Consider the following 141,534-nt stretch of genomic DNA (forward strand, 5'->3'; position numbering starts at 1 on the left):
CCCAAATCACACGGTCTGAGGTGAAGACAGCTGGGTAAGTGGGGCACTATTCTCAAAATGTAACACTCCAACTGGTGTACGTGACTGGAACAAATAGCTACAGACCCCAGACCACGTGTGATACTGTGGGGTAGCTCATCCCTTGAGTGTATGTCCGTCCTCAAGTGCCTCGCACTTACGGGAACAGGGGCTTACCCAACCTTGTTGGAGGCCCTGTCTCCTCCTCTTGGGGACCCCTCCCCACCAGAAATTGCAGCCTCCTGACCCCCTGCTATCTGTCTGTGCCTAGTTTTGTCACATGGGCATGAACAGGAGTTGGGTTGTTGTTTGCATGGCAGCGGGAAGACGTATATTAACATCTTTGGAACTTCTTTTTTTTTTTTTAATATTTGGAATTTCTAAGACACTGTTACTGGGTAAGTGCCCAGGGTGAATTAGTATTCCTGGACTGGCATTCAGAGAAATCTGTCATTTTTGATGAAAACAGGTTGATACCTCTCAATGTCAAAAATTGAGAATGAAATGAAGTTTAAACAGAGAGGGAAAGGCCCTCAGGGCTGAATAATTTAGATATTAGTGCACAAAAGAAATTACATCTCTACGTTTAAGGAAAGGATAGGGACGTGCCATGGTTCTTTCAGAAACATAAAAAATATTTAGAAGCTAGTATGATTCAAAACATACCTGTCGAATGCCCGTGTTACTGCTGCTGTCACCTTTACATAAAAATCACATGCAAATGACTAAAATAAATAAATAAATAAATAAATAAATAAATAAATAAATAAATAAAGTTTTCTGAGACTGTGGATTTAGTTCTGTAGTAGAGACAGGTGAGGTACAGGGAACAAGTTCTAGACTCAGCTTCGCTGGCAACTTGTTGGACTCTTGCCAGTAGAGTTTGAATCCCTTGCCAGGTTAATTTGCTCAACCATAAAATCAAATGGAGGACTTGGGCCTTCTAACAATTCTCTAATGAGAGAGACAGAGCAAGCGAGCAAGCACAAGCAGGGGAGAAGGTCAGAGGGAGAGGGAGAAGCAGACTCCCTGCTAAGCAGGGAGCCCGATGTGGGGCTCCATCCCAAGATGTGGGACTTGATCCCAAGACCCTGGGATCACGAAGAAGAAACAAATCCTGTATCACTGGTCACTGCTCGTTTCACTAGACACTGGTCCACTTTCTATCTCTCTGGATGGCCCCGTGTGGGACATTTTATATTAATGGAATCATGTAAGAGGTGACCTTTGTGTCTGGCTTATTTCATGTAACATCATCTTTTCAGGGTTCATCCAAGTTGTACCATGGATCGGTCTTTCATTCCTTTTCATGGCTGAATAACAGTCCCTTGGATGGAGATACCACATTTTGTTTATTCATTAATTGTGGCCGTTTGGGTGGTTCCACTTTTAGGCTGTTATGAATAACGCTGCTGTGGACATTTGTGTATAAGTTTTTGTGTGGACTTGGGTTTTCATTTCTTTCTTTCTTTTTTTTTTTTTTTTAAGATTTTATTTATTTATTTATGAGAGACACACAGAGAGAGGCAGAGACATAGGCAGAGGGAGAAGCAGGCTTCCTGCAGGGAGCCGATGTGGGACTTGATCCCAGGACCTGAGCTGAAGGCAGATGCTCAGCCACTGAGCCACCCAGGTGCCCCTTTCATTTCTCTTGGGTATATACCTAATCGTGCAATTGCTGGGTCACATGGGAACTCTATGTTTAACCGTTTTCCTATGTGCTGCACCATTTTACTTTCCCACCAGCAGTGTAGGAGGGTTCTAACTTCTCCACATCGTTGCTTTTATTGGACTTTTTAATGACAGCCATTCTCGGGGATGTGAAGCGGCATCTCAGGGTGGTTTTCATTTGGATTTCCCCCGTGACTAATGATGGGGACCTCCTTTTCATTTGCTCATAGTTCATCTGTGTATGTTCTTCGGAGAAATGTCTATTCGAGCCCATTGCCAATTTTTGAATTGGGTTATCTGTCTTATTGTGGTTGATTTATAATAGTTTTTATATATTTTGGATCAGAGACCCTTTTCCAATTTGCCAACATTTTCTCTTATTCTGAATTATCTTTTCACTCTCTTGAGGGTGTCCTTCGGAGCACGAAACTTTTTAAAATTTCATGTACTCCAAAGTATGTGTTTGTCCTTTTGTTGCTTGTATTTTTAATGTCATACGCTCATACGCTTAGAGGTCTTTGCCTAACCCAAGATCATGAAGATTGACTCCCATACTTTCTTCCAAGAGTCTCATAGTTATACCTCTTGCATTTAGGTCTATGATGCATCTAGAGTTTATTTTTGTGTTTGGAAAAGGGTCCAACCTCATTCTTTTGCATGTGGGTATGGTTTTGATGTCTATTTTCCTAAGGTGACAAAATATTTACCCTTGAGAGAAAAGCTACACAGAATGCATGAGGAAGCTGTCGTTCCTGATTGCATCTACTACATAAACTACTACATAAACTCTACCTACTGTATTTTTTTTCTACCTACTGTATTGACTATACACAAAAACCATAATCGGAGAGGTCCTTCAGCAAAACAGAGGTGTTTTGTGTGGACCTGTTGTGTGCTTACTCTGAAGATACCAAATGCAGTCACAGTGGCTTTCCCTTCATCCCATGATTATTCTTGGTCCCCTCTTCCTCTGGGGTTCTTGCTCACTGGCTAGATGTGTCGCCATGGTGATGCTGTTTTCTCCTCAGCCTCATGGAAAGACCTGAGGAATCTTTCCTCTTTTTCCATTCTGTGGAGGACCGGCCCCCAGTTTTGTGCTTGGACAGATTTTTAACACTGAGCTCATATCTTCAGCAGTAATGGCTCTATTCGGCTTTTCTGGCTTTTTTTCTGGTATCACTTTTGGCAAGTTACATTTTTCTAGGAACATTTCCAATCTGTGTGAAAGTTCACTGTTGTGGCCATGAAGTTATTTATAGTAGTCTCTGTTTCTTGCTCTTAGCAAAAATATCTTTGAATCTTAGCGATGCCCCCTTTTTGATCAGTTTTTTAAAAATCATTGTTTCTCTTTCTCTCTCTTTTTTTAGATCTTGCTAACGATTTTTCTCTTTTTATTATTTTTTTCCAAAGAACCTGCTCTTGGCTTTATTGATCCTCTTATTGAAGCGTTATTTCCCACTTGACCAATTTCATTCTTATCTTTTCATTTCCTTCCTTTTCCCCTGTATTCTTTGGGCTCCTTCTATTTTTCTTTAACTAACTTTTTTTTGAAGATTTTATTTATTTTAGAGAGAGAGAGAGAGTGTGTGTGTGTGAACAGGGGATGGGAGAGAGGGAAAGAGAATCTGAAACAGACTCCATACTGAGTGTAGAGTCCACACAGGGTTGGATCCCACGACCGACTATGAGATCATAACCTGAAACAAAACCAAGAGTCAGGTGCTCAATCGCCTGAGTCTCCCAGGTGCCCCTTACTAACTTCTTGAGTTTAATCCTTAGCTCATTAATTTTTATTTTTCTTCTCTTTTAATGTAAACATTGAAGGCTCTACATTGCCCTAAAAATCTTTTAAACTGCCTCTCTCTAGTTTTGTAGGAAGCAGTTTCATTATTGCCTGGTTTCTTAACATTTTCCAAATGTCCTGATGATTTTTCTTTAACCTGTGAATTTCTTAAAAGTATACTTTTTACATTTTCAAGAAAATGGAGTTTTAAATACTATCACTTGGTTAGTGATTTCTTTTTTATTTTTTTAGATTTTATTTATTTATTCATGACATAGAGAGAGAGAGAAAGAGGCAGAGGGAGAAGCAGGCTCCACGCAGGGAGCCCGACGTGGGACTCGATCCCGGTACTCCAGGATCACGTCCTGGGTTGAAGGCGGCACTAAACCGCTGGGCCACCAGGGCTGCCCATGGTTAGTGATTTCTAATGCAGTCGTGCCATAGCAGGACATGTTATCTGGATGACAGCTGTTCTTTGATACTGGTTGAAATTTTTTCTGTGGTTTGTTTTTGTAAATGTTCCTGTGTGCTTGAGAAGAGTATCTGTTGGCTGACTTTTTGATGCAGGGTACTGTGTCTCTTGGGCAAATCTACAGTCTCTTGGGCAGCCCGGGTGGCTCAGTGGTTTAGCGCCACCTTCAGCCCAGGGCCTGACCCTGGAGACCTGGGATCGAGTCCTGCGTTGGGCTCCCTGCATGGAGCCTGCTTCTCCCTCTGCCTGTGTCTCTGCCTCTCTCTCTCTCTCTCTCTCTGTGTCTATCATGAATAAATAAATAAATAAAATATTAAAAAAACCCAAATCTACAGTTTCTTGATACATGACTAAGGAAGTCATGTTCAAGTCTCCCACTGTGAAGACAGATTGTTCAAGACCTATGGATTTATTTCCTCCTGCAACGATAGTTCTGTCAACTTTGGCTTTATATTTTGAGGCTATTTTATTAAACAAGTTTAGTATTGCTTTGTATTCCTGGTGGATGAAATTCTTTAAACCTTTTTAATACCAAATAATGCTTTCTCCCCCAATATCAATTTAGTCTGATATTAATAAAGCTATTCCAACTTTCGTTTTTGATATAATTATTTTTAAATGTGGTAACATACACATAACATGAGGTTTACCATCTTACCTGTTTTTCGGTGTGCCAACCATCTTTGATTAGTACTTACGTGGAGATCTTTTGTTTTACTTTTAAATTCCCGTTGTTTCTATGTTTTAGATGGGTCTCTGTTAAACACAATTAGTCAGATTTTGTGATGTCACCCAATCTGAGTAGCTGGAAGTGTCACCCTGCATTAAGTCCATTTATATTTACTGTTTTATGAGAATTTATTTCTACGATGATGTGTTTGATCACTGTCCTGCTTCCCATGCTCTCTCCTCTTTTTTTAGGATTTTATCTACTTATTTGAGAGACAGCATGCATGAGCAGAGAGAGGGGCAGAGGCAGAGGGAGAAGCTGATTCCCCGCTGAGCAGGGAACCTGACACGGGGCTCCATCCCAGGACCCTGAGATCATGACCGGAGCCCAAGGCAGATGCTCAACTGACTGAACCACCCAGGCACCGCTTTACCTGCTTTCTTTCAGATTGATCAAACTTTTAAAAAGTTACATTTTTTTCTCTATACTGGTTTACTCTTAGAGCCTTTCTGATTCTTTAGCGGTTGCCCATAAAAACACGAACATGCATTCTTAGCAAGGTCTAACGTTTCCCATTGTTTTCCTTTCCAGGGATTTCATGATCTCAGAATGCCGTTAACTAAAATCACCCTTTCTCATCTCAGGGTTATTGTTGTCAGGTACTTCAACAAGGTTTTGGCTCTTGCTTTTCCTGTACCAGTTTAGTCATGGGTGCTATTACTAAGGACAGTCAAAATTTGTTTATATTTATTCACACATTTGTCAGTTTCTTTGCTGCTTATTTTTTCATTTCTGAGCCTCCTTGGATAGTTATTTTTTCTTAAGGTACACCCACTAGAAGCGTCTCTGGCAGCACACGCTCTCAGTTTCTGTTTGCTTGAAATGTCTTTATTTCACCCTTAGTTTTGAATCGTAGTTTCAGTGAGTTGACACTTTGAAGTCCCTCTTGGTTGACACCTCTCAACACTTTGAGGTCGTTTCTCTGTTCCTGGCTTTGATCGTTGCTGTTGTTTAACTGCTATTCCCGTATAAAGAATTCATCTTTTTTGAGGGAGTAGAGATTGTTTGTTTCTAAGATCTTTTCATTTTTGATACTGGAAATCTTACTCCAAAGTATGTATCTAGATCTTAATTTCTTTTTAACTTATCCTCTTTGGGATTTATTCTTCCTGAATCTGAGGATTTGCATCTTTCACCATTCTGGAAAGCATCTTGGCCATCATCCTTGAATAAATCCCAACTTCCAGGCTCTCTCTAGTTTTGCCTTGTGGAATGCCCATCAGAAATGCAAGAGACACCCCCACTCTCTCCTTGTCTCTTATACTCTTTTTCTTGTTTTCTGCCTTTTGTGTCTCTGTACTATGTGCTCATTGGTTTTCTCTACTTCTTCCTTCCAGTTCCTTGATGTTTGCTTTCTCTGTGTCTAATCTGCTATGTAATCCACCCATTGGGTTTTTAGATGAGAATCATACATATCCCAAGATGCAAAAATAAAAACAATATAAAAACATATTTAGTGAATAACCTCACTCCTGCCTCATTCTAGCCTACCTCCATGGGTGCTACTTTTTTTCTTTTTTAGTTTCTTTGGTGTGTTCTCAGAGTTTCCCCCCGGCTCCATAAATGTAAGCAAATACTAGTAAAAACGTTTTCTTATTTTCTTCCTTCCTCACATAAAAGGAAGCATTTATACATCTTGCTTTGTGCTTTTATTTTGTTTTAAAATAGTATACTTTGGAGATCTTTCCTTATCAACATTAGAGAGTTTCCTCATTCTCTTATTTGTTAATGGTTGCCTAGTATTTCATTACATAGATGAAACATAATTAATTTGGACAGCCTCCTATTGATGGCCGTTTGAGTTATTTACAGTCTTGCTCTTACAAACAATGTTGCAGTTGAATAACCTATACATAACTCATTTGCTGAATCAGAACATTATGAGTATTTAATTTTGTTGTGTATAACACATATAAAACTATACACACACAGGGGCACCTGGGTGGCTTAGTCAGTTAAGTATCTAACTCTTGACACTTATTTTTAAATGTGGTCATCTCAGGTCATGAGTTCAAGCCCCATGTTGGGCTCCACACTGGGTGCAGAGCCTACATTTAAAAAAATATATATATGTACACACACAACTTACATATATACACACACATATATATGCATGTCTATACATACTTTACAGACACACACACACACACACACACACACACACACACACACACACATTCTCCATAGGGTTGGTATTCAGTTTTCACCCTACCAGCAATGCATGAGTGAGTTGGTTTTCCCTCAGTCTTACCTATAGAATGTGTGGTCTTCCAGATTTTTCTTTAGTTAATTTTTACTTTCAATGGCTTATTTTTTATTTATAAGATCTCTGTTTCATTCTGTTCCAAATTTGTGATTATGTTTTCATTCTGTTCCAAATTTTGTGATTATACTTTGTGACTATATTCCTTAAAAGTTTTTAAAACATTCGAATATACTTATTTCAAGTTTTACATCTAGGCATGGGAGAATAATAAGACTTTGGTGCATCTGATTATTTATCTTGTTATATCAATGGACTCTCACCTCACCCCTTGCTGACTTATATTGTGAGTGTTTTGCTTGTAGTTTAGACTGTGTGCTCATACTTGGCTGCATTTTTTTTTTAGTTTTTATTTATTTATTCATGAGAGACACAGAGAGAGGCAGAGACACAGGGAGAGAGAGAAAAGCAGGCTCCCCCCAGGGAGCCTGGTGAGGGACTCCATCTCAGGACCCCAGGATCATGACCTGAGCCAAAGGCAGACGCTCAACCACTGAGCCACCCAGGCGTCCCTTGGCTGCTCTTTATCTGTGGAAATCCTGCAAAGCCTGGGCTAAGAATATTCTTTCAAAGTAGGCTTGCACTTGCTCTTGTGAGGCACCTCCCAGTTTTACCCACCCACCTAGTTGTGTTCATTTGTTGGCTTGGCATATTTTGCCCCATACCAGTAGTGTAAATTTGGATCACGAATGTTGAGAAGGTAGGTCTGTGGTTATTAGGTTTTAGGAGAGACTCTGTTCTTTTACTCAGATTTAAGACTGAGACAAACAAGTGTCTTTCTTGATTCCCTTTCCTAGTAAATAGATCCTTTTTCTAGTCTATGCTTTCATTGACATTATTAGCCTACGGAGAATTTATTTAAGTTTTATGTGGGATGATCTCAGCTTCCATTCCCCTCTCCCTTCCCCAAGACATGATTGCCTTCTAGTTCATTGTACGTCATTATAACTCGGATCTGGTTTTCCTGGTTTGGAATGTGCCTCAGGGCATCCACAGCTGGTCTCCCTGCTTTTCTCTCTTGTTCTTACTTCTTCAGTTTTGACTCCTTGGGCTATCTATTACTTATTTTCAATCTCATCTATGCTTTCTGATACATGTCATTCTATTTAATTCAGCCTTTCTAGATGTTTTTGCAGCAGGATAGATTTTAAGAATTTGTGATTTGATCTCACAAATATTATTTACTCAATAAATATTTCATTCAATAGCATTGAATGAAATAGCATTGAATGATATAAATATTGGTTGATTGCCTACTATGTGCTAGACTATTCTATTCTATTCTATTCTATTCTTTCTATTCTATTCTATTCTTTCTATTCTTCTATTCTATTTCATTCCAAAAGATTCAAAAGACTGGTAAGGATAGTAACCACCAGTTAATTCACACACTGTTAGATGAAGGAGAATTTTTTTCCTGTTTTAACAAAGAAGTCTAAACCCATGGTAGATGATGGCTATGACTAGATTTGTGGTAGCTACATACTGACAACCTTTTTTTTTTTTTTTAAAGATTTTATTTATTTATTCGTGAGATACAGAGAGAGAGGCAGAGACATAGGCAGAGGGAGAAGCAGGCTCTTCGCAGGGAGTCTGATGTGGGACTCGATCCCCAGACCGGGATCACCCCCTGAGCTGAAGGTAGATGCTCAACTGCTGAGTCACCCAGGCATGCCCTGACAACATTTTTTAAAAAAGATTTATTTATTTGAGAGAGTGAAAGAGCATGTACAAGCAATTTATTTTATTATCTTATTTTATTTTACTTTTATTTAGATGAGGAGAAGAGCAGATGGAGAGAATTTTAAGCAGACTCCCTACTGAGCATGGAGCCCCATGCTGAGCTTGATCTCATGACCCTGAGATCAGAACCTGAGCCAAAATCAAGAGTCGGTTGCTTAACTGACTGCACCACCCAGGTGCTCCTGACATTTTTTTTTTAATGTTCATGAGACACACACACACACAGAGAGAGAGAGAGAGAGGCAGAGACACAGGCAGAGGGAGAAGCAGGCCCCATGCAGGGATCCCTATGTGGGACTTGATCCCGGGACTCCAGGATCATGCCTTGAGCCGAAGGCAGATGCTCAACTGCTGAGCCACCCAGGCGTCCCTCCTGACAACATTTTTATGTGAGATCGATCCAACCTAAGTGGCACTAAAAGGGCATTGGTATTCCCTTGGTTTGCAGTTTATCCCACCTTGTTAATCTCTATTGATTAATAAAACAAGACTCTAGATTGCTAACGTACGTATCATGGAAATGAGTAGTAGAAGTAGTCTCTCACTTTTTTATTTATGAGTGAGAGACAGAGACAGAGAGAGGCAGAGACATAGGCAGAGGGAGAAGCAGGCTCTTCATAGGAAGCCTGATGTGGGACTTGATCCTGGAACTCCAGGATCACACTCTGAGTTGAAGGCAGAAGCTCAACCGCTGAGCCACCCAGGTGTCCCTCTCACTTTTTAAAATCAATGAAAATAATGAGGTTGCTATAAGGAGAGCCTACTATGGAAATCTCCCAGAATGCTGGCACTTGTAGAAACTGGAAAGACATCAGGCTCCTCAGTCTCTCCTTTTGTCTGTTCTGTATTTTTCTTTCAGATGACATAGTCTTCATCTCCTTTCTTTTCTTTGCTCCATTCTTCACTTTCATCAGGCTGCCTTCTTGGCTCCAGCCATCTGCTTCAATGGTCTTGTCATGGCTGTTGAAAAAATGGCAGCCCAGCCTTTGCAAATGGCTCCCACAGCTTACCCTCTTGATTTTGTATGGCAGAGACTTTCTAGCTCACAAAGACTATCACATACATTATTTGGCTATGCCTAACAATGTTGTGGCATTAAGCAGAATGTCATTATCCCTCTAATTATTTTTTTAATGGGAAAACAGAGAACCAGCAAGAAGAAGTACTTGCCCAACATTACATAGCCAACAAGTGGCAGAGCAGGGACCAAACCCTAGTTTTTTGGCTCAAGGCCAGTGCTTTCTCAGGAGTCCAGCTCACATACAGCTGCCTAGTAAATCCACATCCAAGTGAAATTCCAATGTCTGGAAAAATTGGATTTCTAACTCATCAGCAAGCTTTCAATTTTCTGATATTTCTATTAAAGAACAGTAGGTCTGGGACTTTTCTGTGAAAGTGGTGGTCCCTCAGATTATAGAGTTTAGAAAATTGGTGTGGCTTTTGTGAATGTTCTCAGGGCTGTGCCTGGCCATGTCTGGGAGTTTTGTGATGAGTTAATAGTGGCCAAGGGTTTGTGAAAACATAAATATCTCACCGAGCTCAAACCTGAATGGAAAAAAGAAAAAAAGAAATTCTGAGTAAGAGTCTGACTAATGACTCTTTGGAAGAAATTGAACAGTGTCTGAGACTTTTCCATCTGACTTTCAGCTAGAAAAGTTTCTTCCTAAAACCCCAGATCCCTGTGCATTTAAGCAACACAATGTACTGTGAGCATTCTATTGTACCTCATTGATGAAATCTTTGCTCCACACCTACTGTGTGCTGGGTGCTGCTAGGAACTGATGATTACAGAGAGAGTGTAAAGGCATATAAGCCAGGACTCCATCCTTCCTGGAGACTATAATCCAGAGTTGTAGAACCATGATCAAGCTTATAGTCTCAGGAGCCAGACTGCCTGGTCAAAATACCTGCTTTTATCACAACCAACAATGTTGGGGTAAGTATCTAATCTCTTTCAACCTCAGTGTCCATATATGTAAAATAAGGCCATTAATTATATCTACCCAGTTATACCTATAATCAGGGTGCTGATTAGGAAGTAATATATGTAAAGGGCTTGGCATAGAACAAAAAATCTAGATAAAAGTTAGGTCATTGATATAAAAATCTTAGAGCAGTTTTAGTATGTGTGGTTTAGAAATGAGGAGCTACGGTAGTCCAGAGTTTTTGGTTGGGTGTAGTTAGCCTACTCATATAACCAGAATGGGAAGCTCTTGAAGGCTTGGCAGGGGACAGAGATTGTGCAGAGATCTTTCAGGGGAAGGAATAGTAGGAGCAGAGGTATGGAGGCAAGAAAGAGAGCCACATCAAGGAAATAGCTTGCGTTTAGGGGTAGGACTAGTATGTATAGTACAAGGAGGTAGGCATTAATAATTATAACTATTATAAATATTCCATGTCTAATACTATTTGCCAGGCACCTTGGGAAGTGCTTTATTATGTAAATTATGATGTAAATTAATTCTCCCAAGAGCACGTGACATCTCCCTGTGATAGTTGAAACTCATCAGCCAAATATCTCTTGTAGGGCAAAGCCCTATGCTGAAGAAAAATGGCTGGAAGTAAACAACAGGATGGTGTAGTAGGGAGAAGATCCAGATAAAGCAGGGGACCCCAGTTTCTGTGAACACCTGTGTGTACAATGCACATATACATACACACATAGTAGGGAAGGGTAACAGAGCAAGCAGTTCTCGAACTCCTCTGAAACCAATTTCAAAGACATTTTCCAGTACAACAGAAGATGGAGCCCTAGAGTCATGAATCTTGGCCAAGAAATCCTCTCCCATTTTCCTCACGTAGGAGTACAGGGAAGCATATCTTACTTAAACATGGGCAACAGAATTGGGATTGCAGAGAAGGAAACCAGCTCCATTCAGTGTCTTATAAGAAGAGAGATTAATGAGCATAATAACAGGCCATCAGACTATGAAAGCCTCTAGAGAGATTTGCCCAAAAAACAAATGAAAATTTTAATTTAATATTTTAAAACAAGCTAAAAGAATTTTTTAATGACTAAAGCTATGAAATTAAAGCTTCACTCAGGATTATAAAAATTTGTGAATGAGGTGATGGCACAAAAGGAAGACTTGAAAAGAACTCATGTAGAGTTAACAAAAACAACTTTTCTAAAAGGAAAAACCATTTCAGAAATGAAAAAAATGAGTGAATATAAGAGTGAACAAATAACACAAATAATATCATAAGAGAAATAGATGAAAAGGAAGAAAATAAAAAAGAAATAAAAATAAATAGGGAAGTGAAAAAGAAAAGATATTGGAGAAAGTGATAGATATGGAAGACAGAGCAGATCCAACTCTTATGTAAAAGAGAACCTAAAGGAGAAAACTCAAGCAGTGGGACAGAGTAAATACACTATTGCAGTGAAAGACTTTATTCCCTCCTTCTCTCTATAACTAAGTAGACAACAATAAAATTGGTATTGATGTAGACTATTTGAACAGCACGATTGATAAGCTTGGCCCAATTGATGTGCACTGCATCCATGTGCTAAAGAAATACACCTTCTTTTCCAGTGCACATTAAATATTTTTCTAAATTGGCTGTATCCTGGGCCTTAAAATAAGTCTTAAAAATGAATTCAATTTCAATAGGTTGAAATTTTACAGAGAATATTCTATAACTCAGTGGATTAAACTAAAATCAATTCTATGAACAAAAAAATAAAAGAAAATCCCCAAATGTTTGGGAATTAAATTCTTTCAAAATAACCCTAAGTCAGGGAATAAATTGAAAAATACTTTCAGCTGAATGATAATAAAAACAGGATATACCAAAATATGTGGGATGTGACTAACATAATGTTTAGAGGAAAATTTATAGTCATAAATGCATACATCAAAAGAAGAAAGACTTACTATCAATAATCAAAATAACTATCTCCAGGTGCTAAAAAGGACAACAGATTAAAACAAAACAGTGTGAGAAGGAAATAATGAAGAGAAGAAATTAATGAAACAGAAAGCTAATATACAATAAAGGAAACCAATAGCCATAGCTTGCTTTTTAAATGATAAATAAAATTTATGAACCCTTAGGAATACTGATATAGACAAAGAGAAGGAAAAGACAAAAGTGACAATATCAGGAATGAAAAAAAAGTACTATTAGAACACAGCCTACATACATAAAAAAGATAAGAAGTTATGAATAATTTTATACCAATAAATTTGACAATTTTGATAAAATCAATACATTTCCTTAAAGCAATAGCTTACCAAAATTTACATGGAAAGAAATAAAATGTCTGAATAATCCCAAATCTAGAAAAAAAGTTTTTTTCTTTTTTTGATCCTGTATAAAATATTGTCTTTATATAGAAATCAACTGATTTATTCAGGGTCACTGTCTCCAATGTGATGTCTTCCTGAGACATTTTTAAGAATAATTTGGATTTTAAGTCAATTTAACTGTACACTGGCTATAAAACCGTTTCTGTCTCTCTTTTTTTTAAATTAAGATATGCATACCATCAAAGTCACTTATTTATTTATTTATTTATTTATTTATTTATTGACTTTATTCATTTATTCATGAGTACAGAGAGAGAGAGAGAGAGAGAGGCAGAGACACAGGCAGAGGGGAAGCAGGCTCCATGCAGGGAGCCCAATGCGGAACTTGATCCCGGGACTCCAGGATCATGCCCTGGGCCAAAGGTAGGCACCAAACCACTGAGCCACACAGGGATCCCCAGGTCACTCTTTTAAAGTTTAAATTTTGTAGCCTTAAATACATGCACAATGTTGTGCAACCATCACCACTATCTACTATCAAAACGTTTTCATTACTCCAGAAAGAAATCTCCTATCTATTAGCAGTCATTCTACATTCTCTCCTCCCCTCCCTGTACCTGTCCCTGGCAACAATTAATCTACTTTCCTTATCTATAGATTTGCCTATTCTGGGAATTTCATGCAAATGGAACCATAGGACAAGTATATGTGTTCTTGTGTGTCTGGGTGTATTCAATTAGCATAAGGCTTTCAAAGTTTGTCCATATTGTAGCATTTATTAGTACTTTATTCTTTTTATGTCTGAATAGTATTCCATTGTATAGTTATACCAGATTTTGTTTATTTAATGATCAGTTGATGGATTGTTCCCACTTTTTGACTATTATGAACAAGGGAGCTATCAGCATTCATGTATATGTTTTTGTGTGGATCTACATTTTCATTTCTCTTGGGTATATACCTAGGTGTGGAATTGCTGGGTCATATGGTAACTCTGGGTTTAACTATTTGAGAAACTTCCAAACCATTTTCCAAAGTAGCTGCACCATTTTATATTCCCACCAACAGTGTATGAGGGTTCCAATTTCTCTACGACCTAGTTAACACTTGTAGTTGTCATTTTGATTATACCATCCTAGTGCATGTGAAGGGGTATCTCATGGTGGTTTTGATTGGCATTTTCCTAATGATGTTGATCATCTTTTCATGTGCTTACTGGTCATTGTGTGTACTTTCTTTGGAGAAATGTATATTTAAATACCTTGTTCATTTAAAAAGTTTTAAGTTACTTTTCTTATTGTTGAGCTGTAAAAGTTGTTTATATATTCTGGATTTTAGATCCTTTTCAAGTTATAAAAAGCAGCTCTCCCCAGAACGGCCATGCAGGAGGAGGCCACAATGGCCGATGAGATTGCCAAGGCTCAGGCTGCCACGGCCTGGAGGCGATACGATCTTCGGAAAGATCATCTGCAAGGAAATCCCAGCCAAAATCATTTTTGAGGATGACCAGTATCTTGCTTTCCATGACATTTCCCCTCAAGCACCAGCTCATTTTCTGGTGATACCCAAGAAACATATATCCCAGATCTCTGTAGCAGAAGATGATGATGAAAGTCTTCTTGGACATTTAATGATTGTTGACAAGAAATGTGCTGCTGATCTGGGCCTGAAGAAAGGTTATTGAATGGTGGTGAATGAAGGTTCAGATGGGGGACAGTCTGTCTATCATGTTCATCTCCATGTTCTTGGAGGCCGGCAGATGAATTGGCCTCCTGGTTAAGCATGTTTAGGGATAATTTTCCCTTCTCTAGGCAATGATCAATGTTTCTAAGTTCCAGTATGTTAAACAGTATACTTACTTTTGCTTGTGTATGGATAGATTGAGGAAGTAATTTTTAAAACCCATACATAATAAAAGACAATGTTGCATGGTTAAAAAAAGTATATAAAAAGCATTTGATACAATTTAATACCCATTCATGATAAAAACTCTTAATAATCTAAAAATAGATGAGAACTGCAGCTGACATCATACTTAATGGTGGCATAGTAAAAGCTTTTCCTTGGAAAATGGGAACAAGACAAGTGTGCTTCCTTTCGTCAACTTTATTCAACATTGTATTGGAGGTTGTGGTTAGTTAGGAGGTTGTAGTTAGTACAACAAGTAAACAAAGGAAATAAAGGCATATGAATGGAAAGTAAGAAATAAAATTATCACTTTATGAAGATGACATATTGAGTACATTGAAAATTAAAAAGAATCTAATAATAAACAATTAAATTAACAATAAATTAGTAATGTCCCTAGATTCCAAGTCAGTGTGCCAGCAATGATTATAAAATAAAATTTAAAATCTTCAAAACAGTACTGAGGTAAATATCGTCATGGAGGGATATACCATGTTCATGAATTAGGAGAGTCAAAGTTGTAGAGAAGTCATTGCTCCCCAATATGATCAATAGATATAATGCAATTCTATAAAATCCTGTTTTAATATGGAACTTTATAGGTCAATTCTAAAATTTATATGGAAATGCAAAAGGCCAAGGATAGTCAAGAATACATAGAAGAAGAATAAAGCTGGAATGGAGAACTTTTACCACCAAATATAAAGCCTTATTTTAATGCTCTAGTAATTCAGTCAGTATGATGTTGACATACATATAGAAAAATAGACCAATGGATGACAGAATAGGGTCCAGAAACAGACACACATTTATGGTCACCAAATTTCTGAGAAATGTGCCACTGAAATACAATGAAAGAATGTTCTTTTCAATAAATGGTATGTGAAATTTGAGTACCCATATTGGAAAAACATGCATGTTGAACCTTCTTGGACTTCATGTAAAAGTAAATTCTAGATGGATATAGAACCAAATGAAAAAAAAAAGTAGAACTTCTAAAAGATAACATGAGAAATCATCTTTAAGACCTCGGTGAGGTGAAGATTTATTAAGTAAGATTTTAAAAGGGCTTATTAAAGGAAAAATGGATAATTTAGAGTTTATGAAAATGAAGAATTTCTGTTCATGAAAAGATATGGATAAAGCAAAGAGGATAAGTCACAGAGCAGGAAAAAACTTTTTTTTTTTTTTTTTTTTTAATTAAGTAGGTTCCAAGCCCAGCATGGAGCTCAACGTGGGGCTTGGATTCACAACCCTGAGATCAAGACCTGAGCTGAGGTCAAGAGTCAGATGCCTAACTGACTGAACCACCCAGGCACCCCAGATGAAACCATTTTTAATAGACATGTCCAACAAAGGATTAATATCTAAAATATAAAAAAATTAAAATCTAGAATATAAATAAGCTTCTACTAATCCATAAGAAAAAGACAGACAACCCATGGTCAAACCATTGACACAAGTGTTTAGTAGTATTTTTTAAAGATAAACATACATATATCCTATGGTCAGGTAATCCCAAACCTGGGCATATGCCCCCCAGGAATGATTGCTACGCCCAATTAAAGCTGTGTACGAGAATGGTCATAGCAGTGCTATTTCTAACAGCCCAAATGGAAACCACTAAAATGTCCATTTATAATAGGATGGGTGAATAAATGGTAGTATTTTTCATGCTGTGGAATTCTACACTGCAAAACAAAAAGCCAACAAAGAGTACAGGAAACAATTATGAATGAATCTTGCATGTAAAATGTTGAATGAAGGAAACCAGGCACAACAGAATGTAAATTGTATGATTCCATGTATATGAAGTTCGAAATAGGGAAAACTAATCTATGGCAGCAGAGGGCAGAATGGTGGTCATTTTGTGAAGCTTTAGGGATCGGGTGACTACGTGGTGGGGCTTCTAGACAGCGCCCAGTTCTTTATTTCTTGGTCTAGGAGGTACTTATATGAGTTAGATGTGTCTATTTCTTATATTTCTTGAGCATGTGCTCTTTGTACACTTTTCAGTATATATGTTACACTTCAAAAAAATTTACTTTCTTTAAAGAGATCTTATATTTTAAAGATATATACTGAACTATTTATAATTTGCCTCAATATAATCCAGTGAGGATGCACTGTGTGTGCATGTGTGTGTGTGTGTGTAGGGGAGTGGGGAGTGTATGAATGAAGCAGATTAGCTACAAGTTAATTATTAAAGATGGCTTATGGGTACATGGAGGCTTATTATACTCTTTGCTTTCGTATATATTTGAAATTTTTCACCCCCAAAGTTAAAAGATAAAAGTAAAAAGCCCCAAACACTAGAGTTTGGCAAGGGACTTGATGGAGATGTAATTTGCATATCCATTCACCTTGGAGAGGAGGGGAAGTCACTGGAAGTCCTATTTGCAGAAGGCCCCAGAATCCTACTGGGCAAATGCATTTTGAGGATGGGAATTAAGTCCCTGGCACACAGGGGCTGGAGATTTATGTGCAAAAGGGGTTGAAAATCAATCCTATCCCAGTAAGATGCTCAGTAAATTGCCCAGGAGTCAGAAAACTCAGAGGACAAGACCTCTAGCTACTAGGAGTCAGTGTTCTGGTAATTTCACCATCAAGCCTCTCTTCTGACTGCGCTTGCCCCAGAGTCAGCTCACCAATCCCTGTGGCTTCTGCTGCCACCCCAAGGCTGATGATTCTCAGATCTCTCCTTGCCTCAGAGTGCCAGGCTTGGGTGCTCACTGCAGGCGGGGGGTGGGGGGGTGGGGGGGTGGGTTCCCTTGGTTGTCCCAGAAACTTCACATTCACCTTGTTCCAAAGGAGCTCTATCCTCTCCCTTCTGAACTTCCCTTCTCCATTTCAGGGGATGCTTCCCACCGGCCCCCCGTCACCAAGGCAAAATGCAGTGGGGTCATCTTTATGTGCTCCCTCCCCCTCCTCCTGGCCTCTCCCCTGACTGCTAGGAACCGTCTAGAATAGTCACCCAGCTTCTTCTCAGAGAGTCTGCCCTTTCCTAAACCTGCAGCTGGCACCCGGGGCCAGACCTCCCCATCTCTCCCAGGGCCTATACACAGCCCCTGTCCAACCACCGCCCATGCCTCCGTGTCACCTAATGGATAAATGTCCAATTTGGGAAGGGCACCAATTAGGAGTCATGCATCTACAGGGTGCAGAATCTTGGAGGCAGGAGAGCTGGCAGTGAGGGGAGGGTGCATACTGTAGATATTGGGGGATAAAAGGTTAAATCAAAAACGACTGTTTGGAGCATCTACTGGGAGCAGACACCACATTGAGCGCTTCACCTGCCCTCCCCAGCCACCCAGCAGGCCTCACCCCCGTGCCTGACTACCTGTGGAAGTGATACGCCACCAAGTTTGTGTTGAAGTTGTACCGGTCCTGGCACATCTTTGGGGCTTTGACATTGGCTGCCTTGGAGTGGGGGCCCGCCACGGCCACAGTCACGTTGACCCCTGGCACCTGGACCATGTCCATCCCTACCTGCCAGTCATGATGGGTGTTGTCCACCAAATACTGGGGACACTTCCTCACAAGAGCTGGATGTGCCCCTGGGGAGGTAATGCTGGTGGCTGGGGAGTGCCAGGGGCAGGTGCTGAAGGGCACCCTGGACACAAGGGCCATCAGGCTGCAGGAAGTGCTGTGTGTCCCCGAGGAAGGAGCCCAAGCCCTGGTGGCTGGTCACATCCTTGCTGTCTCCCTCCAGCCAGGAGCCAGGCAGGAGGGCAGCAGCCGGAGGAAGATGCCTAAGAGAAGCACGAGGGAGGCCATGGAGCTGCAGAGATGGAGTGGGGGACACTTGCGTACATGGAGTGAAGCACGCACGAGAAGGGAGGGTAAGAAATAGTTCTCCTTCTCACCTTCTTCCTCACCTCAACGTCCCTGCTACAGACTCAGCCACACCCAGCCCTCTTTCTAGCACCTCCACCTCCTGTGTGGGGAGGTCTCCTAGGCAACGGTGCAGCCGGGATGGGGTGCAGAGCAGGAGCTGAGAGTGGCTCCACTGAGGGAGCTCGGGGGTGCTCCGGAAGGGAATAGGCCCCGTTCTGAAGCCAGTGGGTCTTGGCCACAAGTGTGTGACCAACCACTCCAGGGTGCCCAGGACAGGGATTGTCAAAGCCCAAACCGGAGAAGCCCGGGCAAGCGTGGACAAGCTGGTGACCCCCGCCATGTACCCAGCCCTGTACCCAGCTGGTGCTTAACCTGATCTGTGAGAAGTAGGACAGAGGCCCTCTAGATGCTGCAGAGCCACCTGGCTCTGGCCCCACTGTGGCACCTGCCTCCTTGGGAACTTGGGCGCTCTGCTGAATGGGTTCCAGCTCTGGATCTGTGAAACCGTGGGCCAGAGCCTCCATTTCCACACCTGTAAATAGGAGTATTGATCCCCACCTGCCCGACAAATCACATGGGGTCATTGCGAGCGTGAGAGAGCCTGGTGGGGCCCTCTGACGGATGGCTGCACACGTTGTTGTCATCTTCTCACTTTGGTGAAGTACCCCAGAGGGACCCCAGACAACTGAGTCCAGCCGGTGGTTGCCGTGTACTTCCACCGTTGTGGCATCATGTACTAGCTCCTGCTTCCAGGCCTTTCTGACAGAGGCATGTGTATGAGCCACTTAATCCTGGTCAGCACCCTTTCACCTGTTCACATTTGAGACACAGAATCCACAGAGCCCCCAGATCTGGGTGCCTTCATTTAGAATAATAATACTGAAGGCTAATAATAATACAAAGCTGATATTCATTGAGTCCTTATTATATGCCAGGCATCTGCTAAGTACCTTGCATCTAGGCGTCCTCACCACGGTCCCATAAACCAGCTCTGTGATTTTTCCTATTTTACATATGGGAAAACTGAGGCTCAATGGGGTCGTTCTGCAAGTCACGAGCTGGTAAGTGGCAAGCCAGCATTACGGACTTTCCTGAAGCCCTTCTGGATTGTGCATTTGACAGGGACAAGCCAGGGACAGTGGGCGAAATCCCGTTGGCAAGGTGTCAAGCACCCAAGGTGGAGGGTGCCAGGCTGCTTGAGGCAGGAGAGAAGAGGTGGAAGGAAGGAGGTGGGGTTGGTGGATTGGGCAGCCCCAGTGGGTGCGGGCATCCCGGGGGGCAGGTTAGGGCAGCCGGTTGGAATACCAGAGCTTACGTTCTCTTGCAGTGTGATCTTGGCCGGTCCACCTCCACTTTCCGCCATTAGTTTTCCCACCAGAACAATCGTTGGGAACCTGGTGGTCATCATTCCTGGTGCTGCTACTTCATGATAGCTTAGCACTTCCCGTGGATTGGAAGGTTACTCTTTATCTCTCATGAGTAGTGATCTTTATCTCTCTTTTAATTTTACATGGAAGGAAAGCGAGGCACTGGAGAGGTGATGTGACTTGCACCAGGTCTGAGGCAGCACTGGGCTTGAGCCTGGGCCAGTCTGGTGCTGGGGCCCGAGGCTGTAATCTCTGGGCTAAATCCAAGGAGCCCTCAAGTTCCTACCAGCAGGATGAGCTCCGGAGTCCCCAGGGGCCTTCTCTTTTGCTAGGACCAGGAAAGTCATGTGGGTGAAGCAGGGAAGGAAGTCCCAAGGGGAGGGGTCCTTCGGGAGTGCACACAAACGGGTCATCTAAGTCAGAGGTTGGGCTCCTGGGGCCCCCTTAACAGTTCGATGCCCCTTCTGTGGCCTCCTTCCCCCTCTCGGACCCCAGGTACCTGGTGCTCCCACCAGCCTTCCCCTGGATGTATCAGACTCTGCTTCTCGATGCTCTGGTCTGAAACGAGGCTCAGCCAAGGGAGAACGGGATGTAGCTCCCACTGCTCTTGCACATAAGGAGATGGGGGGCCTCTCTGCTCAGCTCACAGGCTTGCGTCCCTTCCATAGAATCTGTTGGGACATGATTCTAAGGAGTCTCTGCTTGTCTCCTGAATAGCTCTGGTTCTGGACTACTTTTTTGAGGGCATAGCAGATGGCCCTGGCAGGTAGTGATCTTGCCTCTCTCCAGGGCAGGGCCGTTTGCTAGCAGCTCCCTTATAAGATGGGCATTTCCTAAACTTGGGGTTCCTCCCCTGTGATGCATATGCACTGCGGGCCCAGCAGCCACCAGGGCCCACCTCCAACCGGGCCCTGCGGGACTTGGCGTGAGCGAACAAGAATCTCCCGCTGCCCTCTGTGCTGTGAACAACTCAGTCCTTGGCCTCTGACCCAGGCGTTTAGTGTCTTCCTCTGGGAACCAGGGCGAGCCTACAAGGAGGGTAACATCTCCCACCTGCACGGCTCTTTACAGTTCTGGTGATGAGGTTGGGTGCAGCACAGTCATGGCTTTCTGGAAGTGGGAAGAGCAAGAGCCCTGTGGGGGCCACGATGAGGGATAGAAGAACCCCATGGATGGTGTCACCCAAGTGGTGACGGAGGATTGAGGAACGAGCCGCGCTCACTGTCCTTCCTGTTATTGAGGCTGTAGGGCCGGAGGTAGGAGGGAAGCAATTGGCCTGAATGTCACTTTGGCTAGGAGGAGGAGGAAGCACCAAGGAGTCCCCGGAGCTGACAGCTGACAGCTCTGGGCAGATCCAGTCTGAGCCCAGGCTGCCACAGGGCTGTTTGACACCCCAGCATATGATGGGCAGCAGCTAGTGACATTTCTTCAGGGGACTGATAAACCTGTGTAGCCTTGGCGCTAATCTGGAGCTTGTGTTTGGCTTTCTGGGCCATTTGCCCTTTGATAGGGGTGCACCTTCCAAAAGCCACTCCCCAGGGACGGAAGGAGGGCCCCACCTACTGCCTCCCCCTGGTGCCCCGGCTCAGTAGTGAGCAGTGAGGTCACTGGCTGTGGCTGCCTCCTGGGAGGGCTCACCTCTCAGCTGCTGCTCTCTGGGCCACGGGGCTGGAGAGGTATGTGGACCTATTTGGAACGTTCAGTGGAGGTCAGCTGCGGCCGGGTGGGAGGAAGCTTCCTCTTGGCCAGCTGGAGCCGACTCGGGAAAGCACACAGCTGGTAACATGCAATCTACGTGTTTTTTTAGCTCACTCCGGATTTGGACCTTTACCCTGCGCTTTCCATTCTCCGTGTATTTTGCTCTCTCCGTGACCTGGTCTTCCCGCAGCTCTTGGCACCCCTCCGCCCAACGCTTAGCTCCACTGGCCCTAAGTAGCTCTTTGGTGGATGGGAGGGATTTCTGACCCGGTTCCCATCCCACAAACCTCCCAACTTCTCAGCACAGACTTGGCTAATTGATCTGGAGGCCTTGCCAAAAAGCATATCCTGGAGGCCTGTGGAGCATAAACGTTAGGGCAGGTGTAGGGCCCGGCTGGCCTCAGCTGCCCGGAGTTATAAAAAGAACAGAAGTGCCTGTGGCGGGTGGGTGACTAATGGTGGCCGCGAGGGTGTCACCATCAGCTGTTGGGTGAGGTGATGTGAATCAAGCCTCCCTTAGTTCTGAAGGCCTGAGTATCTCTGAAGGTCTCTATCCTTTGTTACCTCACAGCCTTCATGGGGAGGGGTTCAAACCATTAGAAGAATGATCTAGCCCTCTGGAGAGCGCTGCTCACCCAGTGTGGAGGGCTGAGGGAGGGGACCCCAATGCTAGTCAATATGGTACACTTTTATTGAGCACCTACTCTGAGCCATGCCTTGGTGAGATGGCACCTGAGCCGGGCCCTTAAGACAATTGATAAGAAATGCTTCACTGGGAAGTATGTGTCTTGATGGGTTCAGGGATGAGGTGCCTGCTGACAAAGGACCCGAAGGAGGAGTCCCAGCTTGCAGGTGGAGGTGGGGGGGAAAAGCCACCCCCACCCCGGCTCAGGAAAGAGCCTGAGTACAAAGCCCTGCAGGCTGAGTCATGGGTGGGTGTTGGGTAGCTCAGAGGCCCCCCGCCGAGGTGATCTCATCCATGAGCTGACGGTGCAGGGCCAGAGCTCCCCAGCCAGTTAGCAGCAGAGTTTTGGCCAGATCCCTGGCCTCCCAACGTCCCTGCTGAGGGTTTTCTCTTGCTGGGCAAATGCTAGACATGATACAGAGCCTCACCTTCACCACTGGAATCACAAGTGGGCATGCATCCAGGTCACCTGATCTGGGTTCAGGGTTTGTACATGGAGACCAGAACTGGAAGAGCAGGTGTTTCCCGGACCCTGGGTGGTGCTTGCCACAGCACCCCGTACATAGTCGGTGCTCAATAAAGGCCTTGCCCTCAAGACAATGACCAACCCATGATGACTTTGAGGCTCGGGCTTGTGAAAGTTCTGTGCTGATGGAAAGCAGGGATCCCACAGCAAAGTGTGGGTGCTTGTGATCCCCCTGTAGCCCATCCCCATTTGAAGGAGGCCGGGTCATCCTGGAAATGAGCAAATGTCAGTTCACCTCCAACCCACCTGTGGCAGACGGGGAGGCCTTTCAATCACTCAGGGCATCCAGTTTTAAGGGCTAAGAAGGAAGCAAAATGCCAATAATATTATGCCTCCTCTGCCCCAGCTCTTAAAGGACTTCCAGATATATATCTGGTATTGTGTGCATCCATCCTCAATGGGAGGTAGATTTCTAGTCTCGTTTTCCAGGTTTAAAAATGGAGTGCTCCAGGGGGATCCCTGGGTGGCTCAGCGGTTTGGCACCTGCCTTCGGCCCAGGGTGTGATCCTGGAGTCCCGGGATCGAGTCCTGCGTCGGGCTCCCGGCATGGAGCCTGCTTCTCCCTCCTCCTGTGTTTCTGCCTCTCTCTCTCTCTCTGTCTGTCTATCATGAATGAATGAATGAATGAATGAATGAATAAATAAATAAATAAATCTTTAAAAAAAATGGAGTGCTCCAATAGGTGGCTTTGGGTGAAGAAAGAAAGGTGTCATTACAGAGGTTCAGTTCTGTCATTAGCATGCCACCCTGCTATGTACCCCATGATGCTGAAAACACATAGACCACAAGAGTATTGTCTTTCTGAAATACGTCAAATATAATTCAGATAGACATCTTTATATTTTCCATTGATATATAATTTAATAACTATATAATAATATATAAATAAAAATTTATATTAAATATATAATAAGCAATGCATGTTATACACCATGATATAATTACATATTTTATAGCATATAATGTATAATGTGTAAGTACGTTATTTTTTTTAATTTTAATTTGAATTCAATTAATTAACATATGGTGTATTATTAGTTTCAGAGGTAGAGTTCAGTGATTCATCAGTTGTGTATAACACCCAGTGCTCATTACATCATGTGCCCTGTTTAATGCCCATTGCCCAGTTATCCCATTCCCCACCCACCTCCCTTTTAGCAATCCTGTTTTTTCATAAATTGTATATTAAAATAGAGATTATATAATATGAAATATAACATAAGGATATATGTATTAAAAATATATATTTGACATGCTTTGAAAGGACAAAATACTACTATAAGCACCCCTTACACTATATCCTAACAATTTCACCCCATGGGGTCTAAACACCCCAGTATACGACCATGATTGGCTCATGTGTCAGCTTGAGTGAGGAATCTGATAGCAGGTTTTATATCTCACTAAGCTTTCTGAAGCCTAACACTGGTCCCAGCCCCTCATAGAAGCTTCCAGGGGCTGCTGAGACCTTCTGGATGGATCAGAGTCTTCAACAGGGCTTTTCAGCCCTGAAGAGGTCGGATCCTGCCCCACCCTCCCCACCAGCCCTTGACTACCTCCTCCGACTGCGCAAGCGCGGGCTTGGCATCCCTTCTCCATGCCCTCACAGCACCTGTGCCTCCCCTCATCCCAAGAACACCCTCATAGACATGGACTCAGAATACAGACTGGTCTGCCATGGTCCCCTCCGGATCCCTGATGTTGGGCACAGAACTGGGAGAGGGGGCGTTTATTAGATGCTGATTGCGAGTTGGAAGATGGAGCAAGGAGAATCTGTGCCCTGGGGGGTCTAGGGACACCCTAGGGAGATGCAACCCCCTCAGGCATTTTGCTGAGTTGGCCCATTTTGGAAGGTTGGGCTCATCACCTTGGTTTCCAACCTAACCATTCACTCCCCTCCCTCCTTCCCAATAGAAACCCAATTTCGTTCATCTCATGAGCAGCCATGTGCTTCTGAGGATGGCCTCAGCCCTTGTCAGGCACTGGCTGTGGAGGATTCTGGGTATTGAGACTTGAGGATACAGTGCTGTAGGTGGGCCTCTGGAAGCTTCTACCTGGCTCTTTAAATGGTACACCAGAAAACGTGGAATTCTGTGGGACAAATATCTTCAACCTAAAACATGGAAAGGAAAAAAAAGGCAGGGGAAATTGTTTGGATCAGGGGTCATCAAACCTTGCTTGTAAAGACTAAGTAATAAATATTTCAGTCTTTGCAGCTCATTCTGGCTCTATGGAAATAACTCCACTCTGCTTTGCAGCATGAAATGAAGCTGAGAAAGTATAAACAAGTGAAGGTGGTTTGGGTGTATGTCCAAAAACAGGCCGTGGCCTGGGTTTGGCCCCACGTGTACCTTGCCCACCCATGGCTGAGATTACAGACACATCAGCCAAACACATTGTGTGAACCTTGTCTGGACCCTGATTTGAACAAACCAAGTCTTTAAAACAATACTAAGGAAAACAAAAATTTTTGTGACTGAGAAATTTAAACAGTGAGTGCATATAAGACCATTTTAAGAAATTGTGATTAATTTCGTTAGATGTGACAAAGGCATTATGCTTTTTGTTGTTGCTGTTGTTGTTTAAAGAAGAGAGAGTCTTAATCTCTTTAAATATCTTTAAAAAAAAGCTACTGATACTAAATGATGGGTGATGTCTGAGATTGCTTTAAAATAACTCAAGATGGGGGCGCCTGGGTGGCTCAGTCAGCTAAATGTCTGCCTTGGGCTCAGGTTGTGATCCCAGGGCCCTGGACTTGAGCCCTTCATCCGGCTCCCTGTTCAGTGGAAAATCTACTTCTCCTTCTCCCTCTGCTGCTCCCCTGCTTGTGTTCTCTCTCTCTTCATCAAATAAAGAAATAAAACCTTAAAAAAAATAACCCAGGATGTATGGAGGGAGAGTGGGTAACAGTGAAACAAGACCTATCTTGTGCTAACAATGATGGAAGCTGGGTTGTGGGTAAATGTAGGGGATGTCGAGGGCAGGTGGTAGCTTCATACTACTCTGTCTTCTTTTGTGTATGTCTAAAAATTTGCATAATAATAAATTTTTAAAAAGAGACGACAAGAAAAAGCTCCCTTTTCCACTGCCTCTGGTCATCATTGCATTTGGTGAACATATGCATTGGGCTGGCGCTAATGCAGCTATTTTGTGATTAAGAGGGGACAAGCCTGAGGACAAGACTAAACACAAACATGGCAGAGTGGAAAGGGGAAGAAAATGGGTGCTGGATAATTTTGTTAGGCTGCCAAATTAATCAGGGAGGCACAGGTGTGTTTCAGTATTCCATATTATGTGGAGTAACAAATTAAGCCATATTTTAAAATTGATTTTGTTACATGTCATCCAACTGATATAGAGAAAGGACCAGAATGGAGGCCTGGCCCATGTTTGCTGCAGGATGCCACCATGACATCTAAGAGGATGCCAGGATTTGAAGAAAGGCTTGTGAGCAATGAGTCCTGGCCAAATTTCTCTGAGATCTTTTATCACGAGCCAAGGGGCTCCAGGAAATAGGAGAGGGTCTCTGCTTTCTGCCTGCCTCTCTTGAGCTCCAAGGGGCCAATGTCAGGGGCTGCACTGGACTTTGGTTTGCAATTGTAAATCTACAGTTTCGGGAAAGGAAATGGCAGTAACAGAATTCCTGAAGGACAGCTGGACTTTCTGGCATCCCTCCTTACAAGGACAAGGAGACCTCCTCTCCCTGAACCCCTCTCGACATGCAGTAACCACAACTGTACAGTGTCTACACACAGGGCACAAACAGCATTGTTTCTAACTGATCTCATGGTTCAGCCGGTCTCGGGGGTGTCAGCTGTTCTGTAATGTATGACAAATCACTGTGGTTAACTTAACCCATCCGGGTCTCCTAGATACAGTCACTAGACACTCGCCAAGAAATGTGCAAAGGGAATGCTAGGGGATGGGGGAGGAGGAGCGGAGAAGGGTGATGTGGAGAAGGACCATAAGGCATGGTCTCTGGTTGCTCTGGATGCTCCTGGAGCTCTGTCCAGACCCAGATTCAGATAGGACTTGAGTCCAGGCTTTAGGGACTGGGGATAGGAGATGAGGGAGGCAGCCTTTAATGAGGAGCAGGTCACAGATCCTCAGTGAGTTCGTTCTCATCCTAATTTGGCCCTGATTTTCAAAGCTTCGCCTAAAATAGTGATTCTCATATTTGAGTGTGCGTTAGAATCCCCTGGAAGATTTGATAAAGCACAGGTTGCAGGGCCCCACCCCCCCGAGATTCTGGCTGAACCTCAGGTGGAGCCTGAAAATTCAAATTTATAACAAACACCTAAGTGATGTTGATTCTTTTTTTTAATTTTAATTTTAATTTTTTATATATTTTTATTTTTTTAGTGATGCTGATTCTGCTGGTCCCAGGGACCCTGATTTGAGAACTACTGACCTGAAACTTGTTAGTGAGACTGCAGTTCTCAAGTGTCAGGAGGAAGAGACCCAAACCTTTCTTCTTCTCTTAGGAATGAGGTGAGAACCAATGATGAGTAGCCAAAGGCCTGAGGTCCTGCCTGGGTGGGAGGAACCAACAGGGTGATGCCCTGGGATCATCTGGCCAGGAACCAGGAGTCTTGGGGTGTTATCCTGCCACCGAATGAACCTACCATGTGGCCTCGGGGAAGTCACCTCTGCTCTCGGAGCCTCAGTCTACCCTGTGTAAAAAAACGAGCAGATGGCACTTTTCTGTGTGTGTTCTAGTTTTCTCAACAGAAAGGCTTTTAGAAAGAAAAAAGGAAGACAAACTGAACTACATGGCCTCTGAGGGGATGAGGGTGGGAGAACCTTGTGCAGACACCATGGTGCGCTCTGAAGCCTGTGGGCTTTGGCTTGGACACAGGTTTTCCACTGAACTTGCCCCGAGCCCCTCTCCTTCTGGAATCCCCGTTGCTCTCACAGCTGACTCTGCTCCTTTGTCCAGAGCATGCTTCTCTTTCCCGTCTTACCTGGTTTCCGGCTTTCTCGTGCACCTGTCACGTCTTCCATTGGGTTGCTGACTGTGTGCAGTGCCAACTGTTTGCATCTCCCCCTCCTCTGCCAGGGCATCAGACAGAAGGAGCGTTGGGTGAACGTTGGAGGGCCATCAGGAAGAGAAACACCTGAGCCATACTCCATTGTGCAAGAATCTCAAGGTGGGAGACAGGAAAGCCAGAGCGTGCCTTCCGAGGAGGGTCCCCAGCTGATGCCTGTAGATTTTTTTGCTTTGGCCCTGTGCACCTCCAGAAATGGGGCCTGCCACCCAGCCATTTCCTCTACCTTCTGCCCAGACTCTGAGTTATGCTCCCCTGTCCCCTCTTCCTAACAAAGGCTTCCTCAGTAGAAAAGAGCTTGGACATACAATACTTGCCAACAAAAGCAACCGTCGTAGCCCCAGGGAAGGGGGTGGGGGTAGAGAACCCGGGTGAGGTTTTGCTCTCTGCTCGCCAGGACTGGCTCCAGGGAAGGCCCCAGCCCATCGCTCATGAGTCAGGCTGCTGGGGTCCCAGCTGCAGTTTGTCCCTCTTGACTTACCAAGTCTAAGGCAGGAAGAGCGGGGTGGGGCCCTGGGAGGGGGCTAGGCAAGCTGCTGGGGTGGCGAGGGAGAAAATTAGCAATCACAGGCCTTGGCTCTTCTGTCCCCACAGGGCCCCCACACTGCAGCTGGGAAAACTGAGACCTCGGGAAGGGAGGTCATTTTATCCTGAGCTCATTTAGGGTATTTGTGGACAGCCAGATGGAGACACTTCTAGCCTGGTCATTTCACAGTCTCTCCTCCAAATTCCCACTGACACATGCCGCACCTCCCCCCACCTTACATTTTTTTTTTCTTAAAGATTTTGCTTATTTATTCATGAGAGACACACAGAGAGAGGCAGAGACATAGGCAGAGGGAGAAGCAGGCTGTGGGGAGCCTGAAGTGGGAATCAATCCCAGGATTCCGGGATCAGGACCTGAGCCAAAGGCAGATGCTCAACCGCTGAGCTACCCAGGTGCCCCCACCCCTCACATTCTTGCTCCATCTGCCCTACACACAAAACCACAGTCTGGCTCCTGACTTCATAGATCTTAAGGGACCAGAAAGAGGAGAAAAAGGAACTCTATTTTTCCTGAACTTAATATAGATCAGTTTGGTGGTGCCATTTTCAAATAACTGAATGGTCTCGGTATTGCTTGGAATAGAATACGCTCTGCATTTCCACAGAACCTCAGAGTTTGCCTGGGATTCCTGTGAGTCTCATGGTTTCCCCTTTGGCAGATGACGTGCTGCAGCCCAAAGAGAAAAATGACTTGCCCTCAGTCACACAGACTGTACTTGGCAAAGTTCAGCCTAGAGTAGTCTACTGACCCCTAATCTTATCTCCTTTTTCTGGCTCAGCACTAGGCGCTGGATTCTGATCTGGCTCTGTTGCAAATGAGCTGTGTGACCCGGGACACTGCTTCAGCTCTCTGAACCCGCTTTCACAAATGCACTGCCCCTCCAAAGCTTGCTCACTCTATCAGCACTGCCTCTCAGGAGGCCCAGGGCCAGGGCCTGGGGGCCACAGGGATGAGGAATCCAGCTCGCTCTGCCCACAAGACAGGAACATATTCAGAGCCCAGCAAGGGTGCAGACTGGGAAGCCTCACGTCATCGGGGGAAGAGTGCAGGCAGCCAAGGCCTCTCTCAGGGGATCCAGGGATTCCCAGGAGAAGTCTGGTTAGGGAATTTCCACCCACAAGTTGGTCTCCTTTTAAGAAGGCCCCGCAACAAAATGTCTGGACTCAAAAGCAGAACGATTAGGGGTCTTTATGCACTTTATACAAAGATTCTTTATTCCACAGTTCCTTAAAATACACACACACACACACACACACACACACACACACACATAAAACTCCTTTCTCCAATTCCCACCTCTGGCTTGCTTGAAATACAGTTCATTTGCAAATTGTTAGGAACACATTTATACAGTCAGGCAGGAGCTGGGCTATTTGCCCTGACTACTGAACTGGTCTCAGGAACATTGCAAAACCAGCAAACCACTCTCATCTCTGACTCTTGGTTTCTTCCCACCTTGGGCTGTGGAGGGGCTATGGGTGCCAGAGGGGGAGGATATTTATTTATTGAACACCTACTAAGTGCTATAGTTAACACTCTAAGGGAGGCTCAGGGCTAGGATTTCAAAGAGGGTTGTGTGAGCATCAAGCCCAGGCTCTCTCCTCACCTTGCGGAGCCCCACTCTCCACTAGGACACAGGCCGCCCATCGCATTTGGGGGCACAGAGAGCTGTAGTCTGTGAAATGGGTAGGTCCAGGGTGTGTGTGTCAAAGGTTAGAGAGGGCGTCAAGACCTTGAGGAGAGAAAGGTGACACCCTCTTGCGGGGAGGAGAGGTGCTCACTGTCTCCCCATCCACATGGAGTTGGACACCGCTTGGGCCCAGGGGCTGGAGAGGGAGCCCCGCGGTCACGGAAGGGGAGCGGAGGGGACGAGGAAGGCGGCTGCGGACTGTCCCCCACCCCCCATCCCCGGGGTGGGGGGTGGGGGGTGGGGTGGGGGGAGCCCAGGCGGCTGGCTCCGCGTGGCACTTCCGATCCGGCAGGGCCGCGCGCCCGCTGCGCTCCCCGGCCCCGCGCTCCGCCCCGGCCGCGCGGCGCCCCCCGCCCGCCCTCCCGCCCCGCCCCGCCCGCGAGCCCACCCCCGGCCCGGCCCGGCCCGCGCCGCCGCCCCCTCGGCGCTCCCGCCGCGTCCCGGAGCGTCCCGGAGCGTCCCGGCGCGGGCGGCCCGACCGGCAGGCGGCAGGCGGCAGGCGGAGGCCGGGGCGGGCGCTCGGCAGTCGGGGCGCGCTGCAGCCTCGGGGCTCGGGGCTCGGCGCTCGCGGCTCGGCGCTCGGGGCTCGGCGCTCCCGGCTCGGGCGCCCTCGGCCCGCGTCCGCGCGGCCACATGGCTCGGCTCCGCGCGCTGCTGTCCTGCCTGCTGCCCCTGCACTGCGCGCTCTGCGCCGCCGCGGGCAGCCCGACCCCAGGTGCGTGCAGGGCGGGCGCGCGGGGGCGCGGGGGCGCGGGGCGCGGGGGTCAGGCCGGCCCGGGGGGGGCGCCCCGAGGACCCGGGCAGCCTTGCAGCCGGTGGGAGGCGGTGCGCCCGGGGCTGGAGCTCGCTTCTTCCCCCACGTCGCAGCGCTGACCCACGATTGCTCTTCCTTTCTGGCACAAGCGGTGGAGAGAAGCCCTGGGAGAGGTTTGGGGCTATGGAGTCTCTTCTCAGGGGGCTGGACATTGGCCTTTGTCTCTGTACTTCGCACTCTCTCAGCTTTGCATTCTCTCTCTCTGTCTCGCTCACACGCACGCACACTCTTGGTCTGGCTCTGTCCTGGGTGCCTTTTACTTTCCGCCTCTTCACTGTCTCCAGCTTGTGTGCGCGTGTCTGACGGTCTCAGCCTCGCAGGATCAAGCTGGCAGGTGGTTGCCCCGCACCCCAGGGAGCACCTGGCACTCACGCACAGCCCTCTCCTCCCGCATTCTGGAGCTCTGTGCACACACTCTCCCTCTCACACACACCGACCAGACACCCCGCACCCTCACCTGCTGTGGCTGTGAGCATGGGGGGGGCCTGGGGGGGGGTGGGCTGGTCATTTCCAGGCAGGGTGCCTGCTTGTCTGAGCTCCGTTCATGTACTGGAGTGGGGTCTCTGTAGCAGAGATCTTGGGGGGGGGGTCTTAATGAGTAAACCAGGGGAGAGTCTGCACTCCCCCACCTGAACTGCCTCGGGCATGGGGGGTTTTCAGGAGACCTCATTTTCTAGGCTTCTTCAGTAGCATGAAGGGGGCCAGGGAGGCGGGAGATGGAGCCACGCGGAAATGAAAATCCCTCAGACTCCAGTCCCTGAATCACCACGCCTGGGAGCCAGCGAGCTGTCATTCCTGCTGGGCCTGGCCGGGCTCAGGGAGAGCTGTGTGAGGACCTCGCTGCTGGCATGAGGCCTGGAGCACGGGGTCGTGACCTCACACTTAATTCAGTCCGAGTGGGCAGGTCACCCCACGCGTCTCCTTTTATTTTTGAAGATCTATATTTACCGGGCTTGGTGCTGGGCCACGAAATCTCCTCAAGCCTCTGTTTACTTTAAAAAGTTTTCTTTCTAAACTTGGAAGAATATAGAACCTGTATTGCCTCCCTCCCCTCTGCTGCTCCTCCTTTCTCCCTGACACGTGCCCAGGATCCCCTGGGTTTCTAGGTGTGTTTGTTTTGCCAGCTGTGTTCAGAGAGCTTGGCGAGGCGGGCCCTACCCCAGGCTGGGCTCGCGAGTGACTTCAGCGCACTGCGCCCAGGGAGTTGAGGCAGATCCTGCCATCCCTCTCTGTGCCCTGCGGGCTTTTGGGGAACATGAGCCCATCCCTCGGTAGTGCCCAACGTTGGAAGGCTCGTTGCTTGAGTGACAGACAGGACTCTGGCCTCATTTCTTCTGTTAAGTTTAACAGGGCCTTGGGGACTACAGGGAGCAAGTTTTGTCCACAGAGAACTTGGACCCCATTCATCCAAGTGCAGAGATCCAGAAGTTCTGGATGAGTATTGGATGAACTTGGGCTAAGGGGTCCCTCCAAGGTGATGCTCAGGGCTGCAGACCACTCCCTCGCCCCCGTACAATTGCCCCCCATCCCACCCCACCCCATGCTACCTCACCCCACCCCCGGCTTACCTTTGCACAGGCTACTTTGATAAAACTCCTTGTTTACTTCCAGCAGAACCACGTCTCTCCAGAAAGCTCAGTGACTATGGTGTGACAGTGCCATGCAGCACAGATTTTCGGGGACGCTTCCTCTCCCACGTGCTGTCCAGGCCAGCAGCAGCCTCCACGGGGAGTGCAGTAGTGGAGGGGCCACCGGCAGCACAGTCGCCCTCCGGTCACCTCCGGGTGGCCCGCAGCCTCCGGCGCCCAGAAGGAGGGAGCCTGCAGCCCGGCCGGGTGGGGCGCTCCTCCCTCTATTTCAACGTTACCGTGTTTGGGGAGGAACTGCATTTGCGCCTGCGGCCCAACCGCCGGCTGGTGGTGCCCGGAGCCTCGGTGGAGTGGCAGGAGGACTTTCGGGAGCTATTCCGTCAGCCCTTGCGGCGGGAGTGTGTCTACACCGGGGATGTCATGGGCATGCCGGGGGCAGCTGTCGCCATCAGCAACTGCGACGGATTGGTAAGGGACAAGCCTTTCATCAAGCTTCCTTTTGCCCCCTGCCCAGGCTACCTGAACCCATCCGACTGTTTACTCCTGGACTCCCCTGTATTTGGGACTCCTAGGGGCACAATGTGTGGTTTGGGCCACGGGCTTCATTGCCTCCATGGGCTCTGCATACCCCACTGGCCACAAGGTTCACACTTAGCAGGAGTGCAGGGCCTGGTTAGGATGGTGCCTTGTTCCTTCCCTCACCATCCATGGACACAGGGGAGCTACAGCTTGCCGAGGGCGCTTCTCGGAGCCCAGACACGTGCAGGAGTAAGGAGGGCAGGCTCTGCTGGGGTTCAGTCCTGGCTGTGCCACTCGCTGGCCGTGAGGCTTCGGAGATATTACTCACCTTCTCTGCACTGCTCTCCCTTATCCGTGAAGCGAGGATTTATTCATAATGCACGTACTTACTTGGTGTGTCCCCTATGCTCAGCACTGTTCAGGCTCCGGGGGACGCCACAGGGCGTGGGTACACGTGGTCCTTGCCCTCATGAAGCTGATGTGGTAGTGATGATAATAGGACCTACCTTACCCTACCGGGCAGATGGTTGGTGGTTGGCACCTGCCTGGCATGGGGTCAAGGCTCTGTGGGTGTGAGCTGCTGCTATGATTCTTTTTTTTTTTTTTAAGGACTTATTGATTTATTTATTTGAGAGAGTGAGCATGGGCATGAGTGGGGAGAGGGGCAGAGGGAGAGGGAAAAGTAGACTCCCTGCTGAGCAGGGAGCCCGACGCGTGGCTCAATCCCAGGACCCTGAGATTATGACCTGAGCTGAAGGCAGAGGCTTCACTCACTGAGCCAGCCAGGTGCCCCTGCTGTTATGATTCTTACTGTTACGTCCTTCTCATCCCCCACTGTCTCTGGTCCTAAGGCCAGCCTGCTCTTTCCCAGTGCTCTGCCCTGTGAGTTCCCTTTCTCAGGACCTGTTTCTTCCTCCGAAGCTCAGAACGCCCTGCTCATTGGCTACCTATTGCAAACCAGAAAGCCAGGGGTGGCCCCCCATCTGCAGCTTGACTCGTGCTGGGGTGTGACTCCATCCCCCCGTGTTTCGGGCCTTTGTGAGCCTGTGTGACGGTCCCAGGACCCTGATGAGCATTCTGGCCTCTACTTTGTCAGGGATGAGCTGATGTGTCCTGGCACCTCAGCCACAAGGACCCCCTTGTTCTGTGCTTTGGCCATAAGTGAGGGATGGGTCAGATTGGGGATGGGAGAGAGGGTCTTTCTTTACTAGCAGGGCTGCAAGCACTTCTCACTGTCTTCCCATCCTTGTCAGGTGTCTTCCTGCTGAATGTCACACTACCTTTGTCTGGGCCAGTGCTTCTTGATCTTTTTTTCATTATCACCGCCACCCCTGAGGAGTCTTTTTAGCCATTTTTTTTTTCTCTAACTGCCTTCCTCCATGAAATTTTAATACCACAGATGTGCTGCACATCTGTTTATAAATTGTATGTGTATCTGCCCTTGATACATATATGAAAAGAATACATCTTTTGTTTTCCAAAGAAGCGGTTTGTGTCTCACTGCAGGTGATAGAGGCCCTGTTGAGAGGAATGGTCTTGGCAGTGGTTGGTTCTCAAAGTGGAGCGGATGCTGGAATTACCTGGAACAGAAGGGTTCTGTGAGGCAGACTTTGAGAAACCCAGGTTGTCCTGAGGCCTTGTCCTGACTCCAGGGCAAGCCTTGGCTGCCTGCCACCTGCCCTGGATCAGCGGGTTTGTGCAGCCGAAGCCTGCTGGCTAGTGCTGTTCTGTGGCCGCAGTTTGGGTTGAAAATCCAAGGGCTGCTTGTAGTCACCCAGGGATCCAGTGTCCGTGCAGACAGAGAGACAGAAAGTCCTGGTGCAGGCCAGTGGCTTGACTGAATTACATGGTGAACTCCCACAGCCCTCAGCCCCTGAGGCTGTCGGCCGTTCAGTGACAGGCCTGCATCTCCCACTTCTTCTGCTACCGCTGTAAAAGTACACCGGGGCCCCAGCAAAGGGGTCAGTGGATGAGCAACACCATTACCATGTAACTGTCCACAGTCTTTGCTTGCCACCAGGCCACCGTTTCTGTTCGTGGCTGTCTCCCGAGCCAGTGCCCAGCCACAGCCCAGCACAGAGACCTCCCCGGGGCAGGGATTTCCTCATTTCCATCCCATTCTGGAAAGCTACCCTGTCCCATGAGAGCAGGGGGCTGTTCATAGTGACCTAGGTGAGCCATCTTTGGACACATGGGCCACAATGCATCTCTGATAAGATTTAACTCCCTATATGTATGTGGTCTTTGGATTTTAACCACAATTTCCTCAGTACCTCAAGTCCCGAAGTTATTCTTTCTTAAAAAAATATGTACTGACCATTGGCGATGGGCAAGGCCCTCAGGGAGATTAAGAAAATGAACGTGACATATAGAGGGGCGCCTGGGTGGCTCAGTTGATTAAGCTACTGCCTTTGGCTCAGGTCATGATCTCAGGGTCCAGGGACTGAGCCCTGCGTCAGGCTCCTGCTCAGCGGGGAGTCTGCTTCTCCCTCTCCCTCTGCCCCTAGCCCCTGCTCGTGTTCTTGCTTACGTGCGCTCTCTCTCAAATTAAAAAATGGAAAATCTTAAAAAAAAAAAAAAGTGACACACAGACTAGGGAGCCCTTCCCACTGCAGGCCCAGGCCCTGGTGGGTCACGTGCAGGAAACTGAGCCATGGCAGGGAGATCTGAAGATAATGCAGACAGCTTCTGGTAGCACAGGACCTTATAGTGTGTAAAGCCCTTCAGTTGCATGTGGTGTGTATGCAGATGTTGCCTTTACCCTGCTTTGCAGAGACCCGTCCCTGACCTCAAGGAACTTGGGTGCCAAGCAGGAGAAACCCCTCTAGTAATTTCAGCATTAACTTTTTGTTTTTCTGAAGCATGGTTGGGATGGTACTGTCGATGGAAGTGAATGTTGTCTTTGGTGCCAGAGAAGGTGATATTTGAACTGGCCCTTGAAGGGTGAGTGGAAGTTTGCTGGGGCCAGAGGGTGGGAAGGGTTTCCTGGGCAGAGGGAAGCCTGAGTGAGAGCTGGAGGGGATCATCCCAGGAGACACACTAGGAAGGTGGGCCTTGGCCTGACCTTGAGAGAAGGGTAGGATAAGAGAGGGAGCCCAGAGTGGAAGTGGGGCAGCCTGTTAGCTGGGAGTCAGAGGCACATGTGTGACCCTGAGCAAGCTGCCTGCCTTCTCTGGGCTCCACTTGCCTCCTGGGTACATCTCAGAGGGTGGAATGGATTGGCTCAGAGCCCCTTCCAGCTCTAGCATTGGTGCTTTTGTGACACGGGGAGGCCTTGCTGAAGGAGTTTGAAGCCAGACCCCTCTAAACCTATAGCTGACACCTCCCTCCCTGGCTGGTCCTAGGATTTGCTCTGTGCCAGACCAGGGTTGCATTGCAGGTACAGCGAGGAAAGACATCAGCCCTGAGCATGGCCCTCATGGCTGAGCAAATCTTCTAACTGTGAGGTCTTGAACAAAGACCTCTTTGTGTGGACAGACTGCAGCCATTTGGATCTTAGCTACTCTGGTGAGAAGTGCCATGTCTAAACTGGGGGCTTGATCCTCATTTCCAACTGGAACCTGCAGTGGGGGGCAGCCATCTCCTGCCATCCCATAGAGTCACTCAGCCATGGGCACTGGGATAGACACTGGGAGGGTTCTGTGCACAGGGGTTAATTCATGCTAACACTGAGGATTGGGTACTTCACCTCACTTCCCACCTGTTCTTCTGAATGGCCTGGTGTGGCACAGCAGTGGGGAGGGGGGGTCACGAACGACTTAGGGATGAGGAAGCCAGGACCTCTGCCCTGGATGAGTTTGTAGGATAATGGGGACCCAGATGTAAAAGCAGACACATTACAATCCTGTGTGAGGCTGCAGGAGGACCAATTTTTGGTTAGGGCATCTAGGAAGGCTCCCCGAAGGAGGTGGCATTGGCTCAAGACTGTTAAAACATTATAAACATGAAAGAAAATGCTGGGCCTCTGGCCAGCAGGAAGAATGACTGACCCAGGGCAGGCTTGAGAATGTTTGGGTGAGGGGAATAAGAGATGTGGGGAGGCCATGGTCTACCTGCAGAGTGTTTTCCCTCGGGGCCAGGGGCAGCTGTCAGACCCTAGGGTCCTCCACTGGGAATGTGCCCAGGCAGCAGCAGCAACCTGATAGACCGCTGTCCAGAGCCTTTCTTGGGGAGCCCAGCTAATCAGTGAGGCGGTTCCTCCGACACTGCTGTGACCTCCAGCCTCTAAGGGCCTGTCGGCTGGGGGCCAAGTATAGAACAGACCTCCGTTAGCCATGCTCTGAATTCCTGGGAGGAACATGGAGCCCTGGAGTCGGGGCCAGTTCTTTGTAGGTCCAGGAGAGATTGTGGGGCACAGGAATGGGGCCAGCAGAGTAGAGACCCCACGTACAATCTAGAGCCCAGACTGCCTGAAAGGCTCTGGCCAACTGCCATTTCTGCCTCTCTGGGTCCCGGGCCTCACTGCCCCTGCACTGGGGCGATGGGGACTTGGCTGTGCTGTGCATCCCCCCTTTGGCCTTCAGCGACTCCGTGAGTCACAGGCCTGATGTGGAAGCAGAAGGCACGTGTAAGCTTTGTCACCATCTGGTTCCATTTTCCACCCTCTGCAGATCCTGCATATTTAACGGGTTACAGAGTAGACCCCTGGCAGGCTGTGTGAGGAGGGGCAGGGGGGGCTTGAGTCCCAGCCCTGCTTCTTACCCCTGCCTGTTGTACCAATCACACCAGCTCTCTGAGCCTCAGTCCTTTGTCTGCAGAATGGGATTATAGCAGGGGAGGGGGCGGATGGGGACGGATGGTAATAGGGTTCCAGCTTTCATTATGGGGTGATGAAATGTCCTGATTGTGGTGGTGGTTGCACGGCTCTGTGCGTTTACTAAATGCCATTAAATTCTACACTTTAAATGGGTGAATTGTACGGTATATGAATTGCACTTCAATAAAGCTGTTACAAAATGTGGCTGGCCAGCAGAAGGGCCTGAGAGAGGTGTTGTTAGTAATTACGGGGACACAGTCTAGGGTGGCGGAGACTGTGGGGTCTCTTTGCTCCGGTCCAGACTAGCTGCATGACGTTGAATGAGTTTCTAAATCCCTCTGTGCTTAGATGCCTCATCTTTAAGGGGGGTGGGGGGAAGAGCAACCACCTGTGGGATTGTTCAGAGGATTAGGTAAGAGAATGTAAAAAAAAAGGTACAGGGTCTGGTATATGGTGGGGTCTCCGTGGTTCTTAATACTAACATTTATTACTTCTCTACAGTAATTACTCCAGTAATTATAGTTGTTATTAATAGTGGAAAACACTGTAAATATTGTTGGAGTCCGTTGTATTGCAACAGTATGTAGATGAGCACTGTTCTCTGACGCGGGTCTGAGGCCGTCTCTGGTCCCCGGGCTGGCCAAGCCCTTGCCTTCCCTCTGCCTTGGCAATCTTCTCAGTTCGATTGGCCGATTGCTCCACGCATGGACGTGTGAGCATCACGACCGATCTGATCTAACCCCACATGCCTTCCAGGACAGGGATACTGAGAGGCTCAGTGGAGCATTATGTTAACAATCTGTGGGCCCCTGCTCAGGGCCCAGCCCTTGACCAGGTCCTGGGGGTGCCGGGATGAAATCAGCCATGCCTCCGTGTACTCCAGAAGCCCACAGTTTAAAGAGAAGGCAGGCGCGCACGGTGGGCAGTATGAACGAAGCAGGACAGGCCACACTGCATTTGAGTGTTTTGTGGGAATGTAGTGAAGCATGATGCACTGGGTGGGTGGCCTGGAGGTGAAGATTGAGAAGGAGGGGTGCCCCGGGGAGGTTTCCCAGGGGAGAGGACATTGGGACCGCATTTTAAAGCTGCGACAGGAGTTTGTAAAGCCAAGAGGTAGAAACTGGAGGCGTTCTGCAGGGAATGAAATCCTGTGTCTTCGAAGGATTCAGGAAATGGCAAGTCATCCCAGCTCTCCATGGGAGAGGGGGAGTAGGGAAAATGTAGTTTGGAAAAACCTCTGCCTCCCCGTGGAGCTTAGACTTGCCTTTGTGGCCATAGGGAACCACGGGAGGTTTACAATCTAGAGGTACGTTAGTATTGGGGGAGGATGCCCGAGCAAGGATGCTGTCGCAGGTTTCCGGTGGCTCACTGGTGTTCCTGTCAGCACCTGTTCTTGCTCTGGGGGCTGCTCCTTGCTGGCTGAGGCATGGATTGGCTTGGCAGCTCCTTGGGAAGCCCCCGGGTCTGCCCAGCTGTCCTCCCCTGCCCTGGGGATGTGGAGTGTGAGGCCTAGAGTCCAGAGGTACCTTCATCCAGCCAGCCGGCTGGCCTATCTTGATCCATCTTGGCCTGTGGGCTGCCTGCCCTCACACAGCTGTGCTGACAGCCCTGGGAGGGACAGGGGTGGCCTGGTCTCACCTCCTCGCTCCCCCAGCCTGTCCAGCCTGGACGGTGGCTTCTGCTCTGTAGCCTCCCACCCCCACCCCAGCCAAGCTGATGTGTTCACACCTCCCTTGGCAGCCCCCCACCTTTGCTCCTGCCCTTCACCCCTCCCACAGGGCCTTCCCCTGCCCTCCACTTGATGCATCCCCCATCTCAGTCACCCGGTTCCCAGAAACCAGAGACCAGTGTACATCTTTTCATTTATCTAAGTGTGGAGCATTGGGTGGGACTCACGAGGCACAGGAGGTCGTGACTTCAGGGAGTAACGGGAGAGAGAGAGGGGGCCGGGCATAGTAGGGGGCGTGAGGCTGGGGCAAACTGGAGAGGACGTGCCCTGTTTAAAGGAAGTGCCAGTCTTGCTTTGCAAGATCTCAGAGTATTTGAAAGAGAAATTAGAAATAATGATTTTTCAGCAGTGTTCTATTTCATATAATGCGTGGGCCCGACACAGCAGGATGATTAGCTGGAGGCGTTGGGTTGCCAGTGGGGCAGTGGTTGACACCCCAGCTCTGGCTTCTACATGCCGCGTGGCCCTGGACAGTTACTGGGCCTCTCTGCGCCTCGGTTTCCTCATCTGTAAAGTGGGGATTGTAATGGAGATCACTCCGTAGAGTTGTCCTGTGTGCAAGGGGCCTGTTAGCATGGTAGTTGATGTGCTTCTGCTGTTGCTGTGGAATGGTGTGAGGTTATTGGTTGAGTCTAGTGGGTCTGAGGGGATGGATGGTGGGAAAGAAGAGGAAGTCAAGAGTACCCTATTAGTCGGCTTGACAACCCCCCATCCCCCTCAAGAGAGGTCTTGTCCTTGTCCTGACCCCGCCAGGCCTGTTAGTTTTTCGAAGGCTGCACCCTGCTCCTGGCCCCGGTTTGCATTCCCACTGGGAACAGTCCCACTGGGTTCCCCAAGGGGGTGGGGTCTGTCCCAAAGGGTGGTGTGTGTCCTTAGGCCCCAGGCCTGCCTCAGGGTGGGCTCTGGGTGGCTGCTGGGCAAGCAGACCTGGTGAGGGAATGTGGACGACTTTTTTCCAAGGTCATTTGCATCTTCTCTGCCCAGTAGATGAAGAGGGACAGTGCATCTGTCATTCTCTCTGTGGCTGACCGTCCATCTGCCCCAGGCCAGTGATGACAAGCATGGCACGCACACTGCCATATGCCCCCCTGCACGCCTGGCAGACATGCTGGTCAGCTGTGGCACGCTCTCCCCTGAGTGTGCATCCCCCGGCTGTGGTCCTCACAGCCCCGCTGCAGGGGCCCAGTAGATGTGTGACCTCAAGCCCGTCAGCCTCCCCGCTCTCTGCGGTCTCCTCATCTCTTCTGTCGCCAGAGCTCACCTCCTGTCCCGGGGTACAGGACAGCCTGCCTGCCCACACTTGCTCTTCAGAGTCTGCTCTTCGGAATTGATGTTTGTGGAATGAAAGCAAGAAATTGTCTGTCTGGGGGGGGGCCCTCAGGAGGCTGACTTGGGTCTTGGGCCGGGAAGTGGCCGGCAGCCCTTGTGCTTGGAGTGTAGCCCCTGCGGCCCGTTCCTGGCTGCGGCTGTGAGGGCCTGGGGGCCTCCGCCAGCTCCCTGGGGGCGGGCAGCCCGGGTTTTGCTGGGCAGAGAGATGGCGTGGGGAAACCGAGGGGCTGGACCACGCCGCTGGAGGGGGGACCGGCCTGGAAGGCCCGAGCGGGCCTCACCCCCACATCCGGGGATGTCTGCTGGCCAGGCAGCCCCCGCCCGTGCCCTGGCTCCGGTGGGCAAGGGGGGCGTTGCACGTGGCTGGGTCAGGCCGGCGCCCCAGGCAGCGTGGTCGAACCTGCTGGAACCCCTTCGGGGGCCCAGTCTGGCAAGTTGTGTGATGTTGCTTCGCTGTGTCCCGTGAGCCACACGGCCAGGCCAGATTTTCCGAGGGTGGGGGCTGGATGCCACCTCTGGGGGTAGGAGGAAGCCGAGCCCCCTGCAAAGAGGCAAGTGGACGGGGCCAGGACAATTGCCACCAGCTTTGCCTTCGTTCTTCCACACTGACTTGTGGCAAGTCACGTGACCCCTCTGAGCCTCAGTTCCCACATCTGTAAAGTGGGGGGGCCCTACCTTGTAGCTTTATTCCTTGGCACCACGCGTGCTGCCAGAGTGCCTGGAACAGTAAATGGTGGCCTTTATCACTATCGTTGATCTCTTGGAAGAAATACGGAAACTGAGGCAGGCACAGTGGGTTTATTTCCAGACCTCTGGTCACCTGTTCCGGCGCTCTTCTTGCTTCCCGGAGGGCCCTGCCCGTCAGGGAGCCTGTCTCTCGGAGCGGGTGCAGGCTCTGGGCCCTGGGTAGTTTCCCGGTCCTCAAGGTGGTCTGGTCTTGCAGAGTTTCACCTCCTTCGTCTTCCCCCGGCTGTGCCGTGCCGTCTGCCCCGGGTTCATAACTTATTTATGATACGGAATGAAAGCCAGACATCACCTCACTGCTGCTCCTCCTGAGCACAGCCGGTGAGGGCTGGTCTGGAGGCTGGTTTTATTTTCCTTCCCCGGCATCCTCAGGCTGGCTGGAGGGAGGGCCACTGAGTGTGGCGGGGGCTGCGCTCGCCTTCCATTGGCCTCCCCTGCTCAGGGGGGCAGAGGCCCGGCGGGGGGCTTTTGGAGGGGACCCAGGGGATACGTGCATTCCCCGGACCCTGTCATGGGACGTGTCCAAGCCATCCGCCAGGCCTGGCATTCCGTTTTCAGCGCGTAGGCCTTGCCCTGCCTTCAGAGCCTGAGAAACAACAACAATGACCGGGGCGACAATGATAACAGTAATCTTTGCAGGCTGCCTCAGCTCTGGCAGCCGGGTTTCCTGTTAGCACAAATAATCCTTGTGTTGTGAAAACCTCCAGTGATGAGTTCAGCTCAGCATCATTTCCACATATCACCCTGACTTTGGCCCGGGTGCAGACAGCTGTGGCCAGAGGAGGCTTTCAAGGCCTCTTGATCCCCTCTTCATTTTCCAGACGAGGAAGCAGAGGCTCAGGGAGGGGAAAGGACTCACCCAGGGTCACACAGCAACTGTCAGGACCCCTGACTCCCCGTCCAGTGCTCCCCCCACGACCCCACTCAGCCTCTCCCAAGTCAGTGGACGAGGATGGAGTAAATGTTGACAGTGGCTCAGGTCATAAGCCCTGTGCTGGCCGGAGATGAGATGCAGCAGCCATGGCAACGGCTCCTGAGCCCAAATGCTAAAGTGGTTGGGGCAGAAGTTGCCCTCTGGGGCGTGTCCTGGAGGTCCCCGCGCCTGGGTCCCACTTTGAGAGCAGGGTGCTCCACTTTTACATGTCATTTTTTCCCCAAAAACTGGGGAGCCAAATAAAAAAAGCCATTGTCAGCTGCCCGGATAATGGGATTTGAAGGTCAAACAAAACCTTCTGGTGTTTCTCGGCCCTAAGTCCACACTACCACTTGTTTTATTCATTTTCTTTTTTTTTTTTTTTTTAAGATTTTATTTATTTATTCATGAGAGACACAGAGAGAGAAAGAAGCAGAGACACAGGCAGAGGGAGAAGCAGGCTCCATGCAGGGAGCCCAACGTGGGACTCGATCCCGGGTCTCCAGGATCAGGCCCTGGGCTGCAGGCGGCGCTAAACCGCTGAGCCACCCGGGCTACCCGGGCTGCCCTGTTTTATTCATTTTTAAGACATTGTAGGGCAGTGGGCTGCTGTTATGTACATGTTACTTGTCAGACAATATTAAACACGCTACAGTCTCCTTTTCTTCTGCTTTCCCTAACTCAGCTGAGGGGCCCGTAGAACAGGCCCCTTTCAGAGGAACGTTTGAAGGTGGGAGCGTTTGTCAGGGTACAGTTGGCTTGAATGCAAACCCTGTTCCCAGCAGGTTGCCTGAAGCCTTTTGTCAGCCTTTGCTTTTCAGCCAACCAAATATTTATACCTTTGATCTGTCCAGCAAATGCCTGTACCCCCCAGCCACCCCCGCCCCACAGCAGAGGTTCATTTCCGCCCCTGGAGGCTGTCAGAAGCCCACACCCTGAATGAGCAACTCCAGCCCAAAGGGGCCTTGTGTTCTGTAGCCCAACAGGCTGGCCTGGGTGTATTGAGTGCTTGGTGCTTTGTCACCTCATAATTCATTGTCGCTAGATGGGGAGACTCTAGGTAAAACATGTTGCCCCCTAAGCCACACCGCATGGGGGAGTAGATGTCTCTCATTAAGGGCCATATGCCCAAAGGGGTTCGTTAAGGAGGCTTGGCCCCAAGGAAGCTTACTGAAGGGGGTTTTATTCTAAAGTTGGTCCCCTGGTATGACTGGGGACTTGTCCTCCTGAAGCCCACGTTTCAAAGAGGAATAGACAGGAAGATCCCCTGGATTGGGATAGAGCCCCGCCAGAGCCACTGGGGGCACAGAGGGTGGAGTGATGATGGGGTGACATGTGGGCTGGGCTGGAGGGGCATTCCTGGTGGAGCTCACGGCAGCCACACAGGTGTAGGGCCTGCATGAGCACATGCGGTTCCAGGTAGGGCACGGGCCTGTGTGTGGCTGCAGTGGGTATGGTGGGTATGGTGGGGGGGAGTTTTGTTGCTAATAATTCCAAAAGGGAAACAAATGGAGCTGGACAGGAAAAACAAGTGGTGGGGCGGTCCAGACACCGCCTCTCTCTGGGATGACTGTTGTGGCCTCCCTAACCGACCTCCCTGCCTCCATCCATGCCTTTGTTGTCCATCACCAGCAGTAGCCAGGGCAGTCTTGTTGGATCCCAGCCCTCCCTTGACACACCCGTGGGTGGAGCCACGCAGGCCTGGGCTGCCATCCCTCCTCCCTGTGGGACTGGGACCTCCTTTCCCCCCTCCCTGAGTGCTCCCCTGACTGCCCTCCTTTGGAGCACCCCTCCCCCACGGCTCTTTCCTTTTTTTTTTTTTTTTTTAAGATTTTATTTATTTATTCATGAGAGACACACGGAGAGGCAGAGACACAGGCAGAGGGAGAAGCAGGCTCCCTGATGGGGGACTCGATCCCAGGACCCCGGGATCATGACCTGAGCCAAAGGCAGATGCTCAATCACTGAACCACCCAGGTGCCCTCATGACAGCTCTTTCCATTTGGGATGCCACAGTTTTACCTACTGATTGCCTATCTCATCACTTGGTAGAATGTTAGCTTGACATGAAGGATTTGGGGATGTGGCCCCGGCACCTAGAGTGGGGCCTCTCAACAGGTATCTCATGAATGGATGAAGGCCTAGAAGACCAGTAGCAGGCAGAGGTTTAGGAGAAGTGCGTTCGCAGAGGGGTTCAGGAGTCGGGAACCTGGTGAGTGGCCCAAGCAGCCAGGTTGTGGTCATTTATTTGTGTTGCTAGTAACTGTGACAGGGCTTAGCACAGACAGGGGTTGGTGACGTGTCAGAGTTTTAAGAAATCTGGAACATACCTCATGATGCCAAGCACAGGTCAGGAGCAAGGACAGTAATGTGCCCCAGCTGGTCCGGGTTCCTCCCCACCATGCAGAGGAGGGCAGTGATGCCCAGAGGCCGTGTGTGGTCAGGGGCCACTCGTGGGCTGGAGCCAGGCCCAGCACAAGAATCCGGGTGACTAGGCCCATGCCTCTGTCCATCCCCCCATGCCTGTCCCCTTGCATAGGGAACCTTCCCTGCCGCCGCCACATCCCTCATTTATCACTCGCAGAGGACCTGCTGTGTGTCAGACTCTTACATGCATGACCTCATCTGGGGGAAGCATGCCTTAAAATCAAGTTAGCACCCCTCTGGACCAGGGTGATGTGGGATGGATCAGAGGGGAGGTCTGGCTGAGACCAGTGATCTGCTGGGGGCTGGCCCTCGGCTTGGGGCCCGACTGGCTGCACCTCTTCCTGGAGCTGCCCCACAGTCAGCTGCCTTGCTTCTGAGCTCTGGGGATCAGGCTGCAGGGCCTCCATGCAGGGAACCACTCCTCAGCTCAGGGCCTGGCAGCCACACTGCCTCCTGGCATTTGATAGCTGCTTCCTGTCTCCTTGTCCTGAAGCAGCTGCCACTGCCGGCACTCGGGGCCAAGCAGGGGGCCAGCTACAGCTCCCAGCCCGAGCTTGGTGGGCTATGGCAGTGATGGCGGGGGGACACTTCAGAGTCACGTGGCTCCTGGGCACAGGGAATGGAAAGTGGGGGTGCCTGCCAGCCTGGTAAGGTCTGCCCTGAACTCTGGCTGGGCTCCAGGGTGGGAGTTTGCTGCAGAAGGGGAGTCTCTGAGCACCTGCAGGGGTGAGGCCCTGCCCTGCCCCTGGGCCAGGACCTCTGCTGCTGGGGGTGCAGGGAGGGGGTGTCATAAAAAGGGAGCACCCTTCCTTTAAAAATATCTACCGGGCTTTTGAAGACCTAAGCCACTGCTCTCCACAGTGCCAGAGGACAGAGTCAATCATCACCTTCATCGTCATCAGAGAGGCACTGCTACTAATTGTTCTCACTGTCTGCACTGTGGACTCTGCAGCTTGGGTGGCCGTGACATCACCGACTTGCCGCTGGCCACCCAGCTGATCACAGCCCCCTCCTCTGGCCCACCCAGCTCAGGGCAATTTGGGTGAATTATTTTTCACTCCCAGTGGAGTCACCCCTCGAAGGAAGGAGATGGTTCGGTCCTCAGACGGTGCCTAAGGCACAAATGCAAACAATGTGGACCTTCCTTGGTCAAGCTCAGCCCAGGGACAGCTCACGACACAAGAGGCATGCAGTGATGCAGCCTGCCCGCACTCTCTGCCCAGCCCCTCCTCATTCAGGGCCTGCTCTTATTGTCCTCTGGTTCCCTCCCTGTCTTGCCCGTTTCCTGCATTATGGCAAATGGATTCTGGTCGACTGACCCCAGTTGGTACTCTCTGTGAAACACGGGTGATCCTTAAACATTCCATCGTTGGGAAGCTTCTGGAGTTTAGATCAGTGCGATCCAGCCCTGGCTGCACAAGGGAATCACCTGGGCAGCTCAGAGAAAGTCCTGATGCCTGGGCCTCACCCACTGAGATTTGATCCGTTGGTCTGGGGTGTGGTCTTGGCACCAGTAATTCTGCAAATTCCCCTGGCGATTCTAATGGGCATCTATTGGTGACACCCACTGCTGTGGCCTCCTGGAAAAGTCTACTGTGTGTTTGATGGAAAAGTTGGGGTCAGACCTGGGGTGCCAGGAAAGCCAGGCCAGAGGAGGACAGAACCAGAAGAGGCTACCGCCCTGCTGTGGGCGGGGCCTCACGACTTCCCTTCCTGCCAGTAACCCTTTGGTTTCAGATGGGGACACTGAGGCTTGGGCAGGGCCTGGCTCCCAGATGCAGCCTTTATACCACTTGCAGGGAAGCTGGGTGACAGAAAAGGAAAGCTTCATTGGGGGTTTGTTTCCTTTTTTTAAAACTTAAGATACTTCTTATAGGGACGCCTGGGTGGCTCAGAGTTGAGTGTCTGCCTTTGGCCCAGGGTATGATCCTGTGCTCCTGGGATCAAGTCCCACATCGGGCTCCCTGCGTGGAGTCTGCTTCTCCCTCTGCCCTGTGTCTCTGCTTCTCTCTCTCTGTGTCTCTAGTGAATAAATAAATAAAATCTTTAAAAATAAAAAGATAAAAAAAAGAGATACTTCATATATAATGTTTACTGGCTCATTGTAGTAGGCCAGCATTCTGTGCAGAATTGACTTTCCTTTGCAGATGGGGAATCATAGAAAAGTTAGAAAACACCTCAGTGTTTAAAGAGAGGGAAATTGCTGCAACTTCACCAGCCGGAGACATCTCCCTAGCAGCTGGGTGCATTTCCCCCAACCTTTGGTGTGTCCTCTGTCATTTTTAAAATTGCCCCGAACCAGTACAGTCACTTCCTCTCCTTAAGGACGGTTCCCCTTAAGGATGCTCAACCCATGGTATTTTTTTTTTTTCTCTCAGCTATTTCTTCCCGTTTCCGGGCAGGGATATGAGCAGGTCAAAGCCAGGTCACAGTGGTGAGAGACTAACCGTCCTATTGTTCTGGAATGCTGCTCCTTTGGGCATCCAAGGGATGCCCATCCCTATGAGCACTGAAGCCATAGGCTCCCTACCTGAGCCACTGGGACTCCTGGGCACACCATGAGTGGTGATGACAATAGTCCTGGCAGCAAACAGGAGCATGGGCATGGTCCTTGCCGCAAGCTGGACTGTTCTGCGTGTTCCATGTGCATTTCTCAGAGCCGGCCCACAGGATGGGTGCTGGTGTAATCCTGAGACACGGGGATTTTGTAACTTGTCCAAGATGACGGTTTGAGAGTGTCAGCTCCCAGAGATTCTGGCTCTCGCATCTCTGCCTTTACCCAGCACACCTACCACATCACTTCTCCCCTGAGAAGGATTTTTAAAAAAATATTTTATTTATTTATTCATGAGAGACACACACAGAGAAAAGCAGAGACACAGGCAGAGGCAGAAGCAGGCTTCATGCAGGGAGCCCGACGTGGGACTTGATCCCAGGACCTCGGGATCATGACCTGAGCCAGAGGCAGATGCTCAACCACTGAGCCACCCAGGCGTCCCCTGAGAAGGATTCTTGCTGCAGATGGACAGGGCCTAGTGAGCCTTTCACCCAGTGCCTCCCAGGATGTGGGGCCTGCAGAGATCGTGACCCCAGGAAGGGGTGGGGGTGGGGCAAGTGGTCCTCCCGGATAACTACCTCCAGCTGGTGGGGGCTGGCTGCTTCCTGATGCTTCTTCTGAGACTTTGGCCTGTCCTGGGAGTTCTGCTGCCCGTGTGGGGCAGGCGTGCAGGGCATGCCAGCTGAGGACCGGCCTGGCAGCTCTCGGCTCCGTCCTCCAAGGGCTCCTTCCTCCTGCCCGTCCCCGGAGCCACAGCTTGGGAAGAATCCGCTTTCAGACTTGCCTTGGCCGGGGCCCAGGCCTTGGCCATCCAGCTGCAGCAGAGCTCCCGCGGCTTGGGGCTTCCACATCAGGTTTGAATTACGCGGAACCTCGGCGTCCGCGGGCCCCGTCCCAGCCTTGCTGACTCACGCTTCCGTGGTCACGGGCGGCCTGCACGTCTCGTGCACGAGTGTTGTCTGAGTGCGCGTGTGTTGTCTCCGTGCCTGGGTGTCTGCTGTCTGCCCGCACATGCGCGGGCACCATCCCTCTGTGTGGCCTCGTGGTGCGTGCGTGTCCCTGTTCACAAGCCTCTGTAAAATCTCGCATTTCCCTGAAGGTGTATCGTGTTTCTTTTTTTTTTTTTTTAACAGCTTATTGAGATACAATTCTCATGCCATGCGGCTCACCTAATTTCAAGTGTCCAAATCAGTGAATTTTTACAATGTGCCTAGAGTTGGGTAAGGATCACCACATTCAATTTGAGAACATTTTCACTATCTCAGAAAGAAGCCCTGTGCCCTTTTGGTGTTGCCCTTGCTCCCAGTCCATTTCCCCAACCCTTGGCAACTGCTCATCTTCCAGTCTCTGTAGACTTTCCTATTCTGGATATTTCATGTGGATAGAATCGTATAATATGTGGCCTTTTGTGGCTGGCTTTTTTCACTTAGTAGGATGTTTCCAAGATTCGTGTGTGTTTGAGCATGGACCAGTTCTTCTTTTTTGTTTTTTGTTTTTGTTTATCTCTTCATCTGTTGACAGGCATTTGGGTTGTTTCTCCTTTTTGGCCAGCGGGAGTAGGGCCGCGGTGAACATTCGTGTACAAGTTTTTGTGGGGACACTTGTTATTTCTCTCGGGTGTGTACCAAGGAGCAGAATTGTGGGGTCCTGTGGTAACTGTTTAGTAGTTTGTGGAGCTGCTAGACTCTGTTTTCCAAGGTGGCTGCATCGGTTCATGTTCCCAGCGGCCGCATCCAGTGTGGAGGGGAGCGGAGACTCTGGCCATCGGCGTCCAGAGCTGGGAGGGAGGGAGCTTCTCATATGGGAGATCCTGGAGTGTGTTCTCAGGCCGGTAAGAATGATCCAAGAGAGGGTGAGCATGGTGATGCTGGGAAGCAGGGCACTAATTGTGGGAGCTAAGTCGTGGAGGAGGTGAAATGGAGGTGAGCGGGAGGCGAGGAAGGGCACAGCGGTGGGAGTTCATAGGGTGGCAGCAGGGTAGGGGACAGCCTGTGTGATGGTGCCTTGTTTACTCCCTAAAAACAAGAGAGGAGGAGGTGGGGACAGTGTTAGGAGCCTCAGCCGATGGGAGAGCCGGGATGCAGACATAACAGGGAAGTGCAATAGAGAATCGCCACCTGGCATCATGCTCACACCAGAGTTGTGGCCGCTGATTTCAAATGACACCAGTGGGCACTGTGTGCATTTCTCCATCAGTACGCGGACATGGAGAGGGTGACTGCTTGAGTTGAACAAGGGCAGAGGTTTTTCTGGAACAGTGGGAAGGAGGGAAAGACAGAGAGCTATAGGTGTTCACAGAATTATTATGCATCTAGACTGAGGAGTCTAAGGTGGTAGGAGGGGAGGTGAGGACTTGGTGGGGGGAGGTGGTGGTATCGACAGTGATGAAGCAATGAGGCCAGGCACTGGAGGTCTTGATGAAGCTTGGTAATAGCTGGAGCCAGAGGGCAGGAGTTGGGTGAGCAGGACGGTGGTGGGAGTGACGCAGACACCTGCAGTGGGGCTTTCTGAGTTTCAGCCGGTGTCGTGGTCTAGGAAGGGAGTGCGGCTGGGGGTGGAAGCAGGTTGCTGGGCTGGCGGTGAACCTGAGGGAAGCCATTTCAGATTCTCTTGCCACTCCCAGCTATGTACATCACCTCAGCCTCTACTTGATAGGCTTTCTTTTATTTCCTACAGTGGAACAGTTTTCAGCTGAATTTGCTGGAAGTCTAGAACCTGAGACAGCACAGCTGGCAGTAAAACCTTAGTAATGGAATTTCCAGAACCAGTTTGGGCCCGAGAATGTGCTCTCCTTGGGAGGTGATGGGATGGTTGGGTTGGAGGCCTGCTCTGCTGCTTTCTCTTCTGGGGAGGCCCCACATAGGCTTACCTTGGAAGAAGAAGAAAGAGGGCACCTGGCTTACCCCTCACCTGGCTTCATTGGAACTGTCATCTTGGAATAGGTCCTCCTGGGCATTCTGCAAAGCTTAGTGAATCTGGGGGCACCTTGAGGCTGTCCTCTCAGAGCTCTGCCATTTACCTGTGCCTGGACCCCAGGCTGGGTCCTTGCTCATTGTCCCTGCACTTGACCTGGCACAGACAGTGTTTTCCTGTCTCAGCCCAGACTTTGGCACCTCCAAGCACACATATTTCAGTCTTTGGGGGGGGGGGTCTCTTCCTGTGGCCTCCCAGGAGATGTGTTGGCTTAGTCTACCCTTGCCTCAGAGTTTATGTGCAAGTACATGCTATTTCAGAATAAACATGTTTATATATACACTTGGACTAATGCTGAAATAATGTGGCTTCAGTTGCTTGCTAAGAGGTTTGGGACCTCATCCTGATGGTAGACAGCTACTGATGACCAGCTGAACCTCTTCAGTTATGACCTACAGCAGGATACGAGGATAAGCCAATGCCTGCCTCCCCCATCACCACATGATCCTATCTCCTTCAGGCACCCCGGACTTACCCTCTGGACCTGGGGGCTTCCCCTGAAGGGAAGCAGGGCTGAAAAATCTGGAATAGCATGGCTTAGAGGCCTCAGGATGAAGATATAGCGGAAGGCATTACCCCCGCAGCTGATGTGATGTCACCAGCCATATTGGAAATGTCAACCAGACCCCCCTCTACCAATCATGTCTCACGAAAGGTCCCTCAGGAGCAGCCGTAGTAAAGGGGTCCAGAGCTTGGCTGATGGTGGCCAGGCCTGCACGTTAGAGAGTTCCTATTTGGAGAAGTGGCCTGAGGGCCCACATAGTATGTGGCTCAACTGGATATAACCAGCTATTTGTTGTTGTTTGTGTTGCATTAAGAACTTTTCTAATATATATTTCTACTTACTTACTGTTTCCGAGAGAAGAAGGTGGAGGTATGGGTGAAAACAGATAGGGTTGCCATTTATTTTCCAGCAACTTATTTTCCTCCTTTTCTTGATGTCTTGTACAGAAATGTGATTTGATTCTTTAAAATTAGCCACCACTTTTGAGAAATATAAACATCTCATAAATTGGGAGACAGGAGTCATTTGGCAAGGAGGCAGAGAACCAGAAAGTTCCTGTTGCCAGTCTGTCTGCCCCAAGTGGTGCCTGGTTTCCTGGCCAGGGCAGAGCTGGAGATAGTCCGCCAAACCTCTCGTGGTGCAGATGGGGAAACTGAGGGCTGTGTGGCAGGGACCTGCCCAGCCTACTTCCTGATCTGGTGGCTCAGCCCGCCTGCTCTTCCCCTCTCCAGGAGGAGGGTCTCAGAGGCTGAGGGGGCACCCCAGCCTGTGCAAGAATGGCCTGTCAGAGCCAGATGCAATGTGCAAAATGGACCAAGAACACTGCTGGGAGGTTCTATCCTTGACTCCTGGGGTTTGGTCCAGTTTGGTCCCCTTGGGGTTTGTGAGATCCATAGTCATAAAGAGCTTTGAAACTTATTTCCCAGATCGTATATTCCAGGGTTCAGGTGTTTGCCCTTACCAGGTAACCGGGATGGGGAGATAGGGATTCACTAACTCTTCTCTGGGGAGAGGCCTGTGCTGTCACTTATTTGCTGGGTGACTGGGCATGTTTCTTAACCTTTCTGAGCCTGTTTCCTTATCTGTGAAATGCGTCTAATATTAGTATCTACCTTATAAGGTTGTTGTAAAGATGAAAAAAGATATGTAAATATAAGTGGCAGATAGTGTGGTTAATATCACTGATAATAAAACCAATTACAAAGGGTGGGATGTAGGGGAGTGTGTTTCAGCTCAGCAAAACGTGACCTGGGTCCCTGCACACAGTAGGTTAGATCTTGAAGGAGGGAGCTGTCTGTTGCTAGAGGCATCCAAGCCAAAGTTCAGAGCTCCCCTGATGAGGGAGGTGGTTGAGGGATTGAAGCTTCAGACTGGGGCAGGCACGGTGATCTTGAAAAGTCTTGTGTGGTCCGCAGTTGTGGACAGGAGGGGTGAACTGGACGGCTGTGCCTTGCAGCCCAGCCCGATGCCGTGCGGATCATTCCAGAGACTGCATCCCTCGTGTGAGGCCCTGAGATCTGGTGGCCACATGGGGCAAGGAGTGCCAGATTTTGAGGAGCTGCAGTAGCTTTGGTGGGAGGAGGATTGGTGGTGGCTGACTCATGTGCTCGGTAGATTTCCGAGGATGTTCCCCAAGAAGTCGTCTCAGAACAGGTGGAGGTGGGAAAATTTGGTGGAGTTTGGTTGCCTAAAGTCATGGCTGCTTTTTAAAAGATTGTTTATTTGAGAGAGAGGGAGCATGAGAGAGAGAGCAAGCATGCACAAGCAGAGGGGAGGGGTAGAGGGAGAAGCAGACTCCCCATTGAGTAGGGAGCCTGATGTGGGACTTGATCCCAGGACACTGGGATCATGACCCGCCAAAAGCAGATGCTTAACCGACTGAGCCACCCAGGTGCCAAGTCATGGCTGCTTTAAAAAGAGGCAGCTCCTATTCAAGTGAAGAAGGTCTGATAGATTTATAAAAATGGTTCTTTCAATCACTGCCTGATGTTTACAGCTGCATCTCCAGTGTCTGGAGCACAGCTGGTATGTAGTAGGCGCTCAATAGATACTTGTCGAATGAGTGAAGGTATTCAGTAAACATATATTCCTTGGGGCGCCTGGGCGGCTCAGTTGGTTTGGTGTCCACCTTTGGCTCAGGTCATGATCTCAGGGTCCTGGGATCGAGCCCCTTGTCAGGCTCCCTGCTTAGTGGGGAGCCTGCTTCTCCCTCTCCTCCTCTCCTCCCCTAATTTGTGCCCACTATCTCTCTCAAATAAATAAAATCTTTTTAAAAAATCTTATAAAACAGGGATCCCTGGGTGGCGCAGAGGTTTGGCGCCTGCCTTTGGCCCAGGGCGCGATCCTGGAGACCCGGGATCGAATCCCACATCGGGCTCCCGGTGCATGGAGCCTGCTTCTCCCTCTCCCTCTGCCTATGTCTCTGCCTCTCTCTCTCTCTGTGACTATCATAAATAAATAAAAAAAATTAAAAAAAAACACTTAAAAAAAATCTTATAAAACAAAACAACTCCCCCCCCCCCCCAATATTCCTTAAGGATTGCCTACTATTTTCCAGGCACTGTGGTGGGTGGGCTGGTCTGATGCTTCCTAGAGCTGGCGCTGGGGGAGGGTGTGAGCTTATGCCCTGAACATGTCTTCACACACATCTAGTTGCATGTCTCATTGGCCTCTGTGATTACTGCTTTCACCGGGGGCTCATAACACATTTGCTGGCCTTGGCCAAGATTATATTTTTAATGTTTTTATTTCCAAGGCCAACACCTGATTATTTTTACAGGCATATTTTGATGCAGGCAAAAAATTAGATTAAAAACAGAGCATGCATTCCTGTGCCCTTATCCAGGCTCTTTCATTGTCGGGGAGCGTTAAGTGCTGTCCCGGGTCTACACACACACACGTGCTTTAAATCTGAAATAATAGCCCTTTGTATTGGAGCCGGGGACCAGCACCAATGTAAAGGATAATTAACCTTTACCAGTAGGAACTTTCCACCACTGGTCTTCCTATAGGTAGAGGCAAATCTACAGGATGGGGCTTTGGGGCTGGAATTCTGTGCCCTGGTCGGTGTGTGTGTGCGTGCGGGTGTGTATTTACTGCAGCAGGGCCTTTCCTGCCCTGTTTAAGGGCTGAAACCCTTTGTTTCTTTTTTTAAATATTTTTTAAAAATTTATTTATTTATTTATTTATGATAGACATAGAAAGAGAGAGAGAAAGATGCAAAGACACAGGAGGAGGGAGAAACAGGCTCCATGCTGGGACCCCGACGCGGGACTCGATCCCGGGACTCCAGGATCGTGTCCTGGGCCGAAGGCAGGTGCTAAACCGCTGAGCCATCCAGGGATTCCCTGGAACCCTTTGTTTAAATGAAATGTTATATGGAACCCTGCGTACATGACACAAAGTGGATCTGCGTTGCTGGAAATGGGCCTGGGCCCCCTTGCTCGCCGTCCCCCCTCCACCACCCACCCCAGAGGAAGAGTCTGCACGTGTGTGGTCACATTTGCATTCACAAATGCCCGCCTGTTCTGTGCTGTGTATTCACACTTCTTCTCTCTCCCCCTCTGTGCTCCTCCCGCTTGCGGCGGGCCTGGTTCAGGCGGGCCTCATCCGCACGGACAGCAGTGACTACTTCATAGAACCCCTGGAGTGGGGGCAGCAGGAGAAGGAGGCCGGCGGGAGGACGCACGTGGTGTACCGCCGGGAGGTGGTCCGGCAGGAGTGGACTGAGCCCGGCGGGGACCTTCACAACGAAGGTAGGCACTGGGCAGGTCCCTGAGCTCCACCTCTGCCGGTTACCTTCACCTCTTGAGTCCTGGCCTCGGCCTTCTCATCTGTAAAGTGGGACTGGACCGTGTATACCAGCGGAGAAACCCCAGTGGGTTTTAGGGGCGACTACAGCTGGCTGGAGTTGGGGGCTGAGCTACTCGAGCCCCCTGAACTGTGACCCTAGGGACTCCAGAGGTCACTGAGGGGCTCTACGGTTGCTTGTGAAAGCTAGTTCCCCGCCTGGCAGGAGGTGCAATGTCTGCAGTTAGCTCTTCCCCTGAAGATCAACTCAGCCCCTGGGAGCCTCAGGAAGGAAGGTCTCAGGACATTTGTAGGGAGACTGCCAGGTACGAGGGCATCGGGGTCAGCTTTGTGTCCAACAGACCATTTTTAAATCCTATGTCCAACATGGTTGGCTGTGAGACCCTAACCGAGTTACTTAGCATCTATATGTTGGCAAATCGAACTCCAATAAAAAAAAATGCAAAAAAAAAACCCCCAAACAAACAAACAAACCCCAAGACAGATCTATGAGGAGAGGATTTTTTCTTTTTTTATTCTCTACTGTATTCCCTAACATCTAAAACGGAGCCCTTAAGTATTTGTTAAATGGATAAATGAAATATCTCATTGTATTATGTGACCTATGAGCTCAATCAAAAGCTTAGTACTAAGTCCGTGCTTGTATGTCAGGCATAGGAAGGACATTCTCTAAATAAATGGAAAAATGACAGAGTAAAAAAGAAAAAAAAAGTCTCTGAACCTCATTTTCTAATCTGTAAAGTGGGGGCTATTGCTAATCTCTAAGCTTGTGCATATTAGCGATAGTGTATATAAAAATCCCGGTGTGGAGCTTGGCATCTAGTAGGTGCTTGATAAATGATTGCTCTTATGACAGTATTGGTTTTTTTAAAGATTTTATTTATTTATTCATGAGAGACACAGAGAGAGGCAGAGACACAGGCAGTGGGAGAAGCAGGCTCCCCGTGGGGAGCCCGATGCGGGACTCGATCCTGGATCCCAGAATCATGACCCGAGCCGAAGGGAGACGCTCAACCACTGATGCTCCCAGGCGCCCCTTGACAGTATTGTTATTCGGGTAACTACTGGCAGGTTAGGGCGAGAGCCCCTGAGAGCAGGGGCGGCCTCGCACCCCGGCAACCGGCACAGGAGCCTGCGCAGCAGCAGCGCTCAGGCCCTGGGCTTGTGTGAAGGAAGCGGTGGATGCAGCGTGTGCTGGCCCTGGGCCCACGGCCAGCTGCATTGTCCAACTCAGCTTTGTCACGAAGCCCCTTTGGCCAAGAGGATATGAGAAGGGCTTGGGTGGAATCTGGCCATGCCAGGGCCCCCGTGGGGTTGGGCCCAGCGTGAAGGAATGCGTGGAGACCAGCTGTCCCCACATACAGTGCCTCCTCTGAAGCTCCAGCTGCTCTTCCAGGGTCACCCAGAGGAGAAGCTGCAGCACCAGAGTCTGACCTGGGTGGGGGGGGGCTCTGCAGGCCTGGGGTGGGGGGCAGGCACTCGGTGGAGCCTCGGGGGGCTGGGGTGGGTTACGGGGCCAGGATGGGACAGCACTGTGCTCTCCGCTGTGGCTGGGAAGAAGGACAAGTCTCCCTGGGCTCCATTGTATCTGAGGCCAGTTCTGAATCAAAAGACGATAAATCTCCCCTTTTGGGGAGACCCTGGGGGGTGGGAGTTCTGTTGCATGGCCGTGGGCCTGGAGCCAACCACAGCGTCTGCCACCACGGTCAGTGGCCGGGAAGCCCAGACCGCTGGGCTCACAGGGTTGGCCCCGAGGCCCAGGAAGGCTGGTGGGGCTCCCCGTCCTCAGGCTTCCTTCTGGGAGTCCTGGGCCTGTGGGAGATGCCATGCCGGGGCCCACCGGGTCCCTCCCTAGAAAGGCAAGCAGCCGTGGGGGGCTTCCTTACAAACCCGTGACACTCACTGCTATTTTAGGCCCACCGGTGGGTCTGAGCCCGGTGAGTGTATTGGCGTTTCTGGGTGTCCCGTCTCCATTTAGCCTTCTTGATTGGGCCGAAAGGTGTCCCGTCCCGTCTGGGGGTACACCCAAGAGGGGGTGTACCTCGTGGCACACACAGAAATGCCAGAGGCCTAGGCCCGCCGGTAAAGGGGCTTTTGAGAGATCTGCCTCAGCCCGGGGAACGTGCTCCGTCTCCACTGCCCCGAGGGTCCGCCCAGCCCAGGGTCCCCTCTCCTGGCTCCCGGAGCCCCCGGGACGTCTCCTGGCACCGTCTTCTTGTCCCAGGTAGGCTGCGGGCTTCCCGGAGGACAGACGCCACGTCCTCGTTGTCGCTCCTTCCCGTGAGCTCTACCACCCCCAGGTTATGGGTTTCCTCAAGGAGGGAGGGGGGCATCCGGTGACCCATCACGTTGACCTTCTAGCTGCGCTGTGGCCTCCGGAGGGCTGCAGCTGCCTGGGCTCCCCTCTAGAAGTATCCGCGACACACAAGTGACCTTCCGGTGGGGGGACTCCTCTGGGCCCTCAGGGTATGGGCTTGACGGCGGCTTCCTGAAGGGAGCTAGTGTGTACCCACACACTCACCCACTCACACATGCACACTCACACACACGTGCACACCCACACACCTCACACACTCACCACTCACACATAGCACCCACTCACACAGCCACACATGCTCACACATGCACACTCACACACCTCACACACCCACTCATAAGTACCGCACACAGCCACACATGCACACTCATACACTTCACACCTGTACCCACTCACACACGCTCACACATGCACACTCACACATAACACACACAGTCACACAGCTCACACACATGACACACATACACACTCACACACCTCACACACCCACTCACAAGTAACACACATAGCCACACATGCACACTCATACATTTCACACATGTACCCACTCACACATGCTTACACATGCACACTCACACATAACAGAGTCACACACCTCACACATGACACATACACACACACCTCACACACGCACCCACTCACACACGCACATTCACACAACAGTCACACCTCACACTCACACATGACAACAGTCACACACAGGCACACTCACACACCTCACACACGCACCCACTCACACACTCACAATGCTCACACACACACACTTATGCATACTCACGCATAACAGTCACATACCTCACACACAGGATATACACACACACATGCACTCACACATGCACCCACTCATCCACTCACGATACAGTCACACGTATGCACACTCACACACCTCACGCACACACCGACTCACACAGCACACACGCACACTCACACAACACACACACATACTCACATACACACATATAGTCACACATGCACACTCACACACCTCACACCCACTCAAAAGTAACACAGCCACACACACACACTCATACACTTCACACGCACCCACTCACACACAATCACACATGCACACTCACACGTAACACACAGTCACACACCTCACACATGACACACATACACACTCACATACCTCACACACCCACTCACAAGTAACACACAGCCACACATGCACACTCATGCACACTCACACATAGCACAGTCACACATTTCACACACATGACACATGTGGTCACACACCTCACACATACACCCACTTACACACGCACATTCACACATAACACAGTCACACACCTCACACACACGGCAACAGTCACACACATGCACACTCACACACCTCACACACGCACCCACTCACACACTCACACATGCTTACACACACTTATGCACACTCACGCATAACCGTCACATACCTCACACTCACATGACATACACACACACATGCACTCACTCACGACACACACAGTCACGTGTATGCACACTCACACACCTCACACATGCACTGACTCACACATAGCACACATGCACACTCACACTCACACGACACACACAGTCACACACATGCACACTCACACACACCCATACTCACACACAGCACACCAAACTTCAAAGCCTGCAGGTAGATTGCCTGCAGGTAGATTGCCTGGCTGGATGTCCAGGCACAGCCGGCCCCCTTCCAGCCCGCGGGGACTCCCCCGTGGACCCTGCCTCGGCCCCCGGGGCTGAGCCCTGGATGCTGCCATGCTCCTAAAGCCGCCCCTTCCCTCTTCAGCCCTGGGCCCCGCTCTCTATGAGCTCGTCCCACCCCACAGGTCCCCCTGGGGAGGAGCGGGTCCCTTGGAGCCGCAGGCACCTGTGGCCGGTTCCAGCTCTGTGGCTGGGGGCCAAGGCCGCCGGATGTGAGGACAGCTCATCCCTTCAGGGGCAGCCTTCAGGCTGGGCTTCGGGCTGCTGCACTCGCTTTATTTTAACTCGAGATAAAATCCACCAACTTAATCATTTTAAGGTATACAATACAGTGTTTTTTTACTATGTTTAGAGTGTTGTGCAACCATCACTGCTGATTCCAGAACATTTCTGTCACTCCCATAAAAGGCCCAGAACCCATTAATTAGTTACCACTCCAGTTTCCCCCCTCCCCACCCCCCGGCAGCCACTCATCTCCCTTCTCCCCTTGGATGTGCCCATCCTGGACACCTCATATAAAGGGAATCGTGTACCATGTGGCCTTTTGTGACTGGCGCTGTCACTTAGCCTGTAAGGTTCACGCACATGTAGCGTGCATTGCACGAATAGACCACATTTTGTATGTATCTCTTTATCTGTTAATGGACACTTGGGTTGTTTCCATTTTTTTTGTTATGGTGATAATGCTGCTATGAGCGTTCACGTACAAGTTTCTGTGTGGATGTATGTTTCCAATTCTTTTGGGTATAGATCTCGGAGTGGAATTGCTGGTTCCTATGGTAACACTATATTTAACTTTTTGGGGAGCTGCCAAACTGTTTTTTGAAACAGCTGCACCATTTTAGATTCTCATGGGGCTTCTTGGGTGGGCTTCTGGAAAGCCTCCCAGGGGCCCGTGGCTCCCCCCGCAGCTCCCCTCTTGGAAGGTTACCTATTTCTGGCCTGAAAGGATGAGAGATGGAAGAGGGTGTGGGGGGCACCTCTCCAGGGCTTGTGGCTGATGTCAGCAGGCCCTCCCCACTGCTCCTCACTATTTTTGCAGAGAGGAAAATCTGGGTGGGCCCTGACAGGGCGTGATAGTGGGAGAGTGGGAGCCCTGGGTTTGCATTCTGGGTCATTGCCAGTACTTGCTGTGTGACCTGGGATGAGTCAGGCAACCTCTCTGAGCCCCCCTTTGACAGACCTGGCTGGAAGAGCCGTAAGGGGTCAAGCTCCACATTTTACATATGATTTGAAAACCTACAGGCACTGTTCATGTGTTGGGAGTGACTGTTATTTATTTTCCCTGCTCCATGGAGAGAATGCTTATCCTTTCTTCGGCCTTCCTGGGGCTACTCCCTCCTTTCTCCCAGGTGTTTGTCGGTGGGCTGCTGTACTCACCACTGGGCTCAGGTGCCAGGCCACCATGAGCTCCTGTGCCAGGTTGAGTGAGGGTGACAGCAGCGTGAGCCCTGCTTGCCAGGCTGTGCATCACTCAGGGGACTGGCCACACTTTTCTGGTTTCCCCCGTGGGCACACATTTTACCAACCCTTTAGTCTAGGTCTTTCCTTCCTTTGCACATGGAGGCCACTAACCGAATGGAAGATAAAAAGAAAGGGTAGCAGAGTCCCATGGTCCCCTGTTGCCCTGCCCTTAAATTTCAGTTCCTGAAGCATCCATATCCATAGAAACTAAGAGGCAAAACTTGGGTCTCTGCCGAGGCACCTGTGGAATCCTCCACGAGGGTCCTCCGCATTGTGGATGGTGTCACCTCATACTTGCTCACAATGGATTTTGCAGGTACCGTTCCCTCTGCTAGGGACTCTGTTCTTCATGCTCCAAGCAGCTTGCTTCAGAAGTTCCTGTCAACTCCCCTGTCCTGGTTTGGGTCTCCAGTGTGGAAGCTTTCCCTGGTCAGTCCTCCTGTAGGCCTTGAAGTTACTGCACTGTTACCTTCTGGTTCCTTCTCTGTCACCTGAGGCAGGCAGTGGGCTCAAGGGCAGGGGCCCTACCTTCATCACTCACCTACCATCTACCCACCTTATACGTTTGGGCCTGTCCTGCAGCCACAACCCTTGATACGTGCTGGGGATGCACTGGTAGCATTTTTTCTATCCTTACCCCCTGTCCCACTCTCTGAGAGATTCTCACTAACTGGATATTCTTGGAAATTAATGGTGCAAGTATCAGAACTTTAGAGTACACATACATGGGTGGCTCAGTGGTTGAGTATCTGCCTTCGGCTCAGGGTGTGATTCCAGGGTCCTGGGATTGGGTCCCATATCAGGCTCTCTGCAGGGAGCCTGCTTCTCCCTCTGCCTGTGTCTCTGCCTCTCTCTGTGTGTCTCTCATGAATAAACACCTAAAATCTTAAAAAAAAAAAAAATAAAGGAACTTCAGGGTAGGATGGTGGGGAAGTCATGAAATGTTAAGGCTTTGAAACCTTCTCAAGAGACCCCAGGCTCCTATCCTGCTTTCTTGGTGTGGGGGAGGAAAAATTTTTTTTCCTTTACCCTTCTAGGTTCTTGGCTGAGGCACCCTGTAATAAAAGACAGATTAACAAGAATGAAACAAACAGAAGTTTAATTACATGGATACCTCCCATAGACGTGGGAGAGAGCCAGGGAAACCCAGTAACTCCCCTAAATGGTCCAAGCCACTACCTTAACATCTCCAGCTAAGGACAAAAGAAGATGTTGGTGGGTGGGGAGGAGGAGTGAGTTATGGGAGGTTACCAGGAAAAGCACAGTCAACAAGGGGAAGGTTATTACGTGGATTTAAGTCATTTCCTTCTTTATTGATAAGAGTTTCCTGAGATATGTAGAGTCATCCTCCTCTTCCTGGTACAGACAGGGAGACACCCTTACAAATGGAGATTTTCCTTCTACAGGAAAACGTCTCTTGCAAAAGCCTCACTTATCCACGATTTCCAGAGCTTTTCTTGTGTCTGCCATTTCTTAAAAATAATCAGTCTAAAATGGTCCTTACACCATGGAGGCAAATTTTGGGGTGGCCAATTCTGCTCCCCGTCACTAGCTTTTCCCACAGTGTCCTCAGGAACCCTTGACTCCATTGTCCCAACAGATGTCGCTCCAGTCTCTTTGGACTGGTAACTGCTTTGGGGGCCACCTTTCTGGGCAGCAGCACCGATGATGATGCGATGTTTCCAGGTCTGCTCTCTTGATTTCGGACAGACCTGGGCAAGCTACCCTGGGTCTTAGTTTGTTGACCAGCATATTGGGGACAGTAACCTGAGAGTTGTAAGGATGGGATTGGATTCAATTAGATTGGAGGTCGGCAAACTAAAGCCCACCACGTGTGTTTGCAAATTAAGTTTTATGGGGACAGACACACTTGTTGGCTTATATGTTGTCTGTGACTACTCGTATGCCAAACTGAATAGCTGAGATGGAGACTGTAGGACCTACAAACCCTAAAAAAGTCACTCTCTGGTCCTTTTAGAAAAGGTTTGACAACTCCCTGATTATATCACACAAGTTTATAAATCCTTGTTAAAGAAATATTTAGCTTTTTTGCCAAAAAGGCAAAGTGGTGGTGGTGAACTTTTGGGTTGCTGGTAGTGATGGGGAGGGATTGGGGGGGGAGCTTAGTCCAGGGGTTCTTAAAACGCCCTGCATAGGCCACAGTGACACCACAATTTTTCCCCTTAATTGAGGTGTGTCCACCCACTGCCACCTGTGACTTTTATAGCAAGCATGTGGGTAAGAGATCAAGGATACCTCATCCCTGTGTCACAGGAGGGGAGGGGGACTTGGAGGGGTGAATGGGCAAGGGGAGGGCACATGGGCAGATAGCACTGGGTGGGGACTGGGACCTAGGCTTGCGACTCCCAGCCAGATCCCCCTTCTCTGCTGTTTATTGCCTCAAAGACTGAGCCGTGGTCTGGCACCAGCCCTTTGCACCAGCCTATGAGTTAAGCCGTGTGGAAGGAACCGCCTCATGCTGGGTTGGCTTCACAGAGGCAGGGAAAGGACCCACACGATGGGGCTTAGTGGGCTGGTGGGTGGCATCCGAGGGGCAGCCTCTCCTGTGGGTCTGACCCCTGTCTCTCTTCTCCTCCTGGTTGGCAGCTTTTGGCCTGGGTGACCTCCCCAACCTGCTGGGCCTGGTGGGGGACCAGCTGGGCGACGGAGAGCGGAAGCGGCGGCACGCTAAGGCGGGCAGCTACAGCATCGAGGTGCTGCTGGTGGTGGATGACTCGGTGGTGCGCTTCCATGGCAAGGAGCACGTGCAGAACTACATTCTCACCCTCATGAACATTGTGAGTGTCCCTGTGTCATGGGGCGGTGGGTGGGGTGCCACCTGTTGTGGCCAGAATAGACTATTTCTCTCCAACCTGATGTTTTCCGGTGGATGTGCTGGCCTGACGTCCACCCCAGGCTGAGGCCTGGTCTCAGCTGTGCGTACCTGTGCTGAGGTGCCCATAGGCCCTGGGTCCCGGCCCCCCTCCCCCCAGCAGGTAGGAGCCTGGGGAGAGTGGCTTCAGGGCTGGGACACATTCAGAGCCTGAGGCAGGTGTGGTCTGAGGGGTAGGATGGGCTCACATGCCTTGGAGTTACCTCGACTTCCCTGAGATTCCTCATCTGGAGATAATGCCCCATCCCAGGCTGGGAAGACTGGCCAACGAACGCTAGCTGGGACTGGGGTTGGTGTGTGAGGTGGGACCCCCAGGCCCTGAAGGTGGGCCTTTGGTGTTCACCAAGACAGAAAGGTGGTTGTGCCAAGATTTAGGTCTTGGCCTTCACTGATGAGAGTTTCCAGAGCTTGAATCATCCCCCTCTTCTGGTCCAGCTCAGGAGACGCCCTTACAAATGGTTAGTCCTCTTATACCTGTAAATATCTCCCACAAAACGGTAAAACTTCCACTGGGGTTTTCAGAGCTTCTCATACATCTGCAGAGGCATCTCTTGGGGTGATGAACCTGCCCCTCTTGGTTCTTACAGCTCTGTGGTCTGTGTGTGTATAAAAGTGGTTCTTGGTCTAAGCCCCTTGAAGAAAGGTCCTGACATGGGGGCTTTATCTTATACTTTTTTGAGCCTGACTGCACCCAGACCAGTGCCTGGCTCCTGGTAGGTGATGGGTAAATATGGAAGCGAATGGTGTCTAGGGGGCAGGCAGAGAGCCAGCATCTGCTTAGAGGGACCAGGAAGGCAGCAGATTTGTGTCTGCAATGAAGGTGTAAAGAAAAGGGGGAGGCTAGAAATCAGATCCAGTCACAAGGAGCCTCAGGGAGAGGGGAGGGCTGCCCCAGTGTCTGCTCCCCTCACCCCCTCTTTGTTTGGATATTAATTCTTCTGTCCCTTTAGGAACCTATGGTTTGGGATGCAAGGAGCAAAGGCTACCACAGGGGGCTGTTTGTGACAGAAAGAGGATAACTATGAATATGGACAGACCCACCTCCCTGGAGCACCTGACCACCCACCCAGACTCTAGATTGCTAGTCGAATTTCAGGCCAGACAGCCAAGTACTAATCCCATTAGTAGGAGAGCAGGGTTAGCCACTGGAGCCAGCAGGTGGAGAACAGGAGTGGTGGGGAGGGAGAGGGAGCTAGGGAGGCCTTAGGGAGCCCTTGGGTGCTGGGAGCCTGGGTCTGGGTCCAGAGTAGGGGCTGAAGACCCCAGGGGTGTGAGCCGGTGAGCCAGGCCCTATTCAGTTCCAGAGACCTTCAGTTTGCCAAAAGGTACTTTTCAGGAAAAGGTAAACACATGACTCTCAGAAATAATGGACAAGTGTTAAAGTCTCTTTTTTTTAATGTTAAAGATTTTACTTCACTCCCGAATCAGTGAGAGAACCAGGCAAATGTGATAACCCTTTCAAAAGAGAACCCCAAGAATGGAAACATTTATAATCAGGACTTTTTGAAATGAATGTGCAAACAGAGAACAGAATGGCCTTTCTGACAGGGTGGAGGAGAAGCCCGACTCTGTGCATCTATAGGCAGGGATTGTACGTTGCTATCAGGTGTCGAGCTCTCAGTTTTAAGGTAGCTTCCATGGAAGCAGATTCAGATAAGGCTGAAAGGTGTGCTGTGGGCAATGCATTTTCCATCAAAGTACACGTTATAATTATTCTCTTGAGTTGGAGGCCTGGCCGGGGTCCCGGGTAGAGCGCCCTTCCCGTGGATGGCAGGGAGTCTGGTGGCCCATCTCTCATATGGGCTGCGTCCCTGTTCCTGGAGCTGGTGGGGAGCAGCCTCACTCAGGACACACCCCTGGGTGCTGGCTGTGTGACCGTCCTAAGCAGCTAAGTGGTGGAGGTCTGCTGGTGAATCATATAAGGAGATACTGTTTTCGGTAGAGCAAAGTATGCTTTTGGAACTGTTTTCCAAAGGCTTGCCCAGACTGAGATGTGACTTGCTGAGAAGGATCTCGTTGAATCCCTCAGATCTGGGGCCGTGTGGAGGGTGGTGGCGAGTGAGTGGGAAGTGCCACCAAGTTCTTGAGGTTCGTGGTGTGGAGGGGAGTCGCCTGCCTAGTAGTCCTCCTTCCCTGGCGTCCCTCCCCATGTCCCCTGGACTTTATTGAGGACATTTATTGGAGAAAGGCAGGCCCGTGTCCCATTCAGGCTCTCTTGACCTCTGACCCATGACTCACAGCCTTGGCCAGGGAGCTTCCCTGCTTGGCCCTCACTGAAGACTGGGGCCCCGAGGGCCTGCCTTGGAGACTGCTGTTTCCGTAAGCTTGGTGCCACTTTCTTTCTCCTTACCACCTATCAGAAAGCAGGGGAGGAGAGTAAATGTCTTCCAGAGGTCCCTGAAGGCTGCTTGAGGCTGGTTCTTCTGCTCATTGCTGGCTTGCCTTGTGGATGTGAGAATAGAAGGGGAAGTTGAGGCAGGCCCGTTCCCCTGAGGAGCTGTTGTGTGTCGACCCCTGCTGCCACGGGGGGGTACGTGAGTGGTGGGGTCCTGACTCCCCAGGTGCAGAGGACAGCCACAGAGTTCTGGCCCATGGAGGTGAGCGGATGGGTGGCTGGCCACCTCTCCTCCCAGGGGACCAGCAGCTCAGCCCATTCATTGTGTGGGAACTTTATTTGGCTGGGATGCTTGAAACACTAATTTCCTGAGGGATTTCAGGAAGCCAGTAAACAGGGTGTCCCTTTGCTGTCTCCTTGGAGTGCCTGCCTACCTGCCTGTGACCATTTCTGATCCTGATTTGCAGGGCCAGCGCTGGTCTGGTAGGATCATGGAGAGATCCTGTTCCCAGGATGTATGGTCCCATTGTGCTAACCCCAGAGGAAGGGCCAAAGCCCATAACAAAATACTCAGAACCATCTGATCAGGCCCTGCCTATGGCAGCTCTCAGGGCATCATGCCTCTCACTTTTCCCTTGCATTACCCTGGGGATGTGCTATACAGATTCATGCAGCTGCAGCTGGTGGCAGGACTCCCTCCTCTCTCCTCCTCACTTGCTGGTGGGCCCTGCATGGGTTTTATTTGCCCATGCCTCAGTTTACCCATCTGTACCAGGTCACTCTCCTTAAAGCTTGTTCACACCTCAGGGCTGGGGAACCATTTGAGAGCTTTGAAACATAAAGGAGCAGTTGTGTTCAGCATTTAGTGAGTGCCTGGTGTATGCCTCGTATGACAGACTTTTATTCTAGAAGCTTTGGTCTGGTTGTAAAAACAAGCCTCAGCCCACGGAATAATTTGGGGGCAGTGCTGAAGATGCTTAGAGGAAGCAGCCATCCCTGTGGACTGGGGAGAGAGGCTCTCTGGGGCGGTTTGGAGCTGAGCCAGCCTTGGGGTGGGATGGCGGGAGGGTTTGGTGAGGTGGAGTGTGCAGGCCTGGCGAGGATGCCAGCGTGCATGGCAGGGTTGTGGAGGCAGGAACGAGGGGGGAGCCAGGCCGGCAGAGACCTCTCAGGAGCTGAGATTTGGGGGTGGGGCGGAGGAAAGGATGGACACCAGAGTCAGCTGAGGCTGTGATGGGCCAGCAGTAAGGCTTCGGAAACAGGGACGCTGAGCTTTCTCGAATATCACAGTATCGTTCCCATACCTACCACATGTCAGGCACGGGGCTGAGAACTTCACAGACAGGCTCCGTGAATCCTCACTGTGGCCTTGTGCCAGTGACATTCCTTTGACCACTGTGGCTTTGAGAAGCAAAGTGACTTGGCTCAGAATAATCCGAGGCAGAGTTGGGATTCAAACCCGGATCTGTCTGATTCCAAAGTTTGTGCTCTCCCCCTACTGCTGCTTGGGTAGGACCTGGGGCAGGCAGCTCTGAGGAGGAAGGAGAAGGAAGATCACGGGCTCCTGGCCTGGGAGGTAGGGAGGCTGCTGCCACTTTGTGGAAGGAGCCTCTCCCCAAAATGGGTCTCCATATCAGAGTCAGGATTCTGAGGCTTCACCCCTGGGCTTGCTTCCTGCTCTTGGCTCCTGGCTGTGGCCAGGCTTGCTTGCCAAGGCCTTGGAGAGAATCAGGCACTGTTAGGGGCCCTCTGCTTGCCTGGGGTGACACATCACATCTCTGGGGGCAGGTGAGGACTCCCTTGGGGGGACCCAGAGCTGGAGCAGAGGGAGGGTGAGGAAACAGAGAGGCCCCTTCATCGGTCTTCATGAGCCAGTCTATAGCCGGGCCCTTCTTGGCAGCCTACCCACTGGGGTGGTAGGCTTCTGCCCACCCTGCCCTCCACCCCACCCGGCCAGCCTGACACCACAGAGGCGTTGGCATGGTTGCCAGAGAGACGTTGCCTGGTGTCTCAGAGTGGGTCCTTCCCCCTCTGACCTGTGCATTGGGGTCCCCTTCCTGAGGCTTCTCAGATGCCCTGCTGGAAAAGCTTGTCCCAGATGGCTGTCAGACCAGGGTTTTGGTGGCCTCAGCTTGGGAGGGTGGCATTCTCTTGGCACAGACTTGTGTTAAATATTCATCATAAAGGCCGGTTTGGAACACCACAAAAAAACTGCTTTCGTGCTGACAGAGGATTGCTTCTCCAGACCTTTTCCGTTCGGGGATATGTAAGCCTCTGGAGCAGCTCATCCTCCCTGCTCATTGGAAGGACACAAATCCTCCCCCTCCCTCTCTTGTTAATCCGTTCTCTTCTCCTGTCTCTCTTCTAAAAACCTTCTGCTGCTTTTTAGGGCACTCGAGGCCCCCAAAACTAAACGCAAAATCTTCTTACCTTGTGGTGGTGGTTCTTAACAGGGGCAGTTTTGCCTCCCAGGGGCCCCTGGGAAAGATTTGGAGATATTTTTTGGTTATCCCAGTAGGAGGGGGTGGGATGTTTCTGACACCCCCAAGGAGCCTAGGGTTGCTGCTCATTATCCTGTGGCATACGGGGTGCCCGCAGCCGGAGTGGTCCTGATGGGCAGGGGCCCTGTGCTCCCCTGTTCGCCCCAGTTCCCATATGCTGCCATTTGCGTTTTCGGAGTAGATCCCCTAGGAAGAGAAGAGTGCTCCACAGAAGCAGGGATGCTGGGGTTCTTGGCAGGGAAGACATAGTAATAATGAGTATCCCTCACGGTGGTGAGAGCCGTATGGTCGACAGAGCCCTTTCATGCCAGGCATCTCAGTTGTCATACAGGAGGTCACACTCCTGAAATCCTATTCCTGGGCTGATCTCCCAGACCTCTCCTCAGCTCCCAAAGTGGGAAGCAAAAGTTCTAAACCAACCAAGAGATTGCACACATACATGTTCCAGGCCCTGTTCCAAATGCTTAACATTTGCCTCACCTTCTGTCCGCAGGCTTCTCTGCAAGGTTTGTTTGTCTACACTCGGATGGAGAGTTGGGCTCAGCCGGGTGAGGTCATGGGCAGTTCAGGCCTTTCCAGGCCTCCATGGGGCCTCTCTTTACACTCAGACAGGCCAACCTCGGTCAGAAAGGCTGCTGCCTTGTGGAGACAAGTCGTGGGGCCTAAGTGCTGAGCATTGAGGGCCCGTGAAAGGGCCTCTGTTGGGCTGGTGGTCCATCCTTGTGTGCTCTGGAACCACCCCGTACAAGTGGCCTGGCCGTGAGGTGGGCCAAGTGCCTGGATGGCCAGAGAACCACTCAGGCCACCCTATGGGCTCTGGGAGCCTTGAAGGGGCATGCTGTTCTGAGACAGCTGGAAGAGCCACTTACAGCCTGCACCCAGCCCTTTGAAATATAGGGCCATGGTCATGAACTTGTGGGGAGAAGATGGAGCAGCTGAGCCAGGAGAGGAGGAGAAAAGAATCAGAAAACTCAATGCATTCCTCCCACCACTCGGAGAGCAGTCTCAGCCTCCAAGATCTCTCTGGTGACCTCAGAGGCAGGGCCTGCCCACGTGTTGTGGGAGTGAGAGCAGCGCCTGGGTCAGGGCTCAGCATCCCAGTCTGGTGGAAACCGGGGCCCGGCTCTGGCTACTGCATAGGTCAGTCCTATGCTGGGGGCTGGGGGTGGCAGGGTTTCTGGGCTGCAGGCCACAGAGTATTACTGATGTACACCCCCACACCGTGCACACAGCACAGATAGGGTGCATGTTTCCACGCACGTGTGTGTACATGCGCACACATCTACTCATCTGTATGTATAACACAGATGTGTGTGTGTGTGTGTGTGTGTGTGTGTGTGTGTGTAGATACATGTACCACATGTGCCACACCAAATCAGGTGCACACATCCAGAGTTCACACATTATATGTGGACATATACTTGCCATATATCATCAAAATTGAACCTATCGATTATCAGATGTTCTATTATTTTATGTATCTAAGAAACAGAAAAAGTGGGGGTGTCTGGATGGCTCAGTTGGTTAAGTGGCTGACTCTTGATTTAGGCTGAGGTCAGGGTTTTGGGGTTCTGTGATTGAGCCCCGTGTTGGGCTCCGTGCTCAGTGGAGGGAATCTGCTTCAGGATTCTCTCTCTCCCTCTGCACCCCCTCGTGCATGTGCGTGCTCTCTCTCTCTCTCTCTCAAATAAGTAAATAAATCTTAAAACAAAACAAAACAAAACAAAACCCAACAACAGAAAAAGTGCTACCCTTTAAACTCTGATAATGATGTTTTCTTATCACTTAGAGTTTTATTTGTACTCACTGGAAAAGCTTTTTTCACTTAATTGGGATTTAGATTTGCAAGTATCATATGTTACTTGGGACATATATAATTGGGACTTAGATACGCAAGTATCATATGTTACTTGCGTACATACGTAGGTAGGATAGTGTGAGAAAGTAAGGTATTCCCTTAACGTCTTCCGTTCAGAGTATTCCTTGTCCAAGTCACTTTCAGCACAGAGCCACCAAAGTGTGTGCTTCTCTGCACAGCATTGTCTCCTATGCCATCTGGAGGATGGGCGATGCCGCAGGAGTGCCCCACTCTTATCATTGGGATTTCCTGCAAGCCAGGACCTGTTCTGCGAGCTTTCATGTGGGTGCCTTCTTGATTTTACTGGAAGGTGGCAATGGAGGTTTTCAGGCAACCAGGATTTGCATTCCTTTTTCAGATAGCTCCTAAAGTGGCTGACCGCCAGCAATGTCAAGGGGTTATGGTGGCCTTTGAAGCCACCAGGAATAACATGAGATTTTTGCTTGCATGAATGGTGACAACATGCTGTAACTGCCACCTGACCCGCTGCGAATCCAAACGGGGGAAGAGGAGCATCTCAGATACATGCAATGCAGAGCTTGTTGGAGCACTTGGTCTGCAGAGTCGCTGTGTGCCCTCTGGTTGGAAGGTCCAGGACTGGGAGACAAAGGGCTAGTCCCAGGGTCTGGGACTGAGAAAGAGCAGGACAGGTGATTGTGGCCAGGTCTCTCCTTCAAGCAGTGCTGTCTCTGTTCTGTTTGGCCTCAGAGGTCATACGTGACCAGGGAAGGTGCATGAGCAGAGGCTGGACATGAGCTCTGAACCTGGCTGCTGAGCTCATGCAGGCTCCACTGTCGCTGTGGGCCTGCTTGTCCCCTGTTAGGAAGACGGGTCATGTGCCATCCTGCTTGGAGCACCTTTGAAGAATGGCTGACTCTTAGACCCGAGCGAGAATGTCCAGGATGAAGACCCTGTAGTGCCAGAACGTAAGGAGGGGCTCAACAAACAAACAAAAAAACACCCCAGAGTCAACAGCGAGAGTGTGTTCAAAGGGACACAGGCCACCTGAGAGAGCTCCTGGTGGCCAAAGCTGGGACAATTTCAGTTTGAGCAACAAAATAAATAATGTGGCATCGAATTATATATAACCCATCTTATATTATAACCTAATTATATCACGGGTTCATACTGATAAATGACAGAATAAATAAGCAGATAGGAGGAGAAGAACTCTAAATAACTGATGTACTCTGTCCTCCAGGAGGTGAGTTTTACCTCTGCTCCTGCATCATGGTTCTTAAAAGCTGTTTTGCTGGGCTGTGCACAGTGACTTTGTTCTGAAGAGCACGGCATGGGGGCGGACACTGTCCCAGCAGGCGATCGAAGGTCAGCCTCGTCAGGGACGGGTCCTGTTGGCACCAGGTGCCCTTGACATCATGTGGGGAAGGTGGCACTTCACCTCTGTGACCTTCCTCCCCTATGCCTGTGCGCTGCACCCCCCCCCCCGCCCCGCCCCATCTAATCAGGAGACAAATATCAGATGTACCCAACAGAAGGACAGTCTGCAAAACCCCTCACCGGTATTCCTCGAAACTGTTTGGGTCATCAAAACCCGGGAAAAGTCTGAGGAACTGTCAGAGAGGAGGAACAATCTGGAGCAGCCCAAGGAGATGCAATGGCCAAATGTAACCTGGTGCCCTGGATGTGTTCTCAGAGCAAAAACAAAGGATATTAGGAGAAGATGGGGGAGATCTGAAACAGATATGGGTTTTGGTTAATCATAATATGTTCTGTTGGTTCAGCAGTTGTGACAAAGGTACCGTGGTCATGGCAGATGTTAATCATAGGGGAAACAGGGGAATTCTCTGGACTATGGTTGCAGATTTTCCACAAATCTGAAGCTATTCTAAAATCAAAGTATACTAATTAAGAAGAAAAGTTGGGATAGTACTTCCTTCCGGTCAGGTTGCTGGGAGGTTCCATGGGGCGGGCAGGGGCTGTGGCCGCACCAGCCCTTGAGAAGCAGTTCATGCCCTCTCCTGCACAGGGGATGGGCTAGAGACCTCGGGGTCATGCTTTCCCAGCACGGCCCCTCCCTGTTTGGGACCTGCCTCAACCTGGCTGAGCAAGCAGGGGGACATGCTGTCCCAGAGCTCTCGGGAGCAGGGTTCCCTAGCAGTATAGGAACTCGGGGCTGGCGAGGGAGCATTCTCGGCTGGACCCTGTCTCCACACTGACAAGGAGAAGCCCATCTTGGCCTGGTCCAGAAGAGAAGGCTGCCAGCTGCCCTCCCATGGGCTCCCCAGGGGCCTAGCTCTGCCCTCCAGCCGTAGACAGAGGCCTGGCATTTCTGCTGTAGCCACCCAGAGTCTGACCCTCCCTTTGGACAGGAAAACAGATTCAGAGCTCCCACCCCATTAGACGCTCTTTCCCTTCTTTTTGCTGCCCGGGCTTGACCACAAGGCCCCCAGGGGCCTGCCCATGCAGGGTTACAGGAAAACAGAGAAGGAGCTCTTGCAACGACTCCCTGGCTGGCTGTGTTGCTGTTTACTGGATGTGGAAACCCATTTTCCTACCTTCTCTCCCAGGCCAGAGAAAGCCCACTCCAGCCAGCCTGCCACAGGGGCTGGTTCTGGAAAGCAGCTGGGTGTAATGGCCAAGAGTCACAAAGATCTGAATTTAAACTGAGCCCTCCCACTTTCCAGCTAGCTGGCCACAGGCAAGTTACTTACCCTCCCTGAGCCCTGGCTTTCTTACCTGTGAAAGGGGAACAATTCCTCTCTCCATAAGGTTGAAAAGAGGTCGTGTGCAAGCCCTCAGCATGGTGCCTGGCATGTCGTAGGTGTTCAGTGAATAGCAGCTCTTCCTCCAACCCTAGGGGTTTCTAGCTTCTGCTGCATTATCACGTAGCTTCTCCCTTCTTCTATTTTGTCTCCCCTTGGCCAGAGAGAGAGAGAGTCCTGACCTTTGCTTGTTTTTCTAGCACATACCCAGTGGGCATCCCAAGCCAACACGTGAGGTGGAACCCTAACCTGGGGGTCTTGGCAGATCATGTTGAACTTGGCTGGCCGAGGTGGGGAAGCAAGGAGACCAGACCAGTGTTCTTTTCTGCCCCATGGGTGTGTCTTGCTGCCGTCACAAGCACGGGAAGCGGTTCCTGGTCCCCCCAGAGCTGGCGCACTGGCCTTACCTCTGGCATTTGGGAGACAGCTGTGAGGGTCAGTGGCTGACAGAGCCAGTCCTTGAGTGCACAGCTAGACTGGAGCTGGTCAGGGGGCCTCCTGTGTGTGTGTTCCAGGGGTTTTGGGCCTCTCAGGTAGCTGCACCTCCTGGCTGTGGTTCCAGCACCAGCTGGTGGCTGTGGCCAGAACCTGTGTCAGGCGGCTTCTGCAGTTCTGGGTGGACATGGGAACCCTGTCCAGCCACCTCTTTGGCCTGTGCGCACGGTCAGGACAGCTTCAGCTGAATCAAAGCCCTGAGGTCCTCCTCAAGGGCTGGGGGTTGTAGGGGTGTGTGCAAAAGAGCGTGCCAGGGCCCCAGAGATGTGGAATGGCAGGGCCAACCCCACCTTTATTTTATTTAATCTTATTTATTTATTTATTATTTTTTTCCCACCTTTTTTTAAAATTATGGAGTAAAGTCATAAAATAGAATTACTTTATTTTTTTTTTTATCACCCTTATGTAGTAAAAGAAAAAGACTAGACTGTCACTCACTGCTGAATGGTGCTCCTATCACCCCTCAGAGCTATTCATCCACTCTTGCGCCTTGGGCCACCTTTTGGGAATCACTTTCCATCTTCCCTGGCTGCAAACCCTTTGGTGGGGTCTGTAACTGTCTCAGGTTCCGTTTCCTTGATAATGTCGTCTTTCATCATGGTTCTTGAAAGCTGGTCTGCTGGGCCAGGATCGTGGGCAGACGGGTTCTTTATCTGGGTGCTCTGATGGTATTACTTCAGTGTCTCCCCTTGTCACTGTTGAAAACCTACTCCTAACAGATGGCCCTTCCTTGGCAAGTGGCCCATCCCCTCCTTTGCCGCCTGGAAGGTTTTCTCTTTGGCTGACATGAGCCACGGAGAGAAGATCCCCCGAGACCGTGGCTCCCATCTCTCCCCAGGAATGGAGCAGCTGTGCTCAGTGGGACCAGAGAGACTTGAGGCCAGCAGAGGAGGCAGGTGGGAAGGTCGAATGGGGCTTATGGCACCCAGAATTTTCTAACAGGCTGCGCTTACATGTTGCTGAAAGTGTACAAGCACAGGCTGGGAAGAAATTCCCCATCACATGAGGGGCTGGCCTCAGTTGCCCTGATTCCCACAGGCCTCAGGGCTCTCTTGATGCCTCCACATGACTCCTACTTTTCTCTCTCTTGCTCTGAACCTCTGTCCATCTCCTGTAAAGGGCCCATGACTTCCAGCAAGCCCTCCCTGACCCTTCCCACCCATGTGTACACCATCTCCCTTTCCCCCAACCCCTGGGGTCTGGGTACACCAGTCACCTGAAGCATTTGGCCTCCAGATTATTTCAGAGTCCTGTGCTGTGCTGAGCAAGGTCCCTCCAGATGGCGTGTCCCTTACTGCTTGCTCCATATTGCATTTAGGCCAGTTCCCCGGGAGTGGGAGGTGGCATCAGGAGGTCCCACTCCCTCCTCATCAGTGTTGGACGCTCGGGCTCTGATTCTCCCTCCTGTTCAGAGAGGCAGTGGCCTCCTCCTCCGTCCCTCCGTGAGTACCTCCCAGTGTCTTGGGCTGAAGATGCCAGCTGTTGGAGCAGAAGTCACTGGAGGTTTTGGTGGGTGGGTTTGACCTGCTGAATGTGGGGACAGTAATGAAGGGTATGGCCGGATTCCGGCAGCAATCTGCCTGGCCCGCTTTGGAGAGAGACAGGGCAGGAAGACGACGGGCCTGAGAATTTCCAAATGCCCAGCGGCCTGCAGATGCCTCCACCCAAGCATTCCAGGGACAGCTCTCTTTCCCTGCCCCGGGGCAGGTGGTGGGTTTACATGTGTCCATGTGGGGCGCAGATGTGGCTGTGTAGACCATGCCTTGCTTATCACCCCGTCTTTGGTCTGCATGTGTACAGGACACATCAGGGAGGTCTGAGACGTTGACTGTAACCCATGGAGAAGGACGGCCACGTTCTGAGTTGGAGGGGCTGAAATGTGAAGGTTATTTAAGAGTAAAATTCTGTTATAGGCTGATTATTAATTCAGCAGAATAGCAAAGAATTCTTAGGTTGGAATTCTGTTGGGGAGGAAATGTACGTGTGGCCGATTGGTCCCCCACCACATGTGCCCCCCCGCCCCCGCCTCCACCACAGTTCTCCTGGGATAAGTCAGGGGCACGTAGATTGAGAAGGACATCATCTCCTTACACGTTTGGGCACTACTGCCCCTGTGATGTTGGCTGTGGAGGCGAGGAGGGTGGAAGGAAGTGTCACTGCCCATTGGACTTTCTGTCATTCCCTATGCTGGGGTGTCGGGGGGCCTGCTGTGGACTTTGGTCTCAGTTGGCTCCAGACATGGGTGCCAGGTAGGCCCTGGTGGAAGGAAGCCTGACACAGGCTGCTCTAAAGTCTGCATGCTCATGACTTGGGGCAGCTTCCAGTTCTGGGGGAGTGGGTGGGGGCTCTGTGGTGCACACGGCTTCTGCTGCCAAGCTCTGCTGCCCAGCCTGCTCTGTCTTTGGCTGGCCCAGGAGCAGGCCTCCGGTCGCCTCCTGGCTTTCCTCTCCCTGTGGGAGTCTCATATATAGGGTTGGCAGCACTGCTTCTCTCCATTTGGTAGACAGCGGTCCCTTTGTGGGTTGTAGGCTGGTTTCTTTGCTCATGGGCTGAGGGGCACAGAGAGACGGAAGCGGTGAGAAGAGGGCCATGTATGAAACTCCATCCAGCCAGGGAAGGACGTGTGGGTAGGAGTCAGAGGCTGGGATCCACTTCTGCCTCTCTGTTTGTGTGGCCCACTCATCGTTCCCAGATGTTGAGTTGGCATGAGATGTCCACATGCCAGCGCTATGACAGCCACGACGATCCCCATTCTACAGAAACAGAAACAGAGGTCCTCAGGAGTTGCCTAATGTGCCTCGAGCCACCCGGCATCCAGGGCAGAGGTGGGATTTGAACCCAGGACCCTGGCCCCAGTAGCTGCATTACGTAACCATTGCTGTGTGCTGATGCTGACTTGCTGAGCAAGCCACTCCTCTCTGGGGTTATGGCCAACTAGGCAATTAGTTATATAAGTTGTGGCCCATCACGTGCAGACATCGCAGATGATGCTTTTAAACATACTGAATAATGTTTCATGAGACGAGCAACATGTAAACAGTATATTTGGTATGATTGCTGTTTTGTGAAATGAGCCCAATGCACATACACACACATGGCAAGCAGCGCGCTAACTGTGGTTATCATACATCGATCTGGCTGATGGTAGATTTTTTTCTTTCACCTTTTTTAGACTCTTCAAAGTTTATAGGGTGAAATGTTTTATATTCAGAAAATAAGTTAGTTAAAACAAAAAAGCTGAGGAGCACCTGGGTGGCTCAGTCGGTTAAGCATCTGCCTTTGGCTCAGGTCATGATCCCAGAGTCCTGGGATGGAGCCCTGGTCAATCAAGCTCCCTGCTCAGTGGGAAGCCTGCTTCTCCCTCTCTCTCTCTTTGCCCCTCCCCCTGATTGTGCTCATGCTCTTTCTCTCTCTCTCTCTCTAATACATAAATAAAACCTTTTGTAAAAGCTGGACTTATTCAAGGGGCATCCTCAGGAGATGGGCTCTTGGGGGTGGGGGTGAGCTCCCTGTCCTTGGGTGTGGATAGGCAGAGGTTTATCCATCTGTCATGGAATCTCTTCTGGGGTCTCCTGATTAGGGGGGTGGGGAGGACAGCATTCTTTGGTGGGCTGTGTGTGGCATTGCCCCACAGTTCCTGGGCCTGTGAGAGAAGGGAGTTCTCCAATGCCATCCTCCTCAAACTTGACCATGGCTGAGAATCACTGGGGCTTGTGGTCATATTGCAGACTTTGACTTGGGAGGTGGGCCTGAGACTCTGCATTTCTAAGGCCCTTGGGTGCTGTCCCTTGGATTTGTCCTGGAAAAGTTCCCTGGGCACCACAGAGCAGCGCCAGGGGCATCGGCCAGATGATTCCAGTGGCAACTGGAGAGGTACACGGGGATGTGAAGATGAGCAGTTGGGACCAGATGACATTTGTGGAATGACTCGTCCAAGCCGTGGAAAGATGAATCTTAGAGGGCTGAGTTTGAGGCCAGGTCCCCTCATGCTTGGCTTCATGGAGAGAGTGCGTAGGTGGAGCCAGCTGGGCCAGGATTTGAATCCTAACTCTGCAGCTTCTTAGCTGTGTGCCCTGGGAAGGCCTTTTTTGCCTCCCTGCCTCAGTTTCTTCATCGGTTCAGTAGGGATAAGAATGGCTGCCTTGCTAAGGCCATGTTGAGGATGAATCCAGATAGCATGGTCATTCCCTGGTGCTTGGCTCAGACCTGCTGTGTGGTAGGCTCTTAACACACATTTGCTTCCCCTAAAAGCACATGCTCTTTCCTCCTTGCAGGTGGATGAGATTTACCATGATGAGTCTCTGGGCACCCACATAAACATCGCGCTGGTCCGCTTGATCATGGTCGGGTACCGACAGGTAACCCTTCCTCACCAACAGGCAGGGGTTGGAGGAAGAAGGAGTTTGGGGCCGATGCATTGCACTGGCTGTGGGATGGCGTGGGGTTGGTTAGCGTTCAGGAAGCATTTTGTTTCCACGATCAGAACCCTGAGACCATTATAACCAAGGCTTCAGGGAAGAGGCATTTGGGGATGTTAAGTAAGAACTGGGAGATTCCCTCCAAACTAGTAAGTGGACCATCCTGTGCAACCTTGCAGCTGGAGAGCCCTCTCCTTGAGGAATCCAGGTGGAGATGGGCTCAGGGTGGGGCAGTGGCTGAGACAAGTGCTGCTCTGGTTGGATGCTGCAGCCCTGGGCTCTGCAATCTTAGACTCTTCTTTTCCCTGAAATGGGGTAGCAACAGGACTTGCCTTCAGGGGCTTTTGTGAGGATTACCTGAGACGGTGGTAAAGCATAGAAGTGCTCAGCAAGTCAGTTGAGGGATGAGAGAGAGAATGCGTGTTGAGGTCTCAGGCTTCAGGTGTCCTGGCACAGGGCCTGGAGCGTGACCTCTCCCTAAAGTGGGAGGGCTGTGTGCTGGAGGGCTGGAGTCAGGACTATTGAGGACCCAGGGACCCTTGCGCCTCAGTGTCCTCTGCCAGTGGGAGGGGAGTGGCGGGTGCCCCCTATGGTCTGGCGGCTCTGGCGATCACCCCTCTGTTGATGTTCTTGGCCCCCAGTCTCTGAGCCTGATCGAGCGTGGGAACCCCTCTCGCAGCCTGGAGCAGGTGTGTCGCTGGGCACACTCTCAGCAGCGCCAGGACCCCAGCCACGCAGAGCACCATGACCATGTCGTCTTCCTCACCCGGCAGGACTTCGGGCCCTCAGGTATGCAAGGTACTGTATTAGCTGTGGCCGGGGGTGAGCAGCTGCAGGCAGAGGCCGAGGTCCGGGGCTGGGCTCTCTGGAGCCACTCCAAGGAGGTTTGAGGGGCAAGGGCCTCTGTCAACAGAGTCATGGGACTCTGGAGATGGGACCTGGCCAGACAGGTGGCCAAGCTTGAATTGGTTTCTTGGGGACCAGGGGAAGTGAATGGGTCCTCATTCTGGTCCCTGCTGTCTTGGTTGAGCCCATGAGTGGCTGTGAATGGAGTGTGTTTGTTGACCAACTGACTGGCTGGCTGGGGGGTTGCGGCGTGGAAGTTGGCGGTGCGCAGGCTTGGGGCATCTAGAAGTCTCACTGTCTTGATTAGAGGAAAGGCTGACAAGCATAGAAACTGCAGAGGCCCCGAGGGGAGCTGAAAAGCGTTAGGATGTGGGAGCCTTGGGCTCAGGTTGCTCTACTCTTGGGAGGGGGGTGGACTTTGCAAAGATCCTTCTTCTCCAAGCCCTCTCTGGCAGTGACCACATCAGTATGTCCCAACGGTGGCTTGCTGGACACAGACCTTGTTGAGTCCTGCTTCACCTTCCTGTGACCTCTCTGTGCCCTCTCTCCCTGGCAGGGTATGCGCCTGTGACTGGCATGTGCCACCCCCTGAGAAGCTGTACCCTCAACCACGAGGATGGCTTCTCCTCAGCCTTTGTGGTGGCCCACGAGACTGGCCATGTGTAAGTGTGTGCAAGCGGCACCCAGGAGGGTGGGCCGTGCTGGGAACTCCAAGGAGTCCTGTGGGTGTGAGGGGCTTAAACCCAGATCAGGCCCCCGTCCCAGCCCCCAAATCCCAGGGCCATGGAGAACCTGATGTGGCCCTGCCTTTGGGCAGGTTGGTGCAGCGTCCCATCAGAGGAGGTGGTCTGTTCCCTGGGTGACCTCTGTCCCTCCTCCAATCCACAACCTGAGGCCCTTGCGAGAGCCGTTCCAGCCCACACCACTGCTCAGGACACGCTGGAGCACTGGCCTGCACCCATCGGAGATAGGCGCTCATGGGCTTGGGCCTCGGGCCAGGCTGGCAGCTGGCGTGCTTGATCTTTGGGCCTGGATTTTGTTTAGAACACATCCATCCATTCATTCAACCACTATTCCTTGAGCACCTACTGTGTGCCAGGCCGTGTTGTAGGAATGGACTGTAGGGAGGAATAGGCCGGGGGGCTACGTTCCCGGAGAAAGCAAGTGAGCCACAGTCATCCAGGTTGTCCTTTGGTGATGTGCACAGGCTGCAGTCATGCCTCCTGGCCTCGTCTGCTCCCTGGGCAGAACCGAGGGTCGCACTCCCGGGCCCCCAGCATGTGTGCACACACACAGTGAGGGCTCTTTCCTGCAGGGGGAAGGACCCGGGAAGGAGTGGGGTGGGCCAGCCCAGAGGGAGCCTGCCACCTGCTGTCCTCGCCAGCTCTGTCAGCGCAGGAGGCCCCTGTGGACCTCATGCTAGCTCTGTCCCTCAGGGGTCCCCCAGCTTCCTCCTCTACAACGTGGAGGCTGACATACGGGACCCCTCAGGGGTCCCTTCCTTTCCCGGAAGCCCCTGGTTCCACATACTTCAGAGTCAGGAGTTTGTCCTCCTGTGTGTGGCAGGTGGGGATGGGGGGGGGTGAGGGTGGTGTCCACTCCTCGCAGAGCAGAGCCTTCTGTGGAGAGACCAGGACAGCCTTAGAGGTCTGTGCGTCTGTCTGGTGGTCAAGGCCAGATGCGGCCACCTGGGAGTATTTGAGAATTTACAACCTCTGGGCTTTGACATTAAATATTAATGATAAGAAACAGATGTTACAATTTGAACTTTGTCACGGGGTGGGTGCGTACCATACACAAAGCTCTGTGCTCCGTACCTCAGGGTCTCGGAAAGGCTTAAAAGTTGGCGCGTGGACACACTCAGTAAATGAGGTTGAATTGGACTAAACGAGACCTGGTCCTTGCACCTGCAGGCCTTGGGCCTGGTGGGGAGACGTGTATGACGTGCTCGTTGTTAATAGGTGGCCCCTGCTGTGGGAGGTCAGCCCTTGGGTCAGGGTGGCCAGGGAGGGTGTCTGGGCTGGGAGTGGGGCTTGAGCTGGCCTTGGAAACTGAGGATGTGGGTGGGAAGGAGGAGGGGGCAGGAGGGCAGAATGGAACCAGCCCTCCTGGGAAGCAGGGTGGGGCCTCAGCATCCACTCAGAGGGGTGGTCCTTCCTCCTGCATGGTGGGGAAACTGAGGCCCCGAGGAACAGTCAGAAGCCTGGTCGGTGCATGCTGTCCTATTGCTGGCCCACCTGCCTGTTTTCACAGGGACGGGCTCCCTGGCGTGACTCCAGCTCCCTTCTGTACCCCACCCCCGCCCTCTAGGCTCGGCATGGAGCACGACGGTCAGGGGAATGGCTGTGCAGACGAGACCAGCCTGGGCAGCGTCATGGCACCCCTGGTGCAGGCTGCCTTCCACCGTTTCCACTGGTCCCGCTGCAGCAAAGTGGAGCTCAGCCGCTACCTCCCGTAGGTCACCTCCGGCTCCGGGCTGGGGACAGGGGAGCATGCAGCCTGCCACTCCATCCCCCACTCCCAGCCATCTTCTCTCCAGTACCACCCTGTCCCTGACACATGCTCAGCTCCCAGCTTTGCTGCTTGGCTCCTGGGTCTCCAGGGATGTTGAGGCCCAGGATAAGCTTTAGACTCTGGATCTCAAGGCCAAGAATGGGTGCAGAGTGGATTTGGATGGGGGCAGGTGTGGCAGAGACACTGTCACTAGCATCATGCGGCAGCCAGCCAGGGCCCCCAGAGTATGTCCTGCGTGGCAGGCTGACTTTCCTTCCCTTAGTGCAGTGAGCCCTCCGGGAACCATCCCTTCCTCCCAGGAAGACACAGCTCCTAGCAGAGGGTAGCAGGGGCTGATTCCTGCAGGCCATCTTTGCTCCTTAAACCCCCAGCTCTGGAAAAAGAGAAGCATGGGAACCCCTGCCTCAGCCTGGCTCTCCTTCTTGTCTCCACCTGCAGCTCCTACGACTGCCTCCTCGATGACCCTTTTGCGCCTGCTTGGCCCCGGCCCCCAGAGCTGCCGGGCATTGACTACTCGATGGACGAGCAATGCCGCTTTGACTTCGGCTCTGGATACCACACCTGTTCTGCGGTGAGTTCCCAGCAGCCTCTGCCTGCTGGGGTGCCAGGGCCATGTCCTTCTGTGACCCAGGCTGGGCATCCACAGAGCTCCTTCCTCCCAGCTGGCCGGGTGGCCTGGTGATGGGCTCACAGCCTGATGCCACCTGCCATGGGGGAATGCCGGATGACCAGAGCCCAGCCCTGCCACCTTCTGCTGCATACCTGCCCCACCCAGTCCCACCTTTGGAGGCAGGTGTATGCAGTGGCTGGAGGATGCTTTAGTCCTGGGAAAGATGGAACAGAGTAGAAGAGAGAGGGCAGGTGGCTGATGGGATCCTGGCTGGACTGCTTCCTGGGGAGCTTATCTGCCTGGTGGTCCCTCTGTCAGGTGCTGGGCTCTGGCCCAATGGAGGAATAGTTACCCCTATCTGCTCTTCAGGGATCTGACAGGATGTTTTGGACTGATTTGTCACCCTAGTGGAAATCTCTTGTGTCCTCCCATATTCTCTCTCCAGGGGGTCAATTGCATGCTCCTCCTACCCCATGCCTAGGAGACAGATCCAAGGGAGCATAGCCCTTCCTTGCCCTGCAGGACAGGGCAGGGGAGAGCCTGGCGCTGGGGGTGGGCTCGAGACCCCCAGGAGAGGACCTCACAGGTCCCAGGCACAGGCTCACATCCAGGGTCATGGGTCTTTCTGAAGGGTCAGGCCTTGGGGACTCGAGTGCTTCAAACCTCCCATTCAGGAATGCAGCCCCCTCCTCAGATCTGCAGGACCAGGAGTGCCAGTGTACGGTCACCTTCCTACTGCCCAAGCCATGCTGGGACACATAGTTTCTGAGCTGGAGCTGGAGAAACAGCTTGGGATGTGGGATTTCAATGCCCGAGGCTGTATCTGTAGGACACTGGTCTGGCTGGCGGGGGATGATAGGAGAGAGAACAACCTGGAGCTCTCCTGGACAGTGTGAGACAGGAGGTCACCAAGCTCTGGCACAGCCTGGGGAGACCAGAGTGGGGTGGGGGTCCTGACCTTACCTGGGTGCATTGGAGTCTGGGCTAAATCGGCAGCCCCTTGAGGGCCCTGATGTGCACTGGGCTCGAGGGGCATTAGCCGGCCCAGGCATCCCCAGAGCCTCCAACCTGGTCCCTGCCCAGTGGCACAGTTTCTTCTGCAGACTCAGGGAGGGAGGAGGGCCTGGGGAAGCAACAGGGGGTGTGTGGGCAGTGGCCTGCCCCTTCTTGGTGCCCTGCTGGAGAGAGGAGGGGTCCCTGGAGGCCACGGGGACTTGGAGTGGGGTCCAGCTTGAGGGTGTGGACCCTCTTGCCTCCCCCCACCATGTCCTGGCCCCAGTATCCACATCTTCCTCTCTCTCCCTCTGGACGAATTGTGCCCAGTGACCACTTTCCTCTTACCACACAGTTCCAGACCTTCGAGCCCTGTAAGCAGCTATGGTGCAGCCACCCTGACAACCCGTACTTCTGCAAGACCAAGAAGGGGCCCCCCTTGGACGGGACCGAGTGTGCACCCGGCCAGGTACCTGTGGGCCCGGGGCTGCAGCAGGACTGTGCAGGCCCCCAGGGAGCCTGTGTCCCCCAGCCGTGTGTGCAGCTGGTGTGCAGAGTCCCCCCATAATCTCATATGTTTGCACCCTCTCTCCCATACCACAATCCCTTGCTTCCTCCATTTGCAGAGCTTGGCATGATCTCCTAGCCCATCTGGCAGGAAGGCCTATTCCCATTTTACAGATGAGAAGAATGAGGCCCAGGCAGGTGAAGGAACTTGTGGAGTCAAAGAAGGGGTGAAGGAAGACCCCAGGTGTCCTGCCTGCCCTCCCTGGCCTGCTGTGCTGTTTCTCCCACATCCACACCTGTTGCCTCCCCTGCCCCAGACACACGCTTTCGCATATTTGCTGTTGTGCGTTTCCCCCCGGAGTGTGTGTGGGTGCCAGGGCTTCATTTGTCAGGGGGGCCTCATAGCCGGGTGTGAGAGCCCTGACCTGGGGTCTGTAACCCACCTCTGCTCTATTGCTAGCCCCGAGCCTGACCTCTGTGGTGCCCTTGGGCCATTCAGAGCACTCCTCCAGGTCCCGCTGACCCCTGACCAAGTGGCCTTTCCATTCCTCAGAGTTCTGAAGTCATGTCAGAGCAGAGAGCTCTGGGAAGAAGCAGGGCGTTGTGAGGCTCGAGGCTTACTCAGCATCAGCTCTGAGCCCAGTCGTGGGACCTGCCTGTCCCTGTCCCCTGCCCCCAGCTTGCCCCCTGTCCTTGCCCCCTGCCCTCTGCCCCTGCCCTCTGTCCCTGCCCCCTGCCCTCTGCCCCTGCGAGGCTTCATCCACTCAACACATGTGGGGGCGCTGCTCCTTCACAGATGGATGGGGCTTCCCACGGCCTTGCACAGGGCCCAGTAGGCTCTACATCTGGCGGGCTCTTATCCTGGACAACTCGGTATACCTGCTTCAGGTTATTTCCAGAGTTCCAGGTCCTTCCGTCACATTTTACATGACAATTAATTCATGGCTCGCAGTTTTGGCTGCATTTTGGAACCATCTGGGGAACTTTAAAAGCCCCTACCGCCCCAGGGCAGGGAGTGACTGCAGATGGGCACGAGAGATCTCTTTGGGGTGATGGAAATGCTCTAAAATTAGATGTGATGACAGTTGCACAATGCTGTAAATTGTGAAAAGTCATTGACTTGCACACTTGACCTGAGTGAATTTTATGGTATGTATAGTACTGCTGCTTTAATTTTTTTTAAAGATTTTATTTATTTATTCATGAGAGACACAGAGAGAGGCAGAGGGAAAAGCAGGCTCCATGCAGGGAGCTTGACATGGGACTCGATCCCAGGTCCCCAGGATCAGGCCCTGGGCTGAAGGCGGTGCTAAACCATTGAGCCAGCCGGGCTGCCAGTACTGCTGCTTTTTAAAAAAATCCCTCCCCCTAGAGATTATGACTCAGTTGGTCTGAGATGAAGTCAAGGCATCTAGAGTTTTAAAAGTCTCCAGGGCTGAGATCCACTCAGTCACCTCTTAAATAAGACCCACGGAGCTTTGCTGTATTTCTTACATGATGCCCTGCAGGAGAAGGGAAGGGAGTTACTTGGGTTGAGCCTGCCTTGGTGCCTGGCCCTGAGCTAAGGCCTTTGTAGGTGTTCTTGCTTCCAGTTCTTAGAACAGTCCTATTTAACAGGTGAGCAAACAGGCCCAGCAAGGTGACATTATGCCAAAGCCGCACACAGCTAGTAATGGCTGAGCTGGGATTCAAACCCTGGCCTTGTGGATTCCATTCATATACTCCCTCCATTTATGCGTGGATAGACCCCCCTGTGGGGCTAGGGCTTGCCTCCCACAGACACGCCTGCCTGTGGCCCCTGGATGGGGATTTCGAGGTACAGAGCCAAGATATCGACTCTAGATGGCATGGGAAGATTGTGTCTTCTACCCCCCATCAGCTCTTTTTTCCCTCCAGGAGGGGTAAACCAAATAACTGCAGTTAGTGCCGTCATTGGCTGCCAGTTTGGAGGGCCGTGTGTGCCAAGCATGATCTCCTTGGGGACTCCCAGCAGCCCCGTGGGCAGGTGTGCTAGCACCACATTGTACAGTGGAGGGATAGGCTCAGAAAGGGGGACCCTTTGCTGAAGGTCACTCAGCTCAGGGTAGAGGTGGCTTCCGCGAAACCTTGAGGCTTGTACTCTTAGTGTCCCTCCCTCTGGACTCAGCTGTGGTGCCCACCAGCTGTGCCATGTGCACAGTCGGGGCATCTCCATAGCAGGCTGGGCGGCAGTGGCCCTCGGGTAACCTCGTTCCCTCTGCTCCATCCCAGTGGTGCTTCAAGGGTCACTGCATCTGGAAATCGCTGGAGCTGACTTACGGCCAGGATGGAGGCTGGAGCTCCTGGACCAAGTTCGGGTCATGTTCACGGTCGTGTGGGGGCGGGGTTCGATCCCGCAGCCGGAGCTGTGACAATCCCCCGTGAGTGCTCTTGGCTGAGGTGGGCAGGGCAGGGGACCCCCCCATTCCCTAGGCCTGAGGAGCTGGGAGAGGAAGCCATGGGGGAAGGAGGCTGGACACTAGAGACAACGGCCCTGAAGCTGGGTTTGTATTCTAAGGGTGAGAACCCCGAATTGTTGGGAGGTGGGGCTGGATCACTTCCACCCAGGCCTGACATGGCCCATCAGGCGGGGCATCCGAGAATAGGTCTGAACCAGTGATTCTCCAACCCTCATGCGCAGAAGATTCTGAGTGGGCCCGGGACTCTGCTAATTTAACGCGTCTGCCCATGACCCTGATCCTCTGGCCGAGCTTTGAGAAAACCTTGATCTAAATGCTTAGTAGTCATGTTTGTTTTCTTACCACATGGAGCAGAATTTCCATTAATTTTTTCTTAACTTACCTTTTTAAAAGAAAAAAATTTATTCATGAGAGACAGAGAGGCAGAGACAGAGGCAGAGGGAGAAGCAGGCTCCATGCAGGGAGCCCGATGTGGGACTTGATCCCAGGACCCCGGGATCATGCCCTGAGCTGAAGGCAGATGCTCAACCACTGAGCCACCCAGGTGCCCCTACTTCCCTCTTTCTGACATCAAATCCTGCCTTTCACTGCCCCACTCACATTCCCCCAGCATTCTGGGGGAGCATCTGTTTCTCTCCTTTTATCCCCTCCTATGGTTTTGAAACTTGCAAGTGCCAGCTGGCTGTGGTCTCCCTCTCTCAGGCTGAAGTGACCTGGTCAGAATAGCCTCAGGCTAGATGGGGGCTGGTGGGGTGGCCGGGTGGGTCAGTGGGCTCCAGGAACCAGGGGTGCCCAGCCTCTACAGAACAGCAGGGCCCTTGGATGCTGTGCCTTGGTAGTGGCTGCCCTCCTTTGCATCCTCAGCAGGGGCCCTCCATCCTCTGTTGTTTACCTCCAGGGATGGGAAGCTCACCACCACTTGGAGCAGGCCGTTCCTTTGTCCACTGGCTGTGCTGACCTTTTATAGACATGAGCCCAAATGCACGGCCCTATAACTTCCACCTGTTGGGAGTGTGACAGCCTGGGCTGGAGAAGGGCCCAGTGGGGCCCACTCTGAGTAAGCCACCTTCCAGTCAAGACGGATGGCTCTCCTCTTGATCAAAGCTGCCATCCAGCAAACTCCTCTGTAATAAGAATTTTTTATTTTATGAGGCTTAAGTGAAATAATATGTGTACTTTCAGCGCTCTGCCCAGGCCAGATTTAGCGCTAATGAATGGCAGCTGCTGTTGTAATTGTTAGCGTGGATCGAGCTCGCTGTCCATGCCAGGTGGGACGCTGAGCACTTCAGCGCACACACCCATGAGATGCTCCCGGGTCTGGGAGCAGAGTACCGGGAGCCTGTGCTTCGATAGTTTGCATCCATAATCCCACCCAGTCCTCTCCCTAATGGAGAAGAGAATACAGATTGCTTTAAATACCTTTTTTTATTTATTCTTCACAGACACACCAGGAGGTAGGTAAGGGAAGAGGTATCCCGGTGTCACCTTTAAAGGGGAAAATAAGGCTCAGCAAGACTAAATGACCTACCTGAGATCTGCATAGGCAGGGCTTGGGGGCAGATCCAGCGGGGGCCTTCTCGCTCCAGATCTGCATCTCTCTTTACCCCTCCTTAGTTTATTATGACGTGAAGCAGAAGCGGATGCAAATCAGAATTGTTGAGGCACGTTTTGAGTGCCTACAGTATGCCAGGCCCTGTGCGGTGGTTGAAAGCGTTCGCAAAGATGAATAAGACTGCTTTCTCTTCCAGCCCCATCGGAGTGACTTAGTCATCCTTGTCCCTGACACCACTCGTCCCCCGCCTGCCCTGTTTCTCGGCTCTCCCCCTCTCCCCTCCACACACACGCACACACGGTGGGACAGGTGACATATGTCCAAGGGGTGGGTGGAGCAAGAGGAATCTAGAAGGACTGTGTGCACAGCAGCCCCCACCATGGGGGTCCCTCTCTAGTTTATAAGTTAGAAGAGCCTCTTTATGTTCCTCTAAAAGGCTGAGCTGCCCCCAAGCGGCCATGAGGGAAGCCTGGCCCTCCCCAGCCTTCCAGCAAGTCACTGGTCTCTCTGTGCCTGCCCCAGCCCAGCCTACGGAGGCCGCCTGTGTTCCGGGCCCATGTTCCAATACCAGGTGTGCAACAGCGAGGAGTGTCCGGGGCCCTACGAGGACTTCCGGGCCCAGCAGTGTGCCAAGCGCAACTCCTACTACATCCACCAGAATGCCAAGCACAGCTGGATCCCCTACGAGCCTGAAGATGGTGAGTGGGTCCTGCCTCCGCCCCCACCCGCTGTGTCCTTGGGCATCTGCTGTGTCTGTGTCTTCCCAGGCAGGCTTCCCATGCCTGGGGCCACCAGTGGAGGTTGGAGGGACAGTAGGGTGCCAAAAGGGACATGTGGTTGGCAGGCTTGCCACATACCTTTGTGCAGGCCCTTGTCTTGTGTGCCGTGGGGCCAGCTGTCCTCATTAAAGCCATCCCTGATTTGTATATGTATGGGGACTGTTTTCTGACAAGGAAAATATCTTGAACCAGGGGCCCTTCACCCAGAGGTGCCCAGAGGCTGGCAGCAGTGCTGGCTGTTGGGGTCGGTGCCTCTTACACCGGTCCTTACCTGTATGGGAAGACACTATGCAGGTGGAGGTGCCCTGGCTCTGTGTAGCCACCGTTCTGAGAGGCTCTGTCCTATTACACACAGCATTTTTAGGTTTTATTGACAGTGCTACTGTTTTAATGTTAATGAAAAGGAGTTAAAAGGCAGGCAGATGAGAGCCTCTGGGATCCTTATACTGACTCCCCCCAGGCTGCTCTGGGGCAGACACGGGCCTCAGGACTCAGGCAGGGGAACTGAATTTTGAGACCAAGTGCCAGGGCCAGTACCAGTCTGCTCTGGAGGCTTCCCACTGATGGCTCTCCTAGTGGCAGAGAAGAAGTGGCCAATGAAGGGTTGGGATTCACGGCATCTTAGGGATTTCAGACTGGAAGGGCCCTCAGCAGTCCTCTGTGTCCACTTCCCCTGCCTGTCTCTCCGCCACCCTTTGCTGGACAGATGCTCAACCCCCACCATGCAGCCCTCAGCCTCGGATGGCACCTACTAGAAAGGCCTGTTCTCTCCTGAGCCCAGGGCCACCTCTTTGTAGCCCTGGTTCCAAAGTATTAATTGCAAGACCCTTGGTTATTCAACTCACATTTAGAATGACAATCTTCAGGTTGGAAGGGACCTCAGAGGCCTGTGAATTGCCCACCAGTGCACATACTTCTCCGGAACATGATGACAGAGAGTGCCTGCCTTCTGGTTTGAATTCCTCCCACCCTGGGGGTTGGCCACTCCCTTTCCACTATGGGCTGGCTTCCATGGCTGCCTAGAAAGCTCCCTGCCTGGAGTGTACTGGTCAGCATCCTACGTGTCTTTCAGAGGGTTAGAGTCCCCTATCCCTCTCCCCTTGGCCCAGGTCCCACCAGGAATCGGGCTCCTGTGCATGAAATCCAAAGTGGTATTAGATGCTATGGCTCTGGACTTGAGCCCTGAGCACTGAGGCAAGATGTATCCTGGGGGGTCCGGGGACCAGGAGCGGGAACCAGATCGTTTCATAGAAATTTTGGCTGAGGGGATGGCTGGCTTTGAAAGCTTTGCAGATCCGTTCAAGTCCAAACAAGCCAGTGTAAGGGGATTGGGTGGGTGGGTGGAAGCTTCCAGGCCCATGGGGCAACTGGTCTTTGGATTTTCCCAGGACTTTTAGACAAAGTCCAGAAAGTTAGCTAAGCCCCAGCTTCCCTTTTTTTCTAAGAAATACAGCAAGTGTCTATATGTTCTCTGGGACTTTCTTTTCAGGACATCAATAGCCCATATTGGGAACAGAATAATTAATTGTTAGAACTAGAAAAGACCTCCTTTCCTCTCTCACTGCAGCTTCATTTTGCAAACCCAGACCACTGTCCTGCCTTCCTTTCACACAGCCACCTAAAGTTTATGAACATGTTAAGGTACACCATCATTCCTGTGGCTGGTGAAGCGTATGGAGAGGTCAGCGTGAGTCTCAAACCAGACTGCCTGGCTCAGAATCCTGGCTCTTCTACTTAGTGTGTGGCTCTGTGGCCTTGAGCAAATTTCTTAACCTCTCTGGTCCTTGGTCTCCTCCTCCATAATGCTAGAACTTACTTCCTTGGGGTATTGCAAAATTTAAATGAGCTAATTCACAAAAAAACATTTGAAGTTTTACATCAACAGTGTGTAGGGGCACCTGGCAAGACCAGTCAGTAGAGTAGGTGACTCTTGATCTCAGAATCGTAGGTTCAAGCCCCACCTTAGGCCTAGAGCCTACTTCTAAAAAAAAGAGGGGGAAAAAGATATGTAAAGGTTTTGGAAGTATCTGGTACAAAGTAAGCATTCACTAAGTGTTGGCTTATTATTATTGCTATTAGTATTATCACTCAATTTTCTTTTTCTTTTCTTTTTTTAAAGATTCTGTTTATTTATTCATGGGAGACACAGAGAGAGAGGCAGAGACATAGGCAGAGGCAGAAGCAGGCTCCAAGCAGGGAGCCCTATATGAGACTCCATCTCAGGGCCCCAGGATCACGACCTGAGCCAAAGGCAGACGCTCAACACTGAGCCACCCAGGTGCCCCTCACTTGCTTTTCTTTAAGATCCTGCTGTGGCATTTTACTGATCAAGGATAATAAATAAGGAACTGAGGCTCAGAGAGGTCGGATGATTTGCCCAGCTCCCCACCCAGTGCCCAGAGCTGGTCCAGGAGCTTCCTGCTTGGGCCCGGCGCTGCTGTCCTGGGCCCGCCCGTTTTCTCCTCGGTGCTGGGAATTCAGCATGGTCCCTTTCTCCACAGATGCCCAGAAGTGTGAGCTGATCTGCCAATCGGAGGACACCGGGGACGTGGTCTTCATGAATCAGGTGGTCCACGATGGGACACGCTGCAGCTACCGGGACCCATATAGTGTCTGTGCCCGCGGCGAGTGTGTGGTAGGTCTGGACTGTGCGCCTCTGCCTTCCCTGGGGACACCTGAATGCTGCACTGCCTGCCCCTTTTTCTGCTCCCTAGGGAGACAGGCGTCTCCTCACCTTCCCCACCCACAAGACCCTTGGTCCTCAGCATAAGCCCGGGATTCTAGAAGTGGTTCATCACCCAGCCCCATTTAAGGGAAGAGGAGAGGCCGTTTAAGACCCGTCCATGTCACATGGCGAGTTTGTGACAGAGACCTGTCCAGGAATGCCTCTTGGTTCATGGTCAACGAGTGGGGCCTGGGGAGGGAGCCAGGGGCTGCCAGCCTGGGGGTGGTGGCAGGGGGCATGGGAGCCTTCTCCTGCTGACCCTACCTCTGCCTCAGCCCGTCGGCTGTGACAAGGAGGTGGGATCCATGAAGGCAGATGACAAGTGCGGGGTCTGTGGAGGAGACAACTCTCACTGCAGGACTGTGAAGGGGACACTGGGCAAGGCCTCCAAGCAGGCAGGTGAGCAGGTTGGGGCTGGAGTTCCGGCCTAGCCAGGTTCCCTTTAGGCTGGACCTGAGTCCCTCAGGCTGGACCCTTCTTCCTCTGCTGGGCCACAGTTCGGGGCGAGGGAGGCACCTGGAGCTTGCCTCTGGACTGGAACATTTTTTTCTGTTCTGTTTCTCCATTGTTTTGGGAACCTTGTGGTGCCTCCTGCTTTGAACTCCTGGTACCTTAGTTCCTTGAATTCCTTCCCCTCCTTCAATCTGGCCACACTTGGCTGATACTCGTCCTTTATACCCTAGGATGAATTAGGTCCATTTCCCCTTTGGGAGTGTCACAGCTTTGCCTGCCTCTCTACGGGGCCAGGCTTTGAGAGAGGTTGTTTCTAGGCTTGGGATAGGGAGGGTGAGAGGGCCCAGAGGAGCCATGCCAGACCTTCATCTAAATCCCTTACGGCCTGAGAGGAAAGGGGGAGGGGACAAAAGGAGAGAAAAGGAGGCTCAAGAGGGTGGGGAAAAATAGGTAACCAGGGCCCATGCGGGCTTTCCCACAAACCCGCACAACGCAGCCCTTAGATTCGAGGGAGCATTGAGTGATGCATTTCGTTTGACCCTCTCAGCACCTTGTGGACAAGGGCCCATTCCTATTTTACAGATGAGGAAACAGGTTCTTGGGTGTGTGAGGGGCAGGGGTGGTGGGGTATGCTGGGCAGCGGGGCCACAGCTCAGGGTGCTCGCCCATCTTCCTGTGCCACAGGAGCTCTCAAACTGGTACAGATCCCAGCTGGTGCCAGGCACATCCAGATCGAGGAGCTGGAGAAGGTTCCACACCGCATTGGTGAGTGTTGGGAAGCCATGAGAGGGGGCTCCCTAAGGTGTGGGGGAGCAGGAGAGGGCTTGCCCTCAGGTGTGGGGGAGCAGGAGAGGGCCTGCCCTCAGGTGTGGGGGAGCAGGAGAGAGCTTGCCCTCAGGTATGGGGAGCAGGAAAGGGCCTGCCCTCAGGTGTGGGGAGCAGGAGAGGGCCTGCCCTCAGGTGTGGGGGAGCAGGAGAGGGCCTGCCCTCAGGTGTGGGGGAGCAGGAGAGAGCTTGCCCTCAGGTATAGGGAGCAGGAAAGGGCCTGCCCTCAGGTGTGGGGGAGCAGGAGAGAGATTGCCCTCAGGTATGGGGAGCAGGAGAGGGCCTGCCCTCAGGTGTGGGGAGCAGGAAAGGGCTTGCCCTCAGGTGTGGGGGAATAGGAGAGCAGAGGAGGAGGATCCTCATGCAGGGGAGATTTCAAAATAATTTTTGAAATTTTTGTGTTTCTTTGTGTTTTACTTATGTTGAAGAGAAACCCATTCCAGGGTTCAAATTTCAGATGTGAAAGGGGATCTGGTGAAGATCCCCCCACCCCACCTCTGCCCTCGGAGGTGCAGTTTCTTTCCTGAGGGGCAGCCACTGTTGATTAATTGTGCACAGTTTTTTTCTTTTAAAGATTTCATTTATTTATTCATGAGAGACACACAGGGAGAGGCAGAGACACAGGCAGAGGAAGAAGCAGGCTTTCTGGAGGGAGTCTGATGAGGGACTCAATCCCAAGTCCCAGGATCACAACCTGAGCCAAAGGCAGATGCTCAACCACTGAGCCACCCAGGTGCTACTTGTGCTCAACTTTTAAAGGAAAACCATTTTTATAGAATGTATCAGTCTCCTTTTGCTCTATAACACGTCATCCCCAAACTCTGGTTTCGAACAAGAGTTTCTGTTGGCTCATGGTCCTGTGGGCTGTCAGGTTGGACTGGGTGCAGCATGTGCAGCTTCTGCTCCTCTGCCTGGACTCACTCATGCCATGGAAGCATTTGGTGGGTCTGTAGATCCTGATTGGTACTGGCTGTCAGCTGGGGTCACGGGGGCAGAGGAGACAGGGCCATGTCCCCAGCAGGCTAGCCTGGGATTATTCCCATGGAGCCTGTCACACGGTCCTGAGGGTGGGCAAGGGCAGGCAAGCCCCCATGTGCACACAGTTGCCAGGTCCCTGCTTGCATCATGCTTTGTGATATCCCGTTGGCCCAAGCCAGTCTCAAGGCCAAGCCCAGACTCAAGGGGTAGAAACAGAAGATCTCTTGGTGGGAAGTGTGGTACAGTCGGAGCACAGGCGTGCACACGGGAAGAGGAGGAATTTGTAGCCGTTTTTGCAGTCTGCCACACGGACCCTTAAACTATCCTTAACATAATGGCACTTAAACACAATCATTAGGCCACGCCTTATCATAGTTATACAGCTATAAAACCAAGAGAGATGAAAAATTAGCCCCCCCCCCCAACAAATCGACACAATTCAAATTGGGAGCGTAAATGTATTGGGACAGAGTCTTGTATTCCTTTGTTTGCTGTGTTCTGTTTGTGCTGAAACTAAGTTGGTGGTTAAAAAATGAATGTGTCCAGAACAGACAAATCCAGGGAGACAGGAGAGCAGATGAGTGGTGCTCAGGGGCTGATGGGAGGGGGATGGCAATGTCTGCAAATAGGGGTGATAAAGTGTCTTGGAATTGGATAGTGGTCCAGTAGTCACTGACTTAGACACTTTAAAGGGTGGACTGTGTGGTATGTAAATTATATTTCAATTCAAAACACATAAGGATGGTTTGGAGCAGGGACCCAGGGGGCAAGCAGGGAGAGGGCTGCCGCCCTGACATTGGGTAGTATCTGGGTTCTCCCACACTTGTCTGTGTTCAGACCCCTTACAGGGGGCATGTGTGCCTTGATGTCACTGGGCCTTAGCATGTTCCAGAGGCCCCTCTTACCTGTTAATGCCCACTGGGTCACACTGCTTATCACCAGCGCTTCATAAACACGAACACAAAACATAACTTCTCTGGGCAGGCTCATATATTACAAAAATGCTGATATTTATATTTTTAGGTCGTCACCAAAATAATAGAAAATATTTTAAAGTGTCTGGGAGAGGTTGCACCCTCTGGGGAATACATTGACATTGGCACAAGTGTAATAGATACCTAACCTGCTCTGGAAGGCACCTGACAGGCAAATAGGCAAGAGGCACAAGGGGAAACTGAGGCCCACAGTGGCTCATGGGCCTTCTGTGTCCCCTGATTCACCCACACGGTGAGCCAGTCTGGGCCGGGGTCTCCTGTCTCCCAGCCCCATGCCCTTGCTGCCCACACAGCTCTGCACAGGGAGTGTGAGTTTGGAGGGCTTGGCTTGGCCAACTCCCTGCCCTGCCTGTGTGGCTCTGGGTATTTTGCTGGATGGAACAGGGGCTAGGAGAGGGGAAGGGTGAGGAGAGAAGGGTCATTTACTCCAAGAGGAGGGTGGAACTTGCAGACACTCCATCTGCTCTGCCCTTCCCCTTGGGCCTCCTGGGCCAGCTCCTTCCACCCCTTCCCGGCCCCTACCTGCCCCCTACCCTGCCCCTTACCTGGTCCCCTACCTGGCTCCTTCCTGGCCCCTACTTGCTGCCTGTAGAAGTCTAGCTCCTCCATCCTCTGCACAAGGGCTTCCATGGGGGCCGGGGCAGAGGCTCCCAGAATCCAGGGCAGCTTCTGTGCAGCAGGCATTCTCGCCTGTGTGTGTACTGGGTGAGCTCCCTGGGGGGCTGGAGCTCCTCAGGGAACTGGGACTGCGGCCTGATGTTGGCTCGCATCATGTGATTACGCATGTGTGAGGGACAGGGTGGGACCCTGGTAAAAATGGGTGAGAGTGTGTATGCATGTGCGTGTGTGTGCACACGTGCCTATCATGGTACTTGCTCTCTGGAGAAGTCCAGGACAGGTGGCAGTGTTGGCAGTGAAGGCCAGGGCCCTGGAATCTGGGGATGTGGATCCTTTGAAAGGAATGGAAGAGAATCCTGTTGCTGCTGTCACCCCTGCGCTGGGCCTGGAGCTGGTGTTTTTCGTCCATTACCTCCTGTCACCCTGGTGATGATCCACGGAGGCACCTCTCCAGCCGTGAAAGGCCTAAATGGCATCTTTGAAAAGGAGATGGTCTCATCCACATTGAAAATCTGTTGTTTAGTGCAGCCACCTTCATGACTGATCTCAGCTGAATCTTCTGGTTAACTTGCTGCAGCTTTTACGTCAGCACCTGCTGCCTCCCCTGGCACATGTTATGGAGACGGCTTCTTAAACCTCAAGAACCATCCTCCCTAGCTTCTGACTTTTCTGCAGCTTCCTCTCCTCTCTCAGCCTTTACAGAGCAGAAGAACGTTAGGGCCTTGTTCCGGGTTAGGCTTTGGGTTAAGGGAATGACATGGCTGGTTTCATCTTCCCTTCAGACCACTTGACCCATATCAGCAATGAGGCTGCTTCGCTTTCTTATCATTCCTGTGTTCACTGGAGTTGCATCTTTAGTTTCCTTCAAGAATGTTCCCTTTCCCTTCACAACTCGGCTGACTGTTCAGCATAACACGCCTGGCTTTTGACCCATCTCCATTTTCGACATGCCTTTCGTGCTAAGCTTAATCATATGAAGGTTTTGATTTAAAGGGAGAGACGGTGACTCTTCCTTTCACTTGAATACTTAGTGGCCATCGTAGAGTTATTGATTGACCTGATTTCGATATTGTGTTTCAGAGGATTAGCAGACAGGGATAGAGACCGGAATAGCCTGTCAGTGGAGCAGTCGGTACATACACGACATTTATCCATTCACTGCGCTATGTGGGGCAGCGTTCATGGCGCCCCAAACAATTACCAATACTAACTAATCAAGTATCACTGACCGCAGATCACTGTAACAAGTATCCTAATGAAAAGGTTTGAAATATTGCAAGAATTATCAAAATGGGACTCAGAGACATGAAGTGGGCAAAAGCTGTTGGAAAAATGGCTTCAGTAGACTTGCTTAATGCAAGGTTGCCACAGATTCTCTGTTTGCAAAAAGTGTAGTATCTGCAAAGCACAATAAAGTGAAATGAGGGATGTCTGTAGTTGCTCGGGGTACACAGTGGGCCAGCAGTCAGGCCAGGACTCACAGGTGCACCTGGGTGGTCAAGCCCATGCTGAGTCCAGCCCACTGCCCCTGGAAGGAGGGGTGTACAGCCAGGGGTGGGCACGGCAGTTGCTGTGAGGTGTGGGAGCACACAGGGTGGCGGGAAGATTTGAGACCAGGCCTGGCCTGAGGAGCTGCCCAGCTCTGGATCTAGGTCTGGGGATTCTGGGAGCTGAGAGAGATAAGACAATGACAGGTGGAAGGGGATCTGTCCTCTCGCTCAGCAGGAAGGCTGGTCCTCAGCTGGGTCACCAGTGCGCTGTGTGTCCAGGACAAACCCTTGCCCCTCATGGGCTTCTGACTTTCCATCTGGGATAATAGTAGCACCAACCTCAGGATGTGTGTGAGGATGCCACTGAGGCAGGTAGCAGAGTGACCAGAGCGTGGTTAGTTGGCTCTCGTGGTATCATAAATATGCAGAATGGTTTTCATTCTCAGTAGGTGGGGACACCGGCAGGCTTGGGGGCGTTTGCTCTTTTACATGGCTGAGGGGCTTGGATCCCAGGCTGTAGTCCTTCCCCAACCTGCTGCTTCCAGGGTGGCCAAGGCCAGGCTGTCTGCACCTGCACACCTCCTGCCCACCTGCCACTGGGCACCTTTCACTATCAAGCTGCGAGTTAATCACTGACTGGGACTCTAAGGGGTAGGCAGTCACAGATATTTTTAAAATGCTCACTCTGTGTCAGGCCCCAAGGACACCAGGATGGAGGAGATACCCTGACAGGCTGCAGGTGGTAGGGAGACAGGACATCTATGATGGCAACAATGCTAAATGTCAGGGACTGTTCTCATGACAGTAATAGTGTGTACCTACTGTTTATTGATTGCCAGCTGCATACCATGCACTCTGCCTCGTTCTTTACACCTTTGAACGCCTTTAATTGTCCGAGGAGCCCCGTGGTGGGTAGTGGGGGTGGAGTACTGTGGTTAGCCTCATGGGGCAGCAGCCCTGTGAGCTAGGGATAATCATGATTCCCATTTTATGGATGGTGAAACTGAGGCAACACAGGGAAGCTAAGTAATTTCCCCAGATCAGTCTGACTCTAGAGCCTCTACTCTTAGCCTTAGCTCTCTGCTATAGAAGTTTTAGGGAGTACAAATCCCTGAGGACTGGGCTCTCAAAGAAGACTTCCTGGAGGAGGAGAGAATTGTACTGAGCCTTACGTATGAGTGAAGATTAGGCAGGCAGGAGGAAGGGAAGACAAGGTGGGTTGCACCAGGGTCCAGAGGCAGGGATGCTGAGTTCAGCCAGCGTGGTGACTCATCTGAGTGTGGAAGACTCTGGAGGAAAGGAGTGACGGGTCATAGGGAGCCCTGAGGGGTTCACTAGGAAAGTCTGGAAGCCCCTAGTGCTCCTGTGAAGGGGAATAGAAATCTGTGTGACCCTCTCCCCATGGCCAGCGGTGAAGAACCAGGTCACAGGCAGCTTCATCCTCAACCCCAAGGGCAAGGAAGCAATGAGCCGGACCTTTACTGCAATGGGCCTGGAGTGGGAATACGTGGTGGAGGATGCCAAGGAACGCCTCAAGACCAGCGGGCCCCTGCCTGAAGCCATTGCTGTCCTGGTGAGCCCCCACCTTGCATGATGGCCCCCGTCCACTCCCCTGCTGCCCCAGCCCAGTCCCCTCTCCCAGCTCACTGTCTTCACTGTTGAGCCAGCACAGGCCTGGTGGAGGTCCTCCTATTACAATGTCTTCAGGAGCCTGGGCAAGGCCAAGGCCGAAGTGCCTTTTGTGTTTAAAGGCAGGCAGGGTGGCAAACGAGGGAGAGAGAAATAATTGTCTTGCTGTTAGAGGGTGTCTCCTTAATGCAGCGTCAGAAATAGGGCCTAGAAATGAGCAGGAGGCACCTGGGTTGGTTCCCTCTGTCATCATGGCATCATCCAGTGTCCGTTTGTATTATGGCATTGCCAACAAGTGACCTTGGTGGAGGAGGGGTGCTGTCTCATGCTGCCAGCCCCATTGTCCTTGCTGGGGTCTGCCTCTGCCCACACCCCCTCTTCCTAGACCATAGACCAGGGCTTATGGAGGAGGGACTGTTAATACAGGAGATCAGACCAGGAGGAGCTTTGTCTGCAGTGCTCTTGACACTGGCTGGTGGCAGGGAGACCGTGGACAGGCTTTGTTCCTGGTGCTACCCTCACTAGCTGGGGAGGTCCTAGAGGGCAGCATCTGAAACCTCTTGGTGTCAGCATATGAATTCAATCTACATATATTTGCATTCACCTTGTATGTAATGACCACCCATACTCCTATAGCCAGTGATTTTCAACAAGGGTGCCAAGACCACTCAGCGGGCAAAAATAATCTCTTTAACTAACAGCGCTGGGGCAACTGGATTATCCACATGTAAAAGAATGAAATTGAGCCCCTACCTCACACCATATCCAAAAAAGAGCTCAAACTAGATCAAAAGCCTAAGTACAAGAGCTAAAACCATAGATCTCGTAGAGAAAATAGCAGGATCAGTTGTACAGCCTTGGATCTTAGTTGCGATACCCAAAGCGTGAGCAACAAAAGAACAATAGGTGAATGGGTCTTCCCGGAAACTGAGAACTCTTGTGCATTGGAAGGCACGATGACGACAGTGAGAAGACAAGCTGAACAGGATGAGAGAAACTATTTGCCACCATGTATCTGATAAGAGTCTAGCTTATAGACCGTCTACCTCCATCTTCTGGAGGCAGGTAGTGTGGCTGCCCTGGTGAGGATGACAGACCAACAGACATGGTTCCTGCCCTCACTAGAACTTAGGTCTGTGGGAGGGAAGATTATCTGCGAGCACACAGGCCGTCCTCGGGCTGGCTGTCCCATGCCTGCCACATGGCTTGCTGGTGTGAATGGTCTCCCAGGCCATACTCACTGCTGACCCCACATCCTTCCCTTTGACTCCACCTCCCTGCCCACCACCCCGCATGCTGGACTTGCCTCCCTGCTCTCCAGGCCTGTGCCAGTTGCTCTGCCTCCCCTCAGGTGCTCCCCCCAGCTGAGGGTGGTCCCCGCAGCAGCCTGGCCTACAAGTACATCATCCACGAGGACCTGCTGCCCCTTATCGGGAGCAACAACGTGCTTCTGGAGGAGACGGATACATACGAGTGGGCGCTCAAGAGCTGGGCCCCCTGCACCAAGGCCTGCGGAGGAGGTAATGACCTGTCCAACCATCTGGCAGCCTTGTGGGGGGAGCCCAGGGCTTTTCAGGGGAGGAACAGAAGTGGTGGGGAGGGCACTATCGCCTCTGCTTGATGTGTCCCTAACTTGTGCCCCACTTTCTCCTTAAAGATCTCTTAGTGTGACAGCCTGTCTGGGCAGGGCCTTGGGGCAGGAGCTGAGAGTGCTAGCAGCACTGGGGCAGGGCCTGTGCCCTGTAAGGGCTCCCCAGCTATGCGGAGAGGTGGCTGTCCAGAGCTGGGTCCCCTCCTCTCGCACCCTGCACTACACTAGGGACACAGGAGATGGGCAGATCAAGGAAGGCTTCAGAAAGTGACCAGGGCAGGAGGGTGCAAAGTCACAGACAGAGGTAGGATTGGCCCCCCAGGATCTCCAGAGTTTGCCAGCCTGGGAGGCCCCAGCAGAGCAGTGGGGGCCTGGCGGGACCCGGCCCAACTCAGCCTGCCCTCCCCACAGGGATCCAGTTTACCAAATATGGCTGTCGGCGCCGGCGAGACCACCACATGGTCCAGCGGCACCTGTGCGACCACAGGAGGAGGCCCAAGCCCATCCGCCGGCGCTGCAACCAGCACCCATGTGCCCAGCCCGCGTGAGTGCCCCAGGGGAGGGACTAGGAGCCTGACCTGTTCCCAGGGGCATTGCTGACCCTTAGTCGGGAGGAGATGCTGCTGGGCCTGCTTCCTCTGGCCTCAGGGCGAGAGGCACACGGCCCGCGCACCAGACTCTGCCCTGGGCCAGCGCTGCCCTCCTTGCCCATCTGTCCCCTATGGGGTTTCTAGGTTAACTTCCACTCCCAGAAGAAGCCCGATGCTTCCTTTGTTCTGCCCCTTCCAGCATTCTTTTACAGTGGGGAAACTGAGGCCCACATTGGGGACACGCTTTCCCTCAGTGATCCGAGGGGACTGTGAGGTGAACTTGATTCGGTACTTCTGGGCTCCAGGCCATAGCCCAGGGTGCTGACACCAGCCACCAGCCGTAGCCTAGGCCCTGACTGGGTTCCCTGGCTGGGGAGACAGGCTCATTGGAGCACAAGGTCACATTCTTGGGGTGATTTGGAAGGTGCTTTGGGGAGAAGAAGAGCTGTGACTTGTCGGGGATTCGAGGTCTGGCCTTCAGCGTGTCACAGAGATGGCCCAGCACCTCCTCGGCCCACATGCAGAGGCTGTGTCCATTTTCCTGCCTCATCGGGGTCCAAGCAGTCCAACTTGGCCTTGCTGGCCCACAGCAGCTCTGCTTCCTCAGGCAGGGGGAGCCTCGGGGCCGGGGCAGGAGCTGGTGACCAGCACAGAGCCCACGGTGTCCTCCCTATGCTCGGCCCGGCCCCCCTGTGCCCGGCCCCCAGCCAGGATACCCCCGCCATTCAGCCCTCTGTGCTTCCCATTCCCACTGTCTGCAGGCCACTTTGCCCACCACTGTCTGTGGTCACAGCGCATGCGGCGCCCACTCTGCTGTCATCCTGGCTTCTCGTCTGTGAAATGCCAAGTGACGCTTGGGGACTTTTTGTTGTTGTCTTTTAAAGGAAGGAGTTGACTGAAAGAGCCTTCATTCACTAAAAGATATCTTGGGGAAGAAGGGAGTGGGGATGGGGGGCCCTCCTGCCCCACTGTGAGAGCCTTCTGGTCTTTGTCTAACTCAGCCAGCAGTGTCTGCCTCTGGTGCTCTTGGGAGTTGCTCTGTGGCTTGAAGCTTGCCAGCTTAGCAGGTCAGCACCCAAACCCTGTAGGTGCTGATGGTCATAATCCTATTTCCTGCAATTAAGGAGGGCACATGATGAGATGAGCCCTGGGTGTTTTACTATATGTTGGCAAATTGAATTTAAATAAAATTTTTAAAAAATAAGGAAAAAAATAATAGCAACCGTATTATAATAATAGTACCCCAATAATAGTACATATCTACTGCGGGCATGCACTCTGCCAAGTGCTGTAAGTACACAAGTCCTTTAATTGTCCCAAGAGTCGCAGGGGAGGGGCTTCAACTCCACAAGCTGTGACTCTCGTCTGTCTTGCATACTGCTGTAGCTCAGCACCTGCAATAGCACCTGCCCAGGGGAGACACTTAGCTATTTACAAGGTGTTGAAGGAATCCTGATGAAAGATGGGGTCACTGGATCAAAGGGGTTACAGGATGCCAGATAGAAAGATGCCTTATACCCATTTTCCAGATGAGGAAACGGAGGAGGACGTAAGTGACCTCCCTAAGGCTGCACACCCTGGCAGCTGGAGAGCCAGGACCATGTGGTCTTGGTACTTTGAAGCTCAAACCCACTCCACAGCTCCTGCCTGCAGCAATTCAGGGTGGTGAGGTTAGGGGGTTGGAGGTGCAGGGAGTGACCGTGGGAGGAAGTGTCCCTCTAGTCCCCCCTCCCCTCCACCTTTTGCCTTGTCTGTCTCCAGGTGGGTGACAGAGGAGTGGGGTGCCTGTAGCCGGAGCTGTGGGAAGCTGGGGGTGCAGACCCGGGGGGTGCAGTGCCTGCTACCCCTTTCCAATGGTACCCACAAGGCCATGCCGGCCAAGGCCTGCCCTGGGGACCGGCCCGAGGCACGGCGGCCCTGCCTCCGCGTGCCCTGTCCAGCCCAGTGGCGCACGGGCGCCTGGTCCCAGGTGAGTTGTTCTTGGAGCGGGGGAGGAGCTGGGCCAGTGGGCACCTTCTCTGGGGAGTCTGGGAAAAGGTGAATCTGGGTGGGGGGCGGCTAAGAGGTGTGGTGCTCCCAGCAGGTAGAGAGTCTCTGACTGAATTTCTCTCCCCACATCGGATCTGGTCCAACCTGATTTTTCTCAAAACTCAGTCCAGTGGCTCCTACGTATGCTGGGCCACGTTTCTGGGCCAGGCCTTTGTATTCTTTCATCATTTGCTTCGACCTAGAACTGGGTCACAACTGGGAGGCATGAGCTAATATCCTCGTGACACGAGTGAGCAAACTGAAGCACTTTCTTGCATTTGAGAAATATTTCCTGAGTGCCAACTACATGCCAGGCGTACTGTATTGGGAATCCTGGAATCCATCATCGACTAGATAGACACGATTCTTGTCCTCGTGTAGCTTACAGTCTATTAAGAGAGACAGCAGAGATAAGCAAACCAATTACAAAAGCGTTTACAGGTTGCAGATGGAGCCGTGCAGAAATATATGGGGGTAACGTATCCAGGAGGGCTTCTTGAAGGCGTCACGCTAAGTGAAACAAGCCAGATGCAAAATGACACACACTCTATGATTCCACTTACCTAGAGTAGTCCCGTTCCTAGAGACCCAGAGTAGGAGGGTGGGTGCCTGGGGCTGGGGGCGGGGGGTGAGGGACTTCATGTTTGATGGGGACAGGGTTTCAGTTTAAATCTTTTTTTTTTTAATTTTTATTTATTTATGATAGTCACACAGAGAGAGGGAGACAGAGAGAGGCAGAGACATAGGCAGAGGGAGAAGCAGGCTCCATGCACCGGGAGCCCGACGTGGGATTCGATCCCGGGTCTCCAGGATCGCGCCCTGGGCCAAAGGCAGGCGCTAAACCGCTGCACCACCCAGGGATCCCCAGGGTTTCAGTTTAGAGAGAAGAAAAAAGTGCTGGACCTGGAGGTGGTGAGGGTGGTGCTTAATGCCACTGAACTGCACACACTTAAAAATGGCTATAATGGTGTTATGATATATACGTTTTACCATAATTTTCAGAATCTCATTTGGTCACAAAGATAAGCACGACAACGCTCATCATAATAGCAGAATTTCAGGCAATGTCCTAAATGCCCATCCGTAGGAGACTGGACCAAACAAATCAAGGTCCATTCATACAACAAAATAGCAGAGATTGAGAAAAATAAGTAAGCTTGAACTGTACTTAACCAAGATAGATAAACCTCAGAAAAACAGGTGAGAAAAAGCACGGGCGTATGAAGAAAAATCATTTCCAATGGGAGACCATGCACTTAAAGTTTGAAAAGGCACGGCACGGTATTTGAACATGTGCCAGAATGCTGATTGATGAAAGCTGCTGGTGGTATTTGAACAGGCTCTCGTGCCCAACTTCCTCATATGTTTCCATATGCTGGAAATATTACATAATAAAGAGTATTTTTAAAATAACCAAAAATCCCCGTACAAATTATGCAAATTTTATTTTCTTGTCCCTAATGTAAAGGCGTTATTTGTCTTTTGAGCCCCTTTGCTCCCAACGCCTTTCCCTTTCTGGAAGGAAGACACTTTTGAACCTGCCTCTGCCAGCTGAGTTTGGGTACATTGAGTCACAGAGTCATTGAATGTCAGAGGTAGAGGGGGTCCGCAGTGTCCCTGTCACCCAGCTCTCTCAGTTTAGAAGGTGTCACAATCCCGGTCCCTGCATCCCATTGCTAAGGTAACGTCAAGTGAGTGGACCTGCCCCAGGCCCCTCAGGCTGGCAGATCACAACAAGGGAGTTTGCCAGAATGATCCACAGAATATTTAAGGCCTGGGCGCAGACCAGAGGGTGGGCACAGGTAGAGGTGCTGGAGTGGGGTCCCTAAGGTCCCCTCCTGAGCCAGGATTAACTGTTTAGGTGACAAAAGGGGTCAGGGGGCTCTGAGCTGAGGGCGGTGCTGTTCAGCACCCGGTACAGGAGTACTGACCGTCGGTGTTCTGTCCTGGTGAGGTACTTAGAGCAGTCTTTGCGCGTCCCTCTGCTCAAGGAGACACTCAGCGCCGCCCTCTGGTGCTGTCCTGGGCATTGGTTGGCCTTTGGAGCTCACTTCCCCCTTCCTCTTGTCTCTCCCCCTTTCCTTCCCCGGCCACGGTGGCCCGGCCCACAGTGCTCTGCTACCTGTGGGGAGGGCATCCAGCAGCGGCAGGTGGTGTGCCGGACCAATGCCAACAGTCTCGGGCAGTGTGAGGGGGACAGGCCAGACACCGTTCAGGTCTGCAGCCTGCCGGCCTGTGCAGGTAAGCCAGATAGGATGGGGGGGCAAGGCCCAGCTCCTCTGTCCGAGCCCTGAACCCAGCCCGGCTTGCATTCTTTCCCCCCACAAAATGCCAAATGCTAGAGCTGCTTCTCTCCGCTCACAGGAAATCTCCAGAACTCCAGAGTGAGTGCTGACATTCGAGAACTTGTGACCCCAAAAGGACAGTGGGTGCCACAGTCAGGGCCCCTACATCCCATTAACAAGATATCATCAAGTAAGTGTATCTCTGGAACCCTCCTCCCTGCCCCAGACCTTCCCGTGGTCACCATGTCACAAGCATGGGCCATGCGGTGGAGTAGCCCCAGCTTCCAGTCTCTGTCCACGTGATCTTAGCCTCGTGGATCCTCAGATTCCTCAGCTGTGAGCTGGGGGTGCTGCCCACGCTGGTCCACAGGCCCTTATCTGCACTTCCAGAATGTTGAAAGCTGCGAGTGTTTCCCTAAATTTGGTGCAGACTCATTTGGCAGCAGAACTGGCCTTACCAGGAGATCAGTTATTTTGCTATTGAAACATTACCACAGTTACAGGGGGACGTCCCACTCCCCAGAGGGGTGTTCTGTAACATGAATATTACTTTTCTCACTTCGAAAGTTCTGAATTATGAATCACTTCTGATTTCAAGATTTGGGGATAAGCAGTTACAGATCTGAGCTGTCTTCATAGGGCTGTTGAGAGAATTAAATAAGATAATGGACGCACTCCTGCCTAGCTGTCAGCTAACAACAAAAATAGTAGTAGTACTTTCTCTCTGCCTCATGATCAAGAGTGCATTGGTCCATCCTCCCACCTTTCCATTCATCTGTCTATCCACCTACCTACCTATCCATCCATCCATCCATCCATCCACCCATCCATCCATCCATCCATCCATCCATCCACCCATCCATCCATATCCATCTACCCTTCGATCCATCCACCAATCCGTCCATTAATATTGACTGAGCACCTGCTATGAACCTGGCCCTGTGTTCTGTGCTTCCTTTCTAGATTCTTTCTCTCTTTTCCTTCCTCACCTTCTCAAGGACCAGTGTCTGACATGAGGAGTAGAAAAATCATGACCCCAACTTTTAGTGGAGGACTAACAGCTGTGTGACCCTGTGCAAATCCTTAAACTTCTCTGAGCTTAGTGACCTCATCTGTAAGAAAGGGGTCTCACTAGATGTCCTCAGAGTATCTTTTGGCTCTAGCCTTGCTGCTGTGCCGGCTGCACAAGTGCCAGGTTTCCTTCCCTTTTCTGCCCTAAGCAGAAGATGGGCTCGGGATTCCGGTCCTGGAATTCTGGTGCCATCTAGAGGCCACTGGCTATCCAATTTTTCTCCCTAATCTCTCTCCTGTTCCCCTAAACCAGCACCTCAGCACCCAACCCCCATTCCATCCCACCAGCCCCCCACCCCAACCCCTTCCCCAGCAAAAATTAATAGAAAGCAAAGTTCCTGCCTTTACATTGTCTGGAGAGATCTATCTGGAATTGTCACAGAAACACAAGAACATTTTTAGGTGATATTTGAACCAAAACAAATAAAACTCCTATAGAGGGCACCCCTGTATGCCAGGAACTTTATAAATGATAACATTATGGTATTTATAACCATAATGTTATTATTCACCGGTAAATGTCCAGCATTATCTCCATTTTATAGGAAAAGAAACTGAGGGTTGGAGAGTTTAAGTGACGTGCCCAAGGGCTCACACTTTTTAAGTGGAGCACCTCAGTTGGAATCCAGATCTGCTAGATTCCAGCTTTATTGGTGGAGCTGTTCCAAATGTTGTTGACATGGTTCATCTGCTGGTCACAGGTGTGGGTTACCAGGCACCTGCTTGGCCCTGGCCCGAGTGGATCAGTTCCTTTGGGTTGATCGGGAGGGGGCGAGGGTTCCCACTTCATCGAGAGTGGGGTTTCCAAGCTTTGCTGCAGATCCGAACCACCCAGTGCCCAGGCCACACCAACTGTCCAGTCTCCCTGGGTGTGGGAGGTGGGCGCTGGCTCGCTGTTAAAGCTCCTGGGCGATTCCACTTTGCAGCCAGGTCTGGCGACTAATGATATAGGGCCATGGTTCTCAGATTTCTCCATGCATTGGAATCTCCTTGAAGGTTTTGTTAAAACCCAGAGCCGAGCCCCACCCCCAGAACTTCTGATTCGGTAGGTCTGGATGGGGCCTAAGAATTGACATTTCCAACAGGCTTTCAGGGGATGATGCTTCTTGTGTGGGGTCCCTACTTTGAGAACCACTACTCTAGGGGCCTTAGTTCCTCTTCCTCTGCTTACCCGGGCCAGTCTCTCTGTTTAGGCGGCCCTGTGGTGCCCTCTGGGGAAGAGCTTCAGAGCAAGTCCAGCTAGGGCAGGAGCTAGAGGGTCTGCTGTTGCTGGGCTGAGTGGGAGGCAGAGGCATCCCCCCCACGCTGGTCCTTGTGCTGTGTGTGCAGCGGAGCCCTGCGAGGGGGACCGGTCCATCTTCTGCCAGTTGGAAGTACTCGATCGCTACTGCTCCATCCCTGGCTACCACCGGCTGTGCTGTGAGTCCTGTACCAAGAAGGCCCTGGGCCCTGACACCAGCCTGGCCCCTGGCCTGGCCTCACCACCACCCTTCTCCACTCCCGGGAGCCCTTTACCGGGACCTAGGTCCCCTCCAGATACTGTGGAGCCCACTGCGGGGCCAACGGGATCAGATGACCATCAGCATGGCCAACCCACCCAACTCCCAAGACCTCTGGGCACCAGCTCCCCGGTGACCCAGCACCGCTTTACTCCCCAGAAACTGCGCCCTGGAGCATCGTGGGGCACTTCCCCCAGCACCCCCTGGGGACAGCCTTGGGGCTGGACCCTGGCACCTACGTCGGTCTCCGAGGATGGAGGGGAGCTCAGGGAAGACCCGAAACACCCAGGCACCAGCCTCCCCGCCACTTCCTTGGTGACATGAGCCCCACCATGCCTATCCCGCCAGTCAAGTTTACACTGTGTGCTGCCTCAGAGACCGCCAGCTCGGAGGACACACAGCGGGGCAGGGGCAAACACAGACTTCCTTTTAAATTATTTGCCTTCTTGTTGTTCTAGTTTGGGGCTGTGACACTTCACCCCGCAAAGCGGGTGTGCGAGGAAGAAAAAGATCAGGGAAAGCCCTAACCGGAGATACCTCAGCCAGCAGCCAGGGTGACACAATCGAACCTCTCAGGGGCTCCTGTCTATCTCCTGGCAGGACTGAGGGCCAGCTAGCACCTCCTCCTCACGGCCACACTGTGGGGGGCCCACACTGGATCCTCTTCGGCTGCCTGCCTTTGCCGGAACGTTTGGGGACCGCTGTGGAGACCCTGTCTATCTGGCCCCTCTGCTCAGAGAGGCCAAGTGGGACCAGGGGAGGTGAGGAGGAGCGCTCTCAGGGTTGGGGTGCACGTGGTCACGAGGCTCTGGCTGCCGGACTGGGGTGGGTGGGAGGCAAGCTCATCTCAGGCCCAGCTCTTCACAGCAGGGGCACCACACAGCCCCTCCAGTTGAGGCCAAGAGGTGGAATGCAGCTCAGTGTTGGTGGCCACCTCTGCCCTTGCAGATGGCATTTCATGTTACTTCTGGTGCTCCCCAGCCTCACCCAGCCCACCCCAGAAAAGGGGGCTCTGGGCACTCTGGAATGCATGTCTTCATCATCCCGGGGGGTCACAGCTGGTGCTAGACCACCGGCTGAACAGGGAGTGTCAACTTTGGTCATCATGCTGTGGCATGAGGGGAGGCTGACCTGAAAGGTGACTTTGTGGGACAGTGAAACATGAGTTCTCAGGTTGTGCCCCATTGGTCACTGCTCTCTGCCAAAGAGTGCTCCTGCTGGGGTCCAGGGTCTTCTCCCACCTGGCTTGGGCTGGGCCAGACATTTGAGGTGCTAGGGCAAGGGGGTATGGTCAGGTCCCCAGGCTGAGGACCAGAGTCCCCCCCTCCGCCCCCGGGGCCCAGTGCCCCAGGCAGGATGTGAGCCTTTGCCCCATCCTGAGAGGACATGGCCCACAGGGCTGTGGGGCCTCAGCCGCCCTCCGTGTTACTTCCAAAGGCAGGTAACTTCTCTAGACCCTCTGGTTCTCAGGAAGCCACTTGGGTTCCCAGGATTTCTCCCAGTGGTCCTTACTCCCAGTGGTGCAGAGGGTCTCCCAGGCTCCTCAGCAGATGACAGAGGTGGTTGCCAGTCTTCCTTCCCTGGGGCAGGGGGGCTATTCTGAGCCAGGCAAGAGGACTAGGAGCAGTGGGTCCCTGCCTGCAACCCCTGGAGAATAGAGGCCCTGGAGGGAGCTCCTCACATGTCCTCTCCACCTGCTGCCACCCACCCACCCCCGCCTGGGATGCTGTGGCACACGCTGCATCATTCCTGTGAGACCCAGCCTGCCTGTGTTAGGGGTATAAATTCTTGTGCCTTGGAGATCCAGATCTTTACACTTTCATGTATTTATTAACATTGTCCTTGGTGTTTTGTTGGACCTCAAAATGTTGTGTTGTGTTTTTTCTTGTTCTCTCTGTTTCAGAGGAAAAAGATACTGAAGCAACTTTCTCATGTGCTCTGCTGGGCAAGATGATGGAGGGGGTAGGGGGTGGATGGGGGGCCCAGGGGCATAGACCCTCAGCCTCTCTGCCTTGACCTCACTCATTCTGGGGCTCCCTGGAACTCAGTATGGAGAGGCAGGAACAGAGCTGGGAGCCTCGGGGTTCTAGCATTGAGTAGCTCTGTGGCCTTGGGCAGGTCACCGTCCAGAACTTGAGCCAAAGGGTGGAAGTGCCTGGGAGGTGGTTTGGGGTGTGCTTTGGCGAGAATGTTCTAACTAGCAGAGCTGTTCGAGCAGGCAAGAGGTGGCTTCCATAGAGGGGGGGCAAGTGTTCTCTCCCCAGAAAAGTCCAGGCTGAATGAGAGTGCCACGCAGGAGGGGGAAGGAATGTGACACAGCCCAGTGAGCGGGCGGGCTGACCTAGAGCACCTGTGACTTAAAACCACCCATCCGTGCCTCACAGCTCTTTTGTGTCACACGTCACTAACCCACCACCATGCTCTTCTGGGGGGGGGGGGGGGCTGCAGAGACAGAGGGAGAATCCTACACAGGTTCCTATAGGCTTAGACACGGATAGGGGGCTTGATCGCACAGCCCTGAGATCGCAACCTGAGCTGACATCAAGAGTTGGACGCTTAACCGACTGAGCCACAGGTGCCGTGCCCCCCGCCCCCGCCCACCGCCACTCTTCCCAGACCTGTCCCAGGAGACAGCTCCTGCCGGCTGTGGGGCTCAGAACCAGGCACAGAGACCCCCTCCAGGCCTCACATTGCCTGTGTGAGGACAGTCTGGCCTGCAACTCCAAGCTCCAGTTATATCCATGTGCAAACAGCATCCCCCTGAGAATCACCTGAGCTAAACAACCACCACTGGAGCCTAGGAGTGCACATAGTGACCTGTCACGCCTTGGGGGGGGGCAGTCTTGGGAGATGTGAGCATAGGCCCCACAGTTGCCCTCGTGACTGTCCAGGCAGGGAATTCTGTGGGCTAAGGCACCAAGAGTGTGGCCTGCAAAAGGCAGGATCCTGTGGCCCCGGTGAGCATGTGCCCTTGGCATGGTGGGCAGAGTGGGGTCCTCTGAGAGCCCCAGCGCCCCAGCTCTGACAGCTGGCAGGGATCACGCGTGGGCATGCATGCCGACGCGCCCCCATCTTGTGCCATGGCAGACAATGCCAGTCTGTCGCCACACTGAGCCTGGGCTGCCATAGGAACCCTTCATAGAGTTGCCATCACCAGGACGAGGGGCAGCGCCGCTGGGCTGATTTGGTAATTTTAACGCCGTCAGGAAGCCCTGTTTAGCCATCTCTGGCAGTGCCGTATCTCAAGACAGGCCTATGGTGCTTGAGTCCAGGGAAAGGGACCCAGAAACCAGCCCTGAGGAACCTCCACTGACTCTTAGGGCCCCACAGAGTCTAGTGTGGGGGTGAGACCGCTCTAGAGAGCCTTTGGGCCCTAGATTCTGAGAGACATGACCCCATTTGCGCATCTGAAAAATAGCAGTGAAAGCATTGGCCCTGCCTACCTGTGAAAACTCAGGAAACCATACAACCAGGAAATGCAAGGGACGACGGAGAAGGTGTCTCCTAGGGACAGCATCGTTCCTGGGGTACCCCTGCTGTGGAGTGTAGAGGACCCGCTCTGCTGGGAGGGCCAGGTGAGCCATTGGGTGTGCACAGAAGTGCACAGGAGTGGGCCAGAGTCAGAGTTTGGGTTCCTGAGAAAGCCCCCAGACCCCTACTTGTGGAGTCCTGCCCCTTCTCTGGTTTCCCTGTGGCCTGTCCCCTGCAGGGGCTGTGGGCCCAAACCTGGGCAGCCCAAGCCACAGCCTGGACCAAAAGGTACCCATATCCTGCTTAGGACGTAAAACACTACAAGAGAACATCAGTCCCACCCTAACAGCAAGAAAAAGAAACAGCCTGGTAGTCTACAAAGTGGTACTTTAAAAAAAAATTTTTAAAGAATTTATTTTAGAGAGCGAGGTGGGGGTAGGGAGGAGAACGAGAGGGGGAGAGAAACTCAAACAGACTCCAGGCTGAGTGTGTGGGGCTCAATCTCATGCTCCTGGGATCAGGATCTGAGCTAAAACCAGGAGTCAGATGCATAACCGAATGAGCCAACCAGGAGCCCCTACAAAGTAGTACTTTTTTTAGCTTATCATAGGGGTGCAGTTGCAAGGCAGGCAGGTGAACTAAATTCCAAAGAGCAACAAGCCCCTGTCAGCAGAGAGGATACATATGCTGTTCTACGGAGACAGAGCATGGGAGGAAGTGGCCAACATAGGAGCAGATAAGAAAATACAAGCGGAGTTTTAACAAATTTCTAAAGATTAGTGTGACAATTTGGTATCATCAGGTGCCCTGTGTGCAAAGGAGACAGCCTATGCCTGCTCTTGTCCACAGGCCTCTGCTGGTTGCACGCGAGAAAGATATAGAGCAGGACAAGAGGCCCAAGAGATCACTCTTCTGGGCTCCAGCCAAGTTGGAAAGTGCAAAATAAGAAAGCAATACCTTGGGGTGCCTGGATGGCTCAGTGATTGAGCGTCTGCCTTTGGCTCAGGTCGTGATCCTGGGGTCCTGGGATCGAGTCCTGCATTGGGCTCCCTATGGGGAGCCTGCTTCTCCCTCTGCCTGTGTCTCTGCCTCTCTCTCTCTCTCTCTCTCTCTCTCTCATGAATAAATTAAATACTTTTTTAAAAAATAAGAAAGCAATACCCATTTACAATGCATCAGGGACACGAAATACCTCTCTGTGGAAAACCATAAGAATACCTGAAGGTAGACTGTTCATGAATCCCAAGTCTCAGCGTTGGTAAGATGTCAGTTCTCCCCATGGTGACCTACACAGTTAATGGTATTCCAATCAAAATCCCAGCAGACTGTTTTTTATTTGTTTTAGAATTTGACAAAGTCATTATATGATGTTTATGGAAATAAAAAGGATCTAGAATAGCCAAAACTATTCTGGAAAAGCACCAAGTGGCAGATCTCACACTATCTGATTTCAGGCTTATGGTGAAGCAGCAGTCATCAGACAGCGTGGTTTAGTGTAAGAACCGACAGAACAGCGGAACAGAATAGAGAATCCAGAAAGACACCCACAAGACTGTGGTGCCGGGATAATTCAGTTAGGATTGGATAGTCTTTTCAGTCAATGGTCCCAGAAAATTGGAAGTTCCAGATGAAAAAATAAACCTCAGCTCTCATATCCTATACAGAGATCAGACCAAATGACAATCTACTTTAAAGGTGTTAACTGGAACTATAACACTTCTAGAAAGAAACATAAAAAAAGATACCTTTGTGGGGCATCTGGGTGGCTTAGTTGGATAAGCATCTGCCTTTGGCTGAGGTCATGCTCCCAGAGTCCTTGGATCAAGCCCCATGTGAGGCTATCTGCTCAGTGGGGAGTCTGCTTCTCTCTCTTTCTGTGCTCATTCTCTCTCTCTCTCTAATAAAAAATTAAAAAAAAAAAAGCCTTTGTGACTTTGGGTCAAGCAGAGACAACAGGGAGGGCCCTCACCACAAAAGGAAGGATGGACAAATTGGACTAGGTCAAAACTAAGAGCTTCTATTTCTCAAACGACAGTGGTAAGAAAGACAAAACATGAGAAAAATCTTTCTACATCCTATATCTGAAATTGGACCTGTGTCGTCCAAAAAACATAATGAACACTCACACGACCCAATAAAAAATAGGCAAAGGACTCAGACGCTTTACCAGAGGAGATGTACAACGACAAGCACATGAAGAGGACGCGCCATGTCCTGAGTCAGTGAGACACAAATGCAAACCACAGTGAGATACCACCTCACACCTATTGTAAGAGTTAAAATGGAAAGAATGGATTGCATCCCGTGTCGGGGCGGCATCGGGCAAATGGCACTCATACGTGTGGCTGGGAATGCAAAGTGGTACAGGCACTTTGGAAAAGATTTTGACAGATTTTTGTTTAAAGATCTTATTTATTTATTCATGAGAGACACACAGAGAGAGGCAGGGACACAGGCAGAGGGAGAAGCAGGCTCTTTGCAGGGAGCCCGATGTGGGACTTGATCCCGGGACCCCAGGATCACACCTTGAGTGTGAAGGCAGATGCTCAACTGCTGAGCCCCAGATGCTATCACGTGTTGGTGGTTGCACACATTTGTCACACATTTTAAAATGAATTTTCTTGTGTGCAAACCATATCTCAGTTAAAAAAAGTTAACTTGAGATGCCTGGGTGGCTCAGTCAGTTAAGCGTCCGACTCTTGATTTCAGCTCAGGTCGTGGGGTCTGCTTGAGATTCTTTCCCCCTCCTCCTCCCTGCCCCTCCCCCTCTACTCCTCCCCCTGCTTGTGTGTGCATGCTCTCACTCTATCTCAAAATAGATAAGTAAAATCTTTTAAAAAATGTCAAATCACTGAACCAAGGCAATGGGAGACACGCTGTCCACCCCGGGTCCCTGAGGACAGGCTGCACTGTGTTCCTGGTGGAAAATGTCTCCCCTCCCGCAATCAGACGGGGATTCACTGGATTCCCAGCATCGCCGTTTACCACCTGGGAGGACTTGGGGAAGTCATTTTACCTCTTTGGGACTTAGACCCTCTCATCAGCAAAATAGGCGTAATTCTTACCTATCAGATTGCTGATCATTATGTAAGGTGCTGAGTTCTGTGTCTGGCACAGAAGTGCTTTATAAGTACTAATTATTCCTTATAATTGTTAACATATTTGACTCTGCCTACCAAGGCTGTAGGCTGCCAGCAGGGCAGTTCTTTCTGCATTTGTGCTTTTCTCTCCCTACCCCTTGCCTCAGCAAAGAGAGCAGCAGGGCCTCCGGGGCTCCCTGCTGCCCTGGCCCTGGCTGGCATGATGCAGGACAGCACTTGGAAGGCCAGCCAGGGCTGCTCAGACTGAGCCTTCCTCGCCTAGGAGCAGGGCCAGCTCCTGCTGCCAGGCCTCCCCAGGAGGGGGGCACCGCCCAGGGCTGGCAGTGCCTCAGTCTCCCCAGAGAGGCAGAGGCAGGAAGGCACCTGCTCAGGAAGCTCAGAGTCCCGGGACAAGTGCAAAGAGGCAGGAGGTGCTGTTCTGCCCTTGGCTCTGGGGCCCACGTGCCGCCTGCCCATCCGTGCTCCCCTCTCTTCCTGCCTCAGCTCCCTCATCTGCAAAATGGGAGTATGGAGCTGTTCAAGAGATTGATTTGGAGCAAAGGAAACCATGTCTATGAGTGTGCTGAGCAGGCGAGGGATTATTATTGTTTCAAAAAATGTGGTGATGAATAATAATACCCAGGGGACCTGCTGGGCATTGGGGAGTCTGGCTTGGGGCTCATTCAGTTCTGCCTCATGTGAGCCTGGCTAGAAGCTATTTGGTGGCTTCTAGCATCTTTGGGGAGAAGACCAAGTCCTTTCTGTGGCTGCCGAGGCCCCGCTGGCCTTCCTTAGGCCGCCTTCCGCCAGCCTCTGCTTCAGAGCCCTTGGTGTGCCTGTGAGTTTATTTCTGGTTGCTGAAGGCCTGTCTGCCCCCCAGACCTCGCACCCCTTCAGGGGGGCTCTTCATCTCAATAGATGCAGTATTTGCGGGATAAATAGTGATGGTGGGTTCTCTGCCTCCCTTCAAGGTCCCATAGGGCTCACATCCTCTCACTAGGCCCTCCTGGGGAGGGGGGGTCTGGAAACCAAGAGGCGACCGGGAACCAGGGGAGGAGGGCTGCCCACTGGGCCTTGGAGCTGGTTTCAGCCCCGGGAGATAGCATTTTCCTTGGAGGAGCCCGACACTGGCGGTATCAGTAAGAGGGCACTTAGGCCCTCGGTTCGTACAAGATTGGCAGCAGGCGAAGGTGTAGACAGTTCTGATCTCCTTCCACAACTAGGGAAACTGAGGCCAAGAGAGAACAAATGATTATTCCCAACGCAAATCTTTAGGGTTAGGGTCCAGGCCAAGATTCAGGGCTCCGTCACCTAGTTCACAGCTATTTCTGTGACTCTGGGAACTTGGTGGTGAGGGTCCAACATGTCGCGGGGCCCGTAGGAGGGAGGGCCTCAGCCAGCGTGGTGTGGGGCACATTGGCCTGTTGCAGGGGGGAGGAGCTGGCGGCCTTGAAGGCGGGCCCTGCGCCCTGGGCGCACAGTGGAGCCCCACCAGGACAAGGTGGGGGGCCACTGAAGTGCTCCCCGTGAAAGAGAGCTAGAGGGAAGGTGGTCCAGCCAGGGGGAGGGCCCACATCCTGCCCCGGCGGCCAGAAAGGAGCAGGGCTGCAGGAAGTGGCACCCCGAGCTCGCCAGGAGAGACCTGGATTCCTGAAGCCTCCCTCCCACTCTTGGACCACCAGCCCCTCGCAACGTCTGGCAATGTCTACCTGCCTTCCTGGTCAGTGTGGCATCCAGAGCGCTCCCTACCCCCGCACCTGACTGGCCTTTCCTTCCGGCTCCAGCTCTGCCCTCTGGCTGTGGCCGAAGGAGCCCAGAGAGCCCCTCTGCCACAGTCCTGCCCTCGGTAGTGCCATCCACTCGGGGGGCCGTGCTACTGGCAGGGCGAGTGTTGTCTTTGGAGCCACCGCTAGCGCCAAATCCCAGCCCACCACCCATTTGCTGGAGCCCCTTCTCTGAGCCTCAGTCTCCCCTCGTAGGGCTGAGAGGGGCTCTGAATGAGCTCGGGCTTTGCAGGACCAGGAACAGTTTTGGCATGGCCCAGGCTTCTTCCTCCATGCAGCCCCCATGGCCCCCGCTGAGTGCCCAGGAGGCCAGCCTGGCCTGCGCGCCTTTCCCTCTCCCACCACTGGAGCCCGAGCAGCCACAGGGGCCTGCTCTTTCCTTTCTGAGCCCTGCGCAGGCCCCACGCTTGAACAGGGCAGCAAGTTCTGTCTAATGTGTCTCTTTCCTTTTTTTTTTTTTTTTTAAGATTTTATTTATTTATTCATGAGAGAGAGAGAGAGAGAGAGAGAGAGAGGCAGAGACACAGGCAGAGGGAGAAGCAGCTCCATGCAGGGAGCCCGACGTGGGACTCTATCCAGGGTCTCTAGGATCAGGCCCTGGGCTGAAGGCGGCGATAAACCGCTGAGTCACCCAGGGACCCCCCCCCCCCGTGCTTTTTAAAAGATTTTATTTGTTTTTCATGATAGACATAGGGAGAGAGAGAGAAAGGCAGAGACACAGGCAGAGGGAGAAGCAGGCTCCATGCAGGGAGCCCGACGTAATGTGTCTCTTTCCATCCCAGGGCTCCTTGGGAAGGAAGATAGACCATATTGCTGGACAAAGTGAGGGCAGAAAGGGTACTCTTGCCTAAAGCCTTGTCTCCCCGTTATCTAGTCAAGCCCCCTCACTCCCCTCGGACGCCGCCGGCAGCCTCGGCCTCCCCTTCTTTGCGCTCTGATAGCACCCGGGGTGTCTGTCTTGGGTGTGACCTGTCAGCTTCCGCCACCGCCCCCAGGAGCCCTGAGCAGCAGCTTGGAGCCTGGCACCCCCAGCACACAGTAAGCGCTGGCTGGGTTGTGGGCAGGTGCACGGAACCCAGAGTTTCCGTCAGGCCCTGGTGTGGACCAAAGGGCCCCGGCCCTGGGGTTCCGCCTCCCCCTCCTGCAGCTACAGACACGGGGGTGCACGGGGCTGGCCGACGCTGCCATGGCCACAGCAGAAGCGGTGGGGGACCTCCACATCCAGCTGGGTGGTTCGCTCAGCACCCCTGTGAAGGGCACCCACGGAGAACTGGAGTCCGTTTCTGGGGCAGCTCCCCGAGGGGGACCTCTCTCATTTTAGGGCTCCTGCTCACTCACGTGGAACCATCATCCAGATAATCCGGGCCCCACAGCCTGTCCTTGCTGAGAGGAAGCAGATAGCCGTCCGGGAACGCCACCATGCATGTGGGGACAAGCTTGAGGAAAACCCGTTCCTCTGGGGGCGCAGGACCTCCGACCCCAGCCTCAGGCTCCAGGCTTGGAATCCCTCCCTCCCTTGCTGGGCTTTGGTTTGCAGTTTCTGTGCCCATGCGCTCGCGTCCACCTGGGCAGACACATCCGGGCCCAGTCGGATGCACGTTCATCACTGCAGCCCCACCACATGGGGGGTGTCTCTGGGGACCAGAGGTGGTCCCTGCCTCCGCAGGCCTGGGCTCACACCTGGGCTCCCCTGCCTTTTCCATACTCTTCTCTCAGGAGAGGCCCAGCTGTCGCCTCCCCAGGGAAGTGCAAGTGAGTTTGCCCCCCCCGCCCCCAGTGCATGTGCAGAGCTGGTTTTAGGAGCCTGCCTTCGCATCCTCATGTCTGAGTTCTGCCTGGCTATCCCCTGCGGGCCAGGGGCCACACAGAGGTGCACAAGACAGATGGGGTCCTTCCCTGCACGGAGCTCACAGTTTGATTGGGAAGGCGGAAGCACATCTTCTTCAGGGACGAAGTCAGGAAGGTCCTTACAGATGGTGGGAGTGTGGGGAGGAGGTACATAGGTGATGTGGTGAGGAAGAAAGGGGTCAGCTGTCCTTGGGTAGGATGGTAGGGGGTCTCTCAGAGGGAGCGGTGACTTGCTGAGACCCGAGGATAAGAAGGAGCAGCAGGCACGTGCTGGAAGAGCATCACTGCAGGCCGCGGGAACAGCATGAGCAGGTGCTCTGCGGTGGGGATGGGACTGGCTCCCCGACCTGCTGGGACACCCGAGCATCGTTAGAGAGAGAAGCAGGGGAGGCCCCCACTAAGAAGTGGGATGACAGCTGGGCCTGTGGCTGGGGCCGAGTGCTGAGCAAAAGAATGATGAAGTATGGTTTACATTGTAAGGGACACGGGAGCAAGCCATCGGCCCAGAAACCCTGGTGGCCTGGACCAGGTGGTAGTGACACAGGTGGCGGGAAGCAAGAGTCAGAGGTTGGAGATGGATTGGCTGTGGGGTCAAGGGTAAAGCCCAGGGGTCTGAGCCCTTGGGCGAATGAGGTGCCCGTGCTCTTGCAGCACGGTCGAGGGCTACATGGCAGGCACGCTAGGTCGGCGGTGTCGGGAGCCCTGGAGCAGAGACATCAGGAGGCCGGAGCTCAGGGCAGAGGCCAGGGCTGGACAGGTAGGTTTGAGGGTTCTCAGCTTATTAGGGGTGTCTTATTAGGAGGTTGGAAGGATGGCCAAGGGAGAGAGCCATCAGTGGGGAGCAGATGGTCCGGGTGGGGACCCGGCAGGTCCCGACAGTTAAAAATCAGTCACTTAGGCAGAGTGTGTTTGCCCAGTGTGGGACACTGCTGGCCGTGAATTGACAGCAAGTGCCAGCTGGGCCTGGGAAGACCTCACACGTGTGTTATGGGTTGAATTGTGACCCCACCAGGGGTTGAATTGTGTCCCCACCCCTGTGTTGAACACCTAACGCCAATACCCCAGAGGGTGTCCTTAATTGGAAATAGCATCATTGTACACGTACTTAGGTAACATTAGGCCATACCAGAGTAGAAGGGGCCTCTAATCCACGTGACTGGGATCCTTACAAAAAGGGGAAATTTGGGCACAGAGATGCACATTAGGGAGAGGCCATGTGAACATGAAGGTAGAGATTGGATGAGACATCTTTACACCAGGGAATGCCAGTGATTGCCATCAAACCACCAAAGCGAGGGGAGCGCCTGGACCAGACTCTCTCACACAGGCCTCAGCAGGAACCCACCCCACCCACACCTTGTTCTCAGACTTCTGGCCTCCAGAACCGGAAGACAATACATTTCTGTTGTTGAAGTCACCCAGCTTGTGGTACTTTGTTATGGCAGCCCTAGAAAAGTGACAAACTGGCCAAGAAATTCAGAAAAAAAAAAAAAAAAGTAACATGCCGGTCAATAATCCAGAAAACTGAGATGGAGCCCACTGTGTGACCTGGGGCAAATCACACGCCTTCACTGGGCCTTCCCACCCATGACACACTGATGAGTGGTTATGAAGGAGCCATACGCTGAGTGGAGAAAAGCCACCAAGAAAGAAGAGGGGCCGGGTGGATGGGGGAGGTACAGGGAGAGAGGAAGGAGCTAGAAGGGGAAGCTGCTGATGCCGGGAGCCAGGGTGGGACTGGGCCCTCTGAGGTCTGTGACACAGCAGGTGGCAGGTGTGGCCCTGGCTGTGTTCAGTGTGGGGCAGGCAGGGTTCCAGGAGGTGGGTGTCCCTCAGGGCCCGCAGGTCCAGCCTCGGCCACTTTGCCCTGCCCGCCTGCAGCAGCGATCCGGCCACGTGTCGGCAGTCACCGCCAAGGGCCTGGGGCAGGGAGCCCCCTGACCAGATGGAGGCGGCTGTGCCCAGCCAGAGGGACTGGGGAGGGGGAGCAGGGAGACCTGGGACAAGGTCACCCTGTGGGGACGGAGGAGGTGGAAGGGGGAAGGAAGGTCAGTGCGAGAGGCTTCCAGCCCCGCAAAGATTCCGAATGAGCTACCCTCTGGGGGTGTCAAGGCCCCGGCCCAGCGGCAAATCCTGGGGGAAAGGAACGGGGTGGGGGGATGGATTGTTTTGCCTGCCTCTGAGAGACAGAGGGGGTGGCTTTGGTAATGCCACTCGGGGAGACGACGACACAAGGCAAGTGTCCCCCATCACTGGAGGGTCCGCCAGAGCTTGGGAGCTGGCGAGGGGTGATACCTAAGGGCTTCTGCAGGGCCGAAGGGGGGATGGCCATGGGGGAAGGGGCGGGAGGGACGTGGGCCCAGGGTAGAGTGCTAGGGCTGACAGCACAGCTCTTCCCTGGGACCCACACATCTACAGCACCCCCAGAGATCCCAAATGCATGTTATGATTGGATTCCTTGTCGTGGTTCGTGTCGGAGCCAAATTCTGCATCTGGGTTAACCTGAGGGGCAGAGCGGGGCAGGGGTGGGGAGCAAAGGCAGAGGGGCCCGACATTCTGTGTGCAGGAGCCCCGGAAATCGGGCTATGAGGGCTGGGAGGGTTCAAGGATATCTGTCCTGGGATGCCATGGCAGGGGGCCAGAGGCTCCCAGCACCACGTGGGACTCTGTGCTGGGTAGGTGCTCCGGGCAGGACCCCGGGGTGCTGTTTTCTGCACATGTGTTAATTTGTACTTGGGTCTGACACTGGTAGTTGGCCACTCTGCAAGATGCTTTCACTGAATAATTTCATCCTCCCACTTTATACGTGTGGCCACTGATGTACTGAGAGGTAAAGGGATCTGCCCAAGGAAGGCATTCCGAGCTGGAATGGACCCCTGGTGGGGTTCAGCCCCAGGGCCTCTGGCCTGTCCCTTGCAGGCCAAGGAGTGAAAGAAAGGACGTGGCTAAGTCCCCTGGACCAGAGAGAGGCAGGGAATGGGCCTTCTGCACCATCTGATGTGAGACTCCAAGGGCCACTGTGAGGAGCACCTGCCCCCCGCCTCACAGAGGTGCGGCCGGGGATGAGAGTATAGGGAAGAGAAGGGGGGATTATGGCTGGGGCAGTGCCCAGGGACCTTGCTTCCACTGCCTAGGAAACCCCAGGTTCTACACCTCAAGTCTTTTTCTTTAAAAAATTACATAAGAGGGATGCCTGGGTGGCTCAGTGGCTGAGCGTCTACCTTTGGCTTAAGTCCTGATCCCTGGGCGCTGGGATCGAGTCCCACATCAGGCTCCCTACTGGGAGCCTGCTTCTCCCTCTGCCTGTGTCTCTGCCTCTCTCTCTGTGTCTCTCATGAATAAATAAAATCTTTTGAAAAAGGATTGCATAAGAAATTACATGCTCATGATTGAAATCAAATCTAAAAACCTAATGAGAAAAAAAATCCATTTTTTCTACTTATCAATCACCACTGTTAACCATTTGGTTATCCTTCTAGGCATATGCAGATCTGTGCACACATGTGTATATGTACACACACAGCCCTGGACATTACCATGCATGCCATCAGAAACTTGCTTCCCTTGGGACTCCTGGGTGGCTCAGTGGTTGAGTGTCTGCCTTTGGCTCAGGTCATGATCCTGAGGTCCCGGGATCGAGTCCCGCATCGGGCTCCCTGCATGGAGCCTGCTTCTCCCTCTGCCTGTGTCTCTGCCTCTCTGTGTGTGTCTCTCATGAATAAATAAAAAAATAAAAAAAATGTATTGTTTCCCTCTCTCGCTGCCCCTGCAACAATAGAAGCACATCTTTCCAACCTGAAATAAGTCAAGCTGCACTGTCATCCTCAAAGACACCTCACACCCTATCATATGGCCAATCATTTAACCAAATCCTCTAGTACTGTAAATGGACGGTGTTTCTAAATTTTCGTATCATAAACAATGATGTAAGGTAAAACTGTTTCTGCTTACCTGGTTTTTCTTAGGAGACATTTCCAGAAGTGCATCTTTGTGAAAAAGGTACCAAAACCACATTCTGAGGGCACTTGTTGGATATTTCCCCATTAAGGCAGTTGAAAGAGGTTGATACAGAAAGGTCGTTCAGATTTTAGTGTCTCCAATGGTGTAATAGGACTACAGCCTGAGTATTCTAAATTTTGGTTTCATCATCTTCTCTCAAAACTCTTAGAGAAGTCTTAGACATCTAAACAGATGACATTACCAGAACTTTTTGAATTTACTGTCTGCTTGGCTAGAATCTGACGTTCATAGTGATGTTCCCAGCAGCCTAGCACATTCCATCACCATAGCAGCTGATGGTCTTGCTAAGTGGTCAGCAGGATGTAGGAGACAGTATACTGGTCTGGGAGAAGACCCAGGTTCTAGTCCAGCTTTGCCTATCTTTGTGTCACCGGTCACCTGTCACTGGTCACCTGCAAGACAGGGAAAACCACAACCACCTCTGCTCTGATCCTTTCATGGGGTCGCTGTGGAGATGGTATGCAGAGTGGCCATGACACCCTTTTATATGCAGAGTGGCCATGACACCCTTTTATAAGTGTCAGCCTGTCCCTGTATAAAGAGTTGTCAAGAAAAAGACATGGCAATAGTAATGTGGTTTTCATTCTGGATTAATCTCCAGAAATGGGTGCTTGTGTGTAGGGGAATATATTGCTAACATTTATCGACATGGATGGGGAGCAGAATACCGAAGGCAGATGGTAATGAGCACTCCCTGCTGGATTGAACCTCATCTGAATGGACCTCTACAGTGGCTGGACAAAGTATTAACTCAGGTGGGATCCCCTTCAGTGCGTTGCTCAAGCATGTCATAAAGCTTCGTCACCACTCAGATCCCATCAAGACTTAATGTGACAACTCTTCTGTCATAGTATTTGTGTGTGGTCCCCATGGACTGGTTACTATCCAAAAATTCAAGAGAGAAAAACAGCACTTGAGGTCTCATCAATTGAAGCACCTTGTGGAATCGGTTTCCTATATTCAAATATTAGATGGGAATATTAGTGTCTAGAAATACCCTCCCATACAGGAGAAAGAGAAGATTTTAAAGAATTAACTGATGTCTTGGTGGGCATAAAACAGAACATCCCAAAGGTCTATGAATAACAGTAGTAGTTAAGTGTACAGGTAATGTATCATGATCCAGTATCACAGTATTGTGCTGTTTATATACATTTTTTAGTTTGCATAAATTAGGTGTGTGTGTGTGCTGCTTTTTGATTTAGGCAAGCCTTTATAAACTTACAGTACCTTAAAAAAAATCTCTTTACCATGGCTACAGAACCATCAGTCTCCTTCTAGGAAAGTAGGAACACAAATTCTTGTGTTCTCACCAATGTGTACTTTTTATTAGTTCTTCCATTTATTTCTCTAGTCTGCGATAATGATAGCTAACACGGCCCTTACTGTGTGCCAGGCTCTACTGTAAGCACAATCTACAAATTAACTCACTTGGACTTCAAATTCAAGCATTTTTCAAACCTGGAAATGTTTTCGTTCTCTGATCAGCCTGCCTCCTCTTACCCCTGTAATGTGCTGATTGAAAAGCTTATGCCAGGCATAGGGGAAATGCCAGCCCTGTAGTTTCGTTGGCCTTATGTTACTAGCATTATCTTCAATCTTTGGTGTCTCTGCAGGAATACTTTTTTAAACCCATGTTCTGAGAGTATTCACCTTACATAATGCTTGTGCATTGGACCAGTGGGGCATGGTGTGTGTGATGTGAATGGGGCAGAGGTGTCATAGTTACACCTCCTAAATTAGAGATCTCAGTCTTCAGAATACCTGTTCTCTGGGCAGCAAAAGAAGAAAAAAAAAAGAGACATCGAACGCGTACTATGTGCCAGGCACTGCTATGCCCTTCTGGTGTGTCACTAAATCCTTACAACCACCCTATGAAGTTGGTTCATCACGCCCATTTCATAGAGGAAGCGCTGAGACTCAGAGGGGTTGACTCACTTGCCTAAAGTCACACAGCCAGTAAACAGTAGAGCTAGTCTCCAGCTAGGCAGCTGAGGAGAGACCATGTGGCGGACAAAACCTGGAATCCTGTATGCAGGACAGTAAGTTATCCAGTAAGTGACAGTGTTCACAACAAGGGCTTGAGCCCAGATAATCCACTTACTGATGAATCTAATGCTCTGGCTGGGAAGTCTGTGGAAGCAGAAGCCAAGAGAGTAATGGAGTAGCTGCGGAAGGCCACACGATGAGGGCCTGAGCCTGGCTTTAAAGCCACCAACTCTGTCCTTCCAGTCTGCCATGTAACCGCAGGCCAAGAACGTGGTCAGGGCACCATCGGCCCAGCCACCAGATAAAACCAGGCGGTCCATCAACACATTTGCAGTGGGTGGAACTGGATCTCCTGCTGCTCATTTTCTGTGACTTAGAATGCAGCGAAATACACTTCACGCAGAGCTTCCCTGATGTTTGACTGGGCGAGACCATCCCCCCTCTAGGGCTGGGCATTGAACTAAAAGCTCCCTGGGCAGTTGTCCCAGCCAAGAGCATGCCGGACTGTTTCCGAGCCTTGAGGCCATCGCTGTGTGGATGCAGAGAAGAAGGGGATGGGGAGCTGCAGAGCGGAGTGGACAGAAGCAGCAGAGCAACCCACAGTGGACAGCATGTGTGGCCGGAGCAGGGTGCCCAGACTCAGGACGAATCTTGTGAACGAAGGTAGGGACTACGGCGAAGGGGGACTCAGGCCAGGCAGAACAAGGATCCAGTGTTTTAGTAGCTTCTGATGTTTTCAACAGACACCCCAAATTCTGATTTTTAAATTTTAGCAAGAAATATACTCCAAAGATCAAATGCACCTACCAGTGGTCTAGGTTTGGTCCTCTGGCCACATGCCGTCTCTGGTCTGCTGAGGTGGCAAAGATGGGCTTCGCTGCACCCTTCTAGAACAACCAGTACCTTTTCTTGAAGTCCCTCCTGTCTTGCTCTGCATGCTTCCTCCCCAAGTGCAGTGCAATTCTTTTTTTCCCTTAAGATTATTTATTTTAGGGAAGGAGCAATGGAGGGGTTGGGGGAGAGGGAGAGAGAGAATCTCAAGCAGACTCCCCACTGAGCACAGAGCCTGATGTGGGGGCTTTATCCCTGACCCTGAGATCATAACCTGAGTCAAACTCAAGAGTTGGATAGTTAACAACTTGAGCCACCCAGTCTCCCCTGTTGTTTCTACTCTATCCTTGATACTTAGGGAGACAGGTGCTCTGCTGACTAAATGCAGGAGCTGCCCCTCACTGACTATGCCAAATCACTTAATCCCTCTCTGCTTCAGTTCCAGCACCTAAAAATGGGATAATAATATTTAATCTCATTGCTCTAAGGACTAATGGGATAATGAGCATAAAATGCTAAGCACAGTGCCAGGGACGTGGAAAGCCTTTGATAAATGTTAGGGATTTTTATTACTGGGAGCCCCACTTCATTCCATAGTTTGAACTTAGAATTGTAGACTGTCCAAGTGGGAAGAAGTGGCCTTGATGACCCAAGGGAGGGGTGAATAAAGGCCCAAGGCTAGGAGGGACTTCCCCTGGGACAGACCCCCCGTTGAGGGCAAGGCCAAGGGCCACCATGTCTGTTTCCTGGCAGGGTTTGGGGAGAGGCCCTGGGACGTGCGCACTGATCACCAGCCTTACACCCAAGTGCTGTCCATGGTTGGAGCTAGATGATTGCCTGCCATCCTGCCTGGGCATCCACCCTTATCTTAGCAGAGGTGAACAGATCTGAGAGAGCAGATTTAATAGACATGATTTTCCTTCTTTCTACTGGCAGGAAGAAAAAATCTAAGCAATTATTACTCTGGGTTAATTATCTCTGATGGCAAACCGGAGCTGAATGGAAAAAGCCAGAACTGGGCTTCCCCAATTTAATACTAACTTTTACAGTCTAAGCAGCCACAGACTGCAGAGAACAAGCCTGTGGTTCAATAAAATCCAATTTATTGACTTAAGGCAGCAAGGAAGTATGGAATGTCCCTGGACAAGAGGCAGGGTCGTGCCTTTTTCTCAGGGTTCCCACTGAAGAATTCTGGAAAGGCCCGAGGGAAGTAGGTTAGAGGACAGTTCTGGATTGGTGACTGTTTCTGAGGGAGGATGAGGAGAAACAGGGATTAACCAGGGGACAGGGTGCTCCCATGAGGCAAGGGTGGCTTAGCAACTGGCTATCCCCAGGAGTAAGTCTAAATAGCAACATAGCTCTGGGGGGCTCGTCGGTAAAAAAGTGTCACTCAAAGAGGGTGCAATTACTCACAAGTATTGCATGACCTTGGGCAAACCAGCATTTCCTGTTAACGTGACAGTTGTCTGGTCTGCATCTGTCCTCTAGCCTGATGCACCGCAGGACCGCTTATGTTGTTTGCAGTCCCAGCTGATTTTCACACTCTTAAATCCTGGTCGGGTTTTTACTCCACACCCAAGTCAAGCCAAAAATAGAACACAATTAGCATCACAGCATCTCTGTTGCTCTCTTTATTCCCTTTTGCATATTGAGATGGCCCAAAAGAAGTACAAGTAGTAAGGAATGGGTCACTGGACACTCAGTGAGGGTCTCAACCAAAACCACGTGCTTCATGAAGATGACCCCAGATATGCCATGATTTGGCCCCAACCGAATGAGGATTCCAGGAACAGATACGTGCCTTGTTTTGTGAAAGTGGTGCCAGGGTAGAAGTTGGGCAAAGAGAAGCCTAAAAATCTCTCAGGGTCTCCCCAGTTTGGTGGAATGTAGACTCGTGGGTGTCCAGATGGCACCAGGTATTTGTCACCCATTAAGGATAAAGAGGATCTCAGATGGAGACAGAAGAACTGCTGAGAGGCACTTTCTCCTCCCCCAGGTGGTAGGGAGAAAATATGCAAGCAATTTAAGTACTCTGTGTTCATAATCTCGGATGGTGAACAGAGGCTGAGTGGAGTGGAATGAACAAAGTGCTGGGCCACAGCAAAAGCAAATAAAAACTGGAGGCCCTCCGACCTAAGTGGGTGGTGGGCTTTTGCAGGGCAACCGCTATAGGACTAGTAGAGTTCTGGGTTAGGATAGGATGTCCTCATACACAAAACAAGAGCTTCATTGTTTTAAAAACAAAATTACAACCGAACAAACATGTTTTTTCAAAGCAGATACACAAATGGAATAAGCACATGAAAAATGCCCCACATCATGAGCCATCAGGGAAATGCACATTAAAATCACAGTAAGAGGGGCACCTGGGTGGCTCAGTTGGTTAAGCATCTGACTCTAGATTTCAGCTCAGGTCATGGGTTCGGGGTCATGGGATAGAGCCCTGCATTGGGCTCCACACTGGGTGTGGAGCCTGTTTAGGGTTCTCTCTCTTCTCTCCCTCTCCCTCTGCCCCTCTTTCTACCTCCCCCACCACTTGTGCATGCTTTTGCTTGCTCTCTGTCAAAAAAAAAAAAAAAAGCTACAGTAAGATAACACTTCAACTCACTAAGATAGCTATAAGTATAAAAAAGACAGATATCAAGTGTTGACAGAATGTGGAGAAGTTCAAGCCCTCCTATGCTGCTGGTGGGAATATAAAATGGTACCATTTTTCTGGAAAATACTCTGGCTGTTCCTGAAAGGGTTAAACATGGAGTTATCCTATAACCCAGCCATTGCACTCCTAGGTAGCTGCTCAGAAGAACTGAAACATATGCACACGCAAAAACTTGTACATGAATGTTCCTAGCAGTGTTATTCACAAAAGCCAAAAGGTAGAAACAATCCAAATGTCCACTGGCTGATGAGTGGTGAAACGTGCGGTATGTCCGTAGAACAGAATAGTATTTGGCCATAAAAGGAATAAAACACTGTGACACACTACAACATGGTTGGATCTTGATAACATTATGCTAAATGGAAGAGGTCAGACACAAAAGAACATGTTTTATGATTCCATTTATACGAAAACGTCCAGAATAGGCAGATCCAGAGACACAGAAAACAGTTCAGTGGTTGCACAGGGCAGCCGGAATGCTGAGGGAGATGGAAAGTACTAGAGTTTCTGTTTGGAGTGATGAGTGTTCTAGAATTGTCTGTGTTGCACAACTCTGTGAATGAATACTAAAAACCGTTGAACTGTAGAAGTAGGTGGATTTTGTAGTTGTGAATTAGATCTCAATAAAGCTATCGTATAAAAACACTAGTGGGAGAAACTTCATGTGGAACTCTCTGTACTACTTTCACAAATTTTCTGTAAGCCTAAAACATGAAAATTAAGTTTGAAATTAAGTTTGAAAATTAAGTTTATTTTTAAAAACCTATAGATGAAGAGTGCAGAGACCCAACTGATTTACTGGCTTCCTGGGACCCAATCTTTTCCAACCTCTCTGTCCCAGGCAAGATGAAGAGAGAATTAGGGAATATACACCAGCGACACTCAGCCCTCAAGCTAATGTTCAGAGGGGAGGATGCATATGGGGCCCAGGTAAACAAAAAGGAGAATTGCACCCTTTTTGCAAAGGGAAGGCTTTGCAAATGTTCCAGATCCAATGCAAGCAAGAGCAAAGCAACTGGTATGGTGCCTGTGCAAGAATTCTACAGGAAAAAGAAGAAAGGAGGAAGGGACCAAAGAAGAAAGGAAAGAAAGAGAGAGAGAGAGAGGGAGAGAGAGAGGGAGAGAGAGAGAGAGAGGAAGAGAGAGAGAAAGAGAGGATAATATGCAAAGGGAAGATGAAGCCTGCATTCTGGAAGAAGACAACCCCAGGAACTGAAGAAAATATTAGATAAGAAATATTTTGCATTCTCAAGAAATTAAAGATGACTTGGGCTCTTTGAAACAAGAGTTTGAAGTTGAGACAAAGCAACAGAATGAGTCGGAAGGAGGCTGTGGGGATGAAGAAAGGGAGCCAAGGACAAAAATAACGCTATGGAGGTCATGGTTACAGTAGAGTAATATCAAGGGCGTAGTTGACATGATAGTGAAGTGGAAGACAGATGTGAGAAAAATCACACAGCATGAGGAAGAAATTAACCCAATGTGCAGTAGAGGTGAACTCTAAGATCGCCCTATCACCGTGAGAGAAGGATATATGAGCAAGCTGTTTGACCTTGGATGAATCACTTAACCCCTCTTCTGATTTCTCGCCCGTGAAATTGCACTAATAACACTCTCTACTACGTAAAGTTATGGGGCGTGTAGGGTCAGGAGGCTGGGCTCTACCCATTCAAGCTGCCAAGTTTAAATCCTGAATCTGATTCTTATTACTTGTATAACTTTGACCAAGTCGCTTCTTTTTTTCAGCTCCTTATGTGTAAAATTGTCGTAACAGTCATAGTATCTACCTCATTAGATTCCAGTATGGGTTAAACACTTAAGAACTGGTCGCACAGTGGAAAAGAAAAAAGAAAAAAAAAAAAAACGCTTAAGAACTGGAGGATACTTCTCTTTTAAAAAAAAAAAATTTTATTTATTTATTCATGAGAGACACACAGAGAGAGAGGCAGAGACACAGGCAGAGGGAGAGAAGCAGGCTCCATGCAGGGAGTCCGACGTGGGACTTGACCCCAGGTCTCCAGGATCACGCCCTGGGCTGAAGGCGGCGCTAAACCACTGAGCCACCCAGGCTGCCCTGGAGGAGACTTCTTGACATAACTTTATGAATATGTGATTATTTCAGTTTATAGATCCTTCATAGGTAAACATGTTTAATGATGAAAAATGAGAATGATTCTCATTAAATACTATTAAAATGCCCACTGGCACTATTATTATTAATTAAAGATTTATTTATTTATTTTAGACAGAGAAAGAGAGCATATGCCTGTGTTCATGGCGGGGGGGGGAGGGGTGCAGAGGGAGAGAGAGAATCTCAAGCAGACTCCCCACTGACGTGGAGCCTAATGCCAGGCTTGATCTCACAACCCTGAGAGCATGACTGGAGCTGAAATCAAGAGTCGGGAGCTTAAGTGACTGAGCCACCCAGGAAACCCTGTCATCATTATTATTCAACATTATTCTCTGGAAGTATTAGCTAATGTAGTTGGACAAGAAAAAAAAGATATAAATATTGGAAGAGAGGTGTGGTCTGATTGAGACTTTTTACAAAAGAGTTTTGACAAGCACAAAATCAGGTAGCCTGGAAAGACATGATCTTGGTGGTTCTGGGAACAGAATTCAGGGTTGAAAAGCCAGGAAATGTAGTGAGATCTCTGTTACTACCGTTGTCCAAGGTGAAGTTGGGTATCATGTCTGGGGAGCTCCGGTGAAGGCTTCCAATGGGCTGGGAAGGCTGTTACAGAACTTCTGAGGTGTCCAACGATGGGATTCTAAGGCATTGCTAGTGAGGATTCGAGCTTTCCCTGCCTTTGCCGTGAGTCTCCAGCCTATCCTTATCTATTTAAGGGGAGTGAGGTGGGAGAGGGGGTGGTTGTTGAGCTAGAAAACGCAAGGAGGTGACCCCCACATGTGTCTTTAAGCCAGGAGTCCCAGGGTGGCTCTCTCTTCTTCAAACTGCAATATGTTCTAGGCAACATTTCCAAAGTGTGGCAAACTCTGGTGGTATGATAGATGAACTTAGGTGGTACGTGGAGGAACAATTCTGATACACTTATATTTATCCTCATTGTGTATGAGGAACTTTAATAAATAACATCAAAAACATGATGCCATGGGATCGTATTGCTTAGATAAAAACTATATTCAAGGAGAAGTATTAAAAAGGTACATTAAAGGAAACTTTAGGAACAGTTGTAAGAAATTTGTGATGGGGGAATGAGAATGGTTCAAGCTTGGGAGCCAAGGGCTCTTGTCCGTGACCCTGGAGTCTGACAAACCTGGATTCTAATTCCAGAGGCTCCACTTACTAGTTGTATGACCTTAAATGATCCAGGCTCCCTTGCGTCATGTGACGTAAAAATCAACTACTTTTGTGCACTCGTGTTCTTGGCAGCACTATTCACAACCCAAAGGTGTCCACAGATGGATGAATAGATAAACAAAATGCGACATGGACATTCAGTGAAATATTATTCAGCTTAAAAAAGGAAGGAAATTCTGATGTGTGCTACCACATGGACGAACGTTGGGGACACTGTGCTTAGTGAAACAAGCCAGACACTGAAAGGCCAAATGCTGCATGACTCCACTTACATGAGGTACCAGGAACAGACAAATCTATAGAGAGTTTCGAAGAAGGATGGTTGTTAGGGGCTGAGGGGAGGGAACGGGGAGTTCATGTTTAATGGCTGTAGAGTTTCAGTTTCGCAAGATCAAGAGAGTTCTGTGGGTGGATGTGGTGATGGTTGCACAACATGCATGTGTTATCACCCAACCATACTCTTGACAATGGGTAAGGTGGTCAGTTTGATGTAAAAATGCATAAAAATCAACTACAGGAAGTAATTTTATGGACTCGGATAATGGGGAAGGATGGGGGACAGTCAGGGGCTGCAGGTGTGACTGATGCTTTGTCCCCTTGGGATGATGATGACCAATGATGGCATCCTGTCAAAAGCCAATAACCCCTCCTCCCCCTCAAGTCCAAGGACAGTCTGTGACTGGCCCAGCTTGGGTCATATACTTATTCTACTCCAGATCACCGTGCCCACCAGGAATGGGGTGTTGTGGCTGGACGGAGCTAGTTTCAGGCCCACCCTGGAAGGAGGGTGGGGAACATCCTGGGCAGCCCCAAACAAAGGCTACCACAGTGGCTAAGGAGATTAGATCCCAAGAAGGACCCAGAGCCATGGGGAAGAAGATTGGAAAGGGAAAATCTGTCTTCATGCTTCAGGCAGAGAGGCAGTGGGGAGGGGGAAATATCAGGGCCTGGTGCCGGGGGGAAACTTAAGAACAACCTAGAAGTGGCCATGACTTCCTGACACCATAATAGCCAAATAGGCGCCCAGCCACTGCAGACAGGGGCGCTGCAAAGCAAAGCATAGAGACTGCACAGCCCCTGGGGCTTCTGCCTGGGAACCAGTCTGGCCTCCAACCCCCATAGGATCTGAGGGCACAGGTAGCCCAGTGCAGGTGACGAGGAAGGCAGGCTGGATGCCACTGCCGTTTCCAAGAAGGCCAGCAACTTCTCTGATCAGTGCTTTGCTATGGTTCCGGAACCTTCAAGTTATCCCAGCTCGCTAGCCCCCTGGGGTTCAGCAGTAATTCCCTTAAAACCTGGAAAGAGGATGTGGGCCTGAGGAGGGACTGCAAAGAGTCAGGGAGTGAGTGAGAGCAAACCCTGACGTGCTCCCTCTCTGCGAGATGGGGGAGGAAGACCGGGGAGGAAGGGTGGGCGAAGTGGCTATGGCAGCGGGGCGGGGAGGTGGCCTGCAAGAGGGCAGTGTAGCAGAAAGGACAGAGCCGACTGAGAAGCCCCGCGGCCCTGCGTCTGATCCCTGACTTATGGGCTACGTGAGCTCTGATGTGTTACTTTTGCTCGAAGCCTTGGATGTGGATGATGATGCCTGCCTTACAGGCTGTCGTGAGTTTCGCCTGAGGTCAGGTCATCTGTACAGGCACAGCTCAGCCCTCCCACGTGTCTGCAAGACAGCAGTTTCCCACCAGTGTGCATCTCGGTGCTCTTTCCGCACGGTGTTTATGTGTGCACGCTTCGGCTCAGCCCCTTGATCTTTCTTTGTCCCGAAAGACCTCAGGGCTGCAGAGAACGAACTGTTTGCCACCCACCCTCAAGATACAGGAGTAAGAAGCCAGGCCCAGCCCACCCTGTCTTTAAGCACAATGACAGTGGCTGCAAAGGCCAGGCAGTGCCACAAGCATTTTGCAGGGAGTTGCAAAAGCAAAATCAATCAATCAATCTGCGGGACAGGCCGAGCCGCTCTGAGGAAAAGTACGCTCTTTGGAATAAGAAAATCATGAGAATCTGTGACTGCAATTATTAACCACTCAGCAATACTCCCTAATCAATTCAAGGGAAGATAGAAGGATGAGCAAAAGGGCCAGGTGGGGTTTCTTCGTGCCAACAAGTATGATTTATTCTGGAAGCAGGTGTCTTCTAGGATTTTTTACAATGTGGATTGTTAAAAATTATTCCTAATGGAAGAGAGAGAGACTGTCATACCTACAACTGCCAAGGGGCAAGGACCCTTTTTCAAGAATGGACCTCTAGGTTGGTACCTTGATGGGGCTGGATAGGCCAACGTGGGGCTGGAGAGTCTGGGAATGGGGCTGGTGGGGAAGCCGAGCTGGTACGTTGGAAAAAAAAAAAAATCAGTGTGAGAGAAAATTCTTACACACGCTACAAACATGGGTGAGTCTCGAGGACATCCTACTCTGTGAACTAAGCCAGTCACAAAAAGACAAATAGTTTGTGGCCCTACTGATATAAAACAGCCAGAGCAGTCTGGTTCACAGAGACGGAGAGGAGGCAGGTGGTTGCTGGGGGTGAAGGAAGGGGAATGCAGTCAGTGTATAAGGTGCACAGAGTTTCAGTTTTGTAAGAGGATGTGAGTTCTGTGGACAGATGGTGGCGTATTTGCACAACGACGTGAGTGTACTTAATTCCACCGAACTGTATACTTGACACATGGCTAAAATGGTTAAATTTTGTTATGTGGATTTTACCACAATAAAAAAAGAGGAGGGCAATAAGGAGAAGACAAATGAATGTGGGCTTTCTGGTGAACTTTCTGTGGGCTTTCTGGTGGGCTTTTCTGGAAAACTGATGGCAGGGGTGAGCACAGGGAGGCCAAAGCCAGCAACGTCACAAGGCACAGGGCTGTAATAAGAGATGCTGCTGCCGGGGGAACATCCTCAGTGGGAGAGGGGACTTTAAGAACACAAGATGGTTTAATGTTGATGTGAAGCTGTTGGCTGGACTCACAGCAAATCCGCATCCAACCCCTGATCTGGGCTGAACGCTGCTGCACATATAGGTTTTGTGTGGGGTGTTTGAGAAAACCCAGAGGGACCGAATCTGAGTTGCTGTGAGGGGGAGCGGTGTTGCCAGCACAGGAGGGAGCCATAGTCTGGAGCACTTAGTGGAAGTAGCAGCTCGGAGCCACAGGTGACCATGACACGGGGGATGATCAATGCCTCCCATATCTCCCCGCCCTGGCTTTCCAGGGAATCTGCAGAAATCTCAAGGAACACACTGGACTTCCAAGAGGGTCAAAGGCTATCTTCTCTAGATTTTAAAGGACAACAAAACCCCAACTGGGTCACATTTATGGAGTATCTCTTTCCTCCTTGATCTTTGATCTTGCCAACCACCATTTTGCTAATGCTTATGATTTTCAGACTGCAGCCACCACCTTGGGTGAGGGGTAGAGCACAGCGGGGAAGAAAGAGCAGGGTTCCCGAGCCAGACATGCTGGATTTGGGTCCTGGCTCTGCCACTCACTGTGTGGCTTTGAACGAGTTAGTTCCCCCATTTGAGCCTCGATGTACTCACCTGTAACATGGGAGTGATGATATTAATAGTCTACCTCACAGAGCTTTGGGGGAATCGAATATTTGGGGGAATTGAATATGGTACTGGCAGGAATTCAACAGTTGGTAGTGACGGTTACTTTTCGGAGGCCTGTGGGCTCCTGACATCTGCTCTAACCTACCCGGATCCCCTGTGTGTCTTGGCTCGGGTGGGACAGAGCTTCTTCCTCAGGCTGCCCTTCAGCTCTTAGGAACATAGAACCAGCAGGTAAGCCCCGTGTGGGCAGTAGCATTTGGGCTTTCTCCAAGGGAGCCGGATGGTTCCGTGTAGCCCATCCTCGCTCCTGGAATAAACCCCCAAGTACAGACCTGCTATAGAGAGTGGAGTGGAATTGTCCTCTTAGGGGGAAGGCAGCCTTTTAATAGGTTCCGTGTGATAGGAAAGTCGATATTGCTGTTGAGGTGGGTGGACTGGGAGCAGCCCCGAACCTGGGGACAGCTCTTGAGCAAGGTGGCCAAAGGGACTCAGACTCCGCATTCTGCCTTCGGCTTTGAATTTCTGTCTTCTGTGTTCTGGTTCAGATGCATCCGGAGAATTTGTGCTCTCCCGATGTACTCTGGGAGAAGGGAAGACATCCGTCAGCAGAGGACAGGGATGGGCCAGGTCCCTAGCTGGGAGCTGCTCTGGGGACCTAAATGGACGTCTTCTCCCCGCGAGGCCCCAGGCAGATGTGGGTCAAGCCCTGCTGCTGCTCTGGGTGCTGCCGGTGACCCGGGAGTAGCTGACTCCCTTCTCTGAGCTTCACCTCCGCCTCTTCTTTCTACATCCAGACAACAAATACCTAGGGAGTGCCTACCTGTGCCGGATGCTCACCTGGGATGCCTTACAGTCTAGTGGCAGAGAATACGGTACGTGGTGGGTAGCTGTCCTCTTCTCTGCCCCTGCCCTGGCCGAAGACACCAGGAGGATGCAGCAGCCTCCTGCCTGGTCTCCCCTCAGCCCCTCTTGCCCCCAGTATTCCTTCCTCTACCTAGCCAGAGGGGAACTTGTCTGGACACCAGGCCCTCTTATAAGCCTCCAGTGCACCCCCATGTCACCTGGGTGAGACCCAGGCTGGCCCTGCCCACATCATTTCTTACCACCAGCCTGACCCATAAGGCCCCAGCCACCCTGGCCTGAGTACGCTTTCACCCACACAGCTGGCAGGTGAGAGCCCTATTTCTGGGCTCTCCCGAGGCCCACACTGGGCTGGAACTACCTGTCGTTCAGGCCAAGGAGCCCTCTCCCCACCCTGCCAGTCCTTCTTACTGCCCCTCACTTCCCCTGCTTTATTTTCCTGCCAGTACCTATCCCCCTCCGATGTTTGGATTTGCTGTCTGCACTCCTCCTCACTAGGATGTGAGCTCCATAGCAGCAGGAACTTGTCTGGACTCTTCCCCAGAGCCTAGCTCACAGCTGCTAAGGAAGTCTCTGTTGAATGGATGAGTGAATAGATGAATGGGTGGAATGAGCAGCTTCCTGGGGCAGAGACTCATCTCCAGTGTCCTCGAATCCCCCGAGGAGGCATACAGCCAGGGTGGGCCTAGGGATGGGGGTGGGGGTGGGGGGGAGAGCCCCTGGGATGATCTGCTGCATAGAATCTTACCTGGTTGGTCGCCTTTGGGTAGTGGTGGGGTCTTCGTCTTCTTCGGGGATTGGCTATAAGGGACACAAAGGGAATGTGAGGCTGGAGCCCACTGCAGCAGAGCGGCAGGGTGGGTGCGGTGGGGAAACAAGTGCTCCAGGGAGCCCAAGAGCCCAAGGCGCCTGGCCCCTGCTGGCACCACCCCCAAGTGGGACCCCGACAGACAGCTGTGACTCCACTGCCTGCCGTGACCACGAGGAACCTCCTGGGCCCTCTTGCCCCAGAAGTGGTAAGGGAGGCCCCTGCCCCAGCCCGCCCCGGCCGTGCTTGGCTCCTGCTTCCTGGCAGAGAGGAAGCCTTCTCCTGTGAGTGGAGAAGCTGGAGCTCCTGCTGCCCTAACGGAGGACTTCCGCTTTGCACCAAAGCAGGCCTTTTTATGCACTCGGTCTAACTGTCCTCCCTACAACGCTAGGAGAGTGGTTTTGAAGGGTGCTGCTGAGGCCCATGGTGGGGGCAGTGGCTCGCCCGAGGTCACAGCGAAGCCTGCCTTCCTCCCAAGCCTCTCTGGTCTCTCAAAGCAGAAAAGAGAACCCAGTTTAGGGCCAGAGCGAGAACCCAGGCCCTCAACAAACCCAAACGAGCACAAGCACCTGCCCCCTCTCACCAAGCTGCAGCCACCCCCAAACTTAACATTTCCTAGACTGAGCGCGTTCCTGCCTTCCCTTCCTGACAGTCCCCAACCTCTCATTTGCTCCTTCATATCCTACCTGTCCCAGCCACGTTCCGCAAAGCTCTATCGGGGAAAACCAGAGAGATTGTCAAAGTGATGCATCCCCTGGCTCATCCCCCACCTGCTGTTAGAATCTCCAGGAATCTGCATTTTTAACAGGGTCTCTGGCAAATCTGGGTGCTGCTGGGCTTGGAAGTTAGGCTGGATCCCAGCTCTTCCGACTAGCCAGGTGACTCTAGGTAGTCTCAGCTGTTGCTGAGTTTTCTAATCTGTGAAATGGGGGTAACGCTGCCTCTGTGAGTGGTTGTGTGGACTCCAGTGGTGTCCGGCAGAACAGTGGGCCCGCACTATTGCCAGGTCCCTTGCTGACACCCTAGCCCTACCCGCCTGCTTGGTGAGGGCTTCCCACTGTGCCCTCCCCCTGTGTCCTCCAGCCGTCCATGACGGTACTTCTGCTCCCCTGTGTCAGCTTCCCCTCTCTACTGGCCTTCCCCGAGACTAAGAGCTGGAGGGCTAGCTGTGGCTTCTCCGGCCCTGTCTTGCTACAACTGACACAGGTTACCCCTCGGGCATCCCCCATAGTCAGCTGCCAACATGTGGGCTGCCAGAGGGGCCCTCAGGCAGCAGGGGCTGAACCGGAGGGTCCCTCGGGGAAGGGGCTGGGCCTCCTCCTCCAGCACAGGCTCAGTGAGCCCAGTGCCTGGATCCCCTTTCCAGACCACCTGGCCTCACGGGGGAGGACAAGTGGCTGCATGGGAGGGAAGAGCTCTGGGAACAGAGGGGCAGGTGAGGGGTGTGAAGCCCACCTGTAGGGCGGCTGTTGCTTCTCTTGAGATGGCTCTTGGAATTCCTGGAGCTGATGGAGAAGTTTTTCCAACGGGATAGAGACTAGGGGTTGTGGAAATTGCTGAGCCACGGCTGTTTGCAGGAGTCCCAGGGCCAGGTCTTTCTCTGTAAGCACAGCCAGGGGGCATGGTCCTTAGTGGCCGGACCCACCCTGTCCTGTCCCTGCAACGACAAGCTGGAAGCAGGGCCTCGGCTCTTCTGCCCAACCCTGGCCCAGGGCAGCTCTCTCTAACCATCTCTCATTCTGCTTCCAGGTCCACTTTGGGGAGGCCCCTGTTCTATCCTGGCCCCTGTGTGTGCAGAGCATCCAGGTCCTCCCCACCTTTCTCTCACCACATGATCACATGTATGTTCCTTGTTCTCGGCACCTGCTGGCCCACCCTGTGGTCATGCCTCTGGGCTCTCTCTGCAAAGCCCCCTGGACACCTGCCTCCTGCCCTCCTCCTCCACTGTCTCCGGCTCCCATCACCACCCCTCAGCCTCCCACCCAGATAAACCTTCTGCCCACCATCCCAGTGTGTACAAGGACGTCCTTTCACGGTTCCTCTGTGTGTGTGTGTGTGTGTGTGTGTGTGTGTGTGTGTCTGTACGCTTCCCGCAGTGGTGGGTGTGGGGGTGTGTCTGCTAAATATATCTTTGGATTTCTCCCTCCTGGGTGCCAAGGGCGGTCAGTGGTCAGTATAAAGTCCCCTCCAAGAAGCAGGGTCAAGGAAATCCTGCCGAGGAAGGGCGAGGAGGCAGCAGCGGCCCTATCCCGCTGGAGACAGGTGCATTTGGGGCCCAGGAGGAAGGCCCTGGGTGGAAGCCCAGTGACATCCAGAGAACAAGGCCCTCCACAGCCTCCACTCCGAGAAAGCCCTGGGCCCCAGCTGTGTCCTCACCTTTTGGGGGAGCGTAAAGTAGCCAGAACTGGATAGCGCTCAGGGAGTCTGTCTGCAGGATCTGACAAAGGAGCTCCAGGACCTGCGGGCAGGAGGACAGGCCCCGGGTCAGTGAGCCCGGATGACACGTCCCAGCCAGCAGCACAGGCCCCGCTCCTACAACATGTGCTCCCAGAGCCACATGCTTGGCTAAACTGGTCCCCACCATCGTTCCTGCCCTGTGACTTTGCATTTTACACAGCACTTTCTCTCCCCCAGTGGAAGAGTCTTAACCTCCTCACTGGACAAATGAGGAATCTGAGGCCTTGAAAGAGGACGACGCCCAGCAGGGAGAGTGTGGCACAACAAAGCTCCATATCACGTATGTGGATCCCTCATCCCTGAGCCCTGCGTGGGCTGATTGTACCCCCAAAGTCCCTCACTGGGAAGGCAAAGTCAGAGCTGGCTGCTTGGAGACCCACCGAGTCCCGGATCCCTGGATCCTTGGTGTGGGGGTTTCAGGGACCCCACGGGCCTCCCCACCCTGGAGCTCCCAGGGTCTGGAGACACTAGCACAGAGGTGGGCTGATCCCAGCGGGTGGGCTGGGGGTCAGGGCTGGCTGATGCTGCAGATGACCCTGCGTGGGGCTCCGTCCTGCCAAGCAGCGTGAACGCTTCACCCTCGGCCGCTTCCTCAGCCTCTGGCATCTTTGCCACCGCTGGGCCCTCTTTCCCCTGCGTCCTCCAGTCTCGTATCATCGGGGGGAGCTCCAGCTCTGTGTAGGAGGATGGGCTACGGGGGCTCCCTAGGCCAGGCTGCTGACGGTGGCTGTGGCTACGGTTGCCTGGAGTTGGGACCCGTGGTAGGAGGTGTAGCCCCTGGAGTCCTAGGAAAGCGGGGTCTCCTTAGTGCTTGGCAGTCGGTCTTCCCAGGACCTGAGGGGGCCTGTCAGTCCCCAGCAGGTCGGCCTCATCCTTGGCAGAACAGGAACCGGGCTGAGCCCCTTCCCGGGCCTCTGGCTGCTAGGGTGCCCCCTCAGCCCCAGATACCCACCTGTTGCAGTGACTCCCCCCACCCCCTGGGTCTGCCCCTGGCCCCTTCTTCATTCTCCCCGTCCGACTTACCTGCCCGGGGCCCCCTCCCCACAGGACCCGAGAACCTAATTCCAGGCAAGATGAGGCCGCCCTATGGTGGAGAAAGTGTCGTTCTAGTCTCCGCTATGCTGCTCCGTCTCTGGGGACCTGGGCCACAGAATGTCACCTGGCAGGGCCTTAGCCTCCCCATCTGTGGAATGGGGATTCTGGGCCCTGTCTGCTATCCACTTCACTGGACCGTTGTAAGTCTCCAAAGGGACTGCATGCTTGAAAGCACGGGTCACAGGGAGGGTGTCAAGATGCTGGCTTGGGGCCTAACCTTCCCTGGAGAACATGTATGCATTTTAAAAGGGACCGCAGGTAGACTTAACCCACCAGCATCGGTCACGGACTCATCTCAGGCCTTGGCCGGTGAAACTTAAACATCAGAAGATAGGTCTGTGCTTCACTGTGGCACCCACCAAACCCTGCACAGTGTGGGGAGACTGGGCTGGGACTGGTGGGGCTGGCCTGGAGTCCCAGGATGGAGTCCCACATCAGGATCCCTGCATGGAGCCTGCTCCTCCCTCTGCCTCTCTCTCTCTCTCTCTCTCTCTCTCTTTCTGTGTGTGTGTCTCTCATGAAAAAATAAATAAAATCTTAAAAAAAAAAAAAAAAAAGAGTTGGGCAATCAACTGACTGAGCCAACCAGGCACCCTGAGAGGCCACACTTTAAAGCGTCCTAGCTGGGACTGCTGGGAGCCTGGGAGCAGCGACCACATGTTCTCTGCCCTCAGACCAGGCCTCTGTTGGGCCGTAGCTCCCAGCATTCCCAGGGCCTTACCAGCAGCTCATGATCCTTTAGGAAGACAGTCTGGACTCCTTCATCTTTGCCAGAAGAATACATCCGTGGGCCCTGGCGGGAGTGGCGGCGACCAATGACTCGGGTGGAAGTGGGGATGAGCCTCCCGGTCTCGGCCGAGTACTTTGCCCCTTGCTCCCGCTGAGGCTCCTCCTTCTGCTGGGAGCAAAGTGGCCAGAGACTCCAGGCAGTGAGAGAGAGGGATTGAGAGAGAGAGAGAGGGAGAGAGGCTCGAGGAAGAAGGGGAAGAGAAGGAAGCCCAGTCACACCTCTGGGGCTTCACCTCCCCTCCTGCAATCCTAGCATCGCAATATTGCAGGGACCTGGGAGGATGACCAGGCCAGCCCCACCCTGTTCTGGACCCCTCTCCCCAGCCAGGGACTCTCCCCATCCAAAATGCTTCCTCCTGGAACTTCTTCAATGCTGGAGACCCTGGTGGTCCTCTGAAGTCTTCATTATTCCTCCTAGGGAGACCCGCCCTCCCTTCCCCTCACCCCTGCACCCATCAGAGATTGGAAAGCAGTATTTTAGGCCAAGACCCCCATTTCCTACCTTAACTCCAGCTCAGCTACCCCTCAAATTTGTCCCCTAGAACTTGGTATCCATTCTTTGCTCTGGGAAAACTTCCTGAGCTAGGCCTATTGATATGAGGCCTGGGACCTCCTACCCCTGCAACCCCAATTGAGACTGCTAGTATACTTCTCCCCACATTTATTTGTTTATATTTTCAATTTTTTTTAAATTTTAGAGAGAGCAAGTGAAAGAGCATGTGCATGGGAGCAGGGGTGGGGCAGAGGAGGAGGGAGAGAGGCAGACTCCCCACTGAATGCAGAGCCCGACGTGGGGCTCGATCCCAGGGTCCTGAGATCAAGAGGTGGACGCTCAGCCCACTCAGTCACCCAGGTGACCCTATACTTGTCCCCATTTTAAAGATAAGAAAACTGAGACCCCCAGAGCTTAGCCGAGTTGCCGTGAGCATTGCAGTGAGTAGGCCACAAATCAGAAATGAGAACTCTGCTGCCCAAGAGCAGGGCAGGGCCAGACTCTGTCCCAAGGGCCAGACCTGTCCTGCATCCAGTACCAACTACTTCCATGCTGCCTCCCAGTTGTCTTTACTGGATTATCAGCAGATAGCACCCACAAAGTCACCCCATCCTGTTTGAAATCCTTCAGTGATTCTCTATTCCCTATGAGACTGGGCACTACAGGAAGTTCAGAAATGAAGAGCAAGCTCCTCCTTTTTGCCCACATGCAAAGTCAACCCCTTCTTACCTTCCTCCCCACCCCCAACCCCACATGGCTGCCCGCTTATGCTGCCCTTTTTAAGCATGTCCTGCACTTCCCAGCTTCTGAGCTGCATGTGTCCACTAGGAACGCCTTCCCCATCCCTGTCTGCCCATCCCACCTCTGTTATGCACCCTTCTTGGATCTCCCCACCTAGCCACCTTCTCTTCTCTTTTGAGCCCTTGCTGGACCCTCTTCGGGTGGGGAGGTGGATGTTCTGCAGCCCCCTCCTCCTGGGCCAACAGCAGCACCTCTTGTGGACACTAGCTCTACTGCTCACGAGGGGGAACACACTTGGGACGGCTTTCATCACAAAAGGATGGACCCTTTGGATCTCTTCCCAGATGGCTCCTGTGTTCTACACCCACCTCTTTGCTCTTCAGCTCATTCTCCTTGGTGAAGACGGCCACCCGGGAAGCCAGGTCTCTCAACTCCTTTTTCCATGCCTCTGGGAAGACATTGCCAGCTGAAACCCGGGGTTCTCCTGCCTTCCCTGTGGTACCCAGCCTTGAGAGGGCTGGGAGTGGGGGGTGGGGGTGGGAAGAGCCTGCTCACCTCCCCAGCCTTCCGCCTTGTATCTTAAAGGGAAAGGGAGAGGCGGTGACCTTGCGAGGAAAGGAGGAATCTCGCCATTGGGGGGGTGAGTGTGTGGTCACTACTGGAGGGGGCTGATGTTGATCCTAGCCTGTGGCTTCCCTGGAAGCTGCTGGGGATGCTTGGCTACCTGCGCCAACATGTGTGCGGGTTAGTCTAGCTGCGCCTCTTTTAGGCACCTGAGGCCAGCACTGAGCCTCAGTTTCTGCGTTGTGCCAGTCCCTCAGATACCGAACTGCTCTTGGCGAAGTTGGGGAGATGTGCTGCGGCTAGCTTCCCAAGCCGCTCTGCCCTGCACAGCTGTCCTGGTCCCCACCAGTGGGTTTCCCCTGGACCCTGATGGAGGGGGAGGGTAAGCACAGGGGCTGCCAGAAAGTCGCTGCTTCAGCTCCAGCTCCATCTCTGGCCAACTGCTCCGACGGGCTGGTGCCCAAGCCTACATACAAGCTACTCGACATTTCCCATATCAATCCTGTTTGTGGCTGTAAGTCACATGACTGTTGCCCCACTCTGTCTGTCCTCTGTTATCATGCCTCAAA

General features: G+C 51.8%; 2 protein-coding genes and 1 pseudogene across 3 annotated transcripts in view; 2 read left to right on the forward strand and 1 right to left on the reverse strand.

Moving 5' to 3' along the window:
• Window positions 1–14,331: 14,331 nt before the first annotated feature.
• Window positions 14,332–14,874, forward strand: LOC112928358 (adenosine 5'-monophosphoramidase HINT1 pseudogene; annotated as a pseudogene).
• Window positions 14,875–30,826: 15,952 nt separating this feature from the next.
• ADAMTS14 (ADAM metallopeptidase with thrombospondin type 1 motif 14) lies at window positions 30,827–108,473 on the forward strand. 2 transcript variants are annotated; one of them, XM_072756231.1, is made up of 22 exons: window positions 30,827–30,954; window positions 32,668–33,110; window positions 54,693–54,849; window positions 62,976–63,166; window positions 77,448–77,531; window positions 78,233–78,380; window positions 78,994–79,099; window positions 80,748–80,891; window positions 81,390–81,522; window positions 82,910–83,023; window positions 85,312–85,460; window positions 87,574–87,749; window positions 90,332–90,465; window positions 90,831–90,954; window positions 91,693–91,773; window positions 97,324–97,487; window positions 98,895–99,063; window positions 99,546–99,678; window positions 101,486–101,693; window positions 103,864–103,993; window positions 104,117–104,227; window positions 106,438–108,473. In XM_072756231.1, the coding sequence occupies exons 1-22, from the start codon at window positions 30,873–30,875 to the stop codon at window positions 106,929–106,931; spliced, it is 3,675 nt and encodes a 1,224-aa protein (XP_072612332.1). In that variant the 5' UTR covers window positions 30,827–30,872; the 3' UTR covers window positions 106,932–108,473. The 2 variants fall into 2 exon arrangements, with proteins under 2 accessions (XP_072612332.1, XP_072612331.1); XM_072756230.1 differs by having other exon boundaries at window positions 30,864–30,954; window positions 78,233–78,389.
• A 23,220-nt stretch (window positions 108,474–131,693) lies between these two features.
• The window catches only part of TBATA (thymus, brain and testes associated), a 13,824-nt gene continuing 3,983 nt past the window's right edge, over window positions 131,694–141,534 (reverse strand). The window contains exons 4-9 of the mRNA XM_026010003.2: window positions 140,764–140,849; window positions 139,100–139,276; window positions 137,203–137,284; window positions 136,282–136,426; window positions 134,767–134,819; window positions 131,694–133,737 (exon numbers count right to left, since the gene is read on the reverse strand). Of these exons, the coding sequence (XP_025865788.1) occupies window positions 133,646–133,737; window positions 134,767–134,819; window positions 136,282–136,426; window positions 137,203–137,284; window positions 139,100–139,276; window positions 140,764–140,849 (635 nt within the window). The 3' untranslated portion in view covers window positions 131,694–133,645. The remainder of the gene's footprint in view (window positions 133,738–134,766; window positions 134,820–136,281; window positions 136,427–137,202; window positions 137,285–139,099; window positions 139,277–140,763; window positions 140,850–141,534) is intronic.

The sequence above is a fragment of the Vulpes vulpes genome, chromosome 4 (assembly GCF_048418805.1).
Source record: "Vulpes vulpes isolate BD-2025 chromosome 4, VulVul3, whole genome shotgun sequence".
Classification (NCBI taxonomy): domain Eukaryota; kingdom Metazoa; phylum Chordata; class Mammalia; order Carnivora; family Canidae; genus Vulpes; species Vulpes vulpes.

Coding starts and splice junctions, on each gene's coding strand:
- ADAMTS14 (XM_072756230.1), top strand. CDS start 30,873: ATGGCTCGGCTCCGCGCGCTGCTGTCCTGCCTGCTGCCCCTGCACTGC. Junction 79,100..80,747: donor GCCCACGAGACTGGCCATGT/GTAAGTGTGTGC, acceptor CCCGCCCTCTAG/GCTCGGCATGGAGCACGACG. Junction 80,892..81,389: donor GAGCTCAGCCGCTACCTCCC/GTAGGTCACCTC, acceptor CTCCACCTGCAG/CTCCTACGACTGCCTCCTCG.